At 44.5% G+C, this 144,179-nt stretch overlaps 5 protein-coding genes and 1 long non-coding RNA gene across 8 annotated transcripts; 2 read left to right on the top strand and 4 right to left on the bottom strand.

Annotated features, from left to right (window-relative positions):
* Window positions 1-13,799: 13,799 nt before the first annotated feature.
* Window positions 13,800-21,755, bottom strand: SLC38A7 (solute carrier family 38 member 7). The gene is made up of 11 exons (XM_072116969.1): window positions 21,609-21,755; window positions 19,053-19,316; window positions 18,777-18,975; window positions 18,532-18,673; window positions 18,356-18,454; window positions 17,947-18,004; window positions 17,753-17,867; window positions 17,521-17,668; window positions 16,493-16,692; window positions 16,357-16,411; window positions 13,800-16,237 (listed from the first exon to the last, which is right to left on the bottom strand). Exons 2-11 carry the CDS (start codon window positions 19,281-19,283, stop codon window positions 16,135-16,137), a joined length of 1,350 nt encoding a protein of 449 aa, XP_071973070.1. The 5' UTR covers window positions 19,284-19,316; window positions 21,609-21,755; the 3' UTR covers window positions 13,800-16,134.
* On the top strand, window positions 21,697-36,944 carry LOC140070440 (uncharacterized). Its single transcript, XR_011848927.1, has 3 exons — window positions 21,697-21,809; window positions 23,118-23,192; window positions 36,471-36,944. It is a non-coding gene; the product is annotated as an uncharacterized lncRNA (long non-coding RNA).
* Window positions 26,624-46,988, bottom strand: GOT2 (glutamic-oxaloacetic transaminase 2). Its single transcript, XM_072116968.1, has 10 exons — window positions 46,829-46,988; window positions 40,091-40,247; window positions 31,234-31,362; window positions 31,094-31,153; window positions 29,332-29,493; window positions 29,122-29,226; window positions 28,851-29,001; window positions 28,590-28,755; window positions 28,359-28,509; window positions 26,624-27,141 (listed from the first exon to the last, which is right to left on the bottom strand). Exons 1-10 carry the CDS (start codon window positions 46,906-46,908, stop codon window positions 27,019-27,021), a joined length of 1,284 nt encoding a protein of 427 aa, XP_071973069.1. The 5' UTR covers window positions 46,909-46,988; the 3' UTR covers window positions 26,624-27,018.
* A 16,671-nt stretch (window positions 46,989-63,659) lies between these two features.
* CALB2 (calbindin 2) lies at window positions 63,660-95,494 on the bottom strand. The gene is made up of 11 exons (XM_072116970.1): window positions 95,334-95,494; window positions 91,387-91,463; window positions 79,804-79,893; window positions 79,627-79,707; window positions 79,232-79,288; window positions 78,878-78,955; window positions 77,781-77,836; window positions 77,562-77,601; window positions 77,179-77,232; window positions 77,025-77,096; window positions 63,660-65,293 (listed from the first exon to the last, which is right to left on the bottom strand). The coding sequence occupies exons 1-11, from the start codon at window positions 95,425-95,427 to the stop codon at window positions 65,171-65,173; spliced, it is 822 nt and encodes a 273-aa protein (XP_071973071.1). The 5' UTR covers window positions 95,428-95,494; the 3' UTR covers window positions 63,660-65,170.
* A 4,565-nt stretch (window positions 95,495-100,059) lies between these two features.
* Window positions 100,060-112,985, bottom strand: LOC140070442 (purine nucleoside phosphorylase-like). 2 transcript variants are annotated; one of them, XM_072116973.1, is made up of 6 exons: window positions 112,900-112,985; window positions 107,543-107,712; window positions 106,670-106,773; window positions 104,920-105,095; window positions 103,876-104,066; window positions 100,060-102,046 (listed from the first exon to the last, which is right to left on the bottom strand). In XM_072116973.1, exons 1-6 carry the CDS (start codon window positions 112,920-112,922, stop codon window positions 101,850-101,852), a joined length of 861 nt encoding a protein of 286 aa, XP_071973074.1. In that variant the 5' UTR covers window positions 112,923-112,985; the 3' UTR covers window positions 100,060-101,849. The 2 variants fall into 2 exon arrangements, with proteins under 2 accessions (XP_071973074.1, XP_071973073.1); XM_072116972.1 differs by lacking the exon at window positions 112,900-112,985 and adding an exon at window positions 111,826-111,930.
* Window positions 112,986-135,802: 22,817 nt separating this feature from the next.
* Window positions 135,803-141,972, top strand: CMTR2 (cap methyltransferase 2). 2 transcript variants are annotated; one of them, XM_072116974.1, is made up of 2 exons: window positions 135,803-135,867; window positions 139,500-141,972. In XM_072116974.1, exon 2 carries the CDS (start codon window positions 139,521-139,523, stop codon window positions 141,747-141,749), a length of 2,229 nt encoding a protein of 742 aa, XP_071973075.1. In that variant the 5' UTR covers window positions 135,803-135,867; window positions 139,500-139,520; the 3' UTR covers window positions 141,750-141,972. The 2 variants fall into 2 exon arrangements, with proteins under 2 accessions (XP_071973075.1, XP_071973076.1); XM_072116975.1 differs by lacking the exon at window positions 135,803-135,867 and adding an exon at window positions 135,878-135,919.
* Window positions 141,973-144,179: the final 2,207 nt, after the last annotated feature.

Below are 144,179 nucleotides of genomic sequence, written 5' to 3' on the forward strand. Positions count from 1 at the left end.
TACACCTGTCCAACTGCTCGTTAACACTTAATTTCTAATCAGCCAATCACATGGAGGCAACTCAGTGCATTTAGGCATGTAGACATGGTCAAGACAATCTCCTGCAGTTCAAACCGAGCATCAGTATGGGGAAGAAAGGTGATTTGAGTGCCTTTGAACGTGGCATGGTTGTTGGTGCCAGAAGGGCTGGTCTGAGTATTTGAGAAACTGCTGATCTACTGGGATTTTCACGCACAACCATCTCTAGGGTTTACAGAGAATGGTCAGAAAAAGAAAAAACATCCAGTGAGCGGCAGTTCTGTGGGCGGAAATGCCTTGTTGATGCCAGAGGTCAGAGGAGAATGGGCAGACTGGTTCGAGCTGATAGAAAGACAACAGTGACTCAAATCGGTTCAGGCTGCTGGTGGTGGTGTCATGGTGTGGGGAATATTTTCTTGGCACTCTTTGGGCCCCTTGGTACCAATTGAGGATCGTTGCAACGCCACAGCCTACCTGAGTATTGTTGCTGACCATGTCCATCACTTTATGACCACAATGTACCCAACATCTGATGGCTACTTTCAGCAGGATACTGCGCCATGTCATAAAGCTGGAATCATCTCAGACTGGTTTCTTGAACATGACAATGAGTTCACTGTACTCAAATGGTCTTCACAGTCACCAGATCTCAATCCAATAGAGCATCTTTGGGATGTGGTGGAACGGGAGATTCGCATCATGGATGTGCAGCCGACAAATCTGCGGCAACTGTGTGATGCCATCATGTCAATATGGACCAAAATCTCTGAGGAATGCTTCCAGCACCTTGTTGAATCTATGCCACGAAGAATTGAGGCAGTTCTGAAGGCAAAATGGGGTCCAACCCGTTACTAGCATGGTGTACCTAATAAAGTGGCCGGTGAGTGCATAAATAATCAGTAAAAATCACAAACACATTAGGTATTGCCGCATCCGAAAATGCCCATTCTATCAAAATATAATAGCCGTTTTTCACCCCGTAAAGGAAAATTTTGAAAAATATAAAAAAAACAAAAAGTGATCAAAAGGGCGTACAGTCCTAAAAATGGTAGCATTGAAAACTTCATAAAAAAAAACAACTCGCTAAAAAAGATACCACCCACAGCTCTGCACACTGAAGTATAAAAAATGTATTAGCGCCAGAAGATGGCAAAATTAAAAAAAAAAAATTCTACAAGAGATTATAATTTTTGTAAATGCATGAAAACATTATAAGACCTATACAAATTGGATATCCCCGTGATCACACCGACCCAAAGAATAAAAGAATAAAGTAAACATGTCATTTGTGGCGCACAGTGAAAGCCATAAATTCCAAGCCCACAAGAAAACGCAACAAATGCGTTTTTTCACCAATTTCACTGCATTTTGAATTTGTTTTCCAGCTTCCCAGTACATGGCATGGAAGAATAAATACCGTCACTATGAAGTGCAAATTGTTACACAGAAAACAAGCCATCACACAGCTCTTTACGTGTAAAAAAAAAAAAGTTAGATCAGGATCAGAGCCGGGATACACGGAGTGCCGGCTGTTACTAACAGCCGACATCCCCCTGTAACATCCCCAGTTGGAGTGGGCTCCGATCGCGGGTGTTTAACCCGTTAAATGCAGTGATTGCGCCTTCCTGGGGTCTTTCCCCCCCGATCGCCCCCCCCCCCATGCCGTCTTCGGGGGGGGGGGGGGGGGGCGCCGATCGCTGCTATGGCAGCCCTGGGTCCAATCACTGCACTGCCTGTAAGATGGCATTCGAATAGCTAAAGAGTGATTTGCCTAATTAAACAGCTGTTAACACTCGCATTTAACACTGTTACACCACTACGTTAACGCATGTGTTAACAGTGCGTTAATGGTTGCATTTTGTAAACACCAGTGTTAACAGCTGTTTAATTAGGCAAATCACTCTTCAGCTATTCCAATGCGTTTTTAAATGCTTGCAGTAAACGCGACGTGTGACCGTACCTGGCTCTAATAGATTCATCAGTTACAGGGTAAAAGAGAAAAAAATCTAAATAAAGTGAAAATGTCCCCCAGGGGTCTTTTATGACTTCATGGTGGACATATAAAGTAAAAAAAAAAAAATAATAATAATAATATTCATAAACACACAATGACATTTCTCCATAAAATAAAAAAAATCCCCCGCTACACTACAAAAAGCATCCCCATAGTTGTCCCGCTTGCCCGAGACTATACACATTGGGGTGCATGTACTAAGGGTCGGTCGAACACATTTTCGTCCGGTTTCCTGAATATTTCCGATTTGTGTTGAATTGCCCCGGGTTTTTGGCGCATGCGATCGGATTGTGGTGCATCGGCGCCGGCTTTCATGCGACATAAATCGGGGGTTGCAATATTTGGAGCCAGAAGGGATTCAGCTTTCAGAAGTGTCTCACCCCTCCTATGTCTCCATGCACATTTAACATAAACAACAAGGGAGAGTGGTCAGACACTACATGGGTTGCACTCCTCATCACGGACCATTGCTACCAACCACATGTTTTCCAGTGTAAGGACTATTCTAGATAAAAAAAAGTTTTGTGAACTGGAATGGCAGTAGTATTGCCTAACACGCACATTAGAGTCTCCAAATGTTACACAAACCAACCTCCAAAAGTATTTTGGCCAATGATATAGGGGACGCCCCTGAAAGCATTGTACTCCTATGATAATTGTCTAGAAACGGATTCAAAGTTGCCACTTAGCAATTTAGGTAAAACAGGGAATTCAGACAGAAAATGTCGGAGTCTATTCAGGACGGTTGAGCAAGCCTCAAATAAACAACACGTCTTACATGTCCTGTACAGTGACAAAACACCTGCTACGTGATCTACTCTCTCAGGGACATTTATCATATATTGGCACTTGTCACAGGGCCAGATTAAGATTGCTTGGGGCCCCTGAGTGCAAAATCTGCTGGAGGCCCCCACAAAAATGTATCATAGGCACACATCCTCCCGTTCACTATCCACTATTCCCCAGTAATACATCTATATACAGCAGTCCCACCCCCAGTGACACATCTATATACAGCCGCAAACCCCCCCAATAATACATCTATATACAGGCGCCAACCCTCCAATAATACATCTATATACAGTCTCCACCCCCCACCCCCCAAAAATTACATCTATATACAACCGAACACCCCCAGGAATACATCTATATACAGCTGCCCTCCCCCAGTAATACATCTATATACTGCCACCTATCCCTCCCCCAGTAATACATCTACATACAGACACAGCACCCCCGTGATACATCTACATACAGCTGCCACAACCCCCAGACACTTTGGAGACTGGTCTGGGAGCTGATTGTCTCTGAGTGGGAGCGATGCGTTGCAGCACTACTGCTGTGCATTGCTCCAGCCGAAGACTGTTAACTCACAGCTGACTATATGTCACTCACGGCAACACAGCCAATGCTACTCAGCTAGCTGTCACTACGAGCTGACTGTCCCTGCCTGTCTAGGAGCATAAGGAGCAAGTGAAACGTACAAACTTTGACTAATAATGTAAGACATTGTAATCTGGTGGGGGCCCCTCTGGGAGCAAGATGGTGGGGTCACAGGGGCCTATGATCTGGCCCTGCTTGGGCGGCGGTATATGATAAGGTCCCTGTCCATCCGGTTGTGCCAGATGTATCAGAAGGCTCCCTTTTTCTCATCACCATGACAGCACCACACCTGAGGGACAGGAAACCTCAGCATAAAAAGAAACATACCTCCCTCCTAGCCTCAGTGGTTTCCTTCCCTGGAAGGGAACCTGTGTGGACTCATGTTAAGGGTCCAGGAATATGGCTCCTCGGCCCGTCACTGACCCCCTTTAGTAAGGGAGTGTGGGTGCTGATGGTAAGGGCTGCTAGGTAGTCCAGCCATTTATTTTGAAGAAGCATTCAATTGTGCCCACTGACAGGGCAGAGTGTTTCCCCTGCAAAATGCCTGGCCTCTGTTGTCCGTGTCCTCGTTCTCCCCAGGGTCCTACATACTTGCTATGCATTGCGCCATACTCGTTGGATACACAGATCAGAGGTGCCATGTGACATCACTTCCAGAAGGAATGGGGAGCAGGTGTGCAGGAAGATGGGTCCAACGTCCGCATTCTCCAGAGGCAGGTTTCAGAACTGTTCACATGCAGCGACACTTTATATCCAGATGCACTTCACTAGTGTGAGTTTTATGGCACTCGCAGGATGGGATTTCTGGCAAAGGATTGATATCCCGCACAGAACACGCTACTCCTGTTTGGACTGCGTTGTATTTGTTAGATGGAGCCGAGGAGCTCAGGAGGCTAAGGGTGGTGGCAGACGTGGCGTTTTGAACCCGTTTTTAAGCAGTCCGTTAAAAAAACGCATGCGTTTTAAAAATACATGCATTTTTGAAAACGCATGCGGTTTTTAACGGACTGCTTAAAACCGGCCTAAAAACGGGCGCCACACGTGCCACCACCCTTGAATTGTTTCCTGTGGGTGTCCTCTACAGATAGGAGCTGCAAAAGGGACCTCCCCCTTTGTGTAACTCTGCATCAGCATGAGTTAACCAAGTGGGAAGCCAAGATTTGTTTTATTACTTTTATTGTATTTGGTATATAATATGGATTGATGGTAAACTGAATGTACAAAGTAAAGATGAATTCAACAGGGTGAATTATGTGGCTACTATCTGTGTTGTGCTACTTATTTTTATTAAACCAGAAAAAGTTTGTCGTTTAAGATAGGATGTCACAATAGTTTTGCATCTACTTACAATAAGATATGCAAATCCATTCTTATATGGAACAGTGTGGTTATGGGGCCACGCAGGATATGACTGTTTGTAACTATAGGCCATAAATGTGCGCTGGTGTTATAATAATAATACATGGAAGTTATATAATTTGAAGAGATGAAAAGGTTGTCCAAAACATAGGTTGAATTTTCTCTGAGCTGCTCACAATCTATAGTCATGTCCTTATTGTGGTGGCTTGTGGGCCTAGTGCACTGGGAGGTAGGAATCCCTTTTGAAGGCAGTAGTTTCAGGCTGGGCAAGATTTTAAGGGTAAGTATGTTATAAAAATAACATTGTGAATGATGCCAGAAATGGTTCTCCTTCTTTTTCCCCTAAAGTAACCTAAAAGTCATTTTTAAGTTTTTTTTTTTGTCTCATTGAATTCCATCTTTCCTTCCAGCTATGAAAGAATCCTAATGTCCAATGAGCCTGGTTTACCAAGGTGGGAGGATTATACCACTTCTTTCTAGCAGAGAAAATTAGTTTAATCACAAAAAGGTAGAGCCAGGCAGGATAAATCCAACTGTTTCGCTGTACTATCTTTGGTATCAAAGGGAAGTTTTTTCCTTAGTGAATGTGTCCTTTCTTATATTACAAGGACATATATAAATTTATAGTATACAAACCTTAGAATATGTGTTCTAAGCCAGCTATGTCCCTCCTGGGTCTGATGATGGCCCCATACCAAATGTAGCCTGGGCTTAGTTCCATTACGACCACTACAACCTGTGTTTTGCTAGAATGAGACTGCTAGAATGAGGCTGTAATCCTCACTAGAAAGCGTGGTGCTCGGCAACTTCCGTCAGCTCCATAGAGATTAATGGAGCAGAGTGGTGATGCGTGGCCGTCTGCTCCATTAGTCTGAGAGAGCGGCGAGGGGTCCATCCATTTTTGCGATCTAAGACCCCAGCACTGAGACCCCCACTGATCAGCAAGTTAGGCCCTATCCCGTGAATAGGGCCAAACTTTAGTTAGTAGAAAACCCCTTTAACTCCTTCAAGTCTCTGTAAACCACTGAGGCTAGGAGGTGTGTGTTTCTTTTTATGCTCAGGTTTATGTCCCAAGGTGATGGATCCCTCTCCCAGGTATGGTGCTGTTATGGTTCAAGGAAACAATGTTACCGGTAAGTAATTTATGTTTTCCAGAGGCCACGGGAAAATGGTTATTATGGTTTTAAACCCATAATAAATGTGGCGCTCTGTATTTCAGGCAGATATTATACCAGAATTCTGGCAGATACAGAATCTCCTGCATTATGTTAATTGACAAACTGGTGAAAGACTGAACCCAAAATATGTAAAGATCTCAACTAACAGTGGTGGAGGAGTTGGACTTCTCATATACCTTTATGGCAGAGTGAATCAGTAAATCATCCAGCAATTTTCATGCAGGACAATGTCCCTGTCACACAGCAAAATGGGTAAAGCAGTTCCTTGAAACAGAATACAGTGGAACAATGAAATGGCCAGTCCAGGGTCTTGATCTAAACCCAGGGGCGTAACTTGAGGGGGTGCAGAGGGTGCAATCGCAACCAGGCCCAGGAGGTTTAGGGTGCCCATAAGGCAGTGATGGCAAACCTTTTAGCGGCCGAGTGCCCAAAAAGACACCCAAACCCCCACTTATTTATCGCAAGGTGCCAACCAAAATTGAAGCAGTACCTTACTGCTCTCTGTTCTTCAACAATCATATTGGCCTCCTGAGGACAGCAGAACAGTAGAAAGGTGGAAAATCTGCATCATTTTAGCTTATTTTCAGTGTCCCTCTGTAGACCTGTAGAGGCCAGCAGGAGGTCCTCGAAAGATAATTCGGCCCTTTCTATTCATTCTTCCTCTTCCTACAGTCCCAAGTATCAAAATATCACTGATATCAGCATCTTTTAAGTTGCTTGGAACTGGAGGAAGATTTTTTGAGTCTTGTCTGGTGCGCTGGGGCGATGGCCCGGGTGCCCACAGAAAGGGCTCGTAGTGCCACCTCTGACACCAGTGCCATAGGTTCGCCACCACTGCCATAAGGTGTCACTTTCCAATATGAGCAGACTAGTACTATAAAACATACATTATGGTCAGGGGGCCTGGCACAGACTTTGGACTGGGGCCCATCAGCTTCAAGTTACGCCACTGTCTAAACCCAATAGACAACCTCTAGAAAATCCTTGGTGACAAAGTTATGGCCAAGAAACCCCTAACAGTTACAGAACTGTGGAAGACACTGGAAGAAGAGCGTACCAAAATCACACGAGTGCAGTGTGAGAAACTAGTGATGTCCTGTAGCCGGAGATGTAGATGTGCTGAAGTCACGGTAAAGGTCTGTACACTTCCTACTGATTGGTGACAGTTGTAACCTTCTGAAAATGTCATTTTAGCTTTGCTACTTTTATGATCATATGTTTTTGCAAAATAAAGGTTTTAGGAGATTTCTGAGATATTACATTATTTCTGAGAAAAATCAAGTGACCATACATTGTCCTCTTCTTTTGATCTCCGGTGTGTGTGTGTGTCTGTTTGTATATATACACATATCTTTATACAGTGTAATACCAGTCTCTAATCTCCCTTTCATCTCCAAACTCCTGGAATGCCTGGCCTATTCTCGACTTTCCTGTTATCTTCTCAGCTAAATCCCTCCTTGATCTACAAACTGGTTTCCGCACTATGCATTCCATTAAAACTGCTCCAAAGTCTTCAATGATCTCCTCACTGCTAAATCCAAAGGGAATTATTCTCTCTTCTTCTGGATCTCTCGGTAGCATTTATACTGTGGACCACCAGATCCTCCTCATAATGTTTGGCTCCATTGGCCTTGATAGAGATTTTTTATTTAGGACTCAAAACAGTCCTTACTTCAGTTGTAAAGGTGACTTTCTAATTAACCCTTTCATGGCTCCCGGTACCAGGATGAGAGCACAAAAGCAAGACACACCAGTCTCTTAGTAAATGTAGAATCTCTCCAGTTTATTAGTGCTTAGCCACATCAACAGCATCAATGGGGCGTGAACAGATGATAAAATACTGCAATGCTATTGGCCATAATGAATATACACCCATAAATTCACTTTCCCAAAACATGTAGGTGAACTTTACATATTATTTCTCCCACCAAGCACCAGTTTCCAAGGAGACAAAATGTTTATACCAATGGCCCCGAGAAGAAGACTCGTACAAGCTAAAACATAAGATAAGCAGCTGCTTTCTGCAAAAATATAGGACAAGAGTGAAGGACAGACTTGCCTCTCAGCAGATTCAGACAAAAATGAAGTTTGAATAGTGACATTAGCTGTGAGCAGGTCAGCACCCCTAGCTAAAACTAAAATGTCCGCTTTGTCTTAGATGCCTGCTGTTTGTTTCTCTTGGTTCAAAATGGCCTCTGTAGAGGAATATATCACTAACAGCCTGAAGGACACTTTGCTCTCTTTGTTTTCCTCCTCTCTCTCTGACTGCAACTTTAGTGTCTCCTTTTTTGGATTTCTTTCTTCTCCTCTTCCTGAACACTGTTGGGGTTCCTCAGGGCTAAGTTCTAGGTCCTCTTCTCTTGTCCTTCTACACTGCCCCGTTAGACAAACCATCAGCAAATTCATCTTTATGCTGAAGATACCCAGCTATAAACATCTGCATGTAATATAACTCCCGCCTTACTGCAAAACACTAGTGACCATCTCTACACCATCTCATGTTCTCTCTTGTTGAAACAATCTCTTCAAAATTTAACTTCATGTCTTTCCACTGTCTACTAACCAACCCAACCCTGACCTCTTCATTTCTGTCTGTGATGTCACCACCAGTTGTGCTGGACTCTGATCTCTCCTTTGCACTGTATATTCAATTACTTGCACCTTAACAACATTTTTGGAATCTGACCATTTCTTACAATGGAAACTAAATGGAGTCTAAAATGCTAATTGTTGCTCTGTAACTTCCTACTAATCAGTCTTCCACCTACTAAACTCTCTCCTTTAAAATCTGTTCTTAGGGCAGCACGCCCACTTGACATCATAGTGCAAGTGCCCGTGCAGCACATAAACTATGACACGGCTGAGGAGGAGAAGAAGCTGAAAGGCGAGTATAGATTTTTTTTTTTTTTGGGGGGGGGGGTTGTGGGTACTGTGATTGGAAAACTGGGGGGCTCTTGGACACAGTCCAACTAGACCCCCCCATGATGGCGGCTCTGCCTATAACACACACAGAGTCAGCTCTGTTATATGCCTCCCTCTGCAAAAAAGAGCTTATCTTGCCTGTAACTTGTGAAGTAAGTCTCTACACAGTGCCTGTGTCTGAGCTGGTCTTGTAGCACAAGGAAGGAGGGGCAGAGAGCAATGCAGAGTGCAGATCAGAGAAGCTATTCATGAGAAGAATCCAACCATAATCAGAATCTTTATGGTTGGATCCAGGGGTAACCAAAATTGTAAACACCAGGACTGATACAGGTTGGAAATATACCTGTGAAATGCTGTGTTTTTGTTAATAACAGTGTATATTGAACCCCTTACCAACGTGTGACGTATCTTTGTGTCATATGTTGGCTGAGCCCTCTCCATACAAGGTGGGCATTTGCTGCAAATTGCAGAAAACACCCACTGGTAACAGATTAAATCTCGCCATCTTGTATTTGATCGCCACCCCCTGTAAAGTCATTGGGAGGGTGCTGATCAGTTACCATGACAGCCTCGGGTTAACCCCTTCAATACCATTCCACGTAAATTTACGGCAGCTTTTATTGTGACAGATTGCAGAAAGAAGCTTTTTTTTTTTACATCATGATTGTAGCCAAATTCAAACGGCTATATCTCCTGAACCCTTGCATCTAGCAACACAATTCTGGTGTCATGTTGGGTATGGATGCTTCACAGAGCCAGAGATATCCACCCTTAAATTTGCACTAAAAAAGTACCGTATATACTCGAGTATAAGCCAATTTTTTTCAGCACAAAATTAATACATTGTCTAAAAAAAATTACAGCTTGTAAATTACACCTCCATTTGGTTTTAACCCCTGTGAAACATCAAAAGGGTTAATACACTTCTTAAAATTGATTTTTCACACATTGCAGGGTGCAGTTTCTAAAATGGCATAATTAACGGTGCTTTACTGCTATTTAGGCCTCCCAAAGTCACTTAAAACTGAGCAGGTCCTCTAAATAAGGGTTTTGGCAATTTTCATAAAAATTTGAAAAATTGCACCCACAATTCTGAACCTCCTAACAACCTACAAATGAGAGAGGATGCATAAAAATCCATTCCAATATAAAAGCAGACACTTGGGAAATGTTAGTTACAAAGTTACTTGGGTGCTGTCACTATCTGCATAAAAAGCAGAAAAATTGTAACTTTGAAAATGAATAACTTTTAGAAATTTTTGCCAAATTTCAATTTTTTTTACAAAAAAAAAAAAATCAACATTTTTCTATTACTTTGAAGTACAATGTGTGAAAAATCTCAAACTCCCCTGGATATGTTAAAGCATCACAAAGTTATAACCTCCTATGACGACACAGGGCAGATTTTAAAAATCAGGCCCGGTCCTAAGACCTCAAAATGGCTTAGACACAAAAGGGTTATAGATGTGCATAGCAGAACGTTAAAATTGACCTGGTCTTTCTGGCACCAATGACCATTGGTACTGTAGGGGTTAAATTACCCTAGAAGAAGGAGGGGGGCTGAAAAAAAACAATTAACAAAACCTAAAAATTCAAATAACCCCTCATTCCTTAGAACTGATATAAACATAAATCAATCAAGTATGATAAACCAGGGACACTTACTTGTAGAGCCAGGCACAATGACTGTGATAATCTTCTTATAGTTATCCATGGCCTTACTTTTAAAATAAAATGTTATGCTAATTAGCCAAATTATTCATGCCTCTAGCACCTCCCTCTCCCATGCTGGGAGAGGGAGGTGACGTTACACAGGAGGCATGAACAGCAGTCTAGAGCGCCAGACATCTAGTCCCTGCGCTCCGCTCCGGCCTGCTTTTTGTGAGTCCTTTTTCCAGGCGATCCCAGCGTGTCAAGATTAAAGAAGAACACCGCCGGGATCAGGATGGAGATGAGCATAGGTGAGTTTGTTTGTTTTTTGGTAAACTTACTGGTAGATTTCCTTTAAAGGAAATCTATCACCAAATCAAGGATTGTAAACCAAACATACAAACATACTGGTATATGCCACTCTGACAGGATCTACTGTACTTTTAGCTGCTTATGCTCTTGTTTTTAAGATAAAGGGGCCCTACAAATTATGAGAAATGAGCCTGAGGGGCTCCAGGTTCCTTTAACTCCTATGGAGCCCCTCAGGCACATTTGCATAATTCTAAAAGCCTTTAAAAAAAAACAAAAACAAACCAGGGCATAAGAAGCTAAAAGAAGAGCAGATCCTGCCATAGGGGGTGCACACCAGTATGTCGGTGTGCTTGGTTTACAATTCTTGATCTAATGATAAATGTCCTTTAAGGCTGAAGTTCCCTTGGTTGGACAAATAATCTTTGCCATAGCTATCCTCTTCTGCCATCTACTGCTCAAAAGCAATGTTAACATCTGCAGTATATCAAGCCTGCTATGTTAAATTGTTAAATATTTTTGTTATGTTAAAACATTTGTTATCTTTCCTGCAAAATCCCAGGCTGTGATTGGTTGGCAGCTCAGCATGCTTTGAAATGAGCAATGTAAGAATCGATAAATAGGGGCCTCGATCCAAGGCTCTGGGTTCTTGCTCTTCTTTTCTTCCTTGTGATGGTCATTGTCACTGCCAGCACCAGCCATCTGACCGCTGGATCAAGGCTGTGGTACTCCTAAATCCCTAATCCACAATGATACCATCACCACAGCTAACCAATCCATTGCATTGTGTTTGTAGAAAGGACCATCCTCAGACCGTTACCTGCTTCTCTGTGGACTACGTCTGCCATTAAAGAAACTTTCACTATCTGTCTTGGGAACCGTTACCACACACCTGGGGAGAGCCCCAGGGGAACCCCCTCTAGTCCTGAGAGCCATGGACAAGGCCTGTGGACCAATCCACAGTGACATATTCTGGCCCCTGGGAAATTCAGCTGCCTCCACACTGCAGTCAGGCCCCCCAAGTGGTGTCACAAACACGATATTTACTTCTGTGCCTTATGCTGGCTTTAATGAACTGTATTGCCTGCAAGAGGGTAAGGCTCCTACATTATTGAACTGTATGTTCCTGACTTTATTTTTGCCAAAAGTTAATTTGTGCACCTACACAACAATTTTATTCCTGGCAAAAGAATGCTCCTGTCAGCAGGGCGGTCTGGGAATTTAAAGTGGCCCTGGAAAAAACTGTAAAGGTGGCCCCATTCTGTGGATGGGGGTCAAAACAAGTAGGCGTGACCATGTGGTGTGGGTGGCGTAACTAAACTCCACACAAAATGTTTATAGATGGACTAAATCAACATGTACAGCGCAGAGAAAGAGACTCACACTGCCTCCCTTATACTGGAATAACTACTTCAATGCCTTCTCCGATAAACAAGAATGTAAATTACTATAATACTGTCCCTTGTGTACATGAATAGAACTACTATAATACCTGTGTACATGAATAGAACTACTATAATACTGCTCTCTTTGTACATGAATTGAACTGTTAGTACTATGCCATATAACACCGCCAGTCAGCCCCAACCCCTCCTGTACTCACCTTTCCGACACTCCCCCACAGCACCGCTACTTGATGCAGTCAGTCCAACCTTTGACATCAGCCTCTTGTCGATGTCATAGTCTGTGTGACACCGGCGCGCACGGAGCCATCATTGCAGGCCGGTCTTTATTTAGTAGCGGAGCCGCGGGGGAGCTTCGGAAAGGTGAGTACATGGTTTTTCATTATTCGACCGGTCCCAAACTAGTCGACCCACCGGGATTTCCCCTGGTTGGTCATATGGCCAGTCTGCAACTGCCTTGTGGGATATGATCAGCCTTTTGCACATCAACCCTGCAATAAGCAAGCATAACCCCTGCGACTTGTGAGAAGATACTGGAAACCTCTGTGGATGTGATCACACATGCCCCTTGTGCTGCCTTTACAAACTCAACACTGGCGCATAGGGGCGGGCCTTGGCTCAATTGCTTATGGTTTTCCAATGAAACGCATGTGATTGGTTACCGCATATGCGATCAGGCCGCGAGCCACCACATGCCTACAGCTAGCTGCAGAGGTCACCATCTCAAGCTCTACAGCACCCCAGGTGCAGCACATGAGGTGGAGAAAAGCCTTGCTCCACCTGTCAGCAATGGAGAAGAATCTACAGCGCCGTTGTTTCGCGCACCAGCACAGCTCTGGGGATTGATTTAATAAATTCAACTGTGCCACCGACTGCTGAAGCCAGTAAAAGAAGTACCTGCCTCCATCTGCTGTTCCAGTGATCACCGTGGGACCTACAGCTCATCAGCCTCATCGGAAGCCATTATTGTTCTGTTGTCCCTCCAGTTCCTGATGTTCCTGTTACCACAGGGGATTTCCAGGTCGAGGACCCGTCTATAGTTCCTGCCATTGAAGATCCCAGCAGCGAAGTTCCTGATCCCATCATGGGCTGAAACCCATATTAAGTATGCTGTGTGGATTGGAAATTGAGTTATTTAAAGAATTCCTGTGTCCAGTGTAATCCCTTGCTGCCACTAACATCATTGGCCTCAGATTCTCCATCTGCCTGGGGATCCATTACCACACACACACAGTTCCCTAGAAGATCTCTTATCTATATCGTGGCCTCCCCCTCTTCTTGCATCTACCTGCTGACGCTGACCAGCATGAACAAAGCCTGTTTTCGAGGACCAAGCCACCATGACATATCCTGGCACTAGGCCGCAACTACACAGCAGCCAGTCTGGTCCCTGGGTATCCAGCTGCCCCCACACTGGGGTCAGGCCCAAGTGGGGTTACGTTGCAATCAACCCAAGAGAATGAACTACTTTATTTCAGGGTTTATATAAATTCTTGGTTCGGCTCGTTGTAAGGAAAGAGCCATCAGACACACAGCTTTTCTCCACCAGATAGTACACAAGACTGTCTTATTCCCTTTTATTTGTGAAAAAATATTGCACACAGATTTGATAACTTAAATTGCATGAAATAGCACAGAGTCCTAAAGAACACAGCAGACATTAGCTGAGGTGTTCTCCCCACATCAGGATCATGTGACTGCAAACAATTCAAATCACAAAATTATCAACATCAATCCCTTTAAAGACACAAAGTGAAAGCTCATGTGGACCTGTTTAAAATTGAGGCAAGGAATATTTGCCTGGGTGGTAACATGCAGGGACTGACCTGTTACCAAGCAGGAAACGGAAATATACATATTCCAGCAGCTCCTTGAGTGTCAGGATCCATTCATGAGCTGTAATGCTCTCTTTGCTGCAGCACCAAGGCAGGGCCCCGCAAAAGGGGTTGTTCAGCCATTTTATATAAAAAAAAAATCTTATTACATTATACAATAAAATAAAAAAGACATCTTGCCTTACCCCTCCACTCCAATGATGATCTCCTGCATGTTCATGTAATATCTGCCGCAGGGATGACTTTGTGAAGCCATGGACTGACTACAGTAATCACATTGTCATGTCAGGGAGCAGAAAGTACACTGAGCATAGGAGGATCAGTAAGCTCTTAAGCAGTAATGGTGAGGGATTAGTAAAGCGTGTATGTTGTCTTAAATTATCGTTATTCTAAGCTCTTTAAAAATAAAAAAAAATTTTTTAAATCTGTATCAACGTGCACAACAAGTCATTTCACAATCCACTTTTACACATTTCCTGCATTATAAAGAAAACAAACTGGATATTATGTATAAAATAAAAGAGATGCCAGAGTACAAACTGCATTATCGGACAATTCTAGCAGCAAATGTAGATATACATGAAATAATCCCCACTGCTCCATCCATGCTTACTTTTACGTTAATCTTCACAGGGTTTGGGGCAATAACAAATGTAAAATGTCTGAGATAGTGGAAGTCAATTTAAAATTCAAAAACATAAATCTTTTAAAGGAAACCTGTCATAAGGATTTTGGCCCAAAAACCAACAGCAATTTATCTATAATGGTGAAAGGATAACAACACTGTCCTACTATATTCTGGGAGATTATTATGCAGAAAATGGCCCCCTGCACATGACCATATACGACGGCCGTATGGTAGCTATATGAACGGCAGCTAACATACGATGTGAGTGTATTGTGACGTCGCCGGAAAAAAAAAATTATAGCGTGCTCCAATTTAAAATTATAGAACGGCCTGGCAGCATGCCTCCCGATGGAGAGAGGAGGGGTGAGCAGCACCCACCCCTCCACCCAAACCTATGCCATCATTGGTCCCATCCTGGGAGTAGCGTATGTTCGTGTGCAAGAAGCCAAAGAACTAAGAATGCTCTGCAAATTACCATTAAGGAGTCAAAGGGGTCCATAAGATGCCATTTTGTTCCCTCTGGGCTTGATTATTGTCAGGTATGTGATCACAAGGCAACCATTAGGTCTCATCTACTGAAGGATAGCGTATTTGATAATGTTATATAAGGCAATTTGAGCTGTGTGACTCTTCTTCACATCTTTGACCCCATACAAGTCATTTAAATACAATGTTCAAAGATCTTTTACTGTATAATGCTGAATCTCACAGAATATGGAAAGACATTTATATGTGATCCTGTCACAAACCTGGATTGGTGGCTGTTATTCGGCCTAAATTCCCACAGCACGGTTCCAGAAACATCAAATTTGCAAATCCTAGAACCATTATATAATGAGAACTAAAATACTAAAAAATAATCTTTTCGCGTCATTAGAAAATAAAAAAAATGCTAAGAATCTGTCCCAGAATCTTCTGCATGCTGCAGCTCCAATTGACCAAACCATGTTCCCTGTATGGAAAGACAGTAACGTTTCTGGAGACAAAAGGAACTAAGCATACAACTCTTTGCCCCCTTCAGACCCCAGTAGGTGATTCGTTGGCATTAGATGTCCTCAGAAGGAAGTGATGCAGGGATGAATCAGTCCGGAACATAGCTGACATTATGATCCTTGTGCTCTAAATAGCAGCTAAAGGGTGTAAGGTTTCTGCACTAACCATGCAAAACCCACTTAGGAATGATCCCCGCACATCTCTGGTTCTGCCATTTTATGTTCACACTTCAGCAATTTTTGATAGTCAGGACCTCGGCACTGGAAATTCTGGGAGGACACATGCAGCACTGAATAAGGGCACTATGAATTACTGCCCGGAATATGATAACGGATCAGAAAAAGTAATAATGCAACGTGCTGCAGGACACTAGCAGAGGTGGTAGAAGGGAATGTCATATGTGTGTAATATTCAAGTAATATCAGTGTTTAAAAATCATGGCTTAATCCATCAGATCCACAAAGATTGCCTTGGTAGTGGTCTGTCCAAAGATGAATGCACCAATGGTAACCATTGTAACTCCATAAACCAGCAATGCCCACCAGCTGAAAATAAAATCAGAAAATTAGAGTTGGGAAAGTGACCTGCTTGGGCCTTTGCCCTGCCAGCACCAGCACTCAACATAAACATTTTCATACAATAGCTCCAGTTATCAGATAATTACCTTCTGCTCTTTTGTTCCTGAATTTCAGACAATTTCAGATTTATGAGACAGAGACCTGCAAGAGACTAAATGTATCAGTTCCATCTGAAGAGACTTACTTATACTAATACCACTACAATTACCAGCAAGCTCTTACCTGGAAATATAAAGATGAAACAAGCAGCAAGACCTCCAATCAGGGAAATCACTCTCCCGATGTCTGGAATGAAGAGTGCCAACAGCAGCGTCAACACAAACCAGGTCATGGTTTGGAAAATTCTCCTTCGTCGTTCTCTTGCCGGCTCTTCACCAGCTTCTTGTGACGTAAATCGTAGCCACAGTCCCTCCAGCACAGCCCTGTGTAACATAAATGGATGTGTTAACAATTTAGAAGTTACCGTATACACTTGAGTATAAGCCGAGACCCCTAATTTTACCACCAAAAACTGGGAAAACCTATTGACTCAAGTATAGGCCGAGGGTGTGGTATACAGCCTGCCCTGCCCCCTTGTGGTATACAGCCAGCCTGCCCCCAGTATGCCAAGCCAATTAAAAAAAAATAAACTTAATACTCGCCCTCCGACGATACTCGGCACGGCTCCCGGTCCTCGGCGGCGGCTTCTCTTTTCTTTCTTCACTACCCGGCAGTCGTGTCCATGCGAGCTGCCGGCGGGCACGCACTATGATGCGGCGGTGTCGCCGCCGCTAACGTCATCAGCGGCGACACCGCCGCATCATAGTGTGTGGCCGCCGGCAGCTCGCATGGACACGACTGCCGGCTAGTGAAGAAAGCAGAGCGAAGCGGAAGCCGACGCTGAGGACCGGGAGCCGCCGCCGGGGATCCAGATGCCGGAGGGCGAGTATTTTTTTTTTTTTTTAATTGACTCGTGTATAAGCCGAGGTGAGGTTTTTCAGCACATTTTTTGTGCTGAAAAACTCGGCTTATACACGAGTATATACGGTATCTGTTGCTGCTCTGTGGAATCCTTGTTCACTATGATTCGGATATGAGGAATGGCTTTTTGTCCAGGCTTACTTCAGCAAAAATATGTCTCTAATGTAAGGATGTGCTGTTTTTCAGTAAAACAAAAAAAGATTGACCATTGAGGGAAAGGAAGGGGGAGAACAGAGAGAATCACAAGCAAGACAAAACTACATCACGTATATTACAAAGATCTGTCTCACCGTCCACAGTAGTGTAATATCGGGTATGATGTCAGTACACACAGGATGATAAACGCTCTAGCAACTGCAACTGGAATATCATCAGATGGGAAAGAAAGGAGGATGTCCTGGTTCACACCCGAGCCAAACAGTAGATAGCCACAAACTCCTAAGGATACAAAGGAACCAGAATGAAAACACTTTGTCCACCCTGTTGATCAATCACCTCAGTACAATATCTGCAGTAACTCACCTGTTCCAGTGTACACGCACAGAGCAATAAACATGGCTGTGGTCACAATGAACATCCAATGTCGGATGTCCTGCCTCTGCATGCTGCCATACACGGGAACGCTACTAACATGGCACTATCAAAGACACAAACAGTCAGAGGTGGTAAGAAACCGGAGGTACAGAGCCAGAGAAGCACAATGCTCATCCACATACCTGGTATCCAAAACATATTGTGGGGACAGCATTAAAGACAGCAATCCAAGAAGAAGCACTGAAGAGAGATGAAAATAGTTTTAGCGAAGGAGAGAACACTACAGCAAGGCAAATATACCCCCCCCCCCACCCCATCCACAAGCTTAATATGACTGTCAATTTTTTTTTTAATAAATTGATCAAACAGTGACAAAACACCAGAAAATAGACCCATGTGCTGCCTGTAGAGAAAATTGAAAGCCCATTTCAATAAATGGACATGAATACCACCTTACAGTGGGGGTCCAGGTCTTGCTCTATTATACAAAACTAACTAGTGATTATTTCAGAAGAACCGACTCAGAATCAGGAATGTCTACATATTTCAAAATGCAGGGAAAAGAGGGTGCACAGATTTAAATTGTCATACCTGTGTATGGCGCTGTCAGATGGAGGTTCACTAGTGGGCTGCACACACCGGTAGATGACAATGAAAGTCACATAGCAAGTCCCCAAGACACTGACAGAACTGCAAGAGGACAAGTTGTGATAGGTTTCTGCTCTGCCATCATGTCCTATACTTCAGTCAAATTCAGGTCAGCTCACCTGGCATACTTCTGGACACTGATCTCACGTGGCAGCGATAGCGGCAATATAAACAGAAGTCCAGTTACAGTGATGGTGAATTTCCGATCTGCGTACCAAGGGATGTTACTGTCTGGCAGGCTATGCATCATGGCACCAAGAACTGCACAAGGAACAAAACAAAACCACTTACAAACAATGAAAGCTCAAGAACATGACACAGCCTCCTGAACCTATCTGTTCCTCCTTCAATTCCTGATACTCACGCTTCTCCAGCTGGTCTCCAATGATAATAAAAAAGGCAATGCAAGTGCCAAAGGTGTAAACAGCAATGAGAATCTCACAAAACACTCCAGTCACACGGCCACAGATCCCTCTCACCACCTCTTGATACGTCCGTTCACTGCAGGCATCAGCACAGTATGCAAGAATCACCAGACCACTGATGATGAAAAGCAGCAGGACCTGGGGATACACAGTATTAGAGATCAGTGGATGCAGAGGCATTGTTCACATGAGCTGACAATCCCAGGGTCACTTACCAGCTGCAGCACAATACCCGCTGTAACTCCTCCAGCTGCGCTGAAAGCTGCAGGAAAGTTGAGCAGACCAGCACCTAGTGCAGCGTTTACCACTATAAAGACAGCTCCTATAGCAGAAGTACCCCCTGCTAGTCTTCTAGTCTCTGGGACAATGGGACTCTGCAGGAGGCGAGCACGTTCCCCTGCATCCCATGAGTAGTCTGCATTGATGGCCACATTCCCCAGAGACATCCTGCTAACGACAATACCGGCACCATGCGCCCGCTGTAAAGAGATAGGAGAAATTATATATATGGAGGGTAATAGTCTTCATATTTATGGACCATGCAGTGTCTTGTTTTTTAATGACTGACCACACTGCCAGGAACGGGACTCCAAGCATCATTGTTTTATATGAAGCAAAAATACCTGCTTTCCCACAAAACAACAGCGCCAAACTGTAATCATAGTAAGCTATGAATAGTTTGATGAGTAAGCTATGGTCTGGGCTGAGTAGCCAGGCGTTATAGACAGAAACACCATAGCTATGCATGCATATACCTATGACTACTGACTGTATTGCTCTTGACTACCCTTTGGTTTTGTACTCAGGAAGCCGCAGTGTATCACTGTCTGTTAGTTTTAATACACAGTGTTTTGTTGGAGGATCAGAAATCCATTTTCTAGATACATGAATAAAAGTAAAATTTTAGTGATAAATGGGCATAGATAATTTGTTGGACAAATTTTTCTAACTAACTAACTGCATTTCTGAAACCCAGTCACATATCGGTCATTAAGCATAAACTCTATTATCCTTGGCTACGAAACTGTAATCATGATATATACTATGATGTACAGAGTTCCGTCTTACTGTACTGTGGTCAGGCTGCAGAACAGGACACTGCATGGTCCGTGATTCATGCAGGTCTGTTGCAGTTCTAAAGTTGATTTCACACATGGCGTTTACATTGCGTTTTGAAATACTATACAACAGCTGAGGAGAAGGCATTTGCCCAATTACATTGCTGTTTACAAAGGGCAAACATTAATGCAATGTTAACACATACATTACCATCACATTCACAAAACACAAATGTTAACACATCCTCAATATGTTTAGTTAACATAGCATTTTGTAAACGCAAATGCAATGTATTTATGCAAATATATCTTTTCAGCTGCTGTACTGTGTTTCAAAATGCAGTGTAAATGTCACGTTTTAACTAAGCTTAAGAGCCCGCGTTCACACGTTGCATTTTTTATGTGTTTTGACTGCAATGGGAGAGGCTTTGCCAAAATGTATGAAGCCCATGTTCTGGAATGAGCACTAGGTATTTTGAATTATTTACATGCAAAACACCTGGTGCTCATTCCTAGACATTCAGAAGTGTCAGAGCAGAAATATTCTAGTTGCCAATGGCAACCAATCAGAGCTCAGCTTTAATTTTCCCAAAGAAGGTTATAAAATTAAAGCTGACCTCTGATTGTTTTCCATGGGATGCTACAACTGTTTTACTTTAATTGTCAACCAGGACATCAGTTGACACAGTTGAATACAGTGCTAATACAGAGAGTTAGTAGCTGAGGGGGGAGAGTAGTGGATGAGGGGGGAGCCTGGGAAGGGCCGGTGAATGAGGGGGGAGCCGGGGAGGGGCCGGTGGATGAGGGGGGAGCCGGGGAAGGGCCGGTGGATGAGGGGGGAGCCGGGGAAGGGCCGGTGGATGAGGGGGGAGCCGGGGAAGGGCCGGTGGATGAGGGGGGAGCCGGGGAAGGGCCGGTGGATGAGGGGGGAGCCGGGGAAGGGCCGGTGGATGAGGGGGGAGCCGGGGAAGGGCCGGTGGATGAGGGGGGAGCCGGGGAAGGGCCGGTGGATGAGGGGGGAGCCGGGGAGGGGCCGGTGGATGAGGGGGGAGCCGGGGAGGGGCCGGTGAATGAGGGGGGAGCCGGGGAGGGGCCGGTGGATGAGGGGGGAGCCGGGGAGGGGCCGGTGGATGAGGGGGGAGCCGCCGGTGGATGAGGGGGGAGCCGCCGGTGGATGAGGGGGGAGCCGCCGGTGGATGAGGGGGGAGCCGCCGGTAGTTGAGGGGGGAGCCGGGGAGGGGCCGGTAGATAAGAGGGAGGTGAAAGGACTCAGAATATGAGGGGAGGCTGGGGAGGGGTCAACAAAATATTTTAGGGGGCCTACAATATAAGGGGACATATTACCAGGGAGAGATGAGGGCACAGTATTTGGGGTGGTCAAAATGTGAGGGGGAGCGGCAAAGGAATAATATCGGGGGGGGGGGGGGGGGGTGTCACAAAGTGAAAGAGTAGGGGTCACAATGTAGGGGTCAGGCAAAAGGCGGGGCTAAGATCCACATTTTTTATCTCTCTTTTCCTTTAACAAAAGTAATGAGCTATGTAAATGTGGCCTGAGAGATGATACATAAGAGAGGAGTCTATATGCCCCCTCTATGACATATAATGGAGAGGGGGGTTAGTCTTTACATGCCTCCTGTATAGTATATAACAGATAATTGATGGGTAGCTGGGGGAATATAGGCATTAAAAGCCTTTATTCACCGCGGTACTTACCACGATCCGGGTCAGCTGTTGTTCGCAGGCCACCTGACTGCCGTGTCACATGACTGCTGCGCACAGCACTCTTGGAGTTGTAGTCAAAGGAAGCGCTTCCTGTCACGTGCTCATCGTGTCACGGGACGTCTCCTGCTTAGTCCTGCGTGAAAGCGGTGGTGCTTGGAATTACAAGTCTCCCATGAGGATTCATTACGCTCAGTGGGTTCAGAACCTTTGTCTATACATAGCAGCAATGAACACTACTCCAGACCAAACTAAGCAAAAGTCACTGGTGAAGACTCTTATCCATCAGTTCATATTCACACAGTCTAATCTATCTATCTATCTATTTTAGGGTTATCTAGAGTTAGGTGAAACTGTTAAAATCTTCATAAAAGCAGATGTGACATCATATATCAGTGGTGGCGAACCTATGGCACGAGTGCCAGAGGTGGCACTCGGAGCCATTTCTGTGGGCACTCAGGCCTTCACCCCAGGACAAAGTTCTCCAAACAGGACAAAATCCACTAAATCCACCTGCAGTACCAGGCAACTTAGGAGATGCTGTTCTCAGCGCTATTTTAAAGCGACACTTCATTGGCTGTTAGGAACTGCGGGAAAAGTGAGAAGGTGTTGACAGAACTTCAATGTCTTTGGAGGTCATCCCGCTGGACCCACCATTCTTTCTATACAGAGAGAACCTGGAGAGAAGCTACAACGAGAGTCTGAATTTACCCACATTCTTTCAACTGTATTGGTGGCCTCAGGGGGTCAATACAATTGAAAGATGTGGATGAACAGATAACAATAAGTTACTGCCTAAAATGCCATGTTGGCACTTCCCGGTAAATACGTGGATTTTGGCTGTAGATTGGGCACTCGGTCTCCAATAGGTTCGCCATCACTGTCATATATGATGCTTTTACTGAATGTAATAAGTAACTTTTTTTTTTAAAGGACACAAGATTACCTGATGGTATATCATTATTACTTATCTCTTTGTCCTGTCCCTGTGTGCCTCAAGCTGCATTTCTTATACTTTTGCAAAGAAGTTTTTAAAAGTTTGTAAAATAATTTTAGAATATATGGAAATTAGCCTGTGGTGCTTTGCAGAGCCCTGCCAGGCTCCACCATTATGTAATTTATTAATGCCCTATGAATATATAACTTATTCTGAGAGCCATTGATGTCGGCGGCTCTTTTTAAATCTCGCACTGGGCAGCAACACAAGGAGTGAAAAGAGGGCCAGTGATGTCGCCGGCTCTGGGAACGCAGCTGCAAAATGTACACAGAAACACTGTTTAGAGCCTGTCCACCCTTCTACATTGGAGATGCAAATCCTCACAAACCACTATTGTACTAGCAGACCTCATGATAACTAGGGACTCCCTGTGCTCCGTTTTAGAAATATCTTCAGCAACCAATGTGTTTTCAGAGCTACCAATATAATCATAAAGACAAATGCGGCCAACTTTTTCTTGACCTCCTCCATTGTCACACCACTGTCATGTATATTTTACATATTAGGGGCTGGATCTACGTGGATCGCAGCACAGTGCAACATCGTAGGAGAGTCCAGATTGGGGATTGCGACTCGGACGGGTAAGTAAACGAACATGTATTTTAAGTTGCATTTTCCTGTTGTGTTTTCAATGTTTTAAAATGAAATTCAAACACATGGGCGTCATTTATCTTTCCACCCACCTAGCAAAGTTATCTGTGCAAGAATTTTTCAGAGTTGTGTCTGATATTACTTTAAGATCCAGATGTTAAAATATGAAAAAGTCACAATTTTGTCGCAAATCGTGGTTACAAAAAGTCTCCAATAAACGGCAGTCCTGAACAGGCATAAGAAAAACTTGAGAAGGGGTTGCAGATGAGTTTGCTACTTTATTGTGACTTTCATACGACTTTTTGAGCAAAAGTTGCAAAACCCCACAGACTCAGTGTCAGGATTCAGGATGAGTGGATCCTCTGGACCACCGCAGGAGTCTAAGTGGCACCTGGTCTTCACCAGAACCCACCGCAAAGCGGGATGGTCTTGCTGTGGGAGGGTACCACCAGGTTGTGGGCAACTAGCCTGCGTTGGCAGCCGAGGTCGAGGCACCTTAGGAGAAGACAGTCTCGTGGTCAGGTCCAGGTGGGAGAGATACAACGTCAAGTCCAATCCGGGGCCATCAATGGGAGGTCCAGGCAGATGAGAACGGGAACACAGGAATGCAGGAACGCAGGACATGGGAACTCAAGAGCAGGAACACGGCAACACAGGAACGCAGGAATATCGCTGGGGAGCTTTCTCTAAGGCGTAGACACAAAGATCCGGTGATGCAGGAAGGGAGGTGCCGGATTCTCAGGAGAAGGTATTCAGCCAGCGCACCAATCAGCATTGCGTTGGCCCATTAAATCTTCGACGGCCGTCGATCGCTCCTTAGGAGGTTGGGATGCGCGTGCACGGCAGTCCGCTGGTGAGCAGGAGCCGGGAAAGGTGAGTTCAGGGCCGCGGCTGGAGTGGGGGCACACAGAGGGACACGGGACAGGGATTGGGGGAGCACCCGTGACACTCAGCTGCCCGATATATTAACCTCTAATGTAAGTTAAAAAACCTGGCAAAATTCCTGACTAAGGATAGATGACCCCCGTAGTGTGAACGCAGCCTAAGACTATGTTCACAAGATGCAAATGAATTGGATTTTCAAGGCGATTTAGAGAATCTCCTCAGTGAACACCGATGATTAGATCTAAATGCTTATGTTTGGTGAGTAGCAACAAGGGTTTTTCCATGTTGCGCTTGAAATGCATTTTAACCCCTTAACGCTCTGCGCCGTAGCTCTACGGCGCAGAGGTATAAGGGATGTATGAAGAGGGCTCACGGCCTGAGTCCTCTTCATACAGAGGTGGGGGTTTTTGCATTTTGCACAAAACCCCCACCGCTAATAACCGCGGTCGGTGCTTCCTTCCCCCCTGTATTGGAGGAGCTTCACTACTGAGCATGCATAGAAGTATAGTCACATTCATCTTAACTAAATCATGCAAACACGAGCTCAGAGAAAAAGCAGACTAAAACATAAAGCAGCATACAGGAGGTAATATATATACTTGACAATTGATTTAGGCACAGTTTATTGAAACTTAATATATAGCAAGTATTTACCATAATGCTGATCTTCTGGTCACTTTTGCAGTGCAAGCATTCCCAGTGCCTGTCAGAAAGTCAGAAGTTTGGGTTATCAGTGTTGCTGCAATTTGTTCTACTTCCGTGCTAATCGGGGGAGAAGGACCGGGTCTCTGGCTGTCAGACACAGCCAGAGACCCCAGGGAGAAGGCAGAAGCGGTTTATTACTTTATGAGGTAGACTGATGGTGCAGTCTGTAGCCCCAGCGGTCATGGGATTGCAGGGTTTGCAGAAGTTAATCAGAGCTTTTGGGTCTGATCAGACATTTTCCCCCAGAGGGGGTCTGAGGCACTTGTAGATGCACCAGCAGCTGAAGAGGAGAGCAGCTCTATAGAAAAGATAAGCCTCTTTTTCTGGGGGCATAGCAATGTAGTGTATTTTGTTAAAGAGGACCTGTCACCCCGAAAAAGACACCCCACCAAATGTGCCCCCCATAATCCTCTCCCCAGACAGTTTTTTTGGTTAAATTTATGTTTGGGGTGACAGGTTCTGTCAGCGGGGACCTGTAGGAGAAGCCGGCGATGTGGCCGCAGACTTGCTTATTCAATAAGCAAGTCTTGAATATATATAACTTGAATATAAATAACATTCGGCAGGGGCTGTGAATAAGTGCGGTGCGGCTGGCCAGCAATGTGGATAAGCAAATCCGCGACCGCATCGGAGAGCCGGCAGCATCTCATGTATTGCGTAATCACTGCCGGCTCTCCGATGCTACAGGTCCCTGCGGACAGGCGTGCTGAGGGAGTGTTGGCCAGCCCCTTTATGAATAAACCCAAATGCCAGCACACAGTATACGAGGATCTGACCTTTAATTTGGCAAGAGGCCGGATCTGTTTAAACCAACTATCCGTACTTTGTTTACACTTTGTTTCCGAGTTGGATTCATGGGAGGGGAGGAGCTGCTGCTCCATGCTCAGAGGAGGAGGTCATGTGACAGTGTATGAACCAGAGCTTGAAGTCTCCAAAACAGTGAATTCAGATGTCTCCTGCACAGAATAGTGAGGTACAAGATCTCTGTTCCTTATCAGTCCCTCCATCTCAGTCTGATTCTACAGAACTTTGTCTGACTCTCTCCTTATGCTGCTACCTTCTCCCACCATGGGCAAGATCAGCTCTGTGCAGATAAGCTATTAACCCTTAGTGCTCACACTGCACAGGCTGTAGACGTCATGTAACTGGTTTACTTGGATTTCTTGCACTCATTACATGTTCCCTGCTCCTGCATATGATGGAAGCTGCCAGGCTGGTCACCATATACATCCTATATGTGCACTGTGCAGTTTTCAGTGGATTTACTTGTGGGAAACTAAATGGATTTAATGCTAAATTACTTTGAGAGAGAATACAAGGCATCATGGGATCTGTGGGCAAGCTGACTGGACTCAGCCTGAGGGCATAGACTGACAGATAATAGTCCACGCTCACTTCACCTCTAGTGAGAAAGATTTTTGTCAAACACTTTCAGAACAGAAAATGCCATAACTTTGGGAAAAAAAGGAAGAGCAACACAAAGTAGGCATTGTTCTGTTTGTTTTTAAAGGTGGAATCACATAATAATTTGGTAAAATCACTATAGCTTTACAGTTACGCTTTAAAGATTCAGGATCGCTGTTCGTGCAGAGGCTCAGCTGTCACATACAGCCAGCATCCTGAAAGGACTCGCTCCTGAACCCGTGCGATTTCCATGACGTTGGTACACCATGTACAAGCTCACCACAACGTTCCTCAACGTCATGATGTGGCAAAGGGTTACACACCACAGCATGTAAAAGATAAGAATGTGACATGGGGACAGTCATTCCCATCAATACAAGTTATCAGTAAACAACGCAACCACAAGTACCAGCAAAGGAAAACAAAATTCTGCCAAGATGGACTTTATTGAAAGCAGTACATTCATAGCTTTACAGTTCCCAGCTCCCCAATTTCAGCACCATGACACTTTCTAAATGATGAAAAACAATGGGGCTCAGGATCAACACTATGGATCTACACAGACTTGCTGAGGTGCATTGCTCCTGTAAGGGCTAGGTAGAGCAATGTACATCTGCCAGGTATATGTGGTAATTTGTATATCCTCCAGAAGTAGATCAAACACTGTTTATAGGGGGCAATACTAAATACCAGTGTCTGTAACAGCTCTAAGAAGGTGCTAGAGGAAAAAAAAAAACAAAACACTGGACAGAATGTGAACTGTTCTCTGCACATCAGTCAAGGTGATGGGTAAATCATGTTTAGAGAGAAGATCCCACTCCTTCATTTTGTGACCTGATGGATGGCATGGGCGAGATAACCAACATTTCCTGATGTCACACCAGCAACAGAGATGCGGCCATCTTTGGTCATGTAGATGGAAAACTCCTTAGTAAGACGATCTACCTGCAGAGAACAAACCAAAAAAGTTGGAAACTTGCATTCAGTCATGTGTTTGCAGCTCAGCGTAAGATAAAGGAGCCCATTCTCCATCTCCCCCAATACTTGCCTTAGTGACCACATTCCCCAAAACCTCTTCCATCCCCTCTTCCCTACTGATTGCAGTTACTAAACTACAATCGCTCTTCTCTCAAACCCCTACCTTAAGCTAATATATGTACTCCAAGTAAATCAGACTTCTGTGACATCGAACTGTCCTCTTAGGAAGCAACACTGACTGACAATTTCACAGCCAACCAGCAAAACACACTCCATAATGGAGTGGTTCTGCAGTTGGGGGCCACAGACCACAATACAGTCTCAGTTTTAGTCAATTCTGAAAGTTGATGTTGCTTTCACACTTGTGGCAGCATGAGACAGACTCTGTAGGTAGTGCAGCTCATCCAACAACACTGCCAACATCACTGCCAGCTGTTGCAAGAAGGTTTGTCGTCTGTTTGGTAGTGTCCAGAGGCACAACCAGAAGACAGGCCAGTAACCAGGAGACGTGGAGGACCTGCAAAATGACCTCCAGCAGGCCACAAACGTGCATCTGTCTACACAAACTGTTAGAAACTGACTCCATGAGGTTGGTATGAGGATCCGATGTCCACAGATTGAGGTTGTGCTCTCAGCAAAAAAACGTACAGGACGCTTGGCATTTTCCTGAGAACACGAGGATTTAAAAATTCGCCACTGACGCCCTGTACTATTCACAGATGAAAGCAGGTGGGTCTGGAGAAGCTGCAGAGAGTGATACATACACTACCGAGTCTCATTTTTTTTTTTTTTTTTTTAAGGACATTACATCAATGTTAGATCAGCCTGTAGTGCGGTTTTTCCACTTTAAATTGTGTGGGTGACTCAAAAGCCAGGCCACCATTGGTTAACAAATTTGATTTCCATTTAGCACATTCAACTTTGTACAGAGCAAAGTATTCAATACCAATAGGTGTTATTTGAGTGTTCCTTTTATTTTTTTGAGCAGTGTATATGTAAAATGGCAATAATATTTACAATATCACTTTCATTCTCTGTGTTGTAATAGTGACAATGTTTATTCAGTGGGTCGGGATGATTGTAATAATCCCCAATACCATTACACAACAGAATAGGAATTCCCTGTTAATCAAGCTGCATGAGTGATTTCTTTTCAATAATACCGTCACACCTTACTTCCTTACCTGTTCTGGACGTAACCCGGTGAAACAGAACATGCCGATTTGGTCACTGATGTGCTGCCAACTATGGATGGAGCCTTCCTTCTTCAGGTTGGAAACTAGCTGCTCTCTCATGCTAATTATACGATTAGCCATTCCCTTTACCTCCTGCAACCTACAGAGAGTGTTTCATTTTATTAAAGGCTTAAAGAACAGGAGGGTCCACATTGAAAATGTCCATGTCATTTTCATTACCATTCACTTCGGAGGTCAGGCTGGGTGAAGATTGCAGCTGCTATTCTGGCTCCATTTATTGGAGGGTTAGAGTACATAGGACGAATGAGAATTTTCAATTGCGATTCGACTCTCTTCGCTTCATCAGCATCACTGCAGACTACTGTGAAAGCCCCAACACGTTCACCTGCAGCAAAAGAAACACAGTGGTCCCAAGCAAAGACTCACAGAATTGACGAGCAGCCACAAAACAGCCCAACACTGTATGGAAATTATCCTCACCGTATAATCCCATGTTTTTTGCATACGACTGGGACAATACAACATTAAGACCTTCCTCGATAAAGTAACGCACTGCCCAAGCATCTCTATCAGTGTCTCCACTGGCAAAACCTTGGTAAGCCATGTCAAAAAATGGGAAGAGACGGCGGCTCTAAAAATCAAAATATGGAGAGAGACAAAGTGAACATGTTGCATACGATTTGTACAGAAAAGGTTCAGCTCAGCTATAAATTATGTGAATCTACCACTTTAATAAGTTTTAAGACCACACCTTGACCACAGCTGCCAACTCCTTCCACTGCTCTTTTTTGGGGTCCACACCTGTGGGGTTGTGTGCGCAGGCATGAAACAATATGACACTCTGTTCTGGTATTTTCTAAAAGAACACAAAAAGATAAATAGTTGAATGTAGACTATAAGGAGCTTTACAAGATAGGGCTAGGATCTAGAGAGCTAGAACTGCAATTTGTCAGTCACTTGCCGAAATATCATCTAGAGCACCAGCAAAATCAAATCCACAGGTCTTGGGGTCATAGTATCGGTAGCCTTTAAGCTCCATCCCAGCATCACGGAATATTGGGGTGTGGTTTCCCCATGATGGCTTTGGAAGATACACATCACGGCTGTACTTGTAAAATCTTTGCTGTAAAATAAATACTCAATTAAGTGTGACAGTGTGACCCAGGGTACAAGAAATCTAGGGAAAGGGTGCTAAACATCTCAGAAGTGATAGATTACAGTATGGGCGCTTAACAATCTTAAACAGATACTGGCAGTTCTGCCCTGCCATAAAAAAAAAAAATGAATAAAATTTATAGTAAGAGCAGAGCAACATCTCAGCAGTGCATAGATAAGGCACATTCAAACTCCCACAGATTACAGAGTCATACACTCTCTCTTCTATACAAGTTCCTGCTCTTGAAGCCAAGTGAGGGGGGCGGAGTTGAGTGGAGGGGCGTGGCCTTGTGTACATCAGGAGGTTATGCAGCAGTGTATATAATGAGGTTCTGTAGTTGTAGTTATTTTAGTAATTATCAGTTTATCAGATTGTTATCTGGGAAAGCAATATTTACTTTATTGAAAAAAATTATATATTGGTGGTAAGGGTTTGCACTTAGGAGCCTCCATAAACCTCAATATCCCCCCCAAAAAAAATATACACAATCTTTTCCATTATACCTTATTTTTGTGCTGTATTTTATACAAAAGAAGTAAATAATAGATGTGAACTGGCTTTAAGTCTGCTAATCACAGCTAACAAGGCAAAGTGCAGTTGTCAAGGACCAAGAAAAGTCTTAATTCTGCATAGACTTTGTCCGTTTACAGGTACAAAACAAGCAATTCTGTTGTAATGTTAAGATTAATGTGTAACCGACTATTATATTGATTCAACTACAGATTACAAGGGAGAAACCAAATTTTCCTCTTGTAGACGAACCAATGCTGAGTCCCATTCTATACCACTTGACTCATTTCTGCTCATCTAGCAAGGATTTAATTAACTCTGATAAGCTTTTCCAGGCTAAATATACTAAGAACTTATACTAAGAATAGGTCATCAATATTAGACTAGCAGGGTCTGACACCCAGCAGCTGAAACAAAATGAAAAGTCTGCTTTAACCACATCACGGGCTGAGCTCTCTCCATACAGTGTGTGTCGGCTGTATAATACAGCTGACACCCGCCTGTTGCTGCCACAGTCTGTGCTGGCTGGATAACTTGCCATTTCGTGGGCGCCGTCATCTTGGAAGACCGATCGGCATCCCTGTGACGTCATCGGAACACGGCGATCTTTTTCCTTGGCAGCCTACAATCTCATTTAGACTTGTAAGCTTGCCATGTGTAATGACCTCAAATAGCCAGCAGATGGCAGGCTATTCGAGATCAGCAGTAAAATTGCTACCGTATATACTGTAATACAGTAGTATTGCAGTATAGACTATTAGCAATCAGATCTTTCAGGGTTATACTCTAGAGTATCTGAAATAATGGTAAGAAAAAAATTTTAATGTAAGGAAAGGATTATTCTTGACCGGGAACACCGTAAAGAAAAATAGCACCCAAATGTCCAAATCGCCCACAAAATGTGTTTTCTTGTCTATTTTTTGCGGCCAAGCCTCACCTAAACCTACCTCTAGCAGCCTTAGGGTAAATTGAGTTTGAGACCCTGGTGGTAGACACTATTCATGGTACCTAGTGTCCAGGGGTGTTTCAACACACAAAAAAAAAAAAAAAACCTCACCAGGAAGTTTGCTCCAACTCGCAGGGATCCTGTGCCAGAGATGGTCTGTACAGTAACATACTGTAGAAGCAACAGAGAGGAGACTCAGAACACTTAAATCATATTATTCACACAGTTCTCATATTGTCCTGAACACTTACCCGTCCACTCTGAATGACCTCTGAGTTTTCACCCATTGCCAGCTGAGCCGAGGCCCGGGCAAATTCTGGAAGTCCACCAATGGGGAGATATTCCTTATCAAGGTTCTTCGCTGTCATCTGTGCCTCTGCCTAAGAAACGAGACAAAGTCAGAACTCAAGGTTGCACACATCATAAATTAACCTTAAGTTGCTGTATAGACTGTGCAATTGCTCAGACTTCACCTTTCCCCTTCTACATCCTTTTTGACCCTACATTTCTGCAGGTAAAACGTTGGAGTTGTTCTCCCCACTGGTGACCGGTCACATCTCTGTAGCTCACTTTCTTCTACCACTGCACCATCATATGCAACAGGGTTAGTGGGTGCCAATACGCTATCCAGGTACAGTGCCTTGCGAAAGTATTCGGCCCCCCTTAGGAATCACCATCAAGTGAGACACAATTAAATATTTTAAAAACTTATTTAAAAAAAAATAAACAGAAAATTTGGACGTGCTATATTATTCAGCCCCTTTACTTTCAGTGCCGCAAACTCACTCTAGAGGTTCAGTGAGGATCTCTGAATGATCCAGTCTTGTCCTAAATGACTGATGTTGATAAATATAATCCACCGGTGTGTAATCAGGTCTCCTTATAAATACACCTGCTCTGTGATAGTCTCAGGGTGCAGTCACACGTTGAAGTTAAAACTGCATTGCAATTACTTTTGAGGTGGTATTTCTCATTTTAACAAGTGAAAGACATCAAATCAACAGGTGAATGACATTTGTTGAACAGCTTTCTCCTTCAAAATCCAATGCAGCTGATTAGTTTATGTATTTCACCTGTGAAATTGGCAAAACTGCACCTAAAAAACACCTCAAAACTAATTGCGATGCAGTTAAAAGGAACCTACCACCAAGATTCTACCTATAAAAAGGTAGAACGGGTGGTAGGTGGATTAATGGGACGCGAGGATAGCCCTTTTTAGAGCTTATCCTCACGTCCTGGCTATCTTTTAGAAAACTTTGTAGCTCTGATATGTAAATTTTCTTAAGAGGCTACTGGGGCATGGAGTAGCCGGACATGAGGCTACACGTCGCGGCTACTCCACGCCCCAGTAGTTTCTTTTCTCCTCCTACCATTTCATCTTCGGCGTCCAGCTCCTTGTCCGTGTACCCGGCGTTCTGCGCATGCGCAGAACACAGACCTACGGCTGCGCGGCCATAACTCCAATGGTAGGAGGAGAAAAATAGGTTACTGGGGCATGGAGTAGCCGCGACATGTAGCCTCATGTCCGGCTACTCCACGCCCCAGTAGCTTCTTTTCTCCTCCTACCAGTTCATCTTCGGCGTCCAGCTCCTCGTAGCTGCCGACCCTCTGAGTACCCGGCGTTCTGTGCATGCGCAGAACACAGGCCTGCGCAGAACGCAGATGCCGGGCTATCTTTTAGAAAACTTTTCTAGCACTGATATGTAAATTTTCTTAAGCGGCTACTGGGGTGTGGAGTAGACGGACATGAGGCTACACGTTGCGGCTACTCCACGCCCCAGTAGCCTATTTTCTCCTCCTACCATTTCATCTTTGGCTCGCAGCTCCTCATAACCTATCATTTGGCATAAAAGCAACGCAGCTCATTACCCTGAACACACCATTCCCACTGACATGGTGGTGGCATCATGGTGCAAGCAACTAAAAGCTGTAATCGCAGCAAAAAGGATGGCACTACAAAGTTTTAAAGTGGTATTCCCACAAAGACAACGTGTCTTAAATGAATTCCGGAGAACAAAATAACACCTTCTCTATTTCAATGTTAACAAAAATAGAGTATTTCACAGATATAATTCAGACCTGTCTCAGTCCTAGTGTACACAATTTTGGCTGACCCTAGACCCAACCCTGGATCTTTGAGCTTAGGGTCGGCAGACATCTTGTGTCTGACTCTGCGCTGAGCTCCTCTCCACTTCTAGCCCCACCTTTGCATTCCAGGATGAGCTCACTCTCGTGAGTAGAGGAAAGCTAATGACAGATGAGGTATCTGGGTGGAGGAACAGCAGATCTGCAAGGGTGTGCTATAGGCGAGATATGTAATATGCATCTCATGGATCTCATCTCTGACCTGTCTTTTTCTATGTGTTAGATAAGAGAATAGAATGTTCAGAAGCTAAATGAAAGTGTATATAAACCTGCACCCTAATAATCTAGCCACATTGTCGGCACACAGAGGAATCGTGAAGTGATTAGCGAGAGTCTCCGCCCACACTCTTGAATTTTTGTGTAATACATCACTAGGGGATTACAATTTAAATATATAATATTGTACACCCACTTTTCAGTTCATTATTTTTGTGTCACACATGTTGATTCTTCACCAAATTTTTTTTCTCCCTCTTTATGTTTGAAGCCTGAAATGTGTCTAAAGTTGGAAAAGTTCAAGGGGGGCCAATACTTTTGCAAGGCCTGTAGATATCTGGGCATTTAATGGCTCAAATGTGCTGTTTTTTTGCTGTACAGGCAGTTCCTGGGTCACATACAAGATAGGCTCTTTAGGTTTGTACTCAAGTTGAATTTTTATGGAATAAAATTTCTTTGACCATGTGACAATTGGATTTTTGTCACATCCACAGAGCTTCGCCAGAGGTCCGTCTGTAAGTAGGAGTTGTCTGTTAGTCGGGGGACTGCCTGCACCAAGAATGTGACTAGAATTAGGAAAGGATTAAAAAAATATGTGCACCCTATGCAACCTAGACCACAATAAACAGGACCTAGGGCGACTTGGATAAGACCATATAATTTAGTAGTTACAATTAAAAAAAAAAAAATGAAGTTTATTAAGTGTGAGGCCTCATTCTGTCAAAAATATTTAGTAAATACAAGGCCCCTTTTACATTCCTTTTTATTCTAGGACCACTAAGTTCCCAAACCACCCAGGGGCATCTCTCTCTCTACTACTTGGCTCTGGGAGAAATTGTGCAGATTACAGATCCGTTTCCAGTGTTTGTTTTCCAGGTTAAAATAAAATAGCAAGTACACAGATTTATTGGCACAAAGTAGAAAGGATCAAAGTAGAAGCATCAGGTGTTTGAGCCGTTTACCCTTAGTGACCACATCCTCCATGCCAGGGATTGACCTTCATGGACCTCTCTATTCAGTCTCAAATTCATCCTCCTCCCAATCTAGGTTGGCTCAGTCTGAGAGGCACATGGACAAATCACATGTACAGCACGTGTGGAGTCAGCACTCTGTTACATCACTAAGCAAATGAAAGCCGGCCGACAAACAGACACCCTGCAGTGCATTACAACACACATACAAGTCAGAAAACAAACCCTGCACCGTTATATGTTGCATGACAGAAAACATTCACAATTTCAGAGTGTATAACATAGTACGTGCAGCATAATACAGTAGCATTGTAGAGTATGGATTGATGACAAACACACATAACAGGGGGAAAAAAAAAACAGTAGTTACTTACCGGTAATGATGTTTCCTCGAACCACGACGGCACCAACCAGAGAGAGGGATCCGCCCCCAGGGACAGGAAACCTGAGCATAAAAAACACGCCCTTCCTATCCTGCCTCAGTGGTTACAGAGACTTGGAAGAACCTTATTAGTACATCAGAAAAAACATTTCCATGTAAGCATAATTCTGATGCCCAAAATTATTATTATTTATATTTAATTATATTAACTCTACCCATGGACTACCACAAATAAAAAAGGTAGGAAAAAACACCCGGGTGGGAATATACCTGGTGCCGTCGTGGTTCGAGGAAACATCATTACCGGTAAGTAACTACTGTTTTCCCCATCACCACGACGGCACCAACCAGAGAGATTTTCAGAGAGAAATATTTAGGGAGGGATAACAGAGGAGAGCGATTTTCTCTGGTAAAGAGTTCAAGAGTACCCACCACATTTAACCGATAGTGTTTAAAGAAAGTGTGGGGGGTAAACCCGCATGCTGCCTGACAGATCCGGTCCCAGGATGCATGTCTAAATTATACCCAAGATGTGGCAAGTGCTCGGGTAGAAAGGGCACTGATAATTTTTTGAGACTACATAGGTCAAATTCTACTCTTTATAGAGGTCTAGACCACCGAGTAAACTGATTATTTGCCTTTACGCAATACACATACTCTTAGGATATATTATAACCCGAACCCCTGGCCTCTAGGTTATGAAAACCTTCTTCCCCTTCAGATTTTGAATTGGTGCCAAGGGACATAAGAAATATTCTGTATGACCAATAATAGATAGTGGAGGTCAGATCGAAAATACTACCGAAGCCACCAGATTAGGTCAACCTTTGCGAGTAGGGACATCCTACTGTGGGACCTAATGTGGAGACTTTATGACCCAATTGCCTCTGGATTTCATGTCAACTTACTAACCAGAAAAAACTGAAGGGTTTTTTTTTTTTTTTTTTTTTAAGAGAAAAAAATGATACTAGAGAATATTAGAATGTTCCAAATCAATCTGAGATTTGCATGACGGACAAAAGCTCTGCCAGTCCTCTATTTATTTAGGATGTTCCTAAGGAATGTGTTACAGAGCATATTCCTTTACACTGTATGATCCTCTGACAATTTACTCCTTGTTTGTTCCCCGATTGTTATAATCTTCAGAACTTTGAGAATGACTTTTCGACCGACTCCAGATTCTCTGAAAAACTGTACCTTCTACCTAGGTTCCTACACCTTAAGAAGACAGTACATATAATAACTATAAGAACCTCTTAGAATCCTGACAGCAGCTTGTTTAGATTCCAGAGGACTGACCCCTAGACTGTCTAGTGAAAATTACAGCCTGTACCTTACTTGCAGAAAAACAAGTTGTAGAGGTCTTAAAAACTAAACTAAGACCTGGTAAACAGTAGATAAAAACTGGTTTATACTATATCCATTTTAAACCTTGCTATAAGAAGGGACAGCTTTGCCCCAATGGAAGATAACCTCCCTATATGCAACACAGAGGAATGACTGGACATGAATGGAAACATCAGGGCCATCGCTTCCATTGTTCCAGATGACTATTCAGGATCTGCGCGTGTGGCAAAAATTGACGCGGCTTGGGCTGAAGGAAAGAGGTGGTTTAGTATTATGTGGGTATATGATAGGTCAGTGATGGCGAACCCCCCATAGCCTCAGTGCCCAAACCTCAACCAAAAGCGACTTATCTATTGCAAAACTCCAGCGCAGCAACCTAAGCAGTAATGTATTTCTCTTTGTTAATTGACAAATTTCATTCCTTCAGCCTCCCAAGGACACCAACCCGGTTGAAAGGAAGAGGGCAAATTCATCTATCATTGTAAGAAGATTCTGCAGGCTGACTCTGAGATCTGTCATGTGAACTTTATTCTGTGGTGATGGTCTGGGTGCCCACAGAAAAGGCTGCCTCTGGCACCTATGCCATAGGTTTGCCACCCTTGTGACAGGTGAATGGCTCCCTGACATCATAAGGACTTGTGCACCTGCACACATAGTAATATCATAGTAACAATATTTTTTATCTCCCTTGGAGTTCTAAGTCATAAAAGTAAATGATTGTTATTTCACATGAATATATTTGAAACAGATGAATGTTGTTCACTACAAGTTATTAATGGCGGATTTGTACAATTTGGTTGTAAAATGCACCTGGTATGATCACATGCTTAATTGAAGTTGTTCATATATGTGGAATGTTGGATTTATCACATTGTTACACTTGGGTAAATAAAGCACCCATCCATTTCAAAAAAAAATTTTTTTTTTTTTCTTTTTTTTTTTTTTTTTTTTTGAGTTTGGAATGCCGTCTAGTATATCTGCCTGGTGTGTCAAGACCAGTACTGAGGTTTTCACCAACAAAGCTTTTTGTTATTGTTTTGGTGCTACTGGACTTTCGAATGTTTTTCCAGGTCTGAGAGGATGCGCTGACAGCCTGTCAGGCTCCACTAGTTTAGAATCTGCAAAATATACTTAAATCTGCAGGACATGAAAAGAGACACTGACTTGCTCTATTTTTGTGACCTTGAAAGGAAGCAGACTGTTGGGCTTATACTAATAAGCAGACAACCATCAGGGGAATCATATCCCCTTGGGAAAAACTCCCCAAGTCTGGGTACACATGGATATTGGGAGTCTGCTGTACCAGCAAAACACAATGCAAGGAGCATATCCTACCCCAATTCATCATCTCTTGCTCCCCTGTAGAGCAACCGCTCGGAGCAAGGATTCCGGAACCATTCACATTACCTGCTTACCTGGGGACCAGCTGCTTCCAGCAAGGACTCTGGCATCGTTCACATTACTCGCTTACCTGTGAAACTACTTCTTCTATCAAGGTTTTTTGGCATACTTCCCATTATCTTGTGGGTACTTGTGGAGCCACCCCCCACAGACAGTTTTATGTTATCATTCACATTACCTTGTGTATCTGTGGAAAACTGTTCACAGCCTGGATTATGTAATAGTTCACATTACCTTGGGTATTTGTGGAACCACCGCTCACAGCCTGGATCATTCACATTACTTTGTGTATCTGTGGAAACTATTCACAGCAAGGATTATGTAATTATTCACATTGCCTTGGGTATTTGTGGAACCACTGCTCTCAGCAAGGAGTATAGCATCATTCACATTACTCTGTATCTGTGGAACTATTCACCGCAAGGATTATGTAATTATTCACATTGCCTTGGGTATTTGTGGAACCACCGCTCACAGCCTGGATCATTCACCTTACTTTGTGTATCTGTGGAACTATTCACAGCAAGGATTATGCAATTATTCACATTACCTTGGGTATTTGTGGAACCACTTAACAGCAAGGAACATAGCATCATTCACATTACTCTGTATCTGTGGAACTATTCACAGCAAGGGATATATCATAATTCACATTACCCTGCATCTGTGAAACTATTTCCAGCAAGGATTGAGGCATAATTAACAATATACTCTATACCTCATGTGATACAATTGCTGATAGCAAAGATTATGGTATTAATCATATTACCATTTCCCTATCTTGGCCTCCCTGGTCTGAGGTTGTTGGGGGGGGGGGGGGGGGGGGGGGTGACTCCTAGTCAGGCTCCATGAGCCTGCCTTTAGTGATGGATTCCCATCTTTCAGTGTACGGACACTCAAAGTCCACTTTCTCAGCGAATACATAGTCAAATGTTAATGTGTTAATGGTCCCGCAACCACAATGTGTTATATGAATAAACCTTTTATATCCTATTGTATGTAGATGTACAAGGTTGGAGAGAGCAGTTTGAATTAGGTTAGGAAACTGCACATCTGTTAACAAACTGCAATATGCCAACACTGAGTTGTTTAAAACCTAACAAGTTTTGCAGGCATAGCCCATATAATAAATGTTTTACTACATCTTGTAATCTTGAGTTTCCAAATGATCAATGTTGATGGGAACTCACTTTTAGTCCAGGCCATGCTTTATAAAAGCAGCATGTGGTTCATCAGACCTTCCAAGATAACTGAAAAATAACCATGTGCTCTGTGAGGGGTCTCAGTCCTGCACAACTCTCCACCTAGGAGGAGAGGCTAACCTGCAAGTCGTTAGATAATTAACTCAGCCTGCAAGAGTAATTAATCAAAAGCTGTGACCTGAGCTACTAACCAGGATTACAGACCATCTTCCCATTCTGGGACTTGCAGATTTTAAAGCTGCATAGATGCAGCCCCCTCACAAAAGCAAGCACGTTTAGTTTAGAATGGCTGGTAGCCTTTCCATAGGTTAACCAGAATTCATATTACACACTACATATCATGAGTGTAATAGAAGAAAAGTAGACTTACCACCCAGAACTCTCATATAGGTACAGAGGTTCTGCCGGGTCTGTGGGGATACGGTGAGCTCCTTGTCAGGTTCCGTTAGCCCCTCAAATGGATAATCCAACAGACACAAACCAATCCAACTGGAGGCGTGTTCTGTACGGGACGCCAGAAGTCCCATCCTGTTAGCGCCATTCACCATGTGAGGTGTGTCTGGAGAGTTGTCACACCATGTAAACTCCGAATCCTGCTTCTAAAGATGTCGGACACGGCTGGGCTCCCACTCTGGGGTCAGCAGCGTGCAGCAGGAACCCCGAACAGGCGCACTCTAGTCCCCACATCATGCTGTTTCTGGGGCTAGGCTTTGGATCACTCCAGATCTGGACGATCTCCAGCTCACTGGCTGGGTTCAAAACCCTAGTACCTGTTGTCTGACAGGTACTAGGTAATAGTTCTCTACACACTCAGGTTCCCGCCAGGGACAGGAAACCACTGAGGCAGGATAGGAAGGGCGTGTTTTTTATGCTCAGGTTTCCTGTCCCTGGGGGCGGATCCCTCTCTCTGGTTGGTGCCGTCGTGGTGATGGGGAAAAAATCATCATAAACTGCAGCAAACAACTTATGCTCCTGTTGCCCCGCACCACCTGTCAGAGCCGTGCCCGTTTCTTTACATTGGCAGGCACTCCCATCCAACCGCTTCTGATCTCCCTATTAGTTCTATTGTTGTATCAGGCGTGCGACAGTAGATGGATGGGCCTGCTTGACTCTAAACAAACAGACAGGCAACAATGCTCGATAATGGGTGTGACAGAGCAGGCAAGCACAAAGTTTTTTTTGTTTTTACACCTCCCTCCCCAGGCCCTTTCAACTCTGCCCCCCCAAATGCCTAAAACACAAGGTATTAGACATATCAGAATCCAGACCACTGCGGCTGCTGTCTGAAGCTTTGCGGAAAGGCTGCAGTAATAACGCTATGGTAATCCTCCCAGTCTTATTGTTCAGACTGTACGTGGCTGTTGACATGATGGGGGAAGGTGGAGGGGTCATTTTGTAAACAAGTTGCCAAAAGATCAATGCTACACAATGTAACAATGCTCACCTTTCGCACGCTGCTGAGGACATAGGGCTTTCCATTGTCATCACGATAAGCCCCAACACCAAGGTTCATCTTCTTAGGGTTGTTATCTCTCTTGAAAGCTTCGGTCACACCAAGGATAGGATCAGGGGGGCCCATCTCAACATGAGACCACCATGAGCTAGAAAATATAGGGAGGATGATGCAAGTCACTCTTCTTCAGCAATTTAAACATTCATAAGCAAGTCTTGAATTAATCTTTCAAGCAAATAAGCAATTCCCATAATGGCTTGCACACAAAGTAGCAGGTAGTGAGCTCATGATTGATATTAAAAAAAGGCATACATAGTGAGGATTGTGCATGCACTTATTGGGCCACATGGGTCTGTATTGACAACCATGACAGAGGTTGTCTGAACAGAACTCCTGATCAGAAACTCCACAGCTCCTTTTTACGCGTGTACCGGTGTGATCATCCATTATCCTACAAAAGGACACCAGCAGTGAAGTCCTGTGTAGAAGCTGATGACTTTGGATTATGGATGCACAGCCTATGCCAACATGATACACGCCCCTGTAAAGAATGTCAGGAGTCACTTCACACGTGGATCATGGACTCATGGAAGTTCTCAGGATCTGCAGTTACACTAAACTGGCCACTGAACTTTACTTTTCTGAACAAGATAAAATGAAATGTGTATACCTGAAGATTTAATTATTTCACAAAATGTCCTTCTCTGTAGACTATAGGTACCTATAATTTTCAGATTTCCCTGAGCTACTACATGGCACACAAAGAAGAGAAGGTGGTACCCCACCACAGGGCTGCCAAAAGGGGGGGGTGGGCGGCGGGTCTAGTGGGACTGTGTGTAAAGGAGTTCACAGAATTCTTCCAGTCAGGGTCCCCAAAATTCCTATTGGCGGCCCTGCCCCATCACTCTGTAGATCACCATTACAAGCAACATAAAGGACTACAAAAGTCTTGTGGCGTTTGCATGTAAATTAGGCAGCAACACTTAGGCCTCATGCACACAACTGTTTCTGGCAGTGTGCCCTTTAAGTGGCTGGCTTTCTATGGTTTCAATGGCTGACTTCCCAGGCCACAAATTATGGAGCAGGTGAATGCTGCTGGCTGCGTATTTGATGTGACATCTTCATGGTTTTGGGTACATGTCTTCATTCACAATGACCAGCATTTCAATACTTTAGTAATAAACCTGTAACTCTGAAGATGTTCGGAGGGTGGCTTAGTTTTGCTGCAGCTCTCAACTTAAGACAAGAGTGGTGTACAGCATGGAATGACAGCTGGGGCTGGGTATAATGTCAAGGACACACAAGGTGATCTATAAACAGAATTTGGCAGAAATGTCACCAGCCATTACATAAACAAAATACAGCCTCCGATTTACAGTCACACACGATGACTTCCATTGTGCCCCGTTTTCTTCCTGGGTCAGCCTCTTCTGCACCATAATTCGAGCATTCATGAAACAAAAAACAATTCAAATTATGCCAAAAGGGTTGCACCAATACCAGAATTTTGAGCGTGATACTAATACCCAGAGAAGTTTTCCAGATACTTGATACAAGTATTATCTGAATTCAATGTTTAGGGTGCGGTCACATGGGGCGTATACATTGCATTTGGCTCAGCCCAAACACATACAGGTTTCCAATTAAACACATGCGATCAGTAACTATCAACCAGCATTTTGCAAGGAGAGCTTAAGAGTTTTATTATATGCATTATGAAGGTTGTCCTGATAATATTAATATAAAATGTATAATTTATTTTGTGTCCAATACAGTTAAATTTGATAACAAATTTATACAGGCGGTCCCCTACTTAAAGGGAACCCGTCACCACTATTTTCACAAATACAGGTAGTGGCAGGTTCCTATAGAGCTCTAATAACTATCTGACACCCTGCTTGTAGCTAAAAGTAGTTTCCCTCAGATCCCCATAAAATCAGAGTTATAATCTTGCCTGGTATCTATGCAGCTTTGGAGCGAGTCCACGGGGGGGGGGGGGGGGGGGGGGGGTGGGGGGGGTGGCCTAATGTCATGTGACCAGGGTGACATCATCACAGGTCCTTGAGCTACTTAATATGAAAACTGTACCCCATGTACATATCTGACCACATAAAACAATCACAGCAGCCTCCGTGGACTTCTACTCCTCTCCATGCAGCCTGCTGTGATTTCATGTGATAAAATATGCTGTGATTTCATGACATATATGCTTTGTGTACAGTTCCTAATGCAACAAAAGCTATAGGACCTGTGATGATGTCACCGTGGTCACATGACATTATAGCAGCATACAGAGATAGGGAGGAGCTGCTGGATTCAGCCTGAGGAGGCCACGCCCACCTTGGACTCGCTGTAGTCATGCTTAGTTACCAGATAAAACTATAAAGTTGAATATATGGGGATCTCAGGGGAAGATTTTTTAGCTACAAGCAGGGTGTCAGATAGTTACTAGAGGTCTATAGGAACCTGTCACTACCTGTATTTGTGAAAATAGTGGTGACGGGTTCCCTTTAAGAACACCTGACTTACAAATGACAAACGGACCTCTGGATATTGGTAATTTCCTGCACTTTAGCGCCAGGCTTCAATAGCCAGCTATAATAGTTATCACAGGTGCTAATACTGGTTTTTATGACAATCCAACATTTTTAAAATCCAGTTGTTACAGAGACCAAAAAATTCTGTCTGGGGTTACAATAATAAAATATATGGGTCCGACTTGCATACAAACTCAACTTAAGAACAAACCTACAGAACCTATCTTGTACATAACCCGGGGACTGCCTGTAAATTAAAGGTTTTAACAAGAAGATCCATCTCTACACACCAGTGCATTATCTTTTTTGTGGCGACATCCTAACTCTAAAGAAGCTTGACAAAAAAGAATTCCTCCCCTTGACAACCACTAAGCCCATAGTCTAGTGCAGTGGTGGCGAACCTATGGCACGGGTGCCAGAGGTGGCACTCTGTGCCCTTTCTGCGGGCACTCAGGCCATCACCCCAGGATAGAGATCACCAAACATTGAATCTTCCTGCAGTCCCAGGCAACTTAAGAGATTCTGTCCTCAGCGCCATTTTAAAGTGACACTTCATTGGCTGTTTTGAACTGCGGGAAGGTTTTGACAGAACTGCATTATATGGAGGGTAATCCTACTGGACCCACCATTCTTCCTGTACAGAGACACCATGGAGAGAAGCTACAACGATAGTCTGAAATTGCCCTTCTTCTTTCAACTGTATTGACGGCCGATACGATTGAAAGATGTGGAGGAACAGGTAGCAATAAGTTACTGCTTAAAATTCCATGTAAATAAGTACCGTATATACTCGAGTATAAGCCGACCCCAGTATAAGCCGAGACCCCTAATTTCAACACAAAAAACTGGGAAAACCTAATGACTCGAGTATAAGCCGAGGGTGGGAAATGCATTGGTTACAGCCTCCCAGTATATAGTCTGCCAGCCCCTGTAGCATACAGCCTGCCCAACCCCTGTAGCATACAGCCTGCCCAGCCCCTGTAGTAGGAAAAAAAATAACACTGTACTCATCTTTCCGACGTCCCCCATAGGTCCTCTTCTGTCTCAGACAGAAGAGGACCTATGGGTGACGTCAAAAAGGTGAGTTTTGTCTTTACGTTTTTAGTTGACTCGAGTATAAGCCGAGTTAGGGTTTTTGAGCACAAATTTTGTGCTGAAAAACTAGGCTTATACTCGAGTATATAAGGTAAATAAGTAAATTCCACTTCACAGTAAATAAGTGAATTATGGTAGTAGTTTGGACACTCGGTCTCTAAAAGGTTCGCCATCACTGGTCTAGTGGATAGAGGTGGAGTGTGTAGGTTGCGACTTCAAGTTCCCGTCTGGGCTTAAAAAATATTTAATTGAATAACATTAAATAAGAGACCTTGGGGGAGATTTATCACTGCATCTACGCTATTTTTCTGGCATAGAAGCAGTGAATTACGATTAAAATTGTGAATAAGCCACATTCCATGTCCCTGTGTTTTTTGGAGAAACCAAAGAACTAAAGCTTTCACACAAAACTACCCAGTTTTGCTATAGTTTTGCCAGGCGGGAGACGTTGAAACACTTTGGACCATATTTATGAAAGCCCTTTGCCCGTTTTTTTCAGAGCAAACTGCTTGCACATGTATTTATAAAGTGTCATAACACATTTGTGTCACAACTGCACTACACCTGACGTGACCCAAAATTCTGAACTGAGGGGCGTTCCGGTGCACAGTCGGACCATGCGCCACATTTATCATGCAGTGTCCAAGAGAATTGTGTTGCAAGCTCCATGTTAAATATGCACTCTGTCACAGGAGTAGAGGGAGCGCCAGATTCATGAAAAACGAGCGCCACAATTCAAGAGTGTCGCATTTTGCACAATCCACAGGCAAACTGCAGATACGGACACTTCATGATATTTTCCTGATGACATGGTCCCTCCTCTGCCATGGGCCCAATACATCTATTCAAAAGGATTCCCTGTCCGATGTCTCCCATAAAGATTCTCCTGTAAACAGCTACAGTCTGTAGAACTGGAAAAGTCATTCGGTACCAAAAATTGCAGAAACCAAATTCATTGTGCAACCCTTGTTCAGATACTTATGGGCTTGAACAAAAGTGGTGGGTTTTTGTGGGAAGGGGTGTGGCTTAAGTTTCATTCCCTTTTTAGTTCCTAATACATTACTTAGCTCCAAATGGCAGAGCAGGTAGTCTATGCTCCCTGCTCTATTATAGATTTAAAGCATTTCAGTTATCTCTCCCCACATTCAAAAATCCATTTTTATTTTTTCATGTACAGAGCTGTATGAGGGCTTGCTTTCTGCACAACAAATACTTCCTAGTGACAGTATTTAATATTTCTTGCCATGTACTGGGAAGCTGAATTAAAAAAAATGCTGTAAAGTTAGTGTAAATAGGTTTTTAAAATTATTTTCTTGTGGGCTCTTTTTTTTTTGTTTTACTGTGTGGTCTAAATGACAACTCTCCTTTATTCTTTGGATCAGTATGACCATGGGGTACAGACATTTGAATGCCATTTTACATTATGGGGTTCACAGCCGAGAATAAACATTTTTATATTTTGATAGAGCTGGTATTTTGGGACAACGAGACGATAGCTAATGTTTAATGCCTTTTTTTAATTTTTATATTAGTTCTAAGAAATAGGGGCAGGGGAATTTAAATTTCAGATTTTTTTTTTTTTGCCAAGATGGCAGCCCTGTGATTTCGGAGCGGCAGAAGCATATTCGTATGAATGATAATAGTCAAAGTGGAGAGCTCCCTTGATAAATCACCAGATTTGCTAGAAGGGGCTGTCCCCGGGTCACATTCAAGATAGGTTCTTTAGGTTTGTACTCAAGTTCAATTCATATGCAAGTTGGAACTAATATTTTATATCATTGCAGCCTGGGATTAAAGTAAAGCTTTCAGAGATCTCCACCTGAGGTCACAGTGGTCTGTCTGTAACTAGGGGTTGTCTGTTAGTGGGGTGTCCTTCAGTCCGAGACCACCTGTATTCACTTTAATTATTCATTCATGCCACTGATCTGTTGAAAAGTAAATAATTCCAATAGCAATCCAGGGAGGGTGTTAAGGTGAGTATGGGTCACCATGCCACTTCATATTTTCCCCAAACTGAGGTTTTTTTTAATACATCTCCTGTTACCAGTCTTTCCTCCCTGACGATTTTGGTCTGTATGTGCTTACTCTTTCTGCATTATCCCATCTGGTGCAATAGAAGACTGTAGTTTAATTCTGCACAGTTAACATTCATACTGCTTTATATTGTTCCATAGCCACTGCATAGACACATGTATACAGTCTCAAGGTCCGTCTATGTCAACAGTTTTTTTAGAAGGAAGAAGGCCATGGATAACATATGCTGCCAGCACATGTCAATATACCAATTGCAACATAGTAAATATCATTGTATGGAGATGATGGGCACACAGAGAGACAAGACGCTTCATTGTCTATCATTCCAAACTGTTGTCTCACCAGACGATGTAGTGGACATGGTAGAAAGCCACTTTGTTCAGTCTCCAGCTCTGGGGGTCATGTGAACCACAGTAATCTTATTCACTGGGGGCAGCACCTTTACATCTAATCACAGGCTGCGTCTCATGTGTTGGTTGTAACAAATGTAACTCTTTCACTACCACATACCAGTAAGGAAGAAGCTTGTGTGCGGTGATGAGACCATGCCTGTACTGTGCCTTCATCCCTTGTGCCATGTGATCCATTCATAATTCTCCTAGAATATATCTCAAGAACTCCGAACTATACTATGACCTTGAAATGTCATTGTCACCTGGCAGAACCAGGGTTAGCATCAGGATGTCCCCAGATAACCCGTATAGCCCAGCTATAACTAGATAAGCCCCTCTCGACAGCCTGGCAGTGGAAGGGTAACAGCAGCCCATTCTCTCTGTACAGCTTCACATAAGATCGCAGCGATCCAACAAGAAGAGGAATAATCGTATCCCCTCTAAACACTCACAGCCAGGACCCCATGTGCACGACGAAGGGCACGATCTGCTACTTCCCGTATAGAGCGCAAGCTCACAGGGTTAGCCCCACAGCGACACATCGATCGCTGAACAATGAAGCAAACGCAGTGCAAGTGGAAATTAGATGTTAAAAGCGCAGCCACTCTGCACGTTACGTGCAAAGAGAGTGCTAGCTCTGCGGCCCAGACCTCCACTTCTCTTACCCTTACCTGGCTCTGGTTTGTAGGGCGCCTAGGCAGGGCTGGAAGCGGACAGCCCCGGCCAGCAAACTAGACTTCAGCAGAGCCATGACTCCAGGAGAAGAGAGAAGGACGACTGACAGGCCCGGGTATAACAGGGTGACATCAGAACACACCCCTTCCAGCCCCTGCCAGAGCAGCCGGGAGCAGCATAGCTCCCTCTGCAGGAGAGGAGGGTGAAGAACGGAGCCTTCGACAGCGTTACAACGCCACCTGCATGACAAGAGGGGTAAGAACAGGGGAAAGTCAGGGTACATTACTGAGCTACAGAAGAATGAATCACAGAAAAGGTCTTTAGACACAGCGCCAGCTGCAGGTAAAGAGGGGTAAGAATAGGTGAGAGCAGTGTACTGAGTTACAGAAGAATGAATCACGAAAAGGGCTGCAGATACAGTGACACAGCGCCACCTGCATGACAAGAGTGGAAAGAACAGAGGAGAGCAGTGTACTGAGCTACAGAAGAATGAATCACAATAAAGATCGTTAGACACAGCGCCACCTATAAACCCCTCTTTATTTTATCCTCCCTTTACATTTGGTTTTACACTTGTCTTTATCTCCCCAAACTTATACATAATACCTTCTATACTCCTAACCTATCGCTCTTCATATGGTGTGGCCTCCTGTCCTCCATCCTCCTCTTGTAGCTCCTGTCCTCTATCCTCCTCCTGCAGCCTCCTGTCCTCCATCCTCCTCCTGTAGCCTCCTGTCCTCCATCCTCCTCATACTGCGGCCTCCTGTCCTCCATCCTCTTCCTGTAGCCTCCTGTGCTCCTCCTTTGGCCTCCTGTGCCCCATTCTCCTCCAGTGGCCTCCTGTCCTCCATTCTACTCCTGAGACCTCCTGTTTTCCATCCTCATCCAGTGGCCTCCTGTCCTAGATCCTCTTCCTGTGTCCTCCTGCCCACCAGCCTCCTACTGTGGCCCCCTGTCCTTCAGCCAACTCCAGTAGCCTCCTGTCCTCCATCCTCCTCATACTGTAGCCTCCTGTCCTCCATCCTCCTCCCCCAGCCTGCTCCAGCATCCTCCTCCTCTCCCCCAGACTGCTCCAGCATCCTCCTCCTGCCTCCAGCCTACTCCAGCATCCTCCTCCTCTCCCCCAGCCTGCTCCAGCATCCTCCTCCTCTCCCCCAGCCTGCTCCAGCATCCTCCTCCTGCATCCAGCCTGCTGCAGCATCCTTCTGTCCTTCAGCCTCCTCATCATGTGGCCTCCTGTCCTCCAGCCTCCTCCTGTGGCTCCAATCCTCCAGCCTCCTACATGGCCCCAGTCCTCCAGCCTCCTCCTCCTCAAGCATCGTCTTGTCCCCCAGCCTTCTACAGCATCCTCCTGTCCTCCATCCTCCTCCTGTCCCCTAGGCTGCTCCAGCATCCACCTATCCTTCTCCAGCACCCCCCTCCTGTCCCCCAGCCTGCTCCATCATTCTCCTGTCCTCCAGCCTCCAGCATCCTCCTCCTGTCTTTCAGCCTGCTCCAGCATCCTCCTCCTGTCCCCCAGCCTACTCCAGCATCCTCCTGTCCTCCTACTCCAGCATCATCCTCTTGTCCCCCAGCACGCTCCAGCATCCTCCTGTCCTCCAGCCAGCTCCAAAAGCCCTCTGTCCTCCTGCTGGCTCATCCTGTAGCCCCCTGTCCTCCAGCTGGCTGATCCTGTGGCCTCCTGTATTCCAGCCTCCTCCTGTGGCCCCAGTCCTCCAGCCTCCTCCTCCTCTCCTCCAGCATCCTCCTGTCCTCCAGCCTCATTATTTGGCCTCCTGTCCTCCATCCTCCTCCCCCAGCCTGCTCCAGCATCCTCCTCCTCTCCCCCAGACTGCTCCAGCATCCTCCTCCTGCCTCCAGCCTACTCCAGCATCCTCCTCCTCTCCCCCAGCTTGCTCCAGCATCCTCCTCCTCTCCCCCAGCCTGCTCCAGCATCCTCCTCCTGCATCCAGCCTGCTGCAGCATCCTTCTGTCCTTCAGCCTCCTCATCATGTGGCCTCCTGTCCTCCAGCCTCCTCCTGTGGCTCCAATCCTCCAGCCTCCTACATGGCCCCAGTCCTCCAGCCTCCTCCTCCTCAAGCATCGTCTTGTCCCCCAGCCTTCTACAGCATCCTCCTGTCCTCCATCCTCCTCCTGTCCCCTAGGCTGCTCCAGCATCCACCTATCCTTCTCCAGCACCCCCCTCCTGTCCCCCAGCCTGCTCCATCATTCTCCTGTCCTCCAGCCTCCAGCATCCTCCTCCTGTCTTTCAGCCTGCTCCAGCATCCTCCTCCTGTCCCCCAGCCTACTCCAGCATCCTCCTGTCCTCCTACTCCAGCATCATCCTCTTGTCCCCCAGCACGCTCCAGCATCCTCCTGTCCTCCAGCCAGCTCCAAAAGCCCTCTGTCCTCCTGCTGGCTCATCCTGTAGCCCCCTGTCCTCCAGCTGGCTGATCCTGTGGCCTCCTGTATTCCAGCCTCCTCCTGTGGCCCCAGTCCTCCAGCCTCCTCCTCCTCTCCTCCAGCATCCTCCTGTCCTCCAGCCTCATTATTTGGCCTACTGTCCTCTATCCTCCTCCTCTGCCCTCCTGTCCTCCAGCCTCTTCATGTGGTCTCCTGTCCTCCAGACCCTCCTGTCCTCCAGCCAACTCCAGAAGCCCCCTGTCCCCCAGCCTCCTCATCCTGTGCCTTCCTGTCTTCCAGCCTCCTCCTGTGGCCCCAGTCATCCAGCCTCCTCCTCCTGTCCTCCAGCATCCTCCTGTCCTCCTTCAGCATCCTCCTCTTGTCCTTCAGCCTGCTCCAGCATCCTCCTGTCCTCCAGCCTTCTCCTGTCCTCCAGCCTCCTTCTCCTGTCCCCCCAGCCTGCTCCAGCATCCTTCTCCTGTCCCCCAGTCTGCTCCAGCATCCTCCTGTCCTCCTCCAGCATCCTTCTCCTGTCCCTCAGTCTGCTCCAGCATCCTCCTGTCCCCCAGCCTGCTCCAGCATCCTCCTGTCCTTCATCCTCCTCCTGTAGCCTTCTGTCTTCCATCCTCCTCCTGTAGCCTCCTGTCCTCCATTCCCCTCATACTGTAGCCTCCTGCCCTCCATCCTCCTCCCCCAGCCTGCTCCAGCATCCTCCTCTGGTCTGCCCTCCAGACCCTCCTGTTCTCCAGCCAACTCCAGAAGCCCCCTGTCCACCAGCCTCCTCATCCTGTGCCTTCCTGTCTTCCAGCCTCCTCCTGTGGCCCCAGTCATCCAGCCTCTTCCTCCTGTCCTTCAGCATCCTCCTCCTGTCCTCCAGCCTTCTCCTGTCCTCCAGCCTCCTACTCCTGTCCCCCAGCCTGCTCCAGCATCCTCCTGTCCTCCTCCAGCATCCTTCTCCTGTCCTCCAGTCTGCTCCAGCATCCTCCTGTCCTCCTCCAGCATCCTTTTCCTGTCCCCCAGTCTGCTCCAGCATCCTCCTGTCCTCCTCCAGCATCCTTCTGTCCCCCAGCCTTCTCCAGCATCCTTCTCCTGTCCCCCAGCTTTCTCCAGCATCCTCCTCCTGTCCCCCAGCCTGCTCCAGCATCCTCCTGTCCTCCAGCCTTCTCCTCCTGTCCCCCAGCCTGCTCTAGCCCCCTCCCCCTGTCCCCCTTCTCACTAAAGAAATATACATATTTGTATACTCACACATGCAAGTTATAATGACACATTTATACACACATATAGAGCATATATACATCACATATATGTTATATACATGTTATGCTGTACAATGTGCTGCATAATATGTATATAATGGTGCACATCCTCCACTCTTTAGTATGTCAGGTAGGATGACGGGGCCCCCTGAGACTGTGGGCCCCATAGCGGCTGCTATGGCTGCTACCACTGTATTTACACCCCTGCTCCAGGATCAGATAGTTTGGTAACCAGGGTAGATAAAAAAACAGTGATGTCAGAGTGTGATGCCCCTCTAAAAAAAGCATGGGAGTCTTCCAAGACAAATTTAAAATCTAACATGACGGCCACTGCTGTAGCTCACACACTTCACTATTGGTTGGGGGAATTAGAAACCCACCTTAAAGAGAAAACCCCACAGGAAGCTATGCTGCAGAGCCTTCCTCTTTTAAAGTCTACCTCTGCTTTTCTAGCGGATGCTTCGGTTGAAAGCAAAAGGTTTTCGGCCTAAGAGCCGAAATTCTGCGTGCAGAGCTCGCTGGTTGAAACATTGAGGAGGGGACTTCAAATCCAAAAATAAACTTTGTGGCCTTCCCCTCCAGGGAAATTACTCTTTGGACCAGACCAAGATTCTATCATAGAGAGAGCATCAGATAAGAAAAAAGGGTTTCCAAAAAATAAACGTACAGGGAAACTCCTAAATCCAGAGGTAAAGGCTGATGGAATTTACCTAGGGGAGGTAGGGGAAGGGGTTTCCTCTTTGCCCCCAAACAAAAAGACCATAAAGAGTGACGCCAGGGTGGGGGGCAGACTCAAAAAATTTGTAGTCAGTTGGGAGGAGGTCACCCAAAATCCTTGGGTTTTACAGTTACTAAGATCAGGCTACAAAATAGAGTTCATAAAAGTCCTTGCACTCAGGTTCCTTATTTCCTCCCAGACCACACAGGAATTAGAGTGGCAGGCTTCGGGATGTGTGGATCCACTGGACCACCGCAGGAGAGATGCAGGGTCAAGTCCAATCCGGGGTCGTCAACGGAAGGTCAGGCAGATGGGAATGGGAACACGGGCACACAACAACACAGCAACACAGAGGAACACTGGTAACACAGGAACACGGAGGGACTCTGGTAACACAGGACTCAGGAGCAGAGACACACGGGAACGCTGGAGACACAGGAACGCTGGAGACACAGGAACGCAGGAGACACAGAAATGCAGGATAATCGCTAGGAAGCTTTCTTTAAGGCTGTGAGGCACAATGATTCAACCCCTTCCAGTCAACAAGGAAGAACCGCTTCCCTCTCACGGTCTTCATGTCCAGTACCTCTTTTACCTCGAAGACATCCGCGGAGTCAGCCTCTGGAGCAGAAGGAGGAGGTTGCCGAGAAAAGTGGTTCAGGATGACAGGAGACATGGAAGGAGTTTAAAAATAACCGCTAAGTCCGGCTTCACACAACAGTCCAGAGTGGGATATAAAAATGTAGTGCTTTATTTCATCTTCTTAATTGGGCCCTTAGTAAATGACCCCCATGATCTTAATGAATCGCAGCAGTCCCGAATCCTCGTCGGACATTCCGGATCTGCGGCGTCAACAGGACGGGTAAGTAAATGTGCCCCATTATCAATGGAAAACATCTTTTCAATTGAATCTTAAAGGTGACAAGCTCATTGGAGGATTAGTGCGGATAATAGATGTAATAAGAACAAACATACAGACACATTGGGGCTCATTTACTAAGGGTCTGAACGCCGCATTTTCGTCAGGTTTCCCGAATATTTCTGGTTTTTGCCGAATTGCCCCGGGATTTTGGAGCACGCGATCGGATTTTGGCTCATAGGCGCTGGCTTGCACGCGACAGAAATTGGGGGGCGTGGCCGTCGGACAATCCGATGGATTCAGACAAACCACGGAATTTAAAAAAGGTTTTGTGTCGCAAGATCAAGCACTAACATGCACCAGGAAGAAGCAGGTGAACCCTGGCGGACCTCGGCGCAGCAGCGACACAGGAAGGAACTTGGACGCACAATCTTATTAAATTGCGCTGGACCCGAATCCACGTCGGACAACGCACCATGGGATTGCTACGGGACGGGTAAGTAAATCTGCCCCATTATATCTGATAAATCATGTCATGTCTTTTGTTAAGACCTTGAGGGAATCTAGTGTCTAACCTAAAAATCCAGTAACTTTCCCTGTTCATTAATTTACGTTTATAATTATACGTTTATTATACGTTTAATATAATGAAACTGGCCCCTATACGTAGACCTAGGAGTTTTTTTAGTAATAGCGGTTGCTCTATCAAGCATCCATCTGGGATACTGATGGCTCGCTATCTTGCTGCAAACTTTCTTGGACTCAAGATCAAATTGGTTAGAATTAGTACATTTCTGATCGTCCTTCAGGCAGCACAAGAACAATGCGATTATGATCCCTAGATATAATCACATAGAGACAGGTTAGCACAGCAATGAACAATCACCGTAGGGTGGAGCTAACCCCACCCATATAAGCTCCCTAGGAGCATGGGCACCTTGTATTTTATTTTTCTCTAGGTCTCTCAAGAGACAGGACACAGAAGGGTTCCGAGCCCTGACACCTGGATTGTATATGCTGTGTAGTGGCGTCCCTCAATTCGAAGGTGTGCTCCTTCTGGGCAATGGAGGGGCACACGGGTTACTATTCCCAAATCCTCCCTTATCTGGCTGCGGTGGTCGCATGCCGCGGGAGTTATGATGCCATCCAGGACCCTGTAAGCTGGCTTCCCGGTTCCGTGGACCTCTGCATTCTAGAAGTGACGTTGCGTGCCTTCCAGTTTCAACAGGTACGTGCATCTCCCCTCGTGTTGCCCTGCAGACAGTCCAGAAAGGTTCCAGATCGGCATTTCTACACGCTCAACGTTACCGGAAGTAAGTTTAAAAACTCACCCGAGCCTAGTCTCAGGTTGCGCTCTGCCATCCACCCGGACCCCTCTGCTGCTGTGGTTAGTACATGGTTAGGGGACTATGCACCTTTATTGTTTGATATGTGCATAATGATCTGTGGGAAGAGATCCCACAAATCCCATCATAGACTCTTACACTTTCAACCAATATTACAAGGTTTCAGGATACTTGTACAATCAGACAATCTAGCCATGGTTTATTATATAAACAAACAAGGCGGCACCAGGAGTCTCTCTATGACGGACTGCAACCAGCTCATGAACTGGGCACAACTCAATGTCCCATCCATCTCAGCAGTCTATATCAAAGGTCGTCTGAATCATCTGGCAGACAGCCTCAAACAGAATGGCCGCTAAATCATCAGATTTTTTCCCTACTGACGAACAAATGGGGTACACCACTGATAGATGTAATGGCGACAGAGGAGAACTCAAAATGCATTCATTTCTGCACACACTATTTCGCTCCCCGAAAGCCCTAGCTCTGAACGGTCTATCAATCAGTTGGTCACATCACCTGATATATGTTTTTCCCCCTGTAGCTTTCATCCCAAAGGTTCTGATTAAAATTAGAGAGGACAAAGCGGAAGCTATAGCCTTCCTTCCTTTTCGCCTACGTAGGGCTACTCTCTTACTCTCTGTTGGTTACAACTTACTCTCTCAGGGAGATCATTTTCACCCGAATCCAGGAATGCTTCAACTAGCGGCCTGGATAATGACAGGGAAAATTTGGAAAAATGTAGGTTTGTCAAAAGAAGTTATAAACACTCTCCTATTGTCAAGAAGACCATCTACAGTTAAAGTCTACAATAGAGTTTGGTCTCTGTTCAAGTCTTGGTGTCGTCAGAACACAACTACTCCAGATTCCTTAAATTCAGTACTTCAGTTCCTGCAAGAGGGATATCAAAAAGGCCTCAAGATTAATACTCTTTAGGTTCAATTTAATGCGATAAACGCACAATTACAGAATGTCTTCTCTGTCAATCCCTTGATAAAAAATTTCTTCAAGGATCCAAATCTTCATCCTCCAGCCCCTTCCTGGGACTTGCCTACAGTTCTAGAACAACTCGTAGGTCCACCATTTGAACCTTTGGAAACGGCTCCAATCAAGTGGTTGTCAGTAAAAGCTCTCTTTTTAGTAGCTATTTCTTCCGCAAGGCGTGTTAGCAAGCTACAAGCCTTTTCCCATAGGGATCCATACTTAAGGGACGTAGGAGAATGCCTTATCCTTACAACCATGCCAGGATTTCTACCCAAAGTGCCATCTTAAAGTGCAAGTTCTATTTCTAAATCCCCAAAATGAAGAACAAAGAAAAGGGCACCCGTTGGATGTCAGAAGAGCAATTCTGATTTATATCCAAAGAACGAATATCTTCCGTAAATCTGAAGCACTCTTTTTACAGCTAGGAGGCCCCAACAAGTGGCAAAAAGCCAGCAAAGCTATGCTAGCAAGGTGGATTAAAGCTGCCATTGAAAAATGTTATCTCCTAGCAAAACTACCATCTCCTTTGAAGATTAGAGCCCATCCTACCAGGTCAACAGCGACCTCATGGGCTGAGATGGGCCATATTCCTCTGGATGACATTTGCAAAGCTGCAAAAAGGTCAAACTCCTCTACATTTATATGTCACTACAGGCTTGACTCATTAGCGGCAGAGGGGTCTAAATTTGGCAAAAGAGTGTTGCAGTTGGCGTGCTTGACCCACCCTTCATAGTAGGTATTGCTGGTAAATCTCATTGTTCTTGTGCTGCCTGAAGGACGATCAGGAATGATAAAATTTACTCACAAAATGTTCTTTTCCTGGAGTCCAAAGGCAGCACAAGGCTCCTCCCTTTGGCCTCAAGTGTTATATCCAAGAAATTAACCCTATCTTTATGTATGTTGTAGGTAAACTTAAGATTCACATTATTGTTATTTATATATAGAGCGAAATCCTGGATATGTGATTTCAATCCCCCCATATCAGTAGCAGGTCGCCTATGTAACGACCATACCACCTGATATGGGGGAGAAATGGACTTGTTTTGCAAAAAATAAATTTTTCTTCCCACACTGCCATTGGCGAGAGACGTGGGTTGGCACCCTTCTTGGTGAGCGCCACGATGGGAGACACCAGAGTAGAGAATTGTTGAATGAACTGCCGGTAATAGTTTGCAAAGCCTAGGAACCTTTGGATTGCTCAGAGGCCTACTGGATGCGACCATTGCAGACAGTTTAGCTGGATCCATTTGGAGACCTTTGTAGAAGATAATGTAACCAAGGAAAGGTAGACTTCGTTGGTGGAACTGACACTTCTCAAGCTTGGTGTAACGCCGTTTGGCACGAAGGCGGCCTAGAACTTGCCGTATGTGAGATTGGTGGGTCTCAAGGTCAGGGGAGAACACCCAAATGTCGTCAAGGTAGACTACGATACACGTATACAGCAGGTCTCGGAAGATATCATTGACAAAGTCCTGGAAGACAGCAGGACCATTACAAAGTCCAAATGGCATTACAATGTCCATCACGAGTGTTAAACTCTGTCTTCCATTCATCACCCTTGCGGATCCGGATGAGGTTGTAACCCCCATGGAGGTCCAGCTTGGAGAAAATCTTGGACCCGCGCCAGCAATCAAAAAATTCTGTAATCAACGGCTAGGGGTAGCCCTTCTTAACGGAGTGACCCATCATTTTTGGTCACAAAGAAGAAGCCTGCACCAGCCGGAGAGGAGGATTTACGTATGAAACCCCTCTGCAGGTTCTCTTAAATGTAGTCTAACATGGCTGCTGTCTCGGGCACAGAAAGCGGGTATAGCCGACCCTGAGGAGGAGACGTACCCAGCAGCAGATCAATAGGGCAATCATAGTGACGGTGTGGAGGTAAGGTCTCTGCGTGTTTCTTTGAAAAGACGTCTGCAAAGTCCTGGTAGCACGCTGGAAGACCCTCCAGAGACTTGTGGAGCACAGAAGAGAGCATGACTGGCACAGGATGAGGAACCTTCATGCAACGAGACTGGCAGTCTCGTTTTTTTTTTTTGCTCTAAATTATGCTACATAAAAAAAAACAAAAAAAAAAAACATGGTTCAAATGAAACTAGCACACTGACAAATAAAGAAGAAAAAAAAAAAAGCCGCAAGCCACTCCCTGTGCTGACAGAATATAAGCTAGGCTCCCCCACCAAACACCAGTACCCAAGGAGGAAGCCACACTTTCCTCGGCATCTGGTAAGTGGCCCACACTCACTATTACCTTTTTCCTCAGCATTTGGTAAGTAGACCACACTCGCTGTTACCTCTTTCTAAGCTCACCATAGCACCCATAGTAAATTTGAAGCGCTCCAACTATCAATCCATGTATTTATATTTTTATATCTTTTTTATCTTTGATATCCTATTATGTGTAAGTAACTAACTTTGTCCTTAATTATCATCTCTCTATATGTACTCTTATATGAAATTATGGTCCAATATGTGTGTATGTATATCTACAAATCTTTATTACTGTACAATATTTTATAGTTGATACACAGATATGATACTTCCAATGATGATATAATTTTACAACTATATTCACGATTTAAGAACGTATCTGCACAACCAATACTTACCATGTTTTTTATATGTTTGTTTTTTACTTATTTTTTTCAATTACTAATTTATATACTTGTCTTGCCCCATTGGGTTAAAACTCCTCTTTATTTTCTGTCACTGTACTCAGTCTTTTGTTCACTTGAGAAAGGGGTAGAACGCCCCGAAACACGTTGTGTTTTAAAGACCTTGAATAAAATTTTTTAGTATACTCACCTCTATGTGCGCCATCCTTTTGGACCCCAACAATAGACCATTTAGAGTAGATGGCAGATCACGAACAGATCCTGCAAAGTGGGATGGGCTTGCTGCGGCAGGGTACCACCAGGTGGTTCCACAGGTGCGACAAGCCCGCGGCAGAGATGCAGGGTCAGAGAAGCACTGGTGATGCGCAAGCTGGGGGATAGGAGCACGGGTGAGCCCGCGACCTGGAATATGGGTCGCAGGAACACCCATGACATAGAGAACCACTTATGGACCAATAAATCCGGGATTTATTGAATCTGGATGTGATTGTTCCAGTCCCTCAAGAAGAAAACGGGGAAGGCTATTATTCCCCTTTATTCTTTGTAAAAAAAACCTGAATGGGTCGTATCAGTTAATAATACATTTTAAAAAAATTAAACAATTGGATTTTTTACCGCAGGTTCTAGATGGAATCTATAAAGTCGGCCTCTCTGATAGGGAAATGGGAATTTGCTGTCAAAATCTATCCATCCAGGTAAAACATTGCATTTTCAGTTTCAGAGGGTGGACCGATTCACTGAATCAGAGAAAAGAGGGAGAGAACCAAAGTGCGCGACTCAGGTGTAGTATTAGAATAACAGTGGTATAAAAGACTGTTATGTGGTGCTCACCTTGCGGCTACCTTGTAGCCTAGCATGTAGTATATTGATGTGATGCGCTGCCTGTGGGTCCACAAGGATTAGGCGTCCGATGTTCTATCCCGCGGCTGAAACAGGTGAGTGGCAAGGCTGAAGAATCCACATCAACGGCGCATCATCACTTGGAAGGCTCTTTATTGTTATTATTGGTAAAAGGAACTACGCGTTTCGGCGCTGTACTAGCACCTTCGTCAGGTTCAAAACAATAAAAACATAGAGTGACATAGTATAGAACATTTATGCTGTTATATAGAGGATTAGGGAGACTCGTTCCCAGGTAGGGGAAGTGCGTGAGAGAAGTATACCGACTTGATAGGACATTACTGCTGCCTGTCAGGCTGCAGCACGGTCTATCAGTCAGCTCCCTGAGTTCCAATAATTACATTAAAAAGTAAATAAATAAAACATTGCTAAAAAGAAGTTATTCACATGCAGGTATATATATAAGTCTATGTTATTGGGGATAGGATGAAGCTGAGTATAGTGAAATGAATATAACTATATTACTCACGGGGGACATAATAATAAGAATTAGTTAAAGATGAGTGTATTTGCCTGTTTTGTATATTGTGTATGCCAGAAATGATTTGTTGTTACTATGGTGTGAATAAATATGTTAGGAATTCCAGTATTGTCCTGAGGTTGTGGTTTCCAAGGCGTCCGGTCACCATGGCAACCGAGGGGTTCCCGTGTTTGGCTGCGCTAAAGATCTAATCTACGGAAGCCGTGGTGGACCAAAAAGGAAGGAAGTCACACATCTGGATCCCTCCGTCAGTAGATCTAAGGGCACGGATCTATCCGTTTGGAGGTGAAGGAGTTCACGTACCGAAAGCCTATAGGGTCAGCATGGACACGCCGTGAATATTTTAATTTTGATAATAATTGTAGCAATTAAATGTGAAGTGGATATGGGTCTTATATGAATGGCTGGTTGTATCTGATTGTATCTGAATCTTGTGAGGCTGTGTCTTGATCTTGCTAAAGTGAGTTCCTGGATTCCAATGGACCTTAATTTTCAAAAGTTTCAATAGTTTCATTTAGCCCTTCAGGGGTTAATGTCCGAAGTCTGAAGATCCAATATGATTCTTTTTTGTTAAGTGCGGCCACCCTATCTGGAATGTCCTCCGGGATATGTTCAATGGGGATAATCGGGATGCAGTTAAAGTCCTTGTTATGCGTAATAGTCAGGTGTCTTGAAAGGCTTTGGAGTAGGAATCCGGACTTTGTTTTACACCTATGTCCGTTTAGTCTCGTACGTAGGGACTGTGTGGTACGTCCCACGTATTGGAGACCACAGTGACAATTTATTAAATATATCACGAAATTGGAATCGCAAGTCATTCTGTGTTTAATTTTGAATTGTTCTTTAGTAACATTTGATTGGAAAAAGGTCTGTTTGTCTGTTATTGATAGACAGCAAAGGCATTTCTTGTGATTACATTTATAGGCTCCTTTTGATATTTTTTGGTTAAGGTGTTCTGAGGTTTTCTTATACATTTTAATTTGCTTGGTGCAATGATGCTTTTTAGTGTTCTTGCTTTTCTGTAGGTGATGGATGGAGCTTTTGGTATTATTTCTTTCAGATGGGGGTCGTTTCTAAGGATTTTCCAGTTCTTTTGTAGTAGACTTCTAATAGCATTACTGCCTTTATCAAATGTCGTTATAAAATTTTGATGGGTCGGTATCGAATTTTGAGGTGTGTCTTTTTTCGGAAGTAGCCAGTTTCGCAGAATAAGGAGGAACTGCACGACCTTAACAGATTATAAAATACAGGCAAAAATCATATTTGATTCCTTACGAAAGGGTACCCCAAAACCCTTATACAAAATGCCTATAGAAAAAACTTATATGTTACCCAAAAGGAATGCCTACTTCCGAAAAAAGACACACCTAAAAATTCGATACCGACCCATCATCTGGCATACACAATATACAAAACAGGCAAATACACTCATCTTTAACTAATTCTTATTATTATGTCCCCCGTGAGTAATATAGTTATATTCATTTCACTATACTCAGCTTCATCCTATCCCCAATAACATAGACTTATATATATAACTGCATGTGAATAACTTCTTTTTAGCAATGTTTTATTTATTTATTTTTTAATGTAATTATTGGAACTCAGGGAGCTGACTAATAGACCGTGCTGCAGCCTGACAGGCAGCAGTAATGTCCTATCAAGTCGGTATACTGCTCTCACGCACTTCCCCTACCTGGGAACGAGTCTCCCTAATCCTCTATATAACAGCATAAATGTTCTATACTATGTCACTCTATGTTTTTATTGTTTTGAACCTGGCGAAGGTGCTAGTACAGCGCCGAAACGCGTAGTTCCTTTTACCAATAATAACAATAAAGAGCCTTCCAAGTGATGACGCGCCGTTGATGTGGATTCTTCAGCCTTGCCACTCACCATTTTCAGTTTCAGGCTCTGCCCTTCAGGATATTGTCATCCCCCAAGAACCTTCACCAAGGTGATGGTAGAATTAGGGGCTTATCTCAGGGGAAAAGATGTTATGACAGTCCTCTATTTAGAAGACCATCTTCTAGTAGCAGGTTCCAAAAATGAACTAGAGAACAATCAAAATCTAACTATTCAGACCCTGCCAGAAGTAGGTTAGATAGCAAACACACAGAAATCAGTCCCAAGCAGATGGAAAAAGTTTCTAGGGGTCACTCTGGACTCTGAGCAAGAACAATGCTTTTTTAGTCCCCCCCCCCCCCCCCCGAGAAAATAGAGAAGATAGACAGCAAGATGGGCATAGATAGACCTGTTCGCCTCAGGTAGAAAGTAAAAGGTGAGGTCTTTCTAGAAAGCCAGTAAAAAACCCAATTTATGTCAAAATCTTGACGAGGTTCTACAGCTGCTGCAGAGATGTGAGTCCTGATCAGAAGAAACCAAATCTGGCGCAGATATTATAGTTTCTTCAACAGGGCTTCTCCAAAGGAATAAGACCCAATACATTATGCAACATCCCCCACAAGGGCCTAGCCTTTTTCTTATGGCCTGCAGAGAGCCGGGGCTCGGGATACCGGAGTGGCTGGCGGTTGCGGCCTATGCACGCTAGTGTCACGGTGCTTGGTATGGGGACCGGAGGACTGTCCTACAGCCTGGCAGGTCTCCAGCAGGTGGTGTTGGCAAGAAATGATGAGGGATAGTCCCAAGCAGATGGAAAAAGTTTCTAGGGGTCACTCTGGACTCTGAGCAAGAACAATGATTTTTTACAGGTGGTGTTGGCAAGAAATGATGAGGGATAGACGGTTATAGTGATTCTCCCTGGGGCAACCCTTTGGGGTATCGAGTATGAGTCCCTGTGTAGTGGATAGGGTGCCGTGATGGTGACAGTCGTAGTAGCAGGGATCAGACGGAGACAGACGTTGTCTAAAAGCAACTTACAGTTCTTTATTGGAACCAACAGGAACAGTGGATAACATGCCAAACACATCTTAACAATGGTAGCAGGCTGGGGATGCACTTGGAGAGGGAACCACAGGGATTGATCACTAGCCTGGATGCAAGGGCAGGCTGGGAGATAGCTGTGTTCTAGTAGGATGCTTCAGCTTGTCCTGGGTTACTTCAGATATCACCTTTGAAGGTAGGATGATATCCCTTTACTCTCACTAACTCCTTACGGCTCTACTCACTCACTGCTTTGTCTGACTAGACTCCTGTCAGACTGGTCTGATCTGGTGTACTGGCTGTATTGTACTGGTCTCCCTCAGAGACTAACTGATCTCTAGAACTTTCCTGACCAGCGGTTTTATTACTCCCACTGGTCAGGTGGTGGTTACTCCTCCAATGGCATCCCAGCTTACAATACAATAGAAGAACAGATGTGATTGGCAGATGGAATAAAATCACATTAAACAATTAACTTCTGCCTTACCAGGCAGGATCTACCTCTGCAGTGTTTCCCGTGTTGTGTAGTGACCTGCTGTGGGGTTGATCAGACTCCACACAGGTTGCGAGCTACATATTGGGACATATTCGCAACAACCCCTCTGCCTTGCATCGGCAGGGGTGTTGCAATTGAAATTGCAGATATCTGCTTTGAGCATCTTTTTCGAAACTTCCCTTGCGGAACATCCTTGGATTTGGAGGTTCATCAAAGGCTGTACTAGACTTAGGCCTACAATAAGATTGACCACACCACTGTGGGACTTATCCCTAGTATTGAACATACTCTCCAAACCACCATTTGAACCACTTCAGTCCATCGACATCAGACATCTAACTATGAAGGTAGCCTTCCCAATAGCAATTACATCTGATTGCAGAATAGGGGAAATACAGGCTCTATCGTGTAAAGAACCCTTTCTCACTGTGTTAGATGATAGAATCATCTTAAAACTAGATCCTTTGTTTCTTCCAAAAGTAGTGTCGGAGTTTCACAAAAATCAGGACATAGATTTACCCTCTTTCTGTGCTAACTCCAGGAATAGCAGAGAAAGGGAATGCAATACCTTAGATGTAAGGAGAGCAGTCATTCACTTATCTTAAAGTCACCAAGGTGTAGCGTAAAGACTCTAATCTGCTTATTCAATTTAGGAGGAAAACAGGGGTATGAAAGCAACAAAGGTATCAATTGCTAGGTGGTTAATCACCACCATCTTAGACTGTTACTCTATTGTGAATGCTCCCACTCCACCATTCATCAGGGTCTATTCAACTTGGGCAGTAGCAGCATCCTGGGCAAAAAGAAGAGGGGCCACTCTTCAACAAATATGCCAAGCAGCTACCTGGTCAAGCCCCCTGACTTTTGCATGTCATTATTGCCTAGATGTATCCCCAGGAGAGTTGTTCTTTGGAAGGAAGATTCTCAAGGCAGTGATCCCTCCCTAAGTAATAATTTGGTAAATCTCCACATGGGGCTGTCATGGGGGATGAAACAGAAAATGGGAATTAGACTCACTGTTAATTTGGTTTCTGTAAGTCCACCATGACAGCCCCGATTATTCCCTCCTCTACTTTGTCATGTTAATATGGTGATGGGATATTTCTTCAACCTTTCCTGGTGTTATTTGGTAGTCAGTGGTGAGGGGTTGCAAGGAAGGGAAATTTAAACTCTCTCGGCTTCCTGTCCCTACAGGGTATAGGAGCAACCTCCAGGTGGGGCTGTCGTGGTGGTCTTATGGAACCAAATTACCGGTGAGTCTAATTCCCATTTTTTAACCCCTCATTTTACAATTTTACTTAGTTTATTGCTGTTTTAGCTCCTATAACTAAGTGATGGTCAGTGTAAGATCCCAGAATGTGGCAAAGACTCTCTAAGCAGACACTTCATGATCCTTGTGTACTATGAGATGCTGTGTGCTGACAATGTTGTTAGATTATCAGGGTGCAGGTTTATATACACTCATTTAACTTCTGAAAATTGTACTAGTATCTGACACATAGAAAGGGAGATGAGATGATGAGATGAGATCCATGAGATGCATATTACACAAAATGAGTCAGCTCTGCTCTGCCACACACGATTAGATCTGATGTGCCTCCCTCCCTCTCCCTGGATAAAGAATTTATTTGCCTGTAGCTTGTAGCTCTCCTCATGCTTCGGCTGATATTTTCAGGCAGGAAATCAGTGTGTATCAGTGTTAGCTCGTCCTGTAATGCAAGGGTTGGGGCCACTGCAGGGAGGAGAGAAGAGCTCAGCCCCTCAGTGTCAGACAAGATGGCTCCCGACCCTAAAATCCAGGGTTGGAAATCAGGGGTAACTGTACAGAAGAACCCCCAGCTATTTCTTTAAAGAGAGCTCCCCAAAATTTTTAACTTCCACAGCAGTAGCAGTAGGGTGGACCCCTAACCTTTGTTGTTTTTTTTTTGTTGAAAAGCCACAGCTCAGGAACAGAAAATCAGTTACATACCTAAGCCGGCAACTCTGGTGTCCTCCATCCTAAATTCACATTGCTGTCAGAGTGGGATGAAAGGATGTGTGGCTGTTTGATGATGCCATCAGCACTGTGCATGGTTCAAAGCCGCTAAAGTCATGCTGCAGCCACTGGGTCAAAAGCATCTGTGCTACAGTAATAGGATTCCAGTGTCTGGTATGATTAATATCACTTCATAGTATCATAGTATATAAGGCTGGAAAAAGACCCAAGTCCATCAAGTCCAACCCTTAAGAATCAAAGGAAACCTACCACTTGAAGTGGCAGGTTTCTGATGGAAATACCGGGCACCAGCTCAGGGTGAGCTGGTGCCGGAGCTTATTTTCATTAGTGTTTTAAACCGCGGTATCGCGGTTTAAAACACTTTTTAAACTTTATAGCTGGCGCAGGCAGGTACGCGCTCGGCGCTTACCATGCGCGCGGCTACATAGGAAGTGAATGAGAAAGGCATCCAGGTCTCTCTTGAATATGTACATAGAGTCCGTCATAACAACCTCCTGCGGCAGAGAGTTTCTTAGTCTCACTGCTCTTACAGTAAAGAATCCCTGTCTATGACGATGGTAAAATCGCCTCTTCTCTAGGCGTAGAGGATGCCCCCTTGTCCTGGTCACAGGCCTAGGTATAAAAAGATCTGTGGAGAGATTCTATAAGGAAGGAGGTCCCTGCTACAGTGCTATGCAGGCACAAGTATTGGGGCAACAGCAGATGATTGAGAGTCTGGTACCAAGGAATAAAAATACATGGGATATTGGTTCAAAGGCTCTTAGTGTGATGCAGATTTCTGATTTCTTGTAACTGAGTTGTGAAGACACATAATCCATTTTTATCTGAAAAGTTTGTTGCTGTTTAGTAACATTGCCCTTCTACTGTTTGCAATATACTCCCAATATTATATCAATAACCCCGCCTAGAACCACATACTCAAACTTGACGCTTAGGATCTGTAATTTTATTCATTCTTTGGTAACAGGTAAAACAAGCAAAACCCAGAAAGAAAATAAATCCAGGATCCACTCTGCGGTAAGCCCGAATAAGGAGGCAAGCCCCTAAACCTAGGAAGGTAGGTATATAAGTGAGAGCAGCCAGGAGGGGTGGCCCAGGGGTATTAGATAAGGAGGGGGACTTATCAGAGAAACATCTTGGGACACCAGAGGGCACCAGAGAGAAGGTCCAAGTGCAGGGAGTAGTGAGGTTCCTGCATGATCATAACCCCTATAAGAACTGCTGACCCCTATAAGAACTATAAGTTAGAGTGAAGGTAACCTTTACATCACTCTGCTGTATTTTTAAATTACCTTCTGACAGCACCAGTCTCTCTGTGTAATGGTGTCTCTCACATCCTGGTAGTCTCCCCTGTCTCTCATTGGTGGGGGGTGGGGCAGGATAGAGGAGCGTAGTGAAGTTATTGAGAGTATTGGGACCTTCTAGTTACTTCATGGGGGTAGAGTCATTGCAGAGTACAATTTCCAGCTCTTTGCGATACAGACGTCCACCGTCACACAACGACATGATGCTCTGGCGATAGCCAGTCAGGCTCTGAATATTGATTTCCTGCAAGAAGACAACAGTATCAGGCGGGAGATACATTGACAAAAACACACATCCTTACATTCCCAACCACAAACATTCATAATCTGTTTTTGCGTTCTGTGTATCATTAGAATGTCAGTGATTTTGTGGATCCGCAAGAAAAAAAACGAAGGCTGGCAATTGTTCCAACATCTTGAAGAGTTACATATGATTGTGTTACCTACAAACTGATTCACGGATACAGTATTTATCATGTTACTGTAAACTTCTATGGTAAGGTCCGAGCTACAAATGGGGCCAAGGACCTGCTCTGAGTTTTCTACAGCCTTCACATGGATCCATGAAAAACTGTGAAATTAATCTGTCAGTGTGCCATCTATTAAAAGAACAATACCAAAGGACAAAACCAATGTTTGTCTGCATGTAGCCGTAAATGGGTTTCTTCAATGAAATAAGGAATATCAGAAGAAGCATGATAGGAAGAAGGGGGGGGGGGGCAGGAAGCTAATTGGTTGCTCATGTTACTTTGGCGCTCAGTCAAAGTGGAGCGCAGCGCCGGATCATCAATGGTGCTATTGGAGCACTATCGCCGGGTCTGTGATCTGAGGGGGCCCTGCCCGGGAGCTCCAGTAGCTCAGATGATGAGCCGCTCATGGGTTTCAGGAAAGAATCACTTACATGCTCTATAACATGTGGATGAAAGTGATTCTGCAGCTGGCAGTGAGGTATACGTATGTCTGTCATGAGAACTATTTTAGATGTCGGAGCCCGGTGATGGCATCACGCTCCTGCATCATCCATCATCTGTGCGGAGAACAAATGAAGATACAGGAGGATGCTGAAGGTAAGTACTCATTGGGGCTCATTTACTAAGGGTCCGCGGAGCACATTTTCTTCAGGTTTCCCGACGATTTCCGTTTTGTGCCGAATTGCCCCTGGATTTTGGCACACGCTATCGGATTTTGGGGCACTTACAAGCCCCGAGAAGAAGAAGGTGATCTCCGACGGACCTCAGCAGGGAAGCGACGGATGCAGGAACTCGGGCGCACGATCTTAGTGAATCGCGGCAGACCCGAATACTTTCCGGACAACGCAACGCGGGATCGCAACAGGACCGGGTAAGTAAATCTGCCCCATATTGTTAAATTGTATTAGGAGAAGAGGGGGTGCATAATCCCTGCCTAGTTTTTTAATGAAAGGGGCCCTGCCTAATTGATTACTGTAGGAGGGCCCTGTCTAGTGGATTACTAAGGGGGGTCTACCTAATGGATTATTAAGGGGAACCTGTTTTATGGATTACCAAGGGTGTTTGCCTACCTAATGGATGACTAAGGGGGGGGGGGCCTGCCTAATGAATAACTGTAGGGGGGGGGCCTGCCTAATGGATTACTGAACGGGGGAAACTGTTTTACGGATTACTAAGGGGGGCACTGCCTAAAGGATTACTGTTTATTACATGGAGCTGTTTATTACATGGATTACTGACGTTATCTGTAAATCATTTGATTACACTTCAGCCTCTGTGCAGGACTGATTTCTAGTAATATATGGTCACTATATGGTGGTAAATACTGGTCTGAGTGTATAGACTTTTATTCAGTCATTTTCTTCAGGTTTCCCGACAATTTCCATTTTGCATCGAATTGCCCCGGGATTTTGACGGATTCAGACAAATTTAAAAAAGGTTTTGTGTTGCAAGATCAAGCACTCACATGCACCAGGAAGAAGCAGGTGAACTCCGGCGGAGCTCAGCGCAGCAGCGACACAGGAAGGAAGTCGGACGCACGATGTTAGTGAATCGCGCCGGACCCGAATCCACGTGGGGAGATTGCGAGATTGCGACAGGACCGGGTAAGTAAATCTGCCCCAATATGTCACTGCCATAGACCGAGAAACATGTGATACCATGGACTGAACTAATTAATTACAATGTATGATTTCTTTTTAATAATTAATTTGCATTTTGTTGCATGAACTAAGTATTTTAAATAATAGAAAACCCACAACTTAATATTTGGTACAGAAACACTTGTTTGCAATTACAGAGGTCAGATGTTTCCTGTAGTTCCTGACCAAGTTTGCACACACTACAGCGGGGAGTTTGATCTACTTCTCCATACAGATCTTTCAGATTTCAGGACTGTCACTTAGCAATGTTGAGTTTCAGTTCCCTACAAAGATTTCCCTTTGAGTTCAGGCATGCCGGCTGGCAGGCCGAGTCCGGGACCTGAAAATACTTCTTAAAAAGCCACTCATTAATTGCCCTGGCTCTGTGTTTTGATTAATTATCATACTGGAAGACCCAGTCAAGACCCATCTTCCATGCTCTTGCTGAAGGAAAGAGCATTCTCCCTTTAATACAGCGCAGGTATCCTATTCCCTTTGCATAAAAAGTGTCCCACAGTATAATTTTTGCACTTCCATGCTTCATGATTGAAATGGTGATCCTTGGGTTGTACTCTTTCGGGCACATATACTAAGGGCTTTGCGTCGCTTTGCAAAGCACTTTAGTCAGACTGTTCACATTCTTCAGGGCCCTGCACAGGTGCCCTGGCTTCGCTGCAACACAGAGGGGGTGTGCTGTCGCACAGTCCGACTGATTTGAACCAAGCGCCGTATTTAACTTTCAAATTGTGTCGCACACCCTATGTTAAAGATGCAGCACAAAAAAGATGGTGAACTCTGTTGGGCCAGTGCGGGGAAGCAACACATTCATGATTTCAGGCGCACAATCTTAGTGAATTGCCACACGCATTATAGACAGACAATGCACCTTTATTGAACTTGAGTGACCTGGTAAGTAAATGTGCCCCTTTGTCTTATGAACTCCGGAAAGTGGAGTTCATACCAAAAAGTCCTATTTTGGTCTTATCTGACGATATGACCTTCTCCCATGCCTCTTATGGATTATCCATATGGTCATTGGCAGACTTAAAACAGGCCTGGACATGTGTTGGCATGACTAGGGGAACTTGCATGCTCTGCAGGATTTTAATCCATAATGGCGTAGTGTGTTACTAATGGTAATCTTTAAGACTGAGGTCCCAGATCATTTCTGGTCATTGACCAGGTCATCCCTTGCAGTTCTGGGTTGAATCCAGACCTTTCTTAGACTCATCCCTACTCCACAAAGCAAGATCTTGCATGGAGCCCCAGACTGAGGAAGGTTGAATGTCATTTTTTGTTTCTTACTGCACCAACTGTTGTCAGATGCTTGTCAATTGTGAAAGTCTACAATTTTTCCCCTGCTGTCCTTAGCTCTTTGGTCTTGACTATGATGGTGTGTGATTGATTGAGTGGTTAGAGAGGTGTCCTTTTTTACAGGTAATGAATTGAAACAGGTGGAGAATAAGTGGAGTTTCTTAAACAAAAACTAACAGGTCTGAGAGAGACAGATGGTAGGTAAGTGATCAAATACTTATTTAATGAAATAAAATACTTATTAATTATTTTAAAATCATAAAATGTGGTTTTCTGTTTTTCTGTCTCTCACAGTTGAAGCGTAGCTATGCTAAAAATGACAGACCACATTCTTTATAGGTGAGAAAACAGTGTATCGAATACTTATTTTCCCCACACATTAGACAACATAGGGCATGAAAGCAATGTGGTTGATTAACCCCTTAAGGACGCAGCCTGTTTGCAGGTTAAGGCTCGCAACTTTTTTTGGAAATTTGACCAGTGTCTCTTCCTGTGGTAATAACTTTTCAACGCTTTAAGATATCTCTGTGATTTTGAGATTGTTTTCTCGTGAGACATTGTAGTTTATGTCAGTAGTGTCATTTCGGTGATCCGTTCCTTTTTTGGGGGGTAAAAATTCAAAAATTTAGGAAAAATTTGAAAAAAATGACTATTTTCAAAGTTTCAAATGTTATAATTTTTAGACAAAAAGTGATACCACAAATTTTTTTTGATAGAAACCTTTTGCCATTGGTCTTCTTTTTATATCCATAATTTGTTTTACGTTTCCATTATTTTTATGGATGTGAGAAGGTTTGAAGTTTTAGGAGCAACTTCTCAGATTTTCTTGAAATTTGAAAAATGCTAACTTTTTGGTGATCAATTCAGTTTGGAAGTGCTCTATAAAGACTTATGTACTATATACCCCCACAAGTAACACCATTTTATGAACCTAACATCTCAACCTATTCAAATCAGCATTTAAGAAGTCTGTTAACCCTTTAATTATTTTTCCGGAAGCATATGAAAATGGAGTGGAAATTTTGAAATTTCAATTTTTGATTTCAATCTTTCCAATTTAGCCCTAAAACGGATACATTCAGAAGGAATTTGAGGTAAATATATATTCCTAATTTCTTGCCCTGCTTCTTCCGAGTACGGCAATACCAGACATGTGGATGTCAGCTGCTGGTTCCCCGCACAGCGATGTCCAGAACAGAGTTAGCGATACTGGGAATTTGGAAGGCCAATTTGGCTGCAAATATTTTGTGGTGCCACAGTGTAATTGAAGAGCCCCTGAAGTAAAAGTACAATAGAAAACCCCCCAAAATGTCACCATTTCGGAAACTAGACCCCTCAAAGAATTTATCGGTGGTTGTGGTGAGCATTTTAACCCCCGACACGCTGGTCAAAATTGAATGCAAAGTAAATGGTGCAGAGTAAAAATTGCGTTTTTATCTCAAAAATGTCATTTTAGTGCCCATTATACTGTGCCCAACCCATGCCACTTTAGACAAACACCCCAAAAATCATTCTGCGGGTTGTCCTGAGTACAGCAATACCACACATGTGCCAATAATTTACAGACTGGGCACACAGAAGGGATGAGAACGGAAGGAGTGAAATTTTGATTTTCCAGCTCCGTTTTCACATGTTTGGATTTGGAGTGCCATGTCATGTTGGCAGGGCCCGTGAGGTGCCAGTGCAATAGAAACCCCCAATAAATGATACCATTACGGAAACTAGACCCCTCAAAGAATATATCGGTGGTTGTGGTGAGCATTTTAACCCCCGACACGCTGGTCAAAATTAATTCCAAAGTAAATGGTGCAGAGTAAAAATTGCGTTTTTATCTCAAAAATGTCATTTTAGTGCCTCATATACTGTGCCAAACTCATGCCACTTTAGACAAACACCCCAAAAACCATTCTGCGGGTTGTCCCGAGTACAGCAATACCACACATGTGCCAATAATTTACAGACTGGGCACACAGAAGGGATGAGAACGGAAGGAGTGAAATTTTGATTTTCCAGCTCCGTTTTCACATGTTTGGATTTGGAGTGCCATGTCATGTTGGCAGGGCCCGTGAGGTGCCAGTGCAATAGAAACCCCCAATAAATGATACCATTACGGAAACTAGACCCCTCAAAGAATATATCGGTGGTTGTGGTGAGCATTTTAACCCCCGACACGCTGGTCAAAATTAAATGCAAAGTAAATGGTGCAGAGTAAAAATTGCGTTTTTATCTCAAAAATGTCATTTTAGTGCCTCATATACTGTGCCCAACTCATGCCACTTTAGACAAACACCCCAAAAATCATTCTGCGGGTTGTCCCGAGTACAGCAATACCACACATGTGCCAATAATTTACAGACTGGGCACACAGAAGGGATGAGAACGGAAGTAGTGAAATTTTGATTTTCCAGCTCCGTTTTCACATGTTTGGATTTGGAGTGCCATGTCATGTTGGCAGGGCCCGTGAGGTGCCAGTGCAATAGAAACCCCCAATAAATGATACCATTACGGAAACTAGACCCCTCAAAGAATATATCGGTGGTTGTGGTGAGCATTTTAACCCCCGACACGCTGGTCAAAATTAAATGCAAAGTAAATGGTGCAGAGTAAAAATTGCGTTTTTATCTCAAAAATGTCATTTTAGTGCCTCATATACTGTGCCCAACTCATGCCACTTTAGACAAACACCCCAAAAATCATTCTGCGGGTTGTCCCGAGTACAGCAATACCACACATGTGCCAATAATTTACAGACTGGGCACACAGAAGGGATGAGAACGGAAGGAGTGAAATTTTGATTTTCCAGCTCCGTTTTCACATGTTTGGATTTGGAGTGCCATGTCATGTTGGCAGGGCCCGTGAGGTGCCAGTGCAATAGAAACCCCCAATAAATGATACCATTACGGAAACTAGACCCCTCAAAGAATATATCGGTGGTTGTGGTGAGCATTTTAACCCCCGACACGCTGGTCAAAATTAAATGCAAAGTAAATGGTGCAGAGTAAAAATTGCGTTTTTATCTCAAAAATGTCATTTTAGTGCCTCATATACTGTGCCCAACCCATGCCACTTTAGACAAACACCGCAAAAATCATTCTGCGGGTTGTCCCGAGTACAGCAATACCACACATGTGCCAATAATTTACAGGCTGGGCACACGGCAGGGGTCAGGAAGAAAGAAGCACAATTTAGGTTTTCAAGCTTCGTTTTCACTAGATTGGTAATGGGGGGTACCCCCGAGGTACCAGTACAATAGAAACCCCCAAGTAGTGAACCCATTTTGGAAAGGGCACCCCTCAAAGAATGTATGTAGGCTTGTATGAGCATTTTAACCACTAAGGTGCTGGCTCAAATGTAATACAAAGTGAGTAGTGCAGAGAAACAATTGTATTGCAATTTATCAAATATGCCATTGAAGTGACAAAAGTATTTTGCCCAACTCATGCCACTTTAGACAAACACCCCAAAAATCATTCTGCGGGTTACCCCGGTTAGGGCAATACCCCATAGGAGGCAATAATCTGTAGGATGGAGACACGGCAGGGCTCAAAAGGGAATAACTTGTTGGAGCACAGACATTGTACATTTTTTTTTCTTTTTGGCATCATGAAAGATTTGTAGATGCCAATAGGGGCCAGTACAGTATAAACCCCTAAGAACTGATCCTATTTTGGAAACTACACCCCTCCATGAATTAATCTAGGGGTATAGTTACCCTTTTAACCCCACAGGTGGACCCCTGAAAAAGTGCATAATGGATAGTGCATAGTAAAAAATATCCATTATGTCATTTTGTGCGCAGCTGCTGCCATGGGAGACAAACACCCTAAAAATCATGATGCATGTTTTCCCGGGTAAAGCATACGGGACAGTAATCTACAGGCTGGGCACATGGCAGGGCTTAGAAGGGAAGGTGCGGCATGCGGCATGATGTATAAGCTGTGCGTCAGGGTAACAACAGGGTACTCTAAAAATCCAGGGATGTATGATAAATTCGGAAGCAATCTTTCATACATAACCCTGGTTTTTCTGGGCATGTCTCACAGTGATGAATGGTGTCCTTCCTAATGCCATTTTTGGAGCACACCCTGCACCTCTTTTGTGACCTTCCCTTGCTGGCTGTTTGGGGAACTACTCCTGGAAAGTGCTGCCCTGTTACAATACGTGATGTGGCCTCACTTCCAGATGTGCTAGCACTCCCCCCTTCCTGGTCTCCAAAAAGAAAGTACTTTATTACCACCTCTTGAAATTCCAGGAAAGTTCCCCTCTGGCCGGCATATCGATGCAGCACGAAAGCATTATACAATGCCATCTGCATGATGTGCACGGCCAGCTTCTTGTACCACACCCTCGACTTCCGCATGGCATTGTACGGCTGAAGCACCTGGTCAGACAAGTCCACCCCTCCCATGTATTTGTTATAATCTAAAATACAGTCTGGCTTGGGGGCTTCTGTACTGGCACCTCGTACTGGGACAGGGGTGGTGGTGTGCTCATGTATTGTGGTTAATACAAGGACCTCTCTCTTGTCCTTGTACTTAACACACAATACAGAGTCGCTGCATAGTGCCCTGCTTTCGTGCCTTTTAAGTTTTTGCCCAAGCAGCGACTTAGGGAGACCTCTCTGATTTCTGCGTACAGTGCCGCATGCCGCAGTATTTCTGGAAGTGAGGCACTTGAACAGGGTGGTGCTGGTGTAGAAATTGTCCAAGTAGATGTGGTAGCCCTGGTCCAGCAGTGGGTGCACTAAATCCCACACTATCTTCCCTGTAACACCCAGGAAGGGGGGACATTCTGGGGGCACTATAGTGGAGTCCTTCCCTTCATATATCCTAAACTTGTATGTGTACCCTGATGAACTTTCGCACAGCTTATACATCTTCACACCATACCTTGCCCTCTTATTGGGCAGGTACTGGCGGAATTGAAGTCTCCCTTTGAATTGTACCAGGGACTCGTCTATGCTCACATGTTTGGCGGGGGTATATGCCTGGACAAACTTGGCACTAAAATGATCTAATATGGGCCTGACCTTAAATAACCGATCATAACTGGGGTCACCTCTGGGTGGGCACTGTGTGTTGTCAGTGTAGTGCAAAAACTTATGGATGGCTTCAAAGCGCATCCTGCTCATTGCCATGCGGAACATGGGGGTGTGGTACAGTATATCTGTGCTCCAGTAGTCCCTGATTGAAGGCTTCTTTACTATCCCCATGAGGAGTATTATGCCCCAATACTTGTGCATCTCTGCTGCAGTGACAGGGGTCCACCTGTAGGGTTGTGCATAAAAGGACGTGGGGTTTTGGGCAATATGTTGTGCAGCGTAGAGATTTGTCTGAAATATAATAATATTCAGCAGCGCCTCATCAAAAAAAAACTTAAAAAAGTCCACAGCTCTGAGCCCTGTCGTGTCAAAGTTAATTCCAGGATGGCCCGTAAAGTCAGGGACCTGAGGGGTATAATTATCTGGGGCTACCCATGTGGGGTCAGTGGAAGCCCCAGACGCTTCTCCTGCAGAAGTCCCAGAAACTTCTCCTGCAGAAGTCCCAGGCACTTCTCCTGCAGAAGTCCCAGGCACTTCTCCTGCAGAAGTCCCAGGCACTTCTCCTGCAGAAGTCCCAGGCACTTCTCCTGCAGAAGTCCCTGGAACCCTACGGCGCCTTCTTGGGGGTCCTTCCAGGTCACTGGAAGATGAGCAGGAGGATGAGGATAGGTAAAAGGGACCATCATCCCCACTAGCTGACTCGGTGTCGGAGGCAAGCATGTTATATGCCTCCAACACGGTGTATGTCTTCTGAGACATTGCACACAAAAAAAGTAGAGAACTAGAAAAATTAGATAATGTGCACCAAACTACACGGATAAACCGTCTAGCAGGCACACAAAAAAAAAAAATATAATGCACACCAAACTACACGGACAAGCCGCACAGATGGCACACACAAAAAATAATGTGCACTAAACTACACGGACAAGCCGCACAGATAGCACACAAAAAAAAAAAGATAATGCGCACCAAACTACACGGACAAGCCGCACAGATGGCACACACCAAAAATAATGCGCACTAAACTACACGGACAAGCCGCACAGATAGCACACAAAAAAAATAATGCGCACTAAACTACACGGACAAGCCGCACAGATAGCACACAAAAAAAAAAGAGAATGCACACCAAACCACACGGACCAGCCGCACAGATGGCACACAAAAAATAATGTGCACTAAACTACACGGACAAGCCGCACAGATAGCACACAAAAAAAATAATGCGCACTAAACTACACGGACAAGCCGCACAGATAGCACACAAAAAAAATAATGCGCACTAAACTACACGGACAAGCCGCACAGATAGCACACAAAAAAAAAAAGAGAATGCACACCAAACCACACGGACAAGCCGCACAGATGGCACACAAAAAATAATGCGCACTAAACTACACGGACAAGCCGCACAGATAGCACACAAAAAAAATAATGCGCACTAAACTACACGGACAAGCCGCACAGATAGCACACAAAAAAAAAGATAATGCACACCAAACCACACGGACCAGCCGCACAGATGGCACACACAAAAAGTAGCTACGTACGGGTACACCTACGGCGCTCTGGAAAAAAATATTACCAGGCACCGAAAAAAAACCTATGTGCACCGCGCAAAAAGGCGCTACAAATGCACCTAGCTTGCCCTAAGACAAACTAACTACCGCTAAGACTGCTAAAGATTCTGTGCAGCGCTATTCACACGGCGCACTGAAAAGTGCGTCCAGTGCAGAACAACGCTAACACAGCGCACTGAAAAGTGCGTTTGGGTTCAGAAGGGACAGACAGGGAAAAACGGAAGACACGTGGGATCACACAAGGCGATCACACAGGGAACACACAGGACACAGGAAAAAACAGATAGGGATGGGAATTTGTAGGGAACAATAGGGATCAGATAAGGATCAGAACACTATTTTTAGTGTAAAAGTGTATTTTGGTGCACACAGTAACGCTCTCTCCTCTCTCCAGCGATACCAAACCAAAATGGTGCCGCTGGAGGAAGAGGAAAGGGCTAAAAGCACGTTTTTTAGCCCAAAATCGCTGTAATTGGCCAGTCAGGTTTGACTGGCCAATCACGGCGATCGGCGGGCGGGACCGATTTGATTGGTCGGGTGACGGAGACAGGAACTCCTCCTGCCTCTGTCACCCAATTCTCGTCCCGATGTCACCACGTCGCGAGACGTGGTGACAATTCTAAAATAGTATGCGCTTGCGCCGTAGCTGTACTGCGCTGAGCGCTAATAGTCGGAAGCTGCGCAGTACAGCTACGGCGCGGAGCGCTAAGTGGTTAAACTGGGTTCCCTTAACGTCATCATCTCCACCAGCTACAACCTTTTTGCATTCTTTAATAGGTGATGCTTTAGTCATTCTTTCTGTTCTCATATTCAATTGCTTTTACTCACATACAGTAAAGGAAATAATTATTTGATCCTTGGTTGATTTTGCCCACTCACCAAACAGCCAAGGCAACAAAGGAGTGGCTCAAAAAGAAGGTCATGGAGTGGCCTAGCCAGTCTCCAGACCTTAATCCCATGGAAAACTTATGGAGGGTGCTAAATCTCCGAGTTGCCAAGCGACAGACTTAATGATTTAGAGATGACCTGCAAAGAGGAGTACACCAAAATTTGTCCTGACGTGTAGACAAACCTTATCATCAACTACAAAAATCGTCCGACTGCTGTGTTAGACAACAGCGGTTTTGCCACCAAGTATCGAGTCTTGTTTGCGAGAGGAATCAAAAACTTATTAAAGGGGTTATCTGGGTGTTAAAAAATACTTAGGGCAGTGTTGGGGTGAGCTAGTTAAACATACTAAACATGTACTTACCTTGCCCGGCGCTGCCGATGTCCCGCGCCACGGTCCGTCTCCTCTGTGCGCCGGTTTGTATACAAGGGAGCACAGGGAGCTTCCGGCCAGCCGTAAGCTCTCATCCGACACAATCTCCCAGCGCTTACAACGCTGAGAGATAGGGACAGATTCGAGGAGCCGGCCACATCACGGACCGGAAGTTCCCTGTGCGCGGCTTCTGTGCCCCTGTAAACAAACAGGGGCACGGATCGAAGGGACCGTGGCGCGGGACATCGGCGGCACCGGAGGAGGTAAGTACATGTTTATTATGTTTAACTAGCCCACCCCAGCCCGGCCCTCAGTAATTTTTAACAGCTGGATAACCCCATTTAAACTATACTGTATGCAAATACATTTTTATAATTTATACAATTTTGCCATTTTAGTGTTGATATTCTTTTTTTCAATTTTAAAATTAACCTGCCCTTAAAATTATAGACTGTTCATGTCTTTACCAGCGGGCAAACTTAAAAAGGCATCAAATAATTATTTCCTTGAATGTAAGTGTGTATGTTTTGTAAAAACCCTGGCTTTGATCTCGGAGAGAAGGTCTCCTTCCTTTACACCCTTACAGTCACACTTATATCCTTGTGTAATTATTGTCATCCCATCTTCTCCACGGTCACCTTATTACCTGCCCCTTGAGTTACTCACCTTTTTGCTTTTTTCAAAGAAATCCTTTAGTAAAGCATCCAGCTCATGTTCATCGATGTATCCATTTCCATCCTGAAACAAGAGTCACTGGTCAGCAGTCACCGTCCAACAGCGCCCCCCCCCCCCCAACACCATATATTTCCATCATCATTACCTTGTCATAAAAGTTGAATATTGCGTTGAATTCTTCACAGCTAAGCTTCATACCCTGGGGATAACAAGTTAATATATTCGTCCACTTATTAGGTCCATACTTATAAGCTAAAGACAAGCATATTATCATTGGTCCTAGTCTTTTTTGGTCTTACTCCCATAAAGATGTGCTATTTATGTCAATAAATACATCCATTACTACAACTGGAAATTGGCTATGGATTTGTGAAAGACAACATTGTCATGCATGTTTACATGTTGTAAGGATTTCACATGCAGCAGAATCAGAATCGCTAGACAATGAACCACATTGTCTTTCCCCAAAACAATGACGCTCTGTACAATAAAGATGAAAAGGGGATTGCATTTAAGGATTTGCCATACCTGGAATTTAAGCAAGAAGTTTTCTTGCACTGGGAGCAGCCTGTAATGCAGAATATAATATCAATTCACACCAACATTACTACTATTAGTGCTAACATTTTACATGGCGGTCATGATAAAATTGTTCATGTTATCAGTCATAGGCCCAGTCAGCCACATATCCCTTCTCTATATACCGATGGAACCATACAAAGAATAGCATATCATCCATCTTCTTACCTGGACATCTCTGATAAGCAGAGTTTCCCATCTCCATTCAGGTCGAACATACGGAGCTACAACAGAAAAGGTTTGAGTCTGAGCTTAGAGGTTCAGGATATAAGCACAGACTAGCAACCTCACAGTGCATGATACATAAAGTGACCCCTAAACATTCTGCTGTATTTTACAATATGTATATTAAGCACACATTTAGAAGTTGGGATGAATGGTCTATATTCTGCCTGACCTCATTACAGAGTGGGTGGATTTCTATTTGTACTCACAATCGTCTGATTATATTCTCTGTGATGTACATTAACTATTTTTAGGGGGAGATTTATCAAGCTGACTAAGAACGTGCTTAGTTGCGCATGACAACCAATCACAGCTCCCCTTTAAAATATTCATAAACACTGTTAAAATGAAAGCTGAGCTGTGATTGGTTGCCATGGGCAACTAAGCACATTCTTACTCTTAAGCAACTTGATAAATCTCCCCTTTAGTCTCTATAGTTGAGTTGTTCTCTATTCTGTATATCCATATTCACTATAATGTTAGATTGTTTTGTTTGGGCATACTCACTGCCCCCTAAACTGGATGTACAGCTTATATTCTGGGTATACTTTTTATAGTTTACTCTCTAAAGTTTAGGTTTATTCATTATGTAAAGTCTGGGCACATTTACTAGGGGCTTTGCACCAGTTTTCTGTTGGACTTTGCACGTTCTTTTAGGTGCAATCTGCTTGCACAGGTATTTAAGAAGTGTCTGCACTACAAATGTGTCGCACGTGTCCGTTTTGTGGCGCAGCTGCACTAGTCATCATGCAACACAAATTAGGGGGCGTTCTGGGTCCTCAGTCGGACCGTACACCAGAATTAACACACAAAGTCTGTTGCACGCCCTATGTGAAAGGTGCACCACAAAAAAGTTGGTGAACTCCTTCATGCCAGTGGGAAGCACCAGATTCATGATTTCTGGCTCATGTTCTTAATGAATCTGGCGCACCCAGCATTATACATGGGCAGAGCACTTTTAGTGCAATTTCCTAGTAAATGTGCCCCTGTATGTTGTGTCTATTACCTGGGTGTACTCTTTACAGTTGATCTGTACTCACAATAGTCTGGGTATATTCATGGAGTTTCTTTTCATCAAATGGTCGATTTGCCTTCTTTAACAGATCAGACAGGAATCCCTGGAGGCATCAAAGCAGCGGATAATGGGGCAGTTATGTCAAACAGAAATGTGAAGAATTTTTCAAACAGGGGGTCATGGGGCTTTTATTACATGTGACAGTTATCATATGGGTGGATTTCATATAGGTAACTTGGGATAGTTACTACATAGGGGGGCATGAGACAGTTATTGCATGGTGAGACATGAGATAGCGAGAAATAGGGAAACATGGTAAAGCTTTTACATGGAAGACATGGGGCAGTGATGTAGGAGTTACAGCCCTCAGGCCCCTCACCTTTAGTTCATTGGCCTCAATGTAACCACTTCTGTCTGTGTCATATTTTCTCCAGGCCTGAAAGATGTGTGAAAAAAATTGACAGTTTTTGCTTGAGTTTCAAGGAAGTAGCGGACAGTAGAGAGAATCAACACATCTGGAAGATCATTTGTGCTACAACAAAAAATGCTTTGTTGCATAGCCCTCTGAATAAACCATGAAAAACTCTGAACACAATCTGCCCAAAATCTGAACACAATCTGATCAAACTCGCACGACTGAGCAAAGTTGTACGATTTCTAACATGGTTCGTAGGCAAGAGGCCTTGAAGTGAGTGGTGAACTGTTAAGACGAGGTATGGAGAAGTAAAGTACAAGTAGAATATAGCATGAGGTGAAGTATGGTATGACGTGTACCTCCATAAATTCAGTGCTAGAGCCAGCATGTTGTCTGAAGCAGAGCAGGAAATTTTCCTCTGTCGGTAGAATCTGAGCCAACTGTGAGAAAACAAAATTGATAACAGAAAAGAAATAGAGCAGTGACACTGAATCGTACCTCCAACACAACAGTTCTAGTCACAGCAGAGGACTCACCTCAGACATTTCAATGCGACCATCTGCATTTTTATCATACTTTTGCATAAACTCCTTTAGCTTCTCCCCAATGTTTATGCTGGACCCTTCCTAAACAGAGCATGATACAATGTAAATTTGTGGTGCCAAGGCAATAGGATAGCAAAATGACCAGCAAAAAGTCATATATGTCATTCAAGGGTCTGGAAAAGCAGGATTGTTGTCATGATGACAATACTATTTGTGTTCAGAGCCACCCTAGTCTAACCCTGCTCTCAAGAAATATAAAAACTCACAGAAAGGAAAGGAAAAAATACATAAAACTTAGCTAAAATATTATTAAAATTATGGTCAGGTGCCACATCCCTTGTTAAAGGAAATATACCATCAAAAATAAGCATGAAAGCTTTCTTATCCATAGTCTCCTTCCATCAAAATATTTAAAAATCATGCTAATGTGGGTAAAGGGCTCCTGTGGTTGTTACCAGAACCCCTATGTACTATAGATTCACAGGCTTTTACAGTGTATAAGAACCAGCAGTGGATTCTAATATATGCGATTTGAGCGGTAGGCGGGGTCCCAAGCCTTCTGGTCCCTGGATACCCATGGCCACCCACCAAATTTTATACTTTCACCCATGAAATCTTCATGTATATGCCCATTCTCACAATACACCCAATCCATTTCAGGACCTTTGAAGGACCTGGATTGAAGGAAACAGCAGATTGAAAGCAGACAGAAGTGACACATCCTTCATTCCTCAAGGAGTTTGATTTTAGTACCATATATATGAAAGGAGTTCCAGACTTGTAGGGGCTTAAATATTTATAGAGGCCTAAGACAGTCTTAATCCGCCCCTGACAAGGAGCACTTCCCCCCTATCACTGTGTGCTGAAACTTTCTGTGCTGTAGTGAGATGACATCAGACACAGGGAAAGGGGTAGTGCTCTTTGCACACTGTAACAGCCTGTGAATCTACAGCATGGAGGGGCTTTATGAGTAAGTGCCCCTAGTTTGTCATACTGGAGCCCCGTAATGGTATGCAGGCAGTCCCCGGGTTAAGTACAGGATAAGTTCTGTAGGTTGTTCTTAAGTCAAATTTGTATGTAAGTCAGAACTGTATATTTTATAATTGTAACCCCAGCCAAATTTTTTTTTGTCTCTCTGACAATTGTATTTTAAAAATGTTGGGTTGTCATAAGAACCAGGATTAACAATAAAGTTTAATGGCAGACACCTTTGATAACTGTTACAGCTAATTATTATAGCCTAGGTGTAAAGTACAGTAAATTACCAACATCCAGAGGTCTGTTTGTTACTAGGGATCGTCTGTAAGTCAGGTTTCCTTAAAGGGGTATTCCGGGAATATGAACGTCTGACACAAAAACCCATGATGATATAAATAAATGAATACAACAATACTCAATGTCATTAGTCACAAAACAGAGCTAAAATAATTTGATTTTATGATTTACAAAGTTTATGGCCTCTCTAAAGTAGGTGGAGTTATCACTAAGATGGCTGCCACTGGTAACTACAAGTTCCATGATCCTTTGGTTCTCAGTAAGGGTGCGGTCACACGTCGCGTTTAACGCATGCATTTAAAAACGCATTGCAATAGCTGGAGAGTGATTTGCCTAATTAAACAGCTGCTAACACCTGTGTTTACAAAACGCAACCGTTAACACATTGTTAACGCATGCGTTAACATCGCGGTTAACGCATGTGTTTGTTAACCCATTGTTAACATATGCGTTAACATCGCGGTTAACGCATGCGTTTTGTAAACACAAGTGTTAAGAGATGTTTAATTAGGCAAATCACTCTTCAGCTATTCCAATTTTAATTCTTCATTACAGTCTATGTCAGCAGCATTTTCTGCTAAGCGGAGCAAAATTTTAAATAACAACTAATTACATATTAGCTTATATTTTGAGTGCCCATTTGTATATGAATTATGCTGATTCCTGGAATACCCCTTTAAGTAGGGGACCGCCTGTAATGCCTTTTCCTGAAATGCCTCCCTTTCTGTAGCCCCCACTTAAAGCTATTACTTCTCTTATTCTCTCCAAATGTATAACCTCCCTTTTGTGCCCCCCTTGGTAGCCCCCTAAACATATACACACCCATGCTGTTGCATCATGCCCCCCTTTGTGCCTGAATCATTGATTGTGGACCTCTGGATTTATACTCCAGCTGCCCGTTGTGACTCATCATACCCTCCTTATTGTGGCAATTTACCCTCTTCCCCAAGGACGTAGCCAGTTTATAGCTTAAAGTGAAACTATAACCACATTTGCACATATACAGCCAGTGACAGGTTCCTATAGAGCCCTATTAACTAACTGACACCCTTCATTTAGCTAAAAATAGTTTTGCTTACATCCACAGCCGTGAGCCCTCTCCATACCCCGGCAGCCGGCATGTGACGGAATACTACATCGGTAATGGGTTAAAGATTGCGGGTCCAGCATTACACCTGCATTACACCTGTTAGGTGCCATGGTCGGGTGTAATACAGCTGACACCCATGGCTTATGCAGAGGGCTCTCCATATTCCCCTATACGACTGCTCAACGTGTATTTACATTGGGCTGTTGTGAAGGGGTTAAACTGTATTCAGAATGAGACGGGCAACCAGCGCAGTGGCTGACACAGACTGGAGGCATCTATGTAGTGTTTTGACTGAAAAACAAGTCTGGCTGCTGCAATAGATTGCAGAGGAGAGCATTTAGTAAGTGAAAGAGCAATTAGAAGGGAATTACAGTAGTCTAGTTGAGAGCGAATCAGTGCAACAATTAGTGTTTAAGAGGTTTCCATTGTCAGAAATGGTGGAATTCTAGAGATGTTTTTAAGGTGCATGCGGCAAGAAAGTGCAAGTCAGGCCCGGCGGCAGCACCCGGCTAACCTGGGCAAGTGCCGGGGTCCCGGAGTACTGGAGGGGCCCACTCGGGCCCCCAGATCAATTGTGGCAGTGTCGGGCGTCTCTCATAGCAATCTGTGTCTTCCGGACAAAGATCGCTATGAGAACATTTGCAGTCACTCACTGCTTTCCCCAGCAGGAGCTGCTGCATCGGAGGCTGAAGGACCTGCGATGACGTCATGGTCACATGACCTGCCGGGGGAAAGCAGTGACCACACAGAGAGACCAGAGAGATCAGTAAGGTGAGGGGGTAGATATGGGGGGCTATGTGTATACAGGGGGAGGGGGGGCTATGTGTATACAGGGGGAGGGGGGGCAGTGTGTATACGGGGGAAGAGGGGAGGGGGCAGTGTGTATACGGGGGAAGAGGGGAGGGGGCAGTGTGTATACAGGGGGCAGTGTGTATACAAGAGGGGGGGGCGGCAGTGTGTATACAAGAGGGGGGGGGCGGCAGTGTGTATACAGGGGGAGAGGGTGGCAGTGTGTATACAGGAGGAGGGGGGGCACTGTGTATACAGGGGGAGGGGTGGCAGTGTGTATACAGGAGGAGGAGGGGGGCAGTGTGTATACAGGGGGAGGGGGAAGTGTGTATACAGGAGGAGGGGGGGCACTGTGTATACAGGGGGAGGGGTGGCAGTGTGTATACAGGAGGAGGAGGGGGGCAGTGTGTATACAGGGGGAGAGGGGGGCAGTGTGTATACAGGGGGAGAGGGGGGCAGTGTGTATACAGGGGGAGAGGGGGGCAGTGTGTATACAGGGGGAGAGGGGGGCAGTGTGTATACAGGGGGAGAGGGGGGCAGTGTGTATACAGGGGAGAGGGTGGCAGTGTGTATACAGGGGGAGAGGGTGGCAGTGTGTATACAGGGGGAGAGGGTGGCAGTGTGTATACAGGGGGAGAGGGTGGCAGTGTGTATACAGGGGGAGAGGGTGGCAGTGTGTATACAGGAGGAGGGGGGCAGTGTGTATACAGGGGGAGAGGGTGGCAGTGTGTATACAGGGGGAGGGGGCAGTGTGTATACAGGAGGAGGGGGGGCACTGTGTATACAGGGGGAGGGGTGGCAGTGTGTATACAGGAGGAGGAGGGGGGCAGTGTGTATACAGGGGGAGGGGGAAGTGTGTATACAGGAGGAGGAGCGGGGCAGTGTGTATACAGGAGGAGGGGGGCAGTGTGTATACAGGGGGAGAGGGTGGCAGTGTGTATACAGGGGGAGGAGGGGGGACAGTGTGTATACAGGTGTAGAGGGGCAGTGTGTATACAGGGGGAGAGGGGGGCAGTGTGTATACAGGGGGAGAGGGGGGCAGTGTGTATACAGGGGGAGAGGGGGCAGTGTGTATACAGGGGGAGAGGGTGGCTGTGTGTATACAGGAGGGGGGGGCAGTGTGTATACAGGAGGAGGGGGGCAGTGTGTATACAGGGGGAGGGGGGAAGTGTGTATACAGGAGGAGGGGGGGGCAGTGTGTATACAGGGGGAGAGGGGCAGTGTGTATACAGGGGGGGGGAGGGGGCAGTGTGTATACAGGAGGAGGGGGGCAGTGTGTATACAGGGGGAGAGGGTGGCAGTGTGTATACAGGAGGGGGGGGGGCAGTGTGTATACAGGGGGAGAGGGTGGCAGTGTGTATACAGGGGGAGGAGGGGGGACAGTGTGTATACAGGTGTAGAGGGGCAGTGTGTATACAGGGGGAGAGGGGGGCAGTGTGTATACAGGGGGAGAGGATGGCAGTGTGTATACAGGGGGAGAGGGTAGCAGTGTGTATACAGGAGGAGGGGGGCAGTGTGTATACAGGAGGGGGAGATGGTGGCAATGTGTATACAGGGGGAGGAGGGGGGCAGTGTGTATACAGGAGGAGGAGGGGGGCAGTGTGTATACAGGAGGAGGAGGGGGGGCAGTGTGTATACAGGAGGAGGAGGGGTGGCAGTGTGTATACAGGAGGAGGAGGGGGGGCAGTGTGTATACAGGGGTAGAGGGGGCAGTGTGTATACAGGGGGAGAGGGTGGCAGTGTGTATACAGGGGGAGAGGGTGGCAGTGTGTATACAGGAGGAGGGGGGCAGTGTGTATACAGGGGGAGGGGGGAAGTGTGTATACAGGAGGAGGGGGGGGCAGTGTGTATACAGGGGGAGAGGGGCAGTGTGTATACAGGGGGGGGAGGGGGCAGTGTGTATACAGGAGGAGGGGGGCAGTGTGTATACAGGGGGAGAGGGTGGCAGTGTGTATACAGGAGGAGGGTGGCAGTGTGTATACAGGAGGAGGGGGGCAGTGTGTATACAGGGGGAGGGGGGAAGTGTGTATACAGGAGGGGGGGGCAGTGTGTATACAGGGGGAGAGGGGCAGTGTGTATACAGGGGGGGGGAGGGGGCAGTGTGTATACAGGAGGAGGGGGGCAGTGTGTATACAGGGGGAGAGGGTGGTAGTGTGTATACAGGAGGAGGGGGGCAGTGTGTATACAGGGGGAGAGGGTGGCAGTGTGTATACAGGGGGAGGAGGGGGGACAGTGTGTATACAGGTGTAGAGGGGCAGTGTGTATACAGGGGGAGAGGGGGGCAGTGTGTATACAGGGGGAGAGGATGGCAGTGTGTATACAGGGGGAGAGGGTAGCAGTGTGTATACAGGAGGAGGGGGGCAGTGTGTATACAGGGGGAGAGGGTGGCAGTGTGTATACAGGGGGAGGAGGGGGGCAGTGTGTATACAGGAGGGGGAGATGGTGGCAATGTGTATACAGGGGGAGGAGGGGGGCAGTGTGTATACAGGAGGAGGAGGGGGGCAGTGTGTATACAGGAGGAGGAGGGGGGGCAGTGTGTATACAGGAGGAGGAGGGGTGGCAGTGTGTATACAGGAGGAGGAGGGGGGGCAGTGTGTATACAGGGGTAGAGGGGGCAGTGTGTATACAGGGGGAGAGGGTGGCAGTGTGTATACAGGAGGGGGGGCAGTGTGTATACAGGGGGAGAGGGTGGCAATGTGTATACAGGGGGAGAGGGTGGCAGTGTGTATACAGGGGGAGAGGGTGGCAGTGTGTATACAGGGGGAGAGGATGGCAGTGTGTATACAGGGGGAGAGGGTAGCAGTGTGTATACAGGGGGAGAGGGGGCAGTGTGTATACAGGGGGAGAGGATGGCAGTGTGTATACAGGGGGAGAGGGTAGCAGTGTGTATACAGGAGGAAGAGGGGGGCAGTGTGTATACAGGGGGAGAGGGGGGCAGTGTGTATACAGGGGGAGAGGGGGCAGTGTGTATACAGGGGGAGAGGATGGCAGTGTGTATACAGGGGGAGAGGGTAGCAGTGTGTATACAGGAGGATGGGGGCAGTGTGTATACAGGAGGGGGGGAGTGTGTATACAGGGGGAGGAGGGGGGCAGTGTGTATACAGGGGGAGGAGGGGGGCAGTGTGTATACAGGGGGAGGAAGGGGGGCAGTGTGTATACAGGAGGAGGAGGGGGGGCAGTGTTTATACAGGAGGAGGAGGGGGGCAGTGTGTATACAGGGTGAGAGGGGGCAGTGTGTATACAGGGGGAGAGGGGGCAGTGTGTATACAGGAGGGGGGGCAGTGTGTATACAGGAGGAGGGGGGCAGTGTGTATACAGGGGGAGGGGGGAAGTGTGTATACAGGAGGAGGGGGGGCAGTGTGTATACAGGGGGAGAGGGGCAGTGTGTATACAGGGGGAGAGGGGCAGTGTGTATACAGGGGGGGGGAGGGGGCAGTGTGTATACAGGAGGAGGCGGGCAGTGTGTATACAGGGGGAGAGGGTGGCAGTGTGTATACAGGAGGAGGGGGGCAGTGTGTATACAGGGGGAGAGGGTGGCAGTGTGTATACAGGGGGAGGAGGGGGGACAGTGTGTATACAGGTGTAGAGGGGCAGTGTGTATACAGGGGGAGAGGGGGGCAGTGTGTATACAGGGGGAGAGGATGGCAGTGTGTATACAGGGGGAGAGGGTAGCAGTGTGTATACAGGAGGAGGGGGGCAGTGTGTATACAGGAGGAGGGGGGCAGTGTGTATACAGGGGGAGAGGGTGGCAGTGTGTATACAGGGGGAGGAGGGGGGCAGTGTGTATACAGGAGGGGGAGATGGTGGCAATGTGTATACAGGGGGAGGAGGGGGGCAGTGTGTATACAGGAGGAGGAGGGGGGCAGTGTGTATACAGGAGGAGGAGGGGGGGCAGTGTGTATACAGGAGGAGGAGGGGTGGCAGTGTGTATACAGGAGGAGGAGGGGGGGCAGTGTGTATACAGGGGTAGAGGGGGCAGTGTGTATACAGGGGTAGAGGGGGCAGTGTGTATACAGGGGGAGAGGGTGGCAGTGTGTATACAGGGGGAGAGGGTGGCAGTGTGTATACAGGGGGAGAGGGTGGCAGTGTGTATACAGGGGGAGAGGGTGGCAGTGTGTATACAGGGGGAGAGGGTGGCAGTGTGTATACAGGGGGAGAGGGTGGCAGTGTGTATACAGGGGGAGAGGGTGGCAGTGTGTATACAGGAGGGGGGCAGTGTGTATACAGGGGGAGAGAGTGGCAGTGTGTATACAGGGGGAGAGGGTGGCAGTGTGTATACAGGGGCAGAGGGTGGCAGTGTGTATACAGGGGCAGAGGGTGGCAGTGTGTATACAGGGGGAGAGGATGGCAGTGTGTATACAGGGGGAGAGGGTAGCAGTGTGTATACAGGAGGAGGGGGGCAGTGTGTATACAGGAGGAGGGGGGCAGTGTGTATACAGGGGGAGAGGGTGGCAGTGTGTATACAGGGGGAGGAGGGGGGCAGTGTGTATACAGGAGGGGGAGATGGTGGCAATGTGTATACAGGGGGAGGAGGGGGGCAGTGTGTATACAGGAGGAGGAGGGGGGGCAGTGTGTATACAGGAGGAGGAGGGGTGGCAGTGTGTATACAGGAGGAGGAGGGGGGGCAGTGTGTATACAGGGGTAGAGGGGGCAGTGTGTATACAGGGGTAGAGGGGGCAGTGTGTATACAGGGGGAGAGGGTGGCAGTGTGTATACAGGGGGAGAGGGTGGCAGTGTGTATACAGGGGGAGAGGGTGGCAGTGTGTATACAGGGGGAGAGGGTGGCAGTGTGTATACAGGGGGAGAGGGTGGCAGTGTGTATACAGGGGGAGAGGGTGGCAGTGTGTATACAGGAGGGGGGCAGTGTGTATACAGGGGGAGAGAGTGGCAGTGTGTATACAGGGGGAGAGGGTGGCAGTGTGTATACAGGGGGAGAGGGTGGCAGTGTGTATACAGGGGCAGAGGGTGGCAGTGTGTATACAGGGGGAGAGGATGGCAGTGTGTATACAGGGGGAGAGGGTAGCAGTGTGTATACAGGGGGAGAGGGTGGCAGTGTGTATACAGGAGGGGGGGGGGATGTGTCCACGCGGGGGAGGGGGGCAGTGTGACTACTGAAGGGGGGCCCAATAAGGGGGCCCACTAGGGCTCTGTCGCCCAGGGGCCCACCAAAACCTGGAGCCGGCCCTGGTGCAAGTGATTCAACTGGTGCAAAGGAGAGGTCAGAGTCCAGCACAGTGGGCCTGCTGCCTCACTTTAAAATACAGTTTGCACCCACTTCTGACAGCTATAATTGCCTTACAATACGCATCTTAGTAGCACTAAGAACATATTCCCTCTCCTTCAAATTGTGGTGGCTGAACCCTGTCAGGTGTACAATATGTCGCAGAACCAACATTCATAACACTCTGATACCTGACTACTTTTCACTGCGGTGGTGAGTACGGACAAGAGTTTTTTGTACACACACTCGTACATATATACACACATACTCATGTGCACACTCACATACTTATGTACACACACATTCCTATGTACACACACACTTGTACACATATACACACATACCCAAGTGCACACATATACAAACATACTCATGTACATACACACATACTCATGCACACACTCTAATAGATATACATACACTTACACACACTTATACATACACATACACTTACTCATTCACACACATTCATACATATATTCATACACACTCATACACACACATGTAAAGACATTTGCACAAACACTAAAGTACACATACTCATGTGTACACTCACATACTCGTGTACACACACACACACACACACATACTCATGTATAGACATATATTCATATACATATGTATACACACATACTCATGTACACACTCTCGTACATACATTTACACACATACTTATGTGCACACTCACATACATACACACACATACTCATGTACACAGACTCATACATATTTGCACACATATTCATGTGCACACTCACATACAAATCTCATTTACACACATATACGCACACTCATGTACATACTCTCATACAAATAAATACAGTCATGTACACACCCTCATATATATATATATATATATATATATATATATGTACACACAAACACTCATACATACAGTACATACACACATACTCAAACACAAAATTAAGTGCACACTGACATAATCATGTACACACACTCATACTCATATACACATACTCATATAAACACACACTCATATACACACACACTCATACACATATCTACACGTACTAATTTACATACACATATGTACACACAAATACTTATGTGCACACACTTTCCTGCACATATACACACTGAGAGGGAAATTTATCAGTGCTTCTACACCAGTTTTCTGGCACTCAAATAATCACAATTTCTTCAGGTGACTACACCACCTTTATGCCATGTGGGCATGATAGGGGCATAAAGGTGCGAAGCCACTGGCAGAGTGGGGTGGCAAGAGGCGTTCCTGACCTGTGCCTGTGCAATTTTTGAAAATAAACATTCACCACTGAATGTATGCAGTGCTTAACTCAAAACTACGCTAGGTCGGACCTTGTGCAATTTTGTCCTCCAGCCACCACGGCTGGCCGGCATGTGTGAATAATTATGTGTACAAAAACAGACTTATACTCATGTACACACATACTCATGAACACACACATGTGTGTTTATACAGTGGCGTAACTAGGAGAAGCTGGGCACCATGACAAACTTATGCATGGGGCGCCCCTCCCCCTGAAAAAAATATGTACATATTCATACAAACATATTTATACAATTACACACATTTATATACTAATATCTCCTTCACGCTCTGCACCGTACAGAGCTACAAAGGGTGTATGAAGAGGGCTCACGGGGTGAGCCCTCTTCATACAGAGGTTTGGTTCACTGCATATTGCACTAAATACCTACTGCTAATACCCACCATTGGTGCTAGCATTGATTTTGGGTGGGCGCCGCCATGTTTGTTGAGATCGCTGCTCCCTGTGACATCATTGGTTGCTACGACAGCCTCGGGTCTACTACATTACAAAAAACATTGCCAAAGTCGCCCCATTTTCCCTACACTATACATATTGGGGCAAATTTACTTACCTGGTCCAGTCACGATCCCCGATTCGGAAGGTCCGGTGAGGATGAAGTCCTGCGCGATTTATGAAGATCGTGTACCTAAGTTCCTGCATCCGTCGCTTCTCCGACAAGGTCCGCCGGAGTTCACCTTCTTCTTCCTGGTGCTTGTAAGTGCGTGTCTTGCGACACAATTCTAAATGTTAAATCTTGCGTGTTGTCCGAATCCGGCAGTGATGGCACGCCCCCCTATTTCTGTCGTGTGCAAGCCAGCGCCAAACAGAAATCATTGGGAAACCCGGCAGAAATGCGCTCTGCGGACCCTTAGTAAATGAGCTCCATTAAGTATCAAAACGACCGAAACAAAATAGGGAATTCATTAATAATGCTCATTTTGAGTTAATTTTAAAAAAATTTTTAAATATGTACTATAAATTAACAAAAGTAAAAAAAGAAATAATTCAACTTTTATTACTTTTTAACTAGCTCTATGTTTTCCGAAAAAAAAGACAGCAAAAATTTTTAAGGTAGATACAAAAAAAACAGTTATGGCCCTTAAACCGCCACATGCAAAAATTTGCTATAAATGCCCAGACACTAGAACCTTTTCAGGCCGCTTCACTAAGGGGTTAAGTATAGTCTATTTTTTAAGTTTAAGCTTTTGGGCTTAAACCGGTCTTGGGCCGTGGCCCCATAGTTGGGGACCGCTGCCATATACAATGGGGGTTATTTACTAAGGGCTCGAATCGTGTTTTTCCGTCGGGTTACCCGAATATTACCATTTTGCTGCGATTTTCCCTGAATTGTCCCGAGTTTTTGGCGCACGCGATCGGATTGTGGCGCATCGGCGCCGGCATGCACGCGGTGGAAAGCGGGGGGGGGGGGCGGGGGTCATGGCCGTCAGAAAACCCGACGGATTTGGAAAAACCGCCGTATTTAAAAAATAAATGTGTCGCTTGACACGCGTTTACCTGCACCCAGCAATGGATCGTCCAGTGAACTCCGACGGATTTCAGCGCAGCAGCGACTCCTGGTGGACATCGGGCGTACTACCTTACTGAATCGCCAGAAGACCCGAATCCTCCACAGAGAATGTGCCGCTGGATCGCGACAGGACCGGGTAAGTGGCCTGGTACAGTTTATGCATTTGGACCCAAAAGCAAGTTACACATCAGGTTGTAACCAGCTTTTCCAGAAATATGACTAAAAAAGTGAAGTCTGCACTAAACTGAAAAGTAGTTTTAAGAGAAAAAATGGCTCCATGGAACTTTGTCCTCTCATTGTCACAGAAATTGTAATGGGCGGGGTGGGGAGAGATCTTGTCTTGTGACTTGTTTCTTACCACTCCAGCTCCTCTCCTTGCAGCTTCCAGCTCTTGAAAGAAGTTCTCCAGTTCCTTACCTTCAATGTAGCCATTCCCTGGTGAGAAAAGAAACAATTACAGTATCAACACCTGCGCTACTGGTGGAAGAACCCACAGGTTTGCACTCTGTGTTCAAGTCTCGCAGGTCTCCGTTGGGCTGCCTTCACAAGTATTCCAGAAATTATTCCTGGATTTTGTTTAGTTTTGCATTTGCCTTTGCAATTTGCAATTGACTTTGATTTTCGTTGTGTTTTTCATTAATGCCAAAATAAATGGATGAATGTGGTCTGTTTTCTATAACAAGGGATAAGTGAAAAACACATTGCATTAACTTGTTTTTGCATGTTTTTAATGCATCCACATAAACTTGAATAGGGCATTTTTCATGTGCATCTCCTGCAAAGTTAGAGAATTCAGTGATTTTCACACAGCAAAAAAATAAATAAAAACCTGTCCGAATAAACCCGTTGGCTATAAATTATCATTATCCAATATGAGTCTATTCTGTCAAAACTTGCATGTCAAAAACAAAAGCTCTTCTAACTGAATAAAATTTTTGACAACTTATCTGAGAACTTATCTGAATCCCAAACCCTACAAAGTAATCTGTGACTCCAATGCCAATGACATCAATGGACAAAAAAACTGGGATCCAAAGACATTTTACTGTGGACACTGCAAATTGTTCCTCCATGACTGATGTGACAAAATTGCAGATCTCAGTTGTTGCCTGCATCTTTTGAGTGAATAGACCCAGCATCACTCCCCAAATTACAGGTGTCTTTCAACAAAATCTCCAGCTTTTAGAAAGAGTCACCCTCTACCTGGTGCTTAGCTCCAGGTCCAGTCTGCTGACAACAGGCAAATGGTTGTATTATAGTTGTCTAAAAAATCCTGGTGAGGAAGAATGGGGTCAGGAGCAAAGTATAAACTAAGGCACATCTGAATGGAAGTTAGAGTGCAAAGGCATGAAAAGCTACCATTTTATTAGAATAGAAAATAAGGGAGATTTTTTTCTGCAGGATGGGAGGGCTAGTACAGGGCAGAGAAGAGGGAAAGTATATACCCTAAGTATAAAGTGCCCACAATATAAAACAAGGCACCTAATTTTACCCCAAAAAACTGGGTAAACCTACAGACTCAAGTATAAGCCTAGGGTGGGAAATGCATTGGTCACAGCCTCCCCAGCCCCCTACACCCCAACATATAGTTAGCCAGTCTCCTGTCCCCCCAGTATATAGCTAGCCAGGCCTCTGCCCCCCAGTATATGGCTAGCCTGGCCCTGTCCCCCAGTATATAGCTAGCTAGCACCCTGCCCCCCACTATATAGCTAGCCAGCCAAATGCACCCCAATATATAGCTAGCCAGCCCAATGCCCCCAGTATACAGCTAGCCAGTCTCTTAGTATAAAGCCAACAGCGCCTGTCCCCATTATATAGCCTGCCAGCTCCCTTCCCCAATTTATAGCCTGCCAGTTCCCTGCCCCCAGTATATAGCCAGCCAGCTCCCTGCCCCCAGTATGCCCAACACATAAACAAATAAACTCAGTACTCACCTTTCCGACTGCCCCCACAAGTCCTTTTCTTGAATCCTATGTGCGGGCAGCACACAGATTATGATGTCAGCCATGCGTGCTGGCCGTGCACACACTATGATGTCAACAGGCCACTGACATCATAGTCTATGCCCAAAGCGTGCACGGACCCATTGCTGTCGGCACACAGGAGTCAAGAAGAGGACCTTGCGGGCGAGTAGGGAGTTTATTTTTTTTATATAGCAGAGTACATGCTGAGTGGGGCTTTTTCAGCACAAAAATATGTAATATGTAAATATGTAAAGTATGTACAGTACTCATATATAATACCATACTCAAGTATATACATTATTTGGGGTGAGGTATGATCTTTTGTAATAACACAAAGCCCAATTGAAGGGTAATATTCTGGGAACACTGGAGCAGATTTTTGGGATAAGGAGTGATAATGTTAATATGCCAAAATTTTCCGAGATTGAGGTTACACGGATTCAAAGATGAGTGAGTTATATTGGGACACTCTGGGATAGCATTTTGGGTGGAATTTATATTCAGAGGAATATCCATCCAATGTGATAAAACTTTCAGGATAGGAGTTTTATTTGGGCTGAGGGTTGAAATTTCAGGGACACGTGAAGTTTGTAAGTAAGAACACACAAGTGTGAGGGGTGAGGGATAATATTCTAGGCATACACTATGGAGAATTTCAGAGAAATATTCTAAAGACACAATAAGACAGTGTTTTGGATAATGTAAGGAAACATTAGGCCAGCGGTAATATTCTAAGGATAAATAGTGACAGGTTTTTGTGATAAGGGAAATATTAGGGGCACGTACAGGATAATATTCTTGGGGACGCAGCAGGCATGAGTAGAGCCGCAGCTGTGCTTCTGTTTTCTATGCCATGTCAGAATTTCCCCGGTGTTTTCCTCTGATCTCAGGTGACATCTCTTCACACTAGGGGATATGGCGTCTTTTCACTAATCAGTGAATTCGTAAACAAACACCATGGAGAATTTGAGGTGCGAATAGGGCAGATGATTAAAAATATCAACAGGGAGTGATCACATGTTATATGTACTGAAACCCACTAAAAGTAAAAGAAAGACAATCCACTCCTGTTAGTTTTTGGTGGGGAGAAGGACCCTCTCCATTCAGGTAAATGTATGGAACTTCCATCTTCTCATTAGATCAATACCCTCTATGACTATGAAATTAAGCCCAAAACTGACTAAAAGTAATCTTATTTACAGATATCTACCCAAAGATGTGGAAAAACAGCAAAATATAATGCCTGGGGTGGGGTAAAGGTATAATAAACACAAAGGAGCAGGGATGTAGATGACTAATGTTGTTCTGATTGGTATGGTGCATTGTTTGGTGGACTCCTAGTATTAGTGAACAGGAGTGGCCAATTCAGCATTGAAGAGCCCTGGACACCGGTGGTGTGAGTAGCACAGTTAAGGACTCCTGGTATTGCTGTAAAAGTGACAGGGCTCAGCAAACACCTGCAATCTGTGGGAAGATGGAATTGTTCAGTGGCCACAAGAATTGTAAAGGTGTTGAAGGTTTCACAATACTTTTTCCAGATGTCACCTGTTATCAATTTTCTGTGTGGCATTATTTAATGTCTGAAGGTCTCCTGTTATCAATGGTCTGGATGGCTAACACCAGGTACTGGTGATGATGATGGCAAGGTTCAGTGCCTAAGGCTTCTTGTACTGAAAGTCTGAGCAATATAGCCCAGTGTCCAGAGGACTCCTGGTATTGGAGGTTAGAGTGACACATTCCAATTTCCAGTAGACTCCTGTTATTAGCGGTTATGGTGACACAATCCAGTGTCCAGAGGACTCCGGGTATTAGTGGTTAGAGTGACACAGTCCAGTGTCCAGAGGACTCCGGGTATTAGTGTTTAGGGTGACACAATCCAGTGTCCAGAGGAATCAAGGTATTAGTGGTTAGGGTGACACAATCCAGTGTCCACAGGACTCCAGGTGTTAGTATTTAGGGTGACACAGTCCAGTGTCCACAGGACTCCGGGTATTAGTAATTAGGGTGACACAGTCCAGTGTCCAGAGGACGCCTGGTAATGGCGGTCAGAAGAACTCCAACTGCTTATATTTGAGGTCAACATAGTTTGGTCCAGTGTCTACAGGAATCCTGGTATTGGAGTTCAGGGTGGCTCTTAAACTGATAATGGTGATCAGGGTGCTGCAATCCAGTATCCAGAACACCCTTGGTACTATTTTATGTTCTGTTTTACAGGGCAGTAAGGAGTAAAGAGCAGAGAGTACCAGTTCAGAAGTACCTTTAGCCCTTTCTTTAGCAGTAGGCAAGTGATGGGGAAGCAAAGGACAGTTAGGGTAAAGTTAGGGGTGAGAGCGGCTCTTACCATCAGAGTCATAGTGCTTCCATATATCCAGGAACTGTGAGGCTGTGAGCTCAGCCAGGTGCAGGTACAGAGGCTGCTGCTTGTGAGCCATCATTCCCAGTGAGAGCAGCAAGTGATGGAGCTTCAGTGCCTTTCTCTCCAGTGATCCCTGATGTACAGTGCGCTCCTCCTTTATATATACATCTCACAGGCTGCATTACTCTGTCTTACCCACAGAGGTCAGTGCTTAGCCAGGCTCTATCCACACACTGGTACAGGGAGATGAAGATGTCAGGGCTTCAGAAGACTGTACACAAGACAATATGACGCCCCTTGTGATTTGAAAGGGTCAGAAAGTGGCTAGGAATATGCATGGTGTCCAGATGAGGTGATGCCAAGTGGGTTAATAAATATTTAATGGAAAAAGAAGTGATGCAGAGCTCAAGTATTTTGTGCATTAATGATCAGTCCTAGAGAGAATTGAAATGTAAGCCTTGCCAGGGTTGTCACAATGTAGTAGCAACCAGATTGAAAGCATGAAAGAATGATCCTCTCACAGATAGTGGGCCAGATGTATCAAAAGTGAGTCAAACTGCACTAAGGCAAATGTGCAGGGTGCGCCAGGTAATTAAATACTGGAGCACAGTCTTCAATTTTCTGGCGCACTCTGCAATGCTCGGGAAGTGTTCAACCCATTTTTTTTTTTTTTTTTGGTCCATCTTAAATATAAAGTGTGCAACACAATTCTGTCAAGTCACTATATTAAATGTGTCGCAGACAATAAGCACTACCATTAGATGGACATTTATCTAAAGTGTCGGACACAGTGCAACCGCTACATAAAACTGGCACAAACATTTCATAAATACACCTGCATGCTCCATAGACTTTCTTTACAGTGTAAAGTCAGACAGACCTGCCTCTGCTCAATTGTCTATTTTGCAACTTTCCTTCTCCAAGTGCTCCATCACTTCTTCATGATCAATTATTATGTGGTCCAGAAAGTTATTGTTTGCATAATAAAATGTTATGCAGTTTTCCAATATACTTTCTGTATCAATTCCTCACAGTTTTCTAGATCTGAGCTTACTGTCATTATATAGAAAGCTTTATTGTTCACTCACCGGCCACTTTATTAGGTACACCATGCTTGTAACGGGTTGGACCCCCTTTTGCCTTCAGAACTGCCTCAATTCTTCGTGGCATAGATTCAACAAGGTGCTGGAAGCATTCCTCAGAGATTTTGGTCCATATTGACATGATGGCATCGCACAGTTGCCGCAGAATTGTTGGCTGCACATCCATGATGCGAATCTCCCGTTCCACCACATCCCAAAGATGCTCTATTGGATTGAGATCTGGTGACTGTGGAGGCCATTTGAGTACAGTGAACTCATTGTCATGTTCAGGAAACCAGTCTGAGATGATTCCAGCTTTATGACATGGCGCATTATCCTGCTGAAAGTAGCCATCAGATGTTGGGTACATTGTGGTCATAAAGGGATGGACATGGTCAGCAACAATACTCAGGTAGGCTCTGGCGTTGCAACGATTCACAATTGGTACCAAGGGGCCCAAAGAGTGCCAAAAAAATATTCCCCACACCATGACAACACCACCACCAGCCTGAACTGTTGATACAAGGCAGGATGGATCCATGCTTTCATGTTGTTGACGCCAAATTCTGACCCTACCATCCGAATGTCGTAGCAGAAATCGAGACTCATCAGACCAAGCAACGTTTTTCCAATCTTCTATTGTCCAATTTTGATGAGCTTGTGCAAATTGTAGCCTCAGTTTCCTGTTCTTAGCTGAAAGGAGTGGCACCCGGTGTGGTCTTCTGCTGCTGTAGCCCATCTGCCTCAAAGTTCGACTTACTGTGCGTTCAGAGATGCTCTTCTGCCTACCTTGGTTGTAACAGGTGGCGATTTGAGTCACTGTTGCCTTTCTATCAGCTCGAACCAGTCTGCCCATTCTCCTCTGGCATCAAAAAGGCATTTCTGCCCACAAAACTGCCGCTCACTGGATGTTTTTTCTTTTTCAGACCATTCTCTGTAAACCCTAGAGATGGTTGTGCGTGAAAATCCCAGTAGATCAGCAGTTTCTGAAATACTCAGACCAGCCCTTCTGGCACCAACAACCATGCCACGTTCAAAGGCACTCAAATCACCTTTCTTCCCCATACTGATGCTCGGTTTGAACTGCAGGAGATTGTCTTGACCATGTGTACATAACTAAATGTACTGAGTTGCCGCCATGTGATTGGCTGATTAGAAATTAAGTGTTAATGAGCAGTTGGACAGGTGTACCTAATAAAGTGGCCGGTGAGTGTATATTTACAGAGAACAGAAATCTGACCATGGTCACACAGGTGCACGGCTCGTTATATCACAAAACTCTGATTACTCTGTGATACTAACGAGCTGTGCACCTGTGCCACTTTGGTCAGATTTCTGTCCACTGGAAGTAAAAATAGAAGCTTTCTATGGAACAAGAGCAAGCAGAGATCTAGAAAGCCATGAGGAATTCATACAGAAAGTATATTGGAATTTTATATAATTTTTCATAATAAAAACAATAACATTCATTTGCTAAAAGGGGAATACTCCTTTAACCCCTTAAGGACGCAGCCATTTTATAGCTTAAAGGGGTATTCCCATTTCAGCAAATTAATGTTATTGTTTTTATTATAAAAAGTTATACAAATTTCCAATATACTTTCTGTATCCATTCCTCATGGTTTTCTAAATCTCTGCTTGCTGTCAATCAATAGAAAGTTTCTAAGTTTACTTCCAGGGAACAGAAATATGACAATGGTCTCACAGGTGCACAGTTCGTTAGTCGTTAGTACACAGAGTAGTCAGGGCTGTGTGTTATAACGAGCCGTGCACCTGTGTGAACATGGTCAGATTTCCTTCCACTGGAAGTAAACATAGAAGCTTTCTATAGAAGAACAGCAAGTGGAGATCTAGAAAACCGTGAGGAATGGATACAGGAAGTATATTGAAAAGTTGTATAACTTTTTATAAGACAAATAATATCATTAATTTGCTGAAATGGAAATACCCTTTTAAGGCTCAGCCCCATTTTGTTGTATACTGACTTGCGCCACTTTATATGGTTATAACTTTTGAACACTGTTACTTATCAAAGCGATTATGAGATTGTTTTTTCCTCACATGTTGTACTTCATTTTAGTGGTTAATGTGTTATTGTGTTTACTTACAAAAAAAAGAAAAAATTATGAATTATGAAATTTGAATTCGAAATTCGAAATCATCGCATTTACAGGCAGATAGATTTACCACCTAAATAAGTTGCTGAATAACATTTTCCATATGTCTACTTTACATTTTCATAATTTTTGAAATGTCTGGATAATTTATTTTGATGTTGCGCGGCTTACAAATCGAATATCGCTTTTCCGTATTTTCAGAATTTACTATTTTGTGGATAATTGCTGTTTTGAATGAAATTTTAAATATTTATCATTAAAACCCCCTATGTATCAACCCATTTTCAAATCTGCACCCCTCAAACTAACAGAAACAGCTTTTAGGAAGATTGTTAACCCCTTGAGATCTTCATAGTAATTAAATCAACATGGAGGTGAAATTTAGAATGGTCAAATTTTCAGTTATATGTTCATTTAGTCCTCAAATGAACACATTTCTAAAAGATAAAACCCATCTTACAATCTGTTATGCAATTTCTCCTGAGTACAGAACCCCCATTTGTCCGGCGCACAGCGAGGTGCAGAAGGGAAGAAGCGCCGTGCAGCTGCCAGGACGTTAGTTTTATCATTGGCCCCTTTTGCAGGCTATAAAATTTTAGCTTTTTCATTATTTTTAACTTTTTGTGTTCACCGTAAAGCCTAATAATCATGTTATCTTTAAACCCTAATGTGGGGAAAAATCTATCATTTTTGCATCGTTGTCTTCCAAGTGGCATAACAATTTTACATTTTTGGCTACAGAGCTGGTTGATGGCTTGTTTTTTGCGGGGCATGTTGTACGTTGCAACAGTATCATCCTGGAGTACATATGTTTTTTTGTCCACTTTTTATTGCATTTTTTGTGGGATTAAATAGATAAAAATCATAATTTTTGGCAGGTTTTTAACAGTTGTTTTTTTTATGGCGTTCATCGTGGGGTTCAATAGTTATTTACTTTTATTCCTATACTTTCAATCATCTGATTGCTTGTTCATGATAATATTCGGCAATACTGATGTACTGCAGGCTATTAGCTGTGTCAGCTAATAGACAAAACGCCATCTTACCGGCACTGCCTGCAGACAGCCCTGGGATCCTGATAAGGGGGAACAATCAGCGACCCCAAAGATGAGGTGGGGGGGGGGGGGCGACCGTGGGGCAGCGACCCTGACAAGTTAAATGCCATGGTTGTTACTCTGGGATGTCAGCTGAAGATTACTGCTGACAACCCGCGACTCCTGATGTCGGCTCGGCTCTGGTGCAGAGTACAGTACTAGTACTATGATACTAGGTACTAGTACTGCGATGAGCGCTAATAACGGGAGCTTAATGGAGGGTAGTTGAATTATGAGTAGTGGCTGAATTAAAACAAAAGAGCTACAAGAGGCCATACATACAGTAAATGTGGGTAGACATCAATGAACTTCTTAAGATCCAGAATTAACTGATCATGTGTTAATAGAAATGTCAAAATGTTCTGGTATCTATTTACCCATGCTGTGCTATTAACAAGACCTTCATGTATACCATTATCTCAAGCAACATGGTTTTATTAAGTTTCAGGAAGTAAATATCAGGTTTATTATTGTCACTCTTCAACATTTAGTATATATTCCTTTATTACAACATCTATACATGTCCCAATTATTGACATTTATCAGGACATAACCATACTCTGGTCCCTTCACATTCTTTATACATATGTACCATTATTTCTAATATTTGAAGAGTCATTGATTGATTCATTTATTGGTTGTTGGGAAAATATTTGGAGTATCTCACTATACATAACCTTATAACCCAGCATCAGCATAGGTTTATGAGGCCTGTCTCATCAGCTTCTACGAGGAGCTAAATTCTAAACTGTACCTGGGGGAGGTTGTGGATATTGTGTATCTGGACCTTTCTGAGACATTTGATACAGTGCTGCATAAAAAAGTTGGTACATAAAATGAGACTGCCGGGACGAAGGGAAAATCTGTGTATTTGGGTAAGCAAATAGCTTAGTGATAGAAAGCAGATGGTCATCATTAATGGCACATTCACATATTGGGTTAAAGTCACTAGTGGGGTGCCACAGGGTTCAGTATTGGAGACATTCCTTTTTAATAATTTATTAATGACCGCAGAGGGTTTACAAGGTGGAGTTTCAATATTTGCAGATGATACTAAATTCTGTAAAGTAATTAATACAGAGGAGGATAGTATAAGATTATGGAGGGATTTGTGGAAACTGGAGGCCTGGGCTGCCGAATGTCAGATGAGGGTTAATGTAGATAAATGTAAGGTTATGAACTTGGGTAAAGGAAATTAATTATGTGTTAAATGATTAAGTTCTTGGTAAAACTAATGAATAAAAAGACTGAGGGTATTGGTGGATAGTAAACTAAATTTCAGTGATCATTGCCAGGCACTTGTTGCTAAAGAAAATAAAATTATGGGATGTATCAAAAGAAGAATTGATCCTCATGATAAGGAAATTGTTTTTCCCTTATAGAAATCCCTGGTCAGACCACACATGGAATATTGTGTACAGTTTTGGGCACCAGTGTATAAAAAGGATATAGTAGAACTGGAACGGGTGCAAACAAGAGCAACCAATATTATTAGGGGAATAGGGGGAAGTAGAATACAATGATACTAAACTTGGGGTTATTCAATACAAAAAAGACAACAGGGGAGACCTCATTAAAATGTACAGATACCTGAATGGGTAGTACAAGGATATCTCCAAAGATCTTTTTATACTTAGGCCTGTGGCAAGGACAAGGGGGCATTCCCTACGCCGGAGAGATGTGGTTCTACTATCACTATAGACAGGGATTATTTACTGTGCAAGCAGTAAGACTATGGAACTCTCTGCCACAAGATGTTGTAATGGCTGATAATTTAGACATGTTCAAGAGAGACCGGGATGCCTTTTAGAGAGCAATAATTGCATTGTATGGGAATAAAAACATTTTGTTGCAAGTTTTCCCTGCTATGGGCCAATTTGCATCAGCCTTGCAGGGTTTTGGTCTTCTTTTGGATCAACGCAATATAATGTATAGGTTAGACTTTTTTTACTATGATACTATTAGATAATACCTGATCATACATCATAGATATCTAAACCTGCACCTGTTGAATGAGACATACTTACATCATACTGAATTGTCAAGTGACATCATCAGATATACTTACATCCTACTGAACTGTCATAATCAGAAATCATCAGAAATGTTAAAATTATTCTTTCCTGACCTGTCACATTCCTAGATACAACCATAAGAGAATGCCCTGACCTGTGAACTGACCTTTAGCATCTCCATCTCTCTCACTGATTACATTTTACCAACAAAATTTGTGAGCAAAGCAATGAGAGCAGCAGCTCGAAGCTGGGATGTCTGGAGGACCTCCTGGTGGTTGGCATGAGCAGTGCTGTTATATGATAGAATGGCCATATTGGTGATCAGAGAGATCCCTAAAATATGCATCCTGCAGTGGCGCCCTGTAATCACTTCTGGAACGGTGCTCATACCTGAGGAAAAAAGGAGTGTAAAATAAAAGCATTGATTACATAGTATACGAGTGGACAAAATAAATAGATACACCTAAATAGATCACTTGTATGGTCTGGACCTATAGTGACTGATATATATTTACAAAATTTGCATTTCTGCAGAACAAAAGGTCCTTCGACCAAAGAGCAATAACTTTTTAAAATTTAACTTTTATTATTATCAATTTTTAAGACAAGATAAATGTGCTATTTATACTTCATGTATGAAAACAAAGAATTGAAATTGGAGTGGTGGGAAAAGAATTCTGATTTTTTACATAGGTATGGAAGGGAATTCTGTAGAATCGGTATGTATTCACATTTTCGAGTGATTCAAACACTGGCTCAAGGAAATTGTTTATTATATATTTGTCTATTTCTTCAACCTTAGAAAGGCTCTTTAAAAGTTTCTTGATCACTAATTATGGGGCGACAGTCTCTACGAGGCCAGTCACTTTCTGTAATAAGTTGTGTGATTGTTAAACACACTTATATCCATTCGTACATGCTTGCCTCTGGAATAATTCGCTGTCGGTCGTACCCATATATCGCTAGTGTACTTTTACGCCTATATCTAAGGTTGCTAGGTAAGTGTACGCACAGTGGCGCAAACTTGCTAACTTTCGCTAATCATTAGTTGAATCAAACGCCAAGCACACTCTCTGTGACTACACACTCATACCTACTCTCACTCCCTGATATATTACTTTGTTTTGTGCTAGATGCCGCAGCAGTTCAGCATCGATCCCTATTTCTAATCCTCAACACCACTCAGATTTAAAATTCTGCGCACTCAAACCGCCCCCCCCCCCAACATGTTTTGTCATTATCTGGCGTCCATGGGGGTAGTTCAGCCCCGTTACCCCCTGAAGACACCAGATAATGGCGAAACATGTCGGGGGAGTGGGGCTGTTTGAGTGCACAAAATTTTAAATCTGAGTGGTGTTGAGTATTAGAAATAAGGATCGACACTGGCAGTCCCGGGGCTGCGATCGGAGCAGCAAACTCCTCCCCCCCCCCCCCCCCCGGTAAGTGCTGCGGGGGTGTCCAATTCTTGTCAAATGCTGTTGTTTTGCAAAAATGCAAATTTTGTAAATATATAGTATACAAGTGGCACCAGAGAGATGGAGTTAACTTAGATTGGGGGTAAAGAACAACAAGGAGGTCGAACAGAGATTGAGGGGTGAAATAGGGTGTGAAGTGCAGAGGAAATAAACAAGGCAGGAGCAAGGCATGGGATGCAGAGTCCATTGGAGTGTCTCAGAACAGATGTAGAGTAAGTAGGGAGGGGTAGAACGAAGAGAAGGGGCACAGGACAGAAAACGGGTGAACAAGGTTAGAGTGCAGAGAGGATGATTTGCTCAGGACAGAGAGGTGGTGCAGGGTTACTAGACAGAAAGAAGAACAGAAATCAAGGGTGATGCAGGATGGGGTTTAGTAAAAAGGAGGGGTGCAAGACAAAGATGGAGGGGTGAAACGGAAAAGAACATAGTAGCTGAAGGAAACCGGACAAGATTAAGGGTGGAGTGTGGGGAAGAAGAGAGGCAAAATGACAAAGATAGTGGGATGAAGTAGGGTGAGATACAAAAAAAAAGCTAGGAGAGTATTTGGGTAGGCAGAAAACAATGGGGTGCAGATTAGATAATGAGAATGGGTCAACGAAGAATAGGTAAATCTGGTGGGGTACAGAGGGCATGTGGAGAAGAGGACAGGGAAGGTGAGAAGAATGTTGGAGAAGGTGGGGTATAGAGTAGGTGGGGGCTATAAGGTGGATGGGATGTTCCAAATTTGACTTCATTGACTCTTACCCACGGCGTCTACTCCCAGAAGCTTTAGCATGTTACACTCAGCAATTGTCTCATAAGAAGGTCCCCCCAACATGCAGTAGATACCTTCCTGTACAATGTCTTGTAGACCAAGTTCCTGTGTACAGTCCATGGCAAGGTGCCTGAGATGCTGATCATATGCATCAGACATGCACGGAAAACGTACACCGAATCTGTCATGAAAGGGCAGGATGATTACACAGTGATTCGCCAACACTTAACCCCATCATAACCATAATGCGATAGTATATTTCTCTAAGGAAACATGTAAGTCTGCTGGACATTCTTTGTTTGCTTTTGGATTTCCTTACTGTCTTTTGGAGCCAATTGAGCCATGCAACCCCGAGGTGAGCTGGTGGCAACTTTTTTCTTTCATAGACTGTGTGGGTACATGGGTATGTGTTTTTGTGATGAGAGGTAGTTTTTGACCACAAGTCTAGTTGGGAATCTGATCCACAATAATTACAAGAATCTGAATGGAATCTGAAGAGTCTGAATGGAGAAATGGTTGTGCAGACTCACATCCCTTATAGTATGGTGACGGGGAAGACAGGCAACCTTTCCCTCTCTGTCTAGCAGCTGTGGCACTGACCATAGGCTGCAGCAATGGTGTAGGCATAACTCTTGTTGATGTACATCACTGGGCAGAAAAGGGTAAGAAAACTCTATTTAAAATAAAAGGTTTGAAATCTCCACCATTGTTGTCCTGTGCATTTTCTTTTTTTTTTTTAGTCTTTCACAGGAGGTATCAGATGACTGTTACTACTGTTTACATATCCTGAATGTCATATTCATTGCCCTTTACACCCTGTCTACTACAGCCTTCTGAAATTCATGTTGGGGCTCAGGACGGATAGTGGTATAGGACTCTCCTAAACAATGGAGGATACAAAGACTATAACATTTGAACTGTGATTATTGTCAGGGACAATGCAATGTTTGTCACTGTGGATGTGTGTTTTTAGCCATAGTTTTAATTGTAAAATGTTCTTCACATATAGCAATCACTACATATGAATCACTTACCCATCCTCATTGGGTCCCCGCAGCGGGTTCTGTCCACAGAAGCCAGGCATGTTGATATGATCCTTGATAAACATGATGTCTCCTACACTATAGTTGCTATTTATCCCTCCAGCTGCATTGGTGACAATCAAAGTGTCTACTCCCAGGAGTGAGAAGACACGGACAGGAAACGCTACCTGAAGAAGAAAATGTTATTACCCCCACCATGAAATCACAGGCTAGAGGAGAGATCAGTAGTTTATTCTACAATTAATAATATGCTCTTTGACTGAAACAGGAACATGTAAGGCCTAGTTCACACTTGCGTCTGGTCTTCTTTTCACACTCTGGTGAAAGTCATTTTTCACATTCCATTCCCCATAGATTTGAATAGTTCTTCATTTAATTGTTTCACATCCGTTATTAATAGAGAGACAAAAGACATGGACTTGTGCACAGTTTTTTCCACTATTAATAAAAGAATAAAGAATGGGTGTGAACTTCAGGCATCGCTCCTACTGCTTATGATTGGAAAGGTGTTTATTTGGGAGCCCAACAGCAACTATCAACTTGCTTCCTTCCATACAGAATATTGTATATATTCTATATGTCAGATGAAGGTACACAGCATTACAAATAGTGTTTTTCTCTTCAAAGCCTTTATTGTGACTTTTATATGTTAAATTAAAAGTAAAAAGGGTATTCCTAATATATCAAGGTTATTCTGCCATACAAGGGATCGCTGATCTCACAACCAGTTTGGATCAAAGAAAACAAACTTATACCCTTTGTCTAGTGAAAAGTGGATAATGTGAAATAACCTTAATAACCTTTACGCTTAAAGCTATGTCCAGCGGTGTCTTTACTATCCCCCTCAGTTTAACCTGTCCCTGCAGCAGTTGTCTACTCCAGCTGTGCTGCTTATGTTCCTGAGATCATAGCATATTTACACAAGAAACTAGACAGCTTCTAACTGCTGGAAGTATCTGTGCAGATCTGTGAATGCAGAAGTCTGCTGCAAAGAATAGTGAGGTACAAGAACTCCCCTGCTCCCTTTGAGTCTCTTAATCCCATTCTATGATTCTGCAGAAGTTTCTCTCTCTCTCTCTATACATCAAGCCATGTCTTACACTCCTCTGCAGCAACCCAATCTCTTCTTCAGCTCTTTGGACATTGTCTACACAGCAGGGAAACTGCTCACCCTTAGTTCTCTAACAGCACAGCCAGAACACTTCAAGTAGCTGTTTCACTGCTGGTTCATACTGCTTATTACATGCTACATGCTCCTCCATGTGATGGAGGAAATCTGCCAGGCTAGTGATCATATAATCCTGTATGTACACATTATGCAGAGCTCAGTGGATTTACTGGTATGAATCTCACTGGATTTGCTGCTACATTACTTCATGAGAGAACACAAAGCATCATGGGACATAAGAACAGCGTATAGCTCAGGACAAATGTATGAAGAGTCTCCACCCACTTCACTAGTGCTGAAGATTTCTGACAGGTAGCTTAAAACAGGAAAACACCATAACTCTGGAATCAAAAGTTTTGAAAGTGGGAATCACATGTGGCAATTTGGTTAAAACATTATGAAATAAGAGTTTCACTTTAAGTGCACACTAAAACACTTAAATAATAGCACAACTTAATTTTGGTATGGTATAAATTGGGAAAAAGTTTTATTTAGTACCAACTATGTTAATTACAAACTACAATCACAGGTGCTAACAACAGCACATACAAATGTGTTAAAGGTGACACTCACAGTGGACATGGAGTATCCCTCGTAGATGTGGAAACGCCCTTGCATACAAACGCATTGCTTTCCGTTCAGGAGCCCAAACACCAGCCGCCCAGCATGACCTGGCACTGTGGAGAAAGGCAATTATAAATACCAACCCATGTCCCACCAACGCCATTTAGTACATTGATATAGAAAGAGTTATTTAATGTAGGTACAGGATTACACAAGTGAGGACTGTCACTGCATGTCTATTCAGGTACCATTAAGTACAATAGTATCATTAAATGTGTGTGCAAGTCTCACTATACGAGGTCTATATCATTACATGTACAGTATATATATGGTCCTTCATGTAAAGTCTATGACATGTCCTGTATACAGTATGTCTCCTAAAATGATGTCATTTCATAATATGTATGTAATCAGTCTACTTATGTGAGGTCTATTTCATTACAGTTATGTTCAGATGTTAGGTCTATTGTATTTGAATGTGCAGAAATAAGAACATGACATGGCTGATTCTGTTGTGTATTGTTCTTCTGAGGCTGTATAATTACTATAAAAGTCATGTCATGATAAAACAGGGAACACTCATAGATCCAGGAACAGTGACTGTGACATTCTTCTTTTAAAATCAACTTTTATGATCAGTCATGGTCCCTGGTTTACCATGATGAATTTTGATGTTGATCTGATCCCTTATCCCTATATCATATTAATGTGCAGGTCTCCTCATGTGAGTTTTGTGTCATTATATGGATGTACATGTCTCCTCATATGACGTCTATGTCATCACATGTGTATGCATATGTATATGCATAAGTCCTATACAGTGGGCTCTCCTTTATTATATATGCTGTATGTGTAGGCCTGCTCCTATATACTTATACTAACCTGTGCTTGAGGGAAAGTGAGGGATATCCTCATAAGGAATTACAGTTTTATTTTCCAAGGTTTCAGCCAGCGTTCCAAGGCCAGAGCCGCAGATCACAGCTATCCTGGGGCGCTGGTCAGTGTGAGCCAGTATCCACTCAGCAGCCTCTTTGTATGACTGCAGAGGGACACTAGTGGGAAGAGGATAAAATAAAGACCTCAATATGGCTTAGGTAGATTTACCATAACACCATAACACTAATTAATATTTATTGTTGATGTTGCCCTAGGCACTTACAATGCTTACGTTCCCTATTCATGCCACCAAGCTAATGTCTCTGCTCAAAAACCACAGTATGATACTAGAAGAAAGCAGCGCAGGACCAAGGGGGAGATGAGAATATTTTTTATTGTTTTAATGAATCCTTTGTTTTATCTGTTTTGTGTTTCTGATTCATATATGTGGTGGCCTGTGGAGGCTACATCAATAACCAGGATTTCTTTTATTAAGCTCCAGATGTTCTTGGGAGTTTTTATCTTATAAAATATGTTGTTTTTTAACATAAATTTGCCTTCGTATTTGTGATGTCCAATAGACATCTCCCATTTCTAAGGCCAGGGATTAGCTGGTAATAAGGTGTACACTAACCCCTTACCATTAACCCCGGATCCACCACCAAGGGTGCCGGGACCCCATGGTCACTTTTAACAATTATGGCTCTCCCAAACATTCTATAACCAACCAGATACAATAAAGCAGCAGTAGTGTGCCATTACTGGCTTGGGAGAGCCCATGTTTTTTTGTTTTTTCTCAGCCCAATAATACCAGCCTTCAGCCACCCCAATACTTGATGGTTTGTTAGTGGATTGTACCTGGCTTTATCCAGCACACCTGGTGGTGGTTGGGTACTGGGGTAATGATAATTGGGTTAATGTTGGCCTTTTTTAATAGTTAACAGTAAAGGGAACCTGTCAGCAAAAAAATGTCCTAACAAACCACTAACAACATGTTGTCAAGCAGTTGAACATCTTCTAGATCACAATCCATTCATACCCAGCTTGGTGGCATCATACAGAAAACCAACCTTAAAGTTAGATCTATAAAGTCAGAGAGTTTAACATTGAAGTCATGCTCACCCTGCCTATGAACATCTCCTCCCATCATGGGCTGTACTTCAGGAGATCTTACCACTGATGTCTCTGGACGCAGGACCATTAATTACAGTCAAGGGGGCTTTTTAAGGCAGGGCAAGCTTGATTTCAGTATTAAACCCTTGATTTCATAAAACCAATATACATCCCACTTCAAAGTTGACTTTCTGGATGATGACATCACACTGGGTCATCTAGAAGCTGCTCAGCTGCTTGACAACATACTGCTAGTGGTCAATTTCTGATGAACAGTTCCCTTTAAGCTTTGGCCTTAGTAATGGTTGCTGTCTATTAGACAACACCATTGCTAAGGTGAAATTCAAGTTAAAAAAACACACAATGGGGCACATTTACGTACCCAGTCCAGTCGCGATCCCGCGGTGCGTTATCTGACGACGATTCGGGTCTGCCGGGATTCACTAATATCGTGCACCCTCTTCTTCCCGGTGCATGTGAGTGCGTGTCTTGCGACACAAATCGTTTTTTAAAGTCTGCAGTTTTTCCGAATCCATCGGGTTGTCCGGCTGCCCTCCCCCCCCGATTTCTGTAGTGTACAAGCTGGAGCCGATGCACCACAATCCGATCGCATGCGCCAAAAACCCGGGGCAATTCGGCACAAAACGGAAATATTCGGGAAACTCGACGAAAGTGCGGTGTTCGGACCCTTAGTAAATGAGCCCCATTGTTTCTTTTAAAAAAATATTTTATTAAAATAAAAACTCCCCAGCACACCCTGGATAACCATATTATTTAAAAAAGAAAACCTGGCCATTGGCAGAGTCCACCAACTTGGAAGTAGTCAACCCCATACATGGATCTGTTAAAGAAAAAAAAAAGAACCCTTTAATAGTAAATGCTTGGTGGCTCCTACAATTCCTAAAAGGGGAATGTAAACACATTTAGATTAGGAGTGCCATCTGGCCTCTATATAATCTCTCCAATGATCCACTGCTATCTTAGGTCTCAAACTGCTTCAGCCAGGATTCACACGATACATTTGCATTATCAAATACATATGCAATTTCTAAATAGCACATAGTTAGTCATTTAATGCTAAAGACAAAATAATATTGCCCTCTTACCATAATACAATATGATACAATAAAACTTTATTTATCCCCCAAGGGGAAATTACTTAATTACAGTAGTCCACCAACTTAAAAAACACATGCTTCATCAATACAACGTAATTTTAAAAGATAACGAGTTGTACATGATAAATACAAAACAATTAAATTATTAGCGTACAAGTGGATTTCCATAAGGCTAAATGACTGTCTATATCTATTCCTGTTTATTATCAACTGTAAATACCTCCCACTGAAAGTACTCCTTGTCAGGATCAGTGGATTCTCTGGACCACCGCGGGAGATGGAACTAGCCGACACCTGGGACCGGAGTCTAAGTGGCACCTGGTTTTCAGGCAAAGCGGGTTGGACTTGCTGCGGCAGGATACCACTAGGTCGTTCCCAGGTGTGACTAGCCCACGGTGGCAGCCGAGGTCGAGGTACCTTAGCGGAAGACAATCTCGTGTTCAGGTCCAGGCACAGGGTCAGGGCAGGCGGCAGAGATGCAACGTCAAGTCCAAGGCCGGGGTCAGCAACGTGAGGTCCAGGCAGGTGGGAACAGGAACACAGGCACATGGGACACAGCAACATGGAGGCAACACAGGACACAAGATCGGGAACACACAGGAATGCAGGAATACACAGGAACGCAGGAATACACAGGAACGCAAGAATACACGCTTGGAAGCTTTCTCTTAGGCTATGAGGCACAAAGATCCAGCAGATTATAAGGTGGAGGTTTTCAGCCAGCGCACCAATTAGCGGTGCGCTGGCCCTTTAAATTTTCGGCAGCCGCCCCCGTGCAATCACGACAGTCCGGGGAAGAGCAGGATCCGGGAGAGGTGAGTGAGACGGCGGGGCTGCAGTGGGGGCACACGGAGGAAAAACTGATCTGGTTGCTCTTGGCAACAAATCAAAGGTCAGCTTTTATTTTATAAACAGCTGTGGGAAAATAAAAGCTTAGCTCTGATTGGTTTTCATGGGCACCTAGAACAGTTTTGCTCTCAGACACTTCTCATAAATCTCCCTTTTAGAGTGGATTTTTCAGATTGTTAATGAAAGCACTAAACTTACATAATATCCATCTTTCCATCACTTATAAAAAAAAAAAATCAACCTCTACTCTACTCTTACCCTACTTGCTTGACAATAACTTTCTCAATAACTTGCATCTCCCTTGTACTTATCACAGTCCCGAAACAGGTTGCCCCAAAATAAATTGTGCCAGCAAGTATTGTCTCATAAAACATAATCAACATTTTATTACAGATCTTTTCCCAAGAAAAGATAATAAAGATAGTCCATTCCACATTTTCCGTATGACACTTGCAGTTTAAATGAACAACCAAGTACTTACAAAATCAACCACTTTAACTCCAATTTCCACAAAAACAATAGACTGATTGTAAGATCAGGTACAACCAATCATCTCTGTAGTCTTCGATATGTTTAATAATTTTTTAAACATTTAAATAAAGTTCCTGCAGTAAGAAAACCTTTAAATTACATTTAACTGAGAATGTTATTTACTAAAACTGTAAGATTCAATAAAATCTGTTAAAGACGTTAAGTGGTAGATACGGTGGCATTACAACCTAAGGCTACATTCACACTAACGTATGGGGGACGTATATACGGCCGACGTATATACGGCCGATATACGTCCCCCATACACTTCTATGGGCGCACGGCACCCTACGGGAGCGGTACGGTGCAGCACACGTGCGGCACCGTACCGTTCCGTACCCGGGAAAAAGATAGGACCTGTCCTATCTTTTCCCGTAATACGGCGCCGTGCGCCATAGGTTGCTATGGAGAGGGGCGGGGGTGAGCTGCGCTCACCTCCTCCTCCTCTCCCCGTATACTGCCGTTGCCCGCTACGGTACGGTACGGGCGGGCAACGGCAGTGTGAATATAGCCTTAATGTAAGAAAGCTTAAATAAAAAATTTATATTTGCTGTGAGTTAATTATCAAAAATGCTACTTTTTCAGTGAAACATAAAACCCAAGAGATACAAAATTGACTGAAATAATGTTTTCTACTCAGAAGTCAGTAGTTTGGAAATGTTTTGTTATGTAGGGTACCTGTTGTGTATATCACTCCCATCATCATTTATAATGTATGTGTGGTCGGCTCTGCCTTCCATTATCCCTCTCAGGTGTCTCAAATCCGTCTTCTAAACTTTCTCACTGTGTTATATAAAAATTAACATGCATGTATCCATAAGTAAGCATTAGAAGTTTGGATCATATGGAGAGTGGATCTGCCTGCATAATACACATAGAAGGTTGAGGCACTGTCCATGGTGCTGAAGTGACAACGAACTCTCCCATTATGCTCCACTTACAAGATGGGTCTTAGTGCTCCCTGAGATGACACATAATTATGTCACTGTAAAATCTGCTTGGTTTTCGGGTGCCAGTTTATATTTAATTAACAACAATATTCCATGGATCTTTATAGGGGATTTATTAAGTGTACAATACAGGCGGTCCCCTACTTAAGGACACCCGACTTACAGACAATCCATAGTTACAGACAGACCCCTCTGACCTCTGGTGAAGTTTTCTGAATGCTTTACTATAGTCCTAGGCTGCAATAATCAGCTGTAAAGTGTCTTTAATGAAGCTTTATTGATAATCCTTGGTCCCATTACAGCAAAAAATGTTTAAACTCCAATTGTCACTGGGGCCAAAATGTTTTTTGTCTGGATCTACAATTCTAAAATATACAGTTTCGACTTACATACAAATTCAACTTAAGAACAAACCTCCGGACCCTATCTTGTACGTAACCCGGGACTGCCTGTACAAGGAATATACATAGAGGGTAAACTATGGGACAGAGAGAGGGTAGGGGAGGAAGTGCTCTTACTAAAAATCTATATACAGTCTTATATACATACACATATAGCTCACACACACACACTACCCATACCACTTCCACTAATGTATTGGCCAATCCATTGATGATGTAGAGTCAATAGGTGGCATCCTTGCTTCCATATCCTCTTATCACATAAACTTACAGGACAAGTAATTTGAGTCTTTGCTTCCCCCCAGATCTGGGAGAATCCCCAGGGGGCAATGACATGCAGCTAAAGTAACACAGTCACCTATATAAGGGCTCATAACCAGTTACTGGGAACACTCCCTTACCTGCTCTCCATAAGACAGGCCATATTCTCCGATTACCCTGTGAGATGAGCATGGATTCACAAATCCTCTTCCCTCCCCCTCCCATGTTCCCTTGTCACACTTCTTATCCCCTAGACACCTGGCTTCAATGTGTGAACGCCCCATACCATCTGCTCACCCTCCCTGCTTTTATATCAGGGATCTAAACATTGAGAGATCTAACATCCCTTTATAAAATTGGCTGGACCATTGTACAAGCACTGTCAACCATTTTTCCTCATAGATTGTAACCTCATGCAAGCAGGGCCCTCATTCCTATTGTTCCATCTGACCATGTTTTCGCTCTGTATTGTATTATCCTGTCTGTATTTGTATCATGTGATCTATCAAGCAACACAGAATATGCTGGCACCATATAAAGATTTATTATTACTTTTCCTTGTAGCTTTGTTGCAGCAGAGGCAACCATCCAGTAACACATCATCCAAATCCAGCTCGGGTTTTGCACCAGTATGCTTTCCTATTTTGTTTCTATCTGCTATCAATGTTGGGATATTAGAACGCTGCAGAAAAATGCAGTTTATAAGGGGACTGAAAAAGTCAAATCACTAAACAACTGTGTGTCACATGCCTCAATGCAATGACTTGTAGGCAAGCAAGTCTAAATCCTAGAATTGCTAGGACTTACCCTTTCAAGGAAAGCAGTCTGCAGCATTTGACCTAATAAATCACTACACATATGGTGTCAAGAAGATAAACGCCTTTAAGATCATGTTATGGCCCAACAGTATCCAGAAATCAACTTTGCAGCAATATGTACGTAAATGAGTTGTAGAATGTCAGAGAGTTAGGACTGTAGTCTTGTCTAAAAAACAGAGGAAACTAAATCAATGGGCAAGGTACATTCAATAATTCTTATTTAAGACACCAACTTACAATTTTGATGAAAACATTTCACAATGGGTATATAACACTCCTTCAGGCCAATCTCTACAGGAAGGGTGTATGGTGACTTCAAACTCAATATGACGCAGAACCACCACCAGAATCTTGCTTGAAGCTCTGTAGGTAAGCAGGAGGGTTTTCCTCTTCTGCCGGGAGTTGACTCGGGAAACCACTGCCTAAGCTTAACACACACTCACAATAGGTAAGAGGAAAACAACTTGGTAGGTTTCTTGTAAGGGAAGTGAATAGGGATGAACCAAGTGCAATGAATGTTCAATGAGAAAACATTATGGGCAGCACGGTGGCGGAGTCGGTAGCACTTCTGCCTTGCAGCGCTGGGGTCCTGGGTTTGAATCCCATCCAGGTCAACATCTGCAAAGAGTTTCTATGTTCTTTCTGTGTTTGTGTGGGTTTCCTCCAGGTACTCCGGTTTCCTCCCACACTCCAAAAACACACTGTTAGGTTGTTTAGATTGGGAGCCCCATGCGGACGGGGACTGATTTGGCAAGCTTTGTATACAAATAAAGAATTATTATTATTAAAACATAAACAAGGATAAAGTATCTACAGATGCAATCTACTGTAATTAAGCCCCTTTAGGACAAAGCTATTTTGTAGCTTAAAGGACACCTGACGTCAGGTATCTGTAACTAATTCTGTCACAATTACCTGTTAGAGCAGCTCCCAAGGATTCGATCACTTCCTTTATGTAGGCATGCTATGTTCTCCTATACATACATGAGAGACACAGACATCAGCTACACAAGTACCAGACTTGCTGTGTTCTCTTATATACATGACTGCATCCCGTAGAAGTTGTATCTCTCACAAACATAGAGGCTGCAGCAGGCATGGCAGGCAGCCAGCACTAAGAAGGTCATTATACAGGCTGTCAGTTATGCACTGGGAGGTGTGGCTATGCCTGACACTCATGAATATGCTGGACTGATGAGTATAAAATCAGGACGAAACAGCACTGTCTACAGTAGGGAGTCTGTTCCTTCTGGAATAGATAAAGTGGTTTGGTTTTAATCCCGCATCATGTCATAAGCCTCTTGTAGGTCATGCTTGATGTCAAGGGAGCTGCCTTACAATGTAGCTAAAAGAGGCGTGGTTGTCCTTATCCCATCCTGGAAAACTTTGTATATTTTCCCAGAATCCCGCTAGTGGAGCATCCATGGCTATAAAACTCCACACGCCTACATGGTGGCCTAAATTGGCAGTCTCCGTGAGTAGACTCTTACTTCCCGACTTTCTTCATTAAGACTGGAAAGAGAAAGCTCAAGAAGTATTAGAGATGGGCACATTTTTCAAAAATCACATTAAAAAACAGGTATTTACTGGCTGCAGAGAGCGGTGTGCTTGGCTTTGTAAGAATGGAGGAAGTGCATGCACAGTTTCCTGGCCATTTTTAGAATGTCTTGCAGATAGGTGGAAGACTTCAGGAACCTTTTGACAACCAGATTGAACACGTGCGCCATGCAGGGCGCATGGATTATCCCTCCTCAGTGCTGCACGGATACCATGTTCCTCCTATTGACACCGCTGTGCCTGCACGTGTGGTATGATGGAGCAGCACTTAGACTTGTGGAGGCTGAGGTGGTGGTGGAGAAGGAGGAGGAGGCGGACATTGGCGCAGGAGCTGCAGTTTGATAACGTGGAGAAGAAAGCGGCGGCTCCTGTTCAAGTTGTTGGTGTGGCTGGGTGAGAAGCACATTTACCCAGTGGGCCATAAAGGAGATGTACTGGCCCTGACCGTAGTTACAGCTCCACACGTCTGCGCTGCCGTGCACCTTGGAAGAAACCGATAAGCTTTAGAACTGGCCCACCTTCTGTTCTACATATTTGTGAAGGGCTGGTACTGCCTTTTTGGAAAATTCAGCTTGGAACTCTCCACTTCGGTTCGGCACAAGCCATTAGTTCTCTGAAGGGTGCAAAGTCCATGACGGTCAGATTCAGCATCTTAGGATGGCTGAACGCATACAGTTGTCTCTTTGTATTTGCCTCGTTCAACAACTGCTGGGGCCATGCGTAGTGAGGAGCAGAAACATCTGGAACGGGAGATGATGTCAAAGACAAACAACTCCCTTCGGCAGAGGTGCTTGAGCCTTGACTGACTGAAATGGCATGTGTGCCACTAGGTACTGCTGCTGTTGCTGCAGGGCAGGATGGACCACCACATCTGAGACACGTTTCTCCCAGGTCATTGGATGGTGACACTACATGTGTTGACACAGGGCCGTGATGCCAACATTAGCTCCCTGGCCACGCTTCACTTTCTGTCCGCAGATTCTTCATATACACACGCTTGGCTCCTCTAGTGTCTTAACAAAAAACTACCACACCGCCATTGGTGATTTTACCGCCAACACTCTGCACTGAGTGACTACTAATGCCGTTGTCTCGCTGAGCCCCTGTGCCACTGCTTACTTGGAAAGTAAGCGAAGCAGATTTTGTACCCCACGGCCGTTTGGCGCACTTCTGCCACCCTGCTGACTCACAGCCACAGTAGCGACTTGCTGCCTGCTTCGCTGCCTGAAGTGCAAGCGGATGTCTGCCCCACTTCTTCACTGCCAAGCACCTGCTGACTGTCCTCAAAGAGTTTGTCCTCGCTGTATATTGGCGCTGAGCCCAGAGCAGCTAGTAGATCTCTGACTGAAAGAAATGAACAGGACAGAGGCTGGTTGAGGACAGATGAGGGCGGCTAACCTGTTCCCGGGCCATGCCAACTAAGGGTTGCATTTGACGAACCCACGGACTCTTGGCTAGCGTTGTCAGATGTAATTTGCGAGGAAGTGGACGACTTAGTCAACCATTCGAGAACTTTTGGGTTGTTCATCACCAACCTGCCGCTAGATGAAAACGGCAGTTCTGGCCTCACAGAGTCACCCCTGCTGTGACGCCCCCTTACTGTGCTGCGACCTGTTCCTGCTCCACCTGCCACATCTCTGTCTGACATATTGGTTATTCAACTATGTTGATTCAACACAGATTTCTTGATATCAACTTTAGCATCAAAAAGAATTGAAATTTGAGGAATACAGAACCCCAAAAACTGACACCCTGGACTTTGAGAAAAAAAATCACTCCATCAACTATGTGATCGAGGGTGTTCCTTTCTTCTTCCCAGAGTTCTCTGCCCCATGTAACACATTGTGCTTGTGGCCATTTTGCTAATAATGGGGAAAAAAAACTTGTTACCACAAATCACCGCCAACATCGGATTCGTGCAGGACCGAAGTATTCCTGAAACTTCTAAATGCTAGAATCGATTCGACCATCTCTAAGTATAATGCAGTGGACAATAACAACATTCACAACATTCCAGTATATTGTATGACTGATCAGACCCCTAGGGCTTTAAACTCGTTAGAAGGTTTAAAATGTTGTTTTAGTAGAAAACAAACAAAAACATAACCCATTATCTATGCACCTGTTTTATATTTTTTGGTAACTAAAGATGTATGGAATCTTGTTTTTCTGGGAGGCCAAATGTAGTTTTTAATAGCACACTTTTGGGTTTCACATGCCCTACTGGGGAATTTTTATTAACTCTTTCTGTACAGTATACTGAAAAAAGAACGCAAATCTGACATTTTTTCTAATAAAAATTTTCAGCTTATATATTCAAACCTAAATAATATAATAACCTTTTTCTCGAGGTCAATACGCATACAGCAATAAAAAATTTATAGTTTCATTTTTTTCTCATTGACTCATTCTTTCTTTATCACCACCTTCCAAATGTTCTAACTTTTGAAATTTGTCAATGCAACTGTGTTAGGGCTTATTTTTTACGAAAAGACCTGTAAATTTTTTTGACATTTGTTTCCTGTAAATTTTATTTGTACACATTTGGGGATTGCTTTTCCTTTATTTTTTCCTTTCAGTTTTTTGTTGTAAGTGATATATACTAGCACAGTTATGTAGCTTGGGATGGTACGGGTTTGTATGTTTTTGTATGCTCTGCCGTGTGACAGCACTGGCACCCTGCAATTACAGCATGCTCCCCCTGCGGCTGCTCAGACACTGCGGTCCATGTTTGACCAAAGTGTCTAAGGGGAGATAACACAGCCCAGCCATGTTCTTTTAAAGTGGGTCTGTAGAGGTCCCCTTAAAGGGGTTGGCCATAAAATCGAAAATTAGACTTACCGGTAATTTTCACTAGTCCACCATGACAGCCCATCTGGATGTTGCTCCTACTCTCTGCAGGACAGGAAGTAGTGAGATTAAATAGGACTCCCTTGTGAAAATACCCAACACCACTAGAATATAATTTATGGGCGGGAAAAAACAGGACTGTCATGGTGGACTAGAGGAAACCGATTTACCGGTAAGTCTAATTCTCGATTTACCACTGCGTCCCCCATGACAGCCCACCTGGAGACTTACCAGATACCTTTTTTAGGGAGGGACTACTCTCTATAGAACTTACTACTGTCTGGACTAATTACCAAAGGCTAGATCCTTAGAAGACTCCACATCCAAACAATAATGGCCGATAAATGTTAACATATTTGCCCAATTAGCAACACAACATATTTGATCTAGTGATGCCCCTTTGTTCTCTGCCCAAGATGCTATCGCCCTAGTAGAATGTGCTTTTACAGGACCCGGAAAGGGAGCATCTAAAAAAAAATAAAACTCACGAATTGTAGTTTTCAACCATCAAGCAATCTATGCTTTTGAAGCTTTTGATCCCTTGTTTTTTCCTGAGAACAGCAGGAAAAGATTAGAATCTTTTCTCCAAGCTTCAAGGTATTGAAATATTGTCCTATTGACATCCAAACAGTTCAATTTCCTTTCCTGGGAATGTTTTGGTTTTGTAAAGAAGGATGGTAAATCTATTTCCTGATTCTTATGAAATTTTGAGACTACCTTGGGTAGAAAAGCGTTTCAGTATAATCCGATTTTGCATACGTATGAAGGGAAGCTTACGTACATGATATGGCCTGAAGTTCCCCAAGCCTGCACGCTGTTGTGATTGCTACTAGAAAAACACTTTTTAGGGTCAAATGTCTATTTCCGGTATGTTCTGCTAAGGAAAAATCGAATCCTTAATCTGCACCTTTAAAGTGTTTGGTCTTAAACCCTTAGTCAGGCCTCCTTGTAGGAATTCTAAACTTTGGGCTATATTTGGTTTATGTTGATTTGGAGGATTGTTCCCACATCATGAAAAGAAATTCTTCCAGATCTTAAGCTACATATAATTCATAAGCGGTTTCATACTGGTTTCAATGGTGTTAATGACCTCTTCTGATAACCCCTTTGATTTTAAGAGGACCCTCGCAGGATCCATGCCACTAAGGTTAGACTCTGGATGTCTGGGTGGGAAACTGGAACTTGATGAATCAGATCTGGACGGAGATGTAGATAAAACGGATCCTCTTGTGCTAGGATTCCAAAAAACTCATTTTCTTAGATTTCCTATTTTTCATCCACCAAAGAAGGGATCAGTACTAGAGATGAGCGAGCATTAAAATGCTCAGGTACTCGTTATTCGAGACAAACTTTTCCCGATGCTCGAGTGCTCGTCTCGAATAACCAGCCCCATTGAAGTCAATGGGAGACTCGAGCATTTTTCAAGGGGACCAAGGCTCTGCACAGGGAAGCTTGGCCAAACACCTGGGAACCTCAGAAAAGGATGGAAACACAACGGAAATGGACAGGAAACAGCAAGGGCAGCATGCATGGATGGCTCTGAGGCTGCTTAATCGTACCATTATGCCAAAATTATGGGCAACAGCATGGCAATGACAGAGTGACCGAATGAGGCTAGGTAGCATCTAAAACATCCAATAATTGACCCTGACACTATAGAAGACGACATGCAGAGGCAGCGGCAGCAGTGGCAGGCTAGAGAGTGTCATGGCGACATACCCTAAATGGACTCAGGCTTCACCAAAGGAGGTGAGCAAGAAGCGCTGAAATGATTTCCTATGTGAACAAAAGGTTGACGGTATATTTAGTCGATAACACAGCATGGTGGCGACATAGTGACCAAGTTCCATAACGTATCTGGTGAAACACCCGAAAAATGAGCCTGACACAGCTCTTTTGATAAGGGGACGACATGTGGAGGCAGCCATGGAGACGACTTCCATGATTAAGAGCGACAGTATGGGGAATTCATATTGCCTGAAAATTCTGCCTGACACAGCTCGTTTGATAAGGGGATGATGTGCTGCATATCCTCTCGTGCTCCAGCGTCTGGAGTATAGAGAGTTGAAATGAGACATTGGTGGATGCTGTGGAGGATCGTGGAGGCAAAATGGACAGGAAACAGCAGGGGCAGCATGCATGGATGCCTCTGAGGCTGCCTAATTTTGGGATGGAGCTGGCGGTCCACTGCCAGGCGAGCTTTCGCCTGTCCAAGCCCCTGTCTCTCGGCTCCTCCCCACCCAGGAGGGGGCCAGAAGCGTTTACTTTGAAAAAATTATAATTTTCAAAGCAGGCCGGGTCGTTTGAATATTTCACCTAGGAATAATGGAATAGCATAGTGGTTCTATTTTTAATTGTTTTTACGGAAATGGTTCCATGATTAAGAGCGACTGTATGGGGCATCCATATTGCGCTGCTATGATTGCAACTTCAGGTCTCCAGCATGGCGGCGACAGATGGGCCGCGTTCCACTATGTATCTGGTGAAACACCTGAAAATTCTGCCTGACACAGCTCGTTTGATAAGGGGATGATGTATGGAGGCAGTGAACTAGTAGTAGATTAAAGGTGCTGCAGTTAAAACTATGTTAGTTGGATCTTGGGATGGAGCTGGCGCTCCGCTGCCAGGCGAGCTTTCGCCTATCCAAGCCCCTGTCTCTCGGCTACTCCCCAAACAGCATTTCTAAGAACCTTTTGTATAAGATCAAGTGTAGTAGCGTTCTTATAAGTTTGGGTTATGGCGGGTGAGGGGAATGTAAACAGATGCGCAAGAAGCGCTGAAATAATATCAGTAAATGATAAAAGTTTGCCAGTATATTTTGTGGATTACACAGCAGGGTGGCGACAAAGTTAACAAGTTTGATGTGGAATCCATGAAAACAACCCAAAATTCTGCCTGACACAGTTCGTTTGATAAGGAGACCATGTATGGAGGCAGCTATATGGACGACTTTTGGAGGCAGCTATGGCGACGACGTGTGGAGGTAGCAATGGAGACAACGTGTGGAGCCAGTTAAAAAGACGACATGTGGAGGCTGCTATGGAGACAATTTAATTTGGATAGTGCCTGTATGTGGCAGTCCAAAAAAGTTTTCAAACCAGAGGAGCAGGTAGGTGGTCCTCCAGAAAAATTAAATAAATTGAGTGCCTGTATGTGGCAGTCCAAAAAAGTTTTCAAACCAGAGGAGCAGGTAGGTGGTCCTCCAGAAAAATTAAATAGATTGAGTGCCTGTATGTGGCACTCCCAAAAATTGCTTAAAACAGAGGACCGGGTAGGTGGCCCTCCAGAAAAATTAAATACATAGAGTACTATAGCTAGAGCCAGTTGGCCCTGGCAAAAAATAGCCAGTTTCCTCTGCTTTAGTGTACAAAGAGGAGGAGAAGGAGGACAATGAGGAGGAGGAGTGCATACATTATTCAGGTTGAGCTTCTGGTGGAGAATGAAAATCCGGAGAAATCCAGGCTTTATTCATCTTGATAAGCGTCAGCCTGTCAGCGCTGTCAGTCGACAGGCGTGTACGCTTATCGGTGATGATGCCACCAGCTGCACTGAAAACCCGCTCGGACAACACGCTAGCGGCAGGGCAGGCAAGAACCTCCAAGGCGTACAGCGCCAGTTCATGCCACATGTCACGGGATAGGCAGCCTAGCATGAAATCTGCCATATGCGCCAGAGTCCCAACGCGCAAGAATTCACTCCCCTCACTGGCCTGACTGCCCATTTCCTCCTCCTCCAACTCCTCTTCTTCTGCCCATACACGCTGAACAGTGAATTTGCGCTATACTCCCTTTTGCGCTCCAGCGTCTGGGGTATGGAGAGTTGAACGCTGGTGGATGCTGTGGAGGATCGTGGAGACGAAGATGAGGTTTTCGCACGGGAGGTGTTTGTGCCGTGGTCCTGGGCAGGGGGCTGACTAGCAGATGACACAGGGGAAGGAGCAGTGGTGTGCCCGGCCGGAGGTGAACGGGCTTGGTGCCATTGAGTGGGGTGTTTAGCATTCATATGCATGCGCATACTGGTGGTAGTTAAGCTAGCAGTGGTGGAACCCCTGCTGATCCTGGTTTGGCAAAGGTTGCACACCACAGTCCGTCGGTCATCCGGTGTTTCTTTAAAGAACCTCCAGACTTCTGGAAAATCTAGCCCTCGCCACGGGAGCTTGACTACGGGCAACATTTGGCGCTGATGCACCAGCTCTGGCCCTGCCTCTCCGTCTGGCCCCACCACTGCCTCTTCCAACCTGTTCTGCTATAGGACTCACCTCCGTCTCAGAAGCACTGTGTTCACCCGGCCTATCAACCCAGCTTGGGTCTGTCACCTCATCATCCCTCAGTCTTCTCCCCCCTCGGACTTCCTGCCCTGACAACAACTTCACCAATGTCTGACAACCGTGTCTCCTCATCGTCCGACACCTCTTTACACACGTCTTCCACTACGTCAATAATGTCATCATCACCCACAGACTGCGACCGGTGGAAAACCTGGGCATCGGAAAATTGCTCAGCAGCAACCGGACAAGTGGTTTGTGACTAAGGGAAGGGTCCAGAAAACAGTTCCTCAGAGTATGCCGGTTCAAATGCCAAATTTTGCTGGGAGGGGGCAGACTGGGGGGAAGGAGGCTGAGGTGGAGGAGTGCTGATTTCGGTGACATGGGTGGACTGCGTGGAAGACTGACTGGTGGACAAATGGCTAGAAGCATTGTCCGCAATCCACGACATCACCTCTTCGCACTGTTCTAGCCTCAACAGTGCTCTACCACGAGTCCCAGTAACTTGAGACATGATGAACCTAGGGAGTGTAGGAGTGTAGCTCTGCGGCGTTCCCCTGCAGGTGGTGTCTCACCCCGCCCAGGACCACGGCCTCTGACCCCTGCAGTAGTTGGACGCCCACGTCCACGCCCTCGTCCTCTACCCCTAGCCCTCGGATTAAACATTTTCAAAATTGTGTAAATGTAAAAATTTGTTTTTTGTGTTTTTTGTGTTTTTTTTTTTTAAACAAAACGATGCTATTGTATTGCTATGGCTAGTTTGTAACCTACACTGACAGCACACAACTGGATTTTGTGCTGTGCCAGATGACTTTGAGTTATAAGAGAAATAAACGTAAAAAATAAACAAATCAGAAGACTGTGCCTAATTCAAATCAAACCCCTAATAAATTGTCCCACTTCGGTGTTTGAGGTGGATATGTGTGTCACTAAGAGCTAAACACAACGGTCGCAAGTCTCCCCGCAAATTCCTTACAATATGGTACTAGCTGCACTAGTAATGCCAGCAAGCCCAGCCACAAGCAAACAAAAAAAAAGGAAAATATAACGCTATTGTAGGCCTAAGTAAGCTGTTGGGGTTCTCCTATGGCTATTTTCTAGCCTACACTCAAAGCACACTGCTTTGACAGATAACTTTAAGTTCTAAAAAGAAATAAACGTAAAAAAAAAAAAATCAGCAGACTCGGCGTAATTCAAATCAAACCCCTAATAAATTGTCCCACTTCGGTGTTTGAGGTGGATATGTGTGTCACTAAGAGCTAAACACAATGGTAGCAAGTCCCCCTGCAAATTCCTCACAATATGGTACTAGCTGCACTACTAATGCCAGCAAGCCCAGCCACAAGCAAACCAAAAAAAAAGGAAAATATAACGCTATTGTAGGCCTAAATAAGCTGTTGGGGTTCTCCTATGGCTATTTTCTAGCCCACACTCAAAGCACACTGCTTTGACAGATTACTGTGAGTTCTCAAAAGAAATACACGTAAAAAAAAAAAAAACAGCAGACTCTGCCTAATTCAAATCAAACCCCTAATAAATTGTCCCACTTCGGTGTTTGAGGTGGAAATGTGTGTCACTAAGAGCTAAACACAAGTCTCCCTGCAAATTCCTCACAATATAGTACTAGCTGCACTACTAGTGCCAGCAAGCCCAGCCACAAGCAAACCAAAAAAAAGGAAAATAAAACGTTATTGTAGCCCTAAGAAGGACTGTTGGGTTCTTGTAGAATCACTCCTGCCTAACACTATTCTAATAGAACACCCTAACGCTTTCCCTGACCAGCAGCAGCTCTCTCCCTAGCGGCATCCAGACAGAGAATGATGCGAGCAGCGCGGGCAGGGGCTAGTCTATTCCAGGGTCACCTGATCAGGCCAGCCAACCACTGCTATTGACGTGTAAGGGTACCACGTCATGCTGGGTGGAGTGCAGAGTCTCCTGGCTTGTGATTGGCTCTGTTTCTGGCCGCCAAAAAGCAAAACGGCGGGAGATGCCATTTTCTCGAGCTGGCGAAATACTCGTCCGAGCAACGAGCAGTTTCGAGTACGCTAATGCTTGAACGAGCATCAAGCTCGGACGAGTATGTTCGCTCATCTCTAATCAGTACCTTTTGAACCAGATGTAGATAATTCTTGTACCAGATGTGTAACATCCCCCACCAGGGCCTAGTCTTTTCTTGGTGAATAGTGGAGAAGGCCTTGGGCACGCTGTGGCCACGGTGTTTGGTACGGGGACCAGAGTGCTAAGCTACAGCCTGGCAGGTCTCCAGTAGGTGGTTTATGGAAGAAATAAGGAGGGAGAGGCTGATGTATTGGTTTCTTCCTGGGGCAACCTGAGATGTCTGTAGGATGAACCCCTGGATAATGGATTGGGAAACCATGGTGGGCTCTTGATGTATCACGCTGCAAAAATGCAGCGCCGGGACTATCATATGGCGACACAGACAAATATTCCCCTTTGTCTCAATCACATCCTCTTCCTAAGCTGTCCCGTACAGCCTTAAGTAGCTCTTGCACATTGTCAGATGAGAAAAAATATTTAGTACTAGGCCCCTCATCAGGAGATTACTAAACACATACTCTTCCCAATAATCTTTAACAGAGACGGAGTACCCCATGACCTCAGGTTCTGAATCTGAAGATACCTGAATGTGTTTCTTTTTTTCTATGGGGTTCACCTCTATTAAAAAAGATTGTTGAACCTTGTCTCTGATTATAGATCTTGAATCATCAATTAGGGAAGCTTTTTCCGCTCTCATTATGTTAGAGATACATTCCTCACATAACGGCCTGCTATATTTTTTAGGCAGTTTAGCATTACAAACATCACAGCATCTAGATTTATTAATAGATTCGCTGGTCTTGTCTTTTCCCATCTGTTTTACTCTCTCCTTAGGAAAAGGATCGTAAGGCAGGAAGGAGACATTCAGCAAATTTAGCCATAAAGTATTTTAACAATAAGGACCCACAGAATTACTCACTGACAGGATTTCAAATACAAATACATCCGCTTTGTCCGCCATTATGCAGGATATTGGAGAACTTGCTTCCCACGCATAGTGACACCCACTTAAGTATTCTTACTAGAGATGAGCGAACACTAAAATGCTCGAACTTTTCCCGATGCTCGAGTGCTTGTATCGAATAACTAACCCCATTGAAATCAATGGAAAACTCGAGCATTTTTCAAGGGGACCAAGGCTCTGCAATAAAAAGTGTAATTTTATTGAGAAATAAGGAAGTCAGTCCTGTTTGTTGTTTTTTAATTCAATGGAATATTCGTGGAACTTCAAAAAGGAGAATGACCCGTGTTAAACATCTGCAATGTGTTCTTCACACATATTGGGGGTCATTTACTAAGGGCCCGATTCGCGTTTTCCCGACTTGTTACCCAAATATTTCTGATTTGCGCCGATACTCCCTGTATTGCCCCGGGATTTTGGCGCAAGCTAGCGGATTGTGGCGCATCGGCGCTGGCATGCACGCAACGGAAATCGGGGGGCGTGGCCGAACGAAAACCCGACGTATTCGGAAAAAACGCTGCATTTAAAACAAAAAATGTTTTACGGAGCTTGCACTTACCTTCACTCAGCCCGAGCCGGTAAACTCCAGCGCGTTCCGATGCTTTTCAGCGCAGCAGCGCCACCTGGTGGACGGCAGAGAACTACCTTAATAAATCCCGGCCGGACCCGAATCCAGCGCAGAGAACGCGCCGCTGGATCGCGAATGGTCCGGGTAAGTAAATCTTCCCCATTGTTCTTCACATACTATTGTGAAGAACACCGTTCGGCACTAATGTCTTCTGATAAGTTAGCAGATGTACAGAAACATCTGCAATGTGTTCTTCACTGTGTTCTTCACTTAAATGATCCTGTGTTCACTGTGCTATTCACTGTGTTTCCTTAAGTAAAAGCTCGATCTCGAGCAGGCAAAATTCTTACCTTTCAGTGTTCTCAGCTCCTTCCCATTTGAATTTTGGCGCTCGAACCTTATTTCCGGTCCGTTCCATACTGCTTCCGGTTTTGCCGCATGTCAGTATACAGCTCCCGTCAGCCGGAACATGTATAGGGATCAGGAGCGCACCATATTGTGGAGGTCCCGTACAGTAAGGAAAGCTGAAATCCCCCCCCCCCCCCCCCCGTCTCCTTAGAGTCCAAAGCACAAGCGATCCCCTGCATTAACCCTTCAGGGCCGCTGGAAGGGGACACTGACCCAGAGCCAAGGAGGGAAGAAGAGAGCCAAAGCTACTGCTGTGTTCCCCCATCATGGAGTAGACAACTCTCACTGTTCCTATCCTCTGAGGGACAGGGAGACACTGGTGAGGGGTTGCTAAGGAGGGCTATTTAATCTCTCATTACTTCCTGTCCCACAGAGAATAGAAGCAACCTCCAGGTGGGCTTTCATGGGGGATGCAGTGGTAAAGAAAGTTATCAAATTATAACCCCCTAGTGATGTTTACACAATAAACATACTTTTTACAGTTTTATTGCTGATTTACTTCCTATAACTCAGTGAGGGTTAGTGTAAAATTCCAGAGTGTGGGTGGGGACTCTCTAAGCAGACACATTATGATCTGTGTGCTCACAATGTGGTTAGATTATCAGGGTACAGATGATAAGATCCATGAAATGGATATAACACACAGTGACACTCTGCTAGCTCAGCTATAACACACAGTCTGCTCTGTTGCATTCCCGCTTTCGCCTGCTATGAAGATCTTATCTGTAGCTTGTAAAGTAAGTCTGTGCAAATGCTTGGCAGCAGAAAGTGTCTGTGAGCGTCTGTGTGAGAGCTCAGACTGAGATCTCTCCATACACAGCGGGTGTCACCTTTATAATACAGCTGAAACCCGCCTGTTACAGTCACGGTCAGTGCTGGTACCGATATCGGTAGTTAACCTGTTAAGTGCTGCTGTCGGACCACAGCAATTAACATCACTGCTGACAGGTGCCGCCGCATTGGATGGGGTTTCGCCGTCCCTCCGTGACATCATCAGAAGGTTCAAACAGCTGCCATGGCAGCCTACAGTCTCATAAAGACTTGTAAACTTGCCATGTATAGTGACCTCCAATAGATTGCCCCCTGGAGTGGGGTTCTAGCCCCCCCCCCAAGTAAAAAGTGCATAGCATCCCATAGGGAAAAGGGTGGGCCAGACTATTCCTCTGGAGAGAACACTACTCCATCTGCTGCCTCAACATTTGGAAGGTCTGGCTTCCCCCAGGCCTTGTGAGGACACGATGTGACCGACCTGCTGATCTCCCTCCCCCTGTGCGCACACTTCGGGACTATCCTGAATTGAGAGCCCTCCTCGCACTGCTACCATCGAAGCAAGACATGGACACTACTGATCTAAAGAAAGCTTGGAAACAAGATCTTAAGGGGGTTAAGAATGATGTATCTGATTTGCAGAGGAGAGTCTCCGAATTAGAGTCTTACCATGCCTTGGAAACTGTACAAGATTTACAAGCAACTTTGAAGCGATCCGAGCTGGTGCACTGCGCTCTCATGGGCCAACTGGATGACCTTGAGAACAGGAATTGCCGCAATAATATTCGCATCATAGGCCTTCCTGAAGCTACTCAGGCCCCGGATGTGATATGTTGCATTTAATACTACACCCTGAAAGAAGATATTATGCAACAGGTGCGGCAGTCTGGGGAATTAGACTTTGACGGTGCAAGATTGTCCATCTATCTGCATCTGTCTCTACACACCCTTCGGCTCCAAGCATCTCTAAAGCCCCTGCTGTCTGAGTTCCAGACCCGCAATATTGCCTACCGGTGGGGCTTTCCTTTTGCTTTACATGCAAGAAGTGGTTCTAAAGAGGCTTCCTTCATTCTGAGGGACTTCAGGTGTTTCTTTCAACATTCGACAATCCAACTACCGGCCTAGTCTTCAATGTTTCGACTCCAGGCGGCCTCCCATCGTGCAGACTCTTCATGGGATCTAGACCCCTCTCGTCGTCCAAGCTGCCTGAAGCCACAACGCCAGAGAGCCCAAACACCACCCTCCAGAGAACGGCAGTCAAGGGGGTGAAAAAGAGGACTGTCATTTCTTCTTGGTCTCCTTGGATGACATATATTGCAGTATACATGCCTTTTTCATTTCTATTTTCCAGACTTATCATTTCTGTTCACTTTTCCTGACCTTGATAAATGTACATTAGAGCAAATATGTTTCTTCTTTTCTGTTTAGAAGGTTCAGTTAAAGGCACACACGTAGATTAAGGCACATAAGTCACCCATGCTGGAATGTCTAGTAGTTAAGGTACACATAATGCTCAACTGTGGAAGATGGTGATATGCAAATATTCTATGACTCCCGATACCTGCCCTGACAGCCCTGCTAAAGTTTGCTGCTTTTTGGTGCAAGTCTCTGGGAGTCCCAAGCTCCACATAAGCTGGTATGTAACCCATATTAAGTATGTTCTTTTATATTGGTTCCCTTTTCTTCTTGCTAAGGGATCCCCATCTCCTGGAAGTTTTTCTAATTATTTACTTTTTGCACCTCCCCTACACCCCCAGTAGGGCTATCTGTGACAGTGTCTTCTGCAATTTGCTCTCTCACTTCTTTCGTTCTTACTTGCCTCTTTTCCTCCTCACCTCGATTGTACCTCCTCCTAATCCACGCCCCAGTAGCCTCTTTGCTCCTCCTACCCTAAGATCTTCGGCATGCAGCTACGAGGAGCTGCGCGCCCTTGTCTGAGAAGCTGTGGCCATGCAGCCGTGGGCCTGCATTCTGCACATGCGCAGAATGTCGGCTTCTTGGACGAGGGCGCGCAAAGATCTCAGGGTAGGAGGAGCAAAGAGGCTACTGGGGCATGGAGAAGCCGCAACGTGTAGCCTCATGTCCGGCTACTTCACGCCCCAGTAGCCGCTTTACAAAATTTACATATTAGGGCAATAAAGTTTTCAAAAAGATAGCGGGGAAGTGAGGATTAGCTCTAAAAAGGGCTATCCTCACGTCCCATGCATGCACCTACCACCTGTTGTACCTCTATAGGTAGAATCGTGGTGGTAGGTTCCCTTTAACAGTTGTTTCACTGAATGCTAAGGGACTTAACTCCCCTAACAAGTGGTCGCATATTCTATACTCTCTTCATAGGCAGCGAGCCCATGTGATTTGTCTTCAGGACACCCATTTTCACTCCTCTAATTTTGCAGGTTTTAACAATCAATATTTTCCCCATCAGTTCCACGCTCCGAATCCGGAAGGCAACACTAAAGGTGTCTCAATTCTGATGCACAAATCATTCCCCCTAAAGGTTAGATGTGCTGGCTATGTATATTTTCCTTAAATGTGAAATGCAGGGTAAGATACTGGCTTTTGCTAACCTTTATCCTCCCATCTCTGGACAGGCGGACTTACTATTTCAGACACTAGATTCATTGACCAACTTTTCACAGGACAGTCTCATTTAGTCAGTCTCAAATAGTCTTGTAAGGAGAGCAATAAGCAAGAAAGATAAGGTGTTTAAGGTGCTAAAACGCAAAGGTAACTCTAAGGCATTACAGGATTATAGAGAGAAAAATAAATCCTGTAAAAAGCAGATAATGGCCGCAAAAATAGAGACTGAGAAAAATCTTGCCAGGGAGAGACAAAATAATCCCAAGTTATTTAACAAGTAAATAAATGATAACAAACTAAAAACGGAGAGTGTTGGCCCTCTGAGGAGTAACATGCGGGTCATGGTGGAAGGAGATGAGGAAAGGGCTAATCTACATAATGTCGCCCTCACGACTGTCTTTACCTAGGAAATCCCCTGGTGGAAGACATGCTGAGGAATGATGTAAATTCTCTTTGGAATGGCAACAGTTTAACCCAGGGAGAGGTACGCCGCCTCAAAACCACTTACAGATAGATAAGATAGATAGTTCTGCATGAACTATGTACGGTGATAGAGAGACCGTTATTTTTAATATTTGAAGATTCTTTGAGGACTGGTTCTGTTCCACAGAACAGGCGCAAAGCTAATGTGGTACCAATATACATAAAAGGATCAAAAAGCGATCCTGGAAACTACAGACCTGTGAGCCTAACTTCTGTGGTGGGTAAAATATTTGAGGGGTTTGTTAGAGATGCTATCCTGGATTATCTCACTGTACATCACCTTATAACCCGGAGTCAGCATGGGTTTATGAGAGATCGGTCCTGTCAGACTAATCTGATTAGTTGCTACGAGGAAGTAAGTTCCAGACTGGATCTGGGGGACAGTGTGGATGTTGTATAACTGGACTTTTCTAGGGCATTTGACACAGTGCCGCATAAAAGGTTGGTACATAAAATGAGACTGCTGGGACTAGGGAAAATCTGTGTATTTGGGTAAGTAATTGAGTCGTCATTGATGGCACATTCTCAGATTGGGTTGACATTACCAGTGGAGTGCCACAGGGGTCAGTATTGGGGCCACTTCTTTTGAATATTTTTATTAATGACCTTGTAGTGGGTTTCCACAGTCAAGTTTAAATATTTGCAGAGGACATAGTAGAACTGGAACGGGTGCGGAGAAGAGCAACCAAGATTATTAGGGGAATGGGGGGACTACAATACAATGACAGATTACAAAATTTGGGATTATTCTATTTAGAAAAAGACAACTGAGGGGAGACCTCATTACAATGTATAAATACCTGAATGGGCAGTACAAGGATCCCTCCAAAGATTTTTTTATACCTAGGTCTGTGACCAGGACAAGGGGGCATCCTCTACACCTAGAGAATAGGGGATTCTACCATCAACATAGACAAAGGTTCTTAACTGTAAGAGCAGTGAGACTATGGAACTCTCTGCCGCAGGAGGTTGTTGTGGCGGACTCTATGTACATGTTCAAGAGAGTCCTGGATGACTTTCTGGAGAGAAAAAAATATCACAGGTTATAGGGAAAAACATTTGTTTAACTATTAAAGGTTGGCTTGATGGACTTGCGTCTTATAAAATAGGATGATGCGCATGTATAATTTATTGGTAGTAATTCCTTGTATGACATACATACTTTCATTTTAATAAAAGTTCTTGAATGGTAAAAAAATCATAAATATGTTATTAACCTGGAATTTTTTTCCAACTTTCCAGTACATTACACGGAATATCAAATAGTGCCGCTAAAAAGTACAATTTGTCTCACAGATAACAAGCTTTCACATATCTATGAAAATGTAAAAATAAAAAAGTTATTGCTTTTAGAATGAGGGGATTAAAAAACAGAAACGCAAAATCGAAAAAAGGGCTTAGTCCTGTAAGGAATATATGATGATGCAAAAACAAGCAAATTTGAGTTCTATATTCTACAAAACAATCATAAAAAAAGCTATATAGATGGGTATCGCCGTAATTGGGTGACCCATAGAATAAAGATACAGGCAGTCCCCTACTTAAGAACACCCGACTTACAGACGACCCCTAGTTACAAACGGACCTCTGGATGTTGGTAATTTACTGTACTATAGCCCTAGGCTACAATGATCAGCTGTAACAGTTACCGAATGTGTTTGGAGTTAAAGGGGTTGTATGGTCGGAGACATTGCCCTCCACCTTTTAAATAATCAAAAGTCACTCCCTTCACTGATTCAATGTTATTAGTGATTGTAGGGAGTTTTAGAGATAATGTAAAATAAAGTTATAAGGTCACTAGGTGTGCTCATCCTCCTGTGTGCACATGTGCTGCACACAGTGTAATTCTCCATACAGCATTAGCCTCCTTCTTTGTATGTAGAGGGACCGCCGCCGCCTCCTCTATGAAACAAGCCCACAGCACAAGCAGCCAATCACTGCTGTGCATTCTGTACACGAGCACACTCTGGTGGGTGGGAGTGAAGCATAATGGGACTTGTAGTCCCAATGCTTTCTCAGTTCCTGCCTGCAGTAATTAAGAGGTAGTTTTTTGTAAAAATAACAATTACCACAAAATTTAAGTGGAAGTTTGTTTATTGTCAATCCTGGTTCTTACAACACCCCAACATGTTTAAAATCAAGAGATTTTGACCGGGGTTACAATTATAAAGTATACCGTTCTGACTTACATAAAAATTAAGCTTAAGGAAACCTACCACTTGATTTGATGCATTATGAAGCAAACATACCTTCAGAATGCTGTAGCTACACTGATGCAGGATCTTATCTTGGTTAACCCCTTATCACCGACACTAGTTTTCAGCTCAATGACCAGACTCGATTTTTCAAATCTGACATGTCTCACGATAATTGGTTATAACTTCGGAACGCTTTAAGATATCCTGGTGAATTTGAGAATGTTTTCTCATGAAACATTGTACTTCATGTTAGTTATAAAATTTAAGTGATAAGTTTTGCGATTCGTTCTGAAAAAAAGTGAAAATGTGGCAAATGTTTGTAAGAATTCTTCTTTTTCCAAGTTTGAAATGTTCTGCTTTCCAGACAGGAAGTAAAACTACCCAAAAAGCTTGATAATTAACATTTACGGAATGTCTTCTTTATGTTGAGATGATATTTTATGCATCCTCTCACTTTTCTAGGATGTTATGAGGTGCAGAACTAGGTGCGATTTTTCTCATTTTCATGAAAATTGCCAAAACTCCCATTTTGAGGGACAACTCAGCTTTGAAAGGCCTAAATAATAGTAACACCCCATAAATTACCCCACTATAGAAACTTCACCCTTCAACGTATAAGCCAATTTTGTCTTCCTAAAAAGGGAGACGAGCCCAGGACATAAACACATAATACAAAATATAATCAAATAAATTTTATTGAATTCAGTATATAAACAACATAAAATGAATTTTTCAAGTTAAAAATTGTGCAGCCACAGATGATGGTAAGCAGATAGAGGAGTAACACCACTTGGACATACAGGGGAAAGCCATGCATTACATATTTTTGGGGTCAGGTAAGTTTAATAAATACATATCATTATAGTCATTTAATCTATATATATAGAGTTATATTGCACTAGCCCCCAAATGTTTAAAGTAAACAGGGTATCTTACCCATGATCAATTGGCAGGTTCCCAGGTCCAGGGTGACTCCAGCCCCGAGGCGCGTTTCGGCTCGAATATAATAAAAAGATTTCATCTTTTTTTTTTTTTACTTTTTTACATTTCTACTTCTTGGCTTGAACAAACGATCATCCGATCGCTTATTCAAGCCTTTACACTGCAATACACTTGTATTGCAGTGTATAGTGAAAGTAACTGAGGAAGGCAGAACCCGGCGGGTAGAGGAGCCGGAAGCCCCGGGTCACTTGTCGGAACCCGGGGCTGTGGCAGGAGGGATCGGATCCCCCGGTAAGCACACCGGGGGGGTCCGATCCACGGGGGACACACTTGCACACCGCGGTCATGCTTGAGGCGTGTAAGGGGTTAAACACCCGGAATTGGAGTTTTTCCGATCCCGGGTGTTAGTGCCGGGTCTGGGCTTTAAGATCACAGCCCGACACCGGCACCAGCGAGACCCGGTGTCCCGAAATCTTCTTCTGACGCGCCGCCGCAGAAAGCGTACGCGTCAAAAGAAGTATCCCTGTGCTGAGTGGTTTTGTTGATAAAACAATTATACAATTATGTTTTACTATTTTAGCAAATAAAACACTTTTTAAAGGAAACTGGATTGCCCTATGTGTCGCCATGTTCTGAGAGCTATAACGTTTAAATAAAAAAAGGGTTATTTGGGCTTGTTTATTCCAGCAAAAGTTAACATTTAGATTGGTTTTATTATAGTGCACATTTGACTTTTTGATCGTTTTTTTAGTACATTTTTTTGGGAGATGGGAAACAATAAAATTGCAATTTTTAAATTACCGTATATACAGTATACCCGAGTATAAGCAACCCGAGTATAAGCAGAGATACCTAATTTTAACACAAATAACTGGGGAAACCTATTGACTCGAGTATAAGCTTAGGGTGGGAAATGCATTGGTCACATTCCCCCCAGTATATATCCAGCCTGCCCCCAGTATTTAGCCAGTCCCTGACCTCTAGTATACAGTAAGCAGCCCTTGTCCCCTAGTATATAGCCAGCCCCCCGCTCCCAGTATATAGCCTGCCAGCCCCTGCCCATACTATATAGCAAGCAGCTCCTGCCCCCCAGTGTATAGCCTGCCAGCCCCTGCCCCCACTATATAGCCAGCAGCTTCTGCCCCCAGTATATAGCCAGCAGCCCCTGCCCCCTAGTATATAGTGAGCAGCCCCCTGCCCCTAGTATATAGCCAGCAGCCCCCTGGTATATGGCCAGCAGCCCCCTATCCCCTACTATATAGCCAGCAGCCCCCTGCCCCCTAGTATATAGCCAGCAGCCCCCTAGTATATAGCCACAGCCCCCTGGTATATAGCCAGCAGCCCCTCATCCCCTAGTAAAAAGCCCACAGCCCCCCACCCCCTAGTATATAGCCGGCAGCCCCCTACCCCCTAGTATATAGTCAGTAACCCACTGCCCCCTAGTATATAGCCAGCAACCCACTGCCCCCTAATATATAGCCAGTGCCAGCCCCTTGTATATAGCCAGCAGCCCCCTAGTACATAGCTAGTGCCTGTCCCCTTAGTACATAGGGTCGTTTTTTATTTATATAGGCTTCACAGGTAAAATAATGTTATATCTATTTGGCCAAGGTCGCTACAGACACAACACTACCACAACCTGCTCCCCATGTCCATCCTCCTTACTACACAGCCTGCACCCCCATGTCCCCCTCCTTATTACACAGCCTGCACCCTATGTACCCCTCCTTATTACACAGCCTGCATCCCCCATGTCCCCCTCTATATTACACAGCCTGCACCCCCATGATCCCCCCCTCCTTATGACACAGCCTGCTCCCCATGTCCCCTCTATATTACACAGCCTGCACCCCCATGTCCCCTCCTTATGACACAGCCTGCTCCCCATGTCCCCTCCTTATGACACAGCCTGCTCCCCATGTCCCCCTTCTTATTACACAGCCTGCTCCATGTCCCCCTCCTTATTACACAACCTGCTCCCCATGTCCATCCTCCTTATTACACAGCCTGCACCCCCATGTCCCCCTCCTTATTACACAACCTGCTCCCCATGTCCATCCTCCTTATTACACAGCCTGCACCCCCATGTCCCCCTCCTTATTACACAACCTGCTCCCCATGTCCATCCTCCTTATTACACAGCCTGCACCCTCATGTCCCCCTCCTTATTACACAGCCTGCACCCTATGTACCCCTCCTTATTACACAGCCTGCATCCCCCATGTCCCCCTCTATATTACACAGCCTGCTCCCCCATGTCCCCCTCTAAATTACACAGCCTGCACCCCCATGTCCCCCTTCTTATCACACAGCCTGCACCCCCATGTCCCCCTCATTATGACACAGCCTGCTCCCCATGTCCCCCTTCTTATTACACAGCCTGCACCATGTCCCCCTCCTTATTACACAGCCTACACCCCCATGTCCCCCTCCTTATGACACAGCCTGCTCCCCATGTCCCCCTTCTTATTACACAGCCTGCACCATGTCCCCCTCCTTATTACACAGCCTGCATCACCATGAGCAGCCCCTTTCACGATGTAACATCATGCTTTCTTGTAACACAAGCTCCTCCTATATAAAAGTCTGATCACGTGACGTGACGTCATCCGAGGTCCTATAGCCCACTAGGAAATACTGAAGCTTCTACAAAGTAAGGGTTTCCTAAATTAGTGAAACGCAGCGCTGTGTACAGAGCAGGAGTGGTAGGATATAACAACGTGGGGAGATCAGTAAAGGGGGCATATTGTTATATACAAAGCAGGAGGGGAGTAGTAGTTTACTGAATAGGAGTAGGGGCGTAGTACATAGCTGTATACGGAGCAGGAGGGGATGTGATATTACTGTATACTGTGTAGGAGGGTTGTAGTATATTACTGTATACTGGGCAGGAGGGGTGTAGTATACAGCTGTATACAGAGCAGGAGGTGATGGGATATTACTGTATACTGTGCAGGAGGGGTGTAGTATATTACTGTATACTGGGCAGGAGGGGTGTAGTATTACTGTATACTGTGCAGGAGGGGTATAGTATATTACTGTATACTGGGCAGGAGGGGTGTAGTATAAAGCTGTGTACACAGGGCAGGAGGGTGTAATATACAGCTGTATACAGAGCAGGAGGGTGGTATAGTATACAGCTGTATACAGAGAAGAAGGTGTATACAGAGCAGGAGGAGATGTTATATTACTGTATACTGGGCAGGAGGGGTGTAGTATACAGCTGTATACAGAGAAGAAGGTGTATACAGAGCAGGAGGAGATTTACTGTATACTGGGAAGGAGGGATGTAATATAAAGCTGTGTACACAGAACAGGAGGGTGTAGTATACAGCTGTATACAGAGCAGGAGGGTGTAGTATACAGCTGTATACAGAGCAGGAGGGTGGTGTAGTATACAGCTGTATACAGAGCAGGAGGGTGGTGTAGTATACAGCTGCACACAGAACAGGAGGGTGGTGTAGTATACAGCTGTATACAGAACAGGAGGGTGGTGTAGTATACAGCTGCACACAGAGCAGGAGGATGGTGTGGTATACAGCTGTATACAGAGCAGGAGGGTGGTGTAGTATACACCTGTATACAGAACAGGAGGGTGGTGTAGTATACAGCTGTATACAGAGCAGGAGGAGATATTATATTACTATATACTTTGCAGGAGGGATGTAATATAAAGCTATTTACACAAGACAGGAAGGTGTAGTATACAGCTGTATACAGAGCAGGAGGGTGGTGTAGTATACAGCTGTATACAGAGCAGGAGGGTGGTGTAGTATACAGCTGTATACAGAGCAGGAGGGTGGTGTAGTATACAGCTGTATACAGAGCAGGAGGGTGGTTCAGTATACAGCTGCACACAGACCAGGAGGGTGGTTCAGTATACAGCTGCACACAGACCAGGAGGGTGGTGTAGTATACAGCTGCACACAGACCAGGAGGGTGGTGTAGTATACAGCTGCACACAGACCAGGAGGGTGGTGTAGTATACAGCTGCACACAGACCAGGAGGGTGGTGTAGTATACAGCTGTATACAGAGCAGGAGGAGATATTATATTACTATATACTTTGCAGGAGGGATGTAATATAAAGCTGTGTACACAAGACAGGAGGGTGTAGTATACAGCTGTATACAGAGCAGGAGGGTGGTGTAGTATACAGCTGTATACAGAGCAGGAGGGTGGTGTAGTATACAGCTGTATACAGAGCAGGAGGGTGGTGTAGTATACAGCTGTATACAGAGCAGGAGGGTGGTGTAGTATACAGCTGTATACAGAGCAGGAGGGTGGTTCAGTATACAGCTGCACACAGACCAGGAGGGTGGTTCAGTATACAGCTGCACACAGACCAGGAGGGTGGTGTAGTACACAGCTGCACACAGACCAGGAGGGTGGTGTAGTATACAGCTGCACACAGACCAGGAGGGTGGTGTAGTATACAGCTGCACACAGACCAGGAGGGTGGTGTAGTATACAGCTGCACACAGACCAGGAGGGTGGTGTGGTATACAGCTGCACACAGACCAGGAGGGTGGTGTGGTATACAGCTGCACACAGACCAGGAGGGTGGTGTAGTATACAGCTGCACACAGACCAGGAGGGTGGTGTAGTATACAGCTGCACACAGACCAGGAGGGTGGTGTAGTATACAGCTGCACACAGACCAGGAGGGTGGTGTAGTATACAGCTACACACAGACCAGGAGGGTGGTGTAGTATACAGCTGTATACAGAGCAGGAGGGTGGTGTGGTATACAGATGTATACAGAGCAGGAGGGTGGTTTGGTGTACAGCTGTATACAGAGCAGGAGGGTGGTGTAGTATACAGCTGTATACAGAGCAGGAGGGTGGTGTAGTATACAGCTATATACAGAGAAGAATGTGTATACAGAGCAGGAGGAGATGTTATATTACTGTATACTGTGCAGGAGGGGTGTAGTATATTACTGTATACTGGGCAGGAGGGGTGTAGTATATTACTGTATACTGTGCAGGAGGGGTGTAGTATATTACTGTATACTGGGCAGGAGGGGTGTAGTATATTACTGTATACTGGGCAGGAGGGGTGTAGTATATTACTGTATACTGGGCAGGATGGGTGTAGTATAAAGCTGTGTATACAGAGCAGGAGGGTGGTGTAGTATACAGCTGTATACAGAGAAGAATGTGTATACAGAGCAGGAGGAGATGTTATATTACTGTATACTGTGCAGGAGGGGTATAGTGTATTACTGTATACTGGGAAGGAGGGGTGTAGTGTATTACTATATACATTGCAGGAGGGATGTAATATATAGCTGTGTACACAGGGCAGAAGGGTGTAATATACAGCTCTATACAGAGAAGGAGGGTGGTTTAGAATATAGTCGTACAGAGCAGGAGGGGAGTAGTAGATTACTGTACAGTGTGCAGGAGGGGAGTGTAGTATACAGCTGTGTATGCATAGCAGGAGGGGGTGTAGTGTATTGCTGTATACACAGCAGGAGGGGGTGTAGTGTATTGCTGTATACACAGCAGGAGGGGATGTAGTGTATTGCTGTATACACAGCAGGAGGGGATGTAGTGTATTGCTGTATACACAGCACGAGGGGGCTAGTGGCGTATTGCTGTGTACACAGCACGAGGGGGCTTGTGGCATATTGCTGTGTACACAGCACGAGGGGGCTTGTGGCATATTGCTGTGTACACAGCACGAGGGGGCTTGTGGCGTATTGCTGTGTACACAGCACAAGGGGGCTTGTGGCGTTTTGCTGTGTACACAGCACGAGGGGGGTTGTGGCATTTTGCTGTATACACAGAAGGAGGGGGCCTGTGGCGTATTGCTGTGTACACGGCACGAGGAGGCTTGTGGCGTATTGCTGTGTAGACAGCACGATGGGGGTTGTGGCGTATTGCTGTGTACACAGCACGAGGGGGCTTGTGGCGTATTGCTGTGTAGACAGCACGATGGGGGTTGTGGCGTATTGCTGTGTACACAGCACAGTAATAGGGTGTATATGGGGTGTATATTGCTGTGCCTAGAGCTGAGTGACCAGTGTAAATATTGTAGGATATTTTGTTTGTTGGGAAGGTCACAGGCAGTTTTCATGCCTGTGATTGGTGTGCATTCAGTCTTATGGGTTTGGAAGCAGGTATTATAGATTGTGGAAGAGGTGATAGGTGGTATGTCAGCTTTCTGGGTTTATGTCACTAGTGGTTGATTAGAATTTGGGGTTCAGAGTTTGTGTTTTCAGAGCAGTATTTCTGCGTTTTATGTTTGGCATTAAGCGGATGTTGGTGTTTCTCACAGGTGCCAGGCTGCCAGGACGTCATGTTTAGCTGTGACTTCCCTCTTGAGATCCAGAATTTGTTCACTAAGTGCTTCACATATAAAAAGGAGGACTGGCATCTACCTGCAGCCTCAGAGATCCTGAGCTCCGATCACAAGGAATTCAGTCACTTCCTCTCCTTGAAGGAGTCTCTCAACAAGGTGAAGAACCTCCTCAGTGATAAGAAGCTGGATGACTGGCACAGACATACATCATTCACAAACAAAGCTGGGAGAATTGTTCCTGAGGTGCGCAGGCGGGCTAACGCCGAGCTCTGCACTCAGGCCTGGTGTAAGTTTCATGAGATTTTATGCACATACCCATTACTGCCCAACACAGCGTTATGGAGCTATGAGCTGAATACATTGCACCTGTGTGAAGCACCAGGGGCGTTCATCTCCAGCCTCAACCACTACATTAAAACCCAGAATGTCCGCTGTGACTGGAACTGGGTGGCCAACACCCTAAACCCTTACCATGAGGCCAACGATGGTCTGGTGATGATCGCTGATGACCGCCTAATTGCCAATACTTTGCCTTGGTGGTACTTTGGGCCAGATAACACTGGAGACATCATGAGCCCTAAGTATTTAGATGGGTTACAGAAGTTCACTAGTAATATGTCCTCTGTACATCTGGTTACAGCAGATGGAAGTTTTGACTGCCAGGGAAATCCTGGTGAACAGGAGACGCTGGTCTACCCGCTACACTATTGTGAGGTGATCACCTGTCTGGCAACCCTTGGCCATGGAGGATCCTTTGTCTTGAAGATGTTTACCCTTTTTCAGCATTCTTCTATTAACTTAATGTACCTGCTGAATTGCTGCTTCCAGGAAATTCATATGATAAAACCTGGCACCAGCAAAGCAGGCAACTCTGAGGTTTATGTTGTGTGTTTGGGCTACGTGGGTAAAGAGGCCATACAAGAGCACCTTGAGAAAATGATTGCACATCTGGGGACAGATGTTTCCCTAAAGTCCTTGTTTTCTCATCGGTCCCTTCCAGCATCCTTCCTGCAGTGCCACCATAACTGCTGTACTTATTTTTATGAGCATCAGACACAAACCATTTTGGAAAACTTAAATCTTTTCTCACATATGAGTGAGGAGGACAGGTTGCATCTGAACATGTTAAGGGAATCTGCTGTCTCCTTTTACCTGCAGAAGTTCCAGGTCAAACACATTCCACGGAAACATTGGTTGGTCCAAAAGCCACGAGTTGGCTGCAGCTTCAATGCACGGTGGGTGGGGACTCGTAACCGCCGCACAGATACTTATAATGAGAGGAAACAGCTAGAAGCACTAACCTGGTCAGAGAAAGTGTCTCAAGGATACTTTACCTCCTTCTTGGAAGAACATGTTGCCAGTGACCTGGGTAGGGGCTGCTTTCTGGAAGATTTGAACTGTGAACTGAAACATGAAGACTGGTACTTTCTCCAGGGACAGCGGCTCTCAAGGATCCAGAGTTCCTCGTTCTGTGACTGTGAACTTCTTAACAAATACAATGAAACCATTGAGGGTTGTTCTAAAGGGGGGTGCATTAGCACCATGCTAACACTGTCTTGCTCTTCTTGCTCCCTCCAGCCTGCAGAAGAGGTAGTGTCCACATTATTAGAGTTGGCAGGGTATGAGCATCATGTATTGGTCTGTGGGGCCGATTCTGTGTTTCAGATCCTTCAACAGCGACAATTGTCTTCAGGATTCCTGGAATGTCCCCCTCCACAGCAGTCTATCTCACTCCTTCATGATGGGGATCCAGCTTACCAGCAGCAACTCATCTCCTTGATTCTACAGGCCTTTCAACAGTTACAGATGGGTGATTCATTCCTCTTACCAATCCTGTCCTCACTCACCCGCTTTACTTCTGGCATTGTATACATTTTGTGCCATTGCTTCCAGATCATCAGTTTTTCATGTCCTACCAGCAATTTAACCTATGGTACGAATGCTGTACTGCTGTGTTGTGGTTACCAGCCTCTTTCGAGCCCTGTGCTACAGTACCTTCATGAGTTAAAACAGCATGTAGACCAGCTGGTAAGCTCTTCTTCTCAGCAGATTCTGGAGTTCATACCCATGGAAGAACTTCTCAATGGCTATTTACTTGAATTTTTATGGGACCTAAATTCAGCTATAATCAGGCGCAGACTCCATGTAATTGGACTTCATGAACATGAAAAGACACTGTCAAATCTGGGCTTGGTCCAAACTTCAGTACAAGGAGACTTAAAGTAATAGGCAACTTGTATCATACCATGTACATAGAGAGACTTCCTGAGTTTGTGAATAGTCTCTACATATATTATTTATTTTATGATACACAAGTACTAAACTATCGTTTATAATGGTCAGGTTGACCTAGTCTACAAATTCTTTATCTCATTTGGAACACATTTTTGTTGAGTCTTTATTTAAACTCAAATATGTCAAAATAAAGCTCTTCTTTTGAACTTGTTAACATGTTGTTTCTATAGCATATCTCCCAGTAAGCTACTGTCTATGTTCATTCCATGATATATGTAAATATGTTTTCCAACATTGCCTCTCAGCCACCGTCTAAGGCAGCCCCCTTAACATCAAGCATGACTTTTTCAGAAAGACTATTGACATGATGCAAGATATAAACCAAAAAGCGCTGTGTCAATGTGTTTGCATCTCATTGGTGAAGTGTACGAAACTGGATAAGCTAAGTGAGAGGTTGGAGACTAGGTGTGGGAAGTAAAAAGACTCCATAAGGTGACTTTGCCATTAAGGGCCACCTCAGCATGTGTGTGGAAACATGGAGTCATTGATTCTTCATTGGGGGGATTCTGAGATATATGCATACACGTTTTCCAGGATAAGGAAGACCCAGGCATACGGAAGACCTTGATCATATCGTGGGTCATTGATGGAGCTAATAACATTGCTCTCCCTGCCCATTAAATTTACGCCCCTTTCCTTTGTTCTAGGAACAAACATTGGGGCAGATTTATCAAGCTGTCTGAAAGTCAGAATATTTCTAGTTGCCCATGGCAAAGGGGAGCTGTGATTGGTTGCCATGGGCAACTAGAAATATTCTGACTTCCAGACATCTTGATAAATCTGTGGTTGTAGATATATGCTACATTCACACTAAATAGTAGTTTAACAACCTCATCAATGGAACCCATAACAACCCACACAACATGCATGAACAGTAGATTTTTGCTCGCAATGCCAGACTGTTGATTCTCTGATCTTGTGGATCTGAACCCACTTGTCCATAAGATGATCTAATTTCTTCACACTGATGGCTGCATCCTAGCTCTATGTGTTGTGAATTCAGCAGTGTAAATAATAACGTGCCATATTCCCAGACAAGAACTGCAGGACAGCTTACCCCAGAGTCAGTGATGTAGCACAGATGTAACAAGGAGCTGCTTAACCCTGCATTGACCAGGTTACTCCTCCGAGCTCAATTATATAATGTTCCTGCAATCTCCTCTAATCCGAGCAGACAGCCGCCTGGCTTACTTGGGTTCTTCTGCCTTTCCTATGTCTGTGGCAAAATGAAGAAGCATTGTAATGAATGTTCCCTTATAGAAAGGTAATGTGGTGATCAGTAGGGAGATCAGATCCCACATTCCCCAAAGTTACCATTTATATATCCCCACAGAGAATACATCATGTTTGTCATTATGTGACAAACAGGAGGTAGAAGAAGCCAGATGACTATGATAAAGATTCCGCTGTTGCAGGCCATTATTCGAAAACACAGAGACTATAAGGGGAATATAGGATACGACATAAAGACAGTCACAACAGGCGGTACCCGACTTACGGACGACTTCTCATTACAGATGGACCTCTGGATGCTGGCAACTCACTGAACTTTAACCCCAGGCTGCAATGTTAAACTGTCTATTCAATTAAGCTTTATTTTTAATCCTTGTTTCCAGGACAACCCAAAATTGTGAAAATCTAATTTTTACGGGGACAAACAGTTATTGTCTGGAACAGCGAGAAAGGTAGTAACTAGTTTCTTGTACAGTCTCAGACATCACTGCAGAAAAAAAAGGTAATCCACAATATATTAGAAAGCAGTTTTATTCTCTCCAAGACAAGACTGGAAAGGTTTTAGATCGGATTTCAAGAAATTATGTTAAATTAGCTGTAGCTCCTTGACGTTGCTGCCTGGGATTGTAAATAACTGCTCTTAGCTACAATAAAATAGAATGGGTTAAAAAATATATATTTTATATATATCTCTTTGTCTTTCTCTCTCTATGCCTGTCTCTCTGTATCTCTCTCTCCTTCTCTCTCTTTCTGTCTGTATGTCTGTCTATCTCTTGATCCACATTACCTCACACATAAGCTGTCTTATACTAATTACTTATAGTAACCAATCAAAGCTCAGAGATCATATAAATGACCTGTGGCAAAATACAAAACAATCGCGGCTTTTTGGAAAGTGTGGGGTAAATATTTTGACCCAAAATCTATAATGTAGCCTTCACAGGAAGCGGCTTTGCAAAATGTGCATGTGACTGAGCAGATGCTTTTAGCAGACATGCATACATACATACAAACAAACATACATACATACATACACTCAGCTTTATATATTAGATGGCCAATATGCTACTTCTTCTTGAACATAACGACAGAACCACTGTGAAGACTCGCACAAGAAAGTAGACCATT

Source organism: Engystomops pustulosus, chromosome 7, assembly GCF_040894005.1.
Source record: "Engystomops pustulosus chromosome 7, aEngPut4.maternal, whole genome shotgun sequence".
Lineage (NCBI taxonomy): Eukaryota > Metazoa > Chordata > Amphibia > Anura > Leptodactylidae > Engystomops > Engystomops pustulosus.

Coding starts and splice junctions, on each gene's coding strand:
- GOT2 (XM_072116968.1), bottom strand. CDS start 46,908: ATGGCTCTGCTGAAGTCTAGTTTGCTGGCCGGGGCTGTCCGCTTCCAG. Junction 40,248..46,828: donor GCCCTACAAACCAGAGCCAG/GTAAGGGTAAGA, acceptor TATATTTTCTAG/CTCATGGTGGTCTCATGTTG. Junction 29,494..31,093: donor GAGTTGGAGCAAACTTCCTG/GTGAGGTTTTTT, acceptor TTTATTTTACAG/CAAAGATTTTACAAGTACAG.
- LOC140070442 (XM_072116972.1), bottom strand. CDS start 111,887: ATGGAAGGCAGAGCCGACCACACATACATTATAAATGATGATGGGAGT. Junction 107,713..111,825: donor GGGAGTGATATACACAACAG/GTACCCTACATA, acceptor TCTTCCCACTAG/TGTCCCTCTGCAGTCATACA. Junction 105,096..106,669: donor AGGGATACTCCATGTCCACT/GTGAGTGTCACC, acceptor TTTCTTCTTCAG/GTAGCGTTTCCTGTCCGTGT.
- CALB2 (XM_072116970.1), bottom strand. CDS start 95,427: ATGATGGCTCACAAGCAGCAGCCTCTGTACCTGCACCTGGCTGAGCTC. Junction 79,894..91,386: donor CAAGGAGAGGAGCTGGAGTG/GTAAGAAACAAG, acceptor TGCTCTGTTTAG/GAAGGGTCCAGCATAAACAT. Junction 78,956..79,231: donor TTGAGGCCAATGAACTAAAG/GTGAGGGGCCTG, acceptor TGATGCCTCCAG/GGATTCCTGTCTGATCTGTT.
- SLC38A7 (XM_072116969.1), bottom strand. CDS start 19,283: ATGTCTCTGGGGAATGTGGCCATCAATGCAGACTACTCATGGGATGCA. Junction 18,005..18,355: donor TCTGACAGCGCCATACACAG/GTATGACAATTT, acceptor ATCTCTCTTCAG/TGCTTCTTCTTGGATTGCTG. Junction 16,238..16,356: donor CAGGAACAAAAGAGCAGAAG/GTAATTATCTGA, acceptor TTTTATTTTCAG/CTGGTGGGCATTGCTGGTTT.
- CMTR2 (XM_072116974.1), top strand. CDS start 139,521: ATGTTTAGCTGTGACTTCCCTCTTGAGATCCAGAATTTGTTCACTAAG.